The sequence below is a fragment of the Acanthochromis polyacanthus genome, chromosome 16 (genome assembly GCF_021347895.1).
Source record: "Acanthochromis polyacanthus isolate Apoly-LR-REF ecotype Palm Island chromosome 16, KAUST_Apoly_ChrSc, whole genome shotgun sequence".
Taxonomy (NCBI): domain Eukaryota; kingdom Metazoa; phylum Chordata; class Actinopteri; family Pomacentridae; genus Acanthochromis; species Acanthochromis polyacanthus.
The window spans coordinates 1,432,013-1,553,908 of NC_067128.1; the positions used below are offsets into that span (position 1 = coordinate 1,432,013).

At 39.8% G+C, this 121,896-nt stretch overlaps 3 protein-coding genes across 4 annotated transcripts; 1 reads left to right on the top strand and 2 right to left on the bottom strand.

The window, feature by feature from the left end:
* Window positions 1-51,241: 51,241 nt before the first annotated feature.
* LOC110962399 (uncharacterized) lies at window positions 51,242-65,026 on the bottom strand. Its single transcript, XM_051936557.1, has 5 exons — window positions 64,363-65,026; window positions 57,168-60,046; window positions 55,561-55,686; window positions 54,054-54,134; window positions 51,242-51,947 (listed from the first exon to the last, which is right to left on the bottom strand). The coding sequence occupies exons 1-5, from the start codon at window positions 64,413-64,415 to the stop codon at window positions 51,838-51,840; spliced, it is 3,249 nt and encodes a 1,082-aa protein (XP_051792517.1). The 5' UTR covers window positions 64,416-65,026; the 3' UTR covers window positions 51,242-51,837.
* On the top strand, window positions 63,413-117,552 carry vsnl1a (visinin-like 1a). Of its 2 annotated transcripts, none has more exons than XM_022210348.2 (4): window positions 63,413-63,685; window positions 78,861-79,027; window positions 113,488-113,703; window positions 115,571-117,552. In XM_022210348.2, the coding sequence occupies exons 2-4, from the start codon at window positions 78,866-78,868 to the stop codon at window positions 115,766-115,768; spliced, it is 576 nt and encodes a 191-aa protein (XP_022066040.1). In that variant the 5' UTR covers window positions 63,413-63,685; window positions 78,861-78,865; the 3' UTR covers window positions 115,769-117,552. The 2 variants fall into 2 exon arrangements, with proteins under 2 accessions (XP_022066040.1, XP_022066039.1); XM_022210347.2 differs by having other exon boundaries at window positions 63,414-63,685; window positions 78,858-79,027.
* Window positions 117,553-119,561: 2,009 nt separating this feature from the next.
* On the bottom strand, window positions 119,562-121,681 carry sf3b6 (splicing factor 3b, subunit 6). Its single transcript, XM_022210351.2, has 4 exons — window positions 121,517-121,681; window positions 121,141-121,259; window positions 120,254-120,392; window positions 119,562-120,114 (listed from the first exon to the last, which is right to left on the bottom strand). The coding sequence occupies exons 1-4, from the start codon at window positions 121,544-121,546 to the stop codon at window positions 120,025-120,027; spliced, it is 378 nt and encodes a 125-aa protein (XP_022066043.1). The 5' UTR covers window positions 121,547-121,681; the 3' UTR covers window positions 119,562-120,024.
* Window positions 121,682-121,896: the final 215 nt, after the last annotated feature.

The following is a 121,896-nucleotide window of genomic DNA, read 5'->3' on the forward strand; positions in this document are numbered from 1 at the left end:
TAGATTTTCAGGATTGTCTCCCTGGTAATCCAGACAATGAAGGAAAAGCTTCAAACGAGTAATGAAAGATGCTATTTTCAGCCCTAATCAACATAGCTAAGATTCAAACATGTAAACGTGCTTTTTAAAGCGTGATATTTTTCCTAAACCTAACAGTGTAGTTTTAGTGTCTAAGCCTAACCATAAACCAAGTGAAAACAGAAAGTAAATAATGGCAGAAAATGAACTTTAATCAATACTGATGGTCTTAGAGGAACGCAAACCCTCGTCTTCTGGGTGAAAATCTGGTTACGGGTTTATTTTTGTGGGTTTATTTTTTTCAATATGTAAGACCTAAATATAAAAAAAATGAGTTAAATAGATAAATTAATTAAATAAATAAAAACAAAACTAAATAAATATATGAACTCAAATATAGAAAAGAGCAAAAAATTAAACAAAATTAATATATATCAAAAATAAAGAAAATAATATTTATAAATATTTTTTAGTTTTATTTCATTTTTTGCAATTTTATATATAAAAAATTGCAAAAAATGAAATAAAACTAAAAAATATTTATAAATTCTCTCTCATTTATTTATATATATATATATATATATATATATATATACATATATATATATATATATATATATATATATATATATATAAATTCTATACTCCAGAATGAGTTTGGGTCTGAAATTAAACCAAGTAAGAATTCTGGAGAAAATCAGGTCACCATAAGTTGGTCCAAACGCAGCTAAACGTACCAGTTCCCAGCTCAAACTGGTGCCAAACAAACTGGGAAATATTAATGGGCCACAGCTGACTCTCCTTTAGAACACACTCTCAAACGAATTGACCCAGCTGGTTACTGGTGTAATCTATGGAAATAAACGAGGTGTACGGGTGGTGGAAGTAAAAAAAAAAAAAGGATCTCCAACACTATTTATCCAGACTGGAGTTCAGACTACAACCCACAAGCAACAAAAGTAGTTTTGATTTAAAGTATATCCCTTAGCTTTACTACCCACAATGCCAAAGAATTATACCTGAAGGCCACAAAGTCGGTCTCTTTTTCCAGTAAAACAGCTCCCATTGATCTGACCTATTTAATGATACACATCGTTTGTCTTGAACAGGCGGCAGCAGCAGGTGTCCAGGAAGCAGATAAAGAACAGAGCTCACCGCTGGGTGGCACTTTTATAGTTGATTTAAGGAGCTTAAACAGATGAGTCAGTGGCGAGAACGTTGTTATCGGCGCTTTGGGAGGAGAAATACTGGAAGTGACATTTAACAGAAAAATCCATAGAGTTATGAGTCAGTTCTGCTGGGAAGTAGAAACGTGTAAATTCATCTGTGTCGCTTCTGCAGTTTTTAGACTTTTTCAGGTGCACTAGAACTGGCTGCTATTAAAACTAATACCTGTGAGGCTTTGGTAGCTGTGAGGTTGTAAAGATCAGGCATCTTTGTACATTTCAGCCATGCTTCTGTGCACCGCCACCATCCCTCAACGCATCACTTCACTTGCCAGACTACTCCCTCAAAATGTCTCATTTTCAGAGAGTCTGATGATGCAAAGAAGGACAGCTCATTACAACAGAAAACTACAGGTGTAAATGATTCCATTGTCAGGTTTTCCCTCCACTGCATTGCATAGTGACGCAGTGTGAATCGTAAAAGACAAGAGAAAATACCAAAACATATCTGAAAACATAGACGTATGGAGCAGATTTCCATAATTATGACTGATGCTGCTGTACTTTGAGTTCATTAAAATGTCTGTTATTCCAGGCAGAAACTTTCATAATCATCCACAGGATGCTTTTTTTGTTTTGTGGCAGCAGCTGATGCATTTTGCTGAGATTAAAATGAAGAAAACTGAGTTTGCCATCATGAGCAGAGGATGCTGGCTGAGCCCCAGGCAGAAAGTCAAACAGGAAAGTCTAAGGGAGAAGATGTCGGGTTGAGTGCAGCACAAACAGCAAAGGAGAAACTTAACTTCCTTTGGTGCCAGTAAATGAGGACAACAGGAGGGTTAATATGCATTTACACCTTGAATTAAAAGGACACCAACTACACCCTAATACCAAGATGTAAATGTACACTGTAAAAAAGAAAGAAGTTGTTCTTACGGTAAAATTTCGGCAGCTGTTTCTGGTCATTGTCATATTGGAAGACCTACGACACATCTTCAATGCTTCTGCTGCGTGAAGGAGATTGCTGCCCAAATTCTTGGGATACGTGGTCCCGTCCATACGGTGAAGTTGTCCTGTCTCCTTTACAGAAAAGCACCCTCGAAGCATGATGTTTCCACCCCCATGCTTCATGGTTGTCATGGTGTTCTTGGGATTGTACCCATCCTTCTTCCTCCAAATGGAGTTTCTACCAGAAAGTTCTATTTTTTTCTCATCTGACCACATGACCTTGACCCATGCCTCCTCTGGATCGTCCACATGGTCTTTGGCAAACTTCAGATGGACCCATAGACTGAGGGAGATCTTGAGTTTCTTCCATTTTCTAATAATTGCGCTAACGGTTGTTGCCTTCTCATCTTCTTCTGATCTACAGTTTTGTCCCTGGTGTCCTCAGACAGCTCTTTGGTCTGGCCCATGGTGGAGAGGTTGGAGTCTGATTGATTGAGTGTGTGGACAGGTGTGCTTTATACAGGTAACGAGTTCAAACAGGTGCTGTTAATACAGGTAATGAGTGGAGAATAGGAGAGCTTCTTAAAGACCAACTAACAGGTCTGATAGGTGATCAAGTACGTATTTCCTCCATTGTATTTTACCAGTCAAGGAGATGGCAGCAGGATGTAGTTAGACCTCTTTGTAGGTGTTCACTCTGACTCCACATTCCCATGTTCTAAACCAGAGGGGTCCAACATGAGGCCCGTGGTCCAAAAGTGGTCCTCCAGAGGATCCAATCCAGCCCTCAAAGTGTAAAAATTCCAGAGAAGACATTAACTGCAGATTGTAAATTAGTAAAACTATAAATTTAAAATCATTTCTAGACCATGACAAGTTGTTCTGATCATAAACTAAAATACTAGATTGTTTATTGTTTTTTTTTTGTCATTTTGTCTCATTTTTGTAATATTTTGTCTTTTTTTGTCGTTTTCTTGTCTGGCTTTGTCATTCGTCTCATGTTTTTATAGTTTTGTTTCTCACTTTTGTTGTTTTGTGTCATTTGTCTCATTTTTTAAAATCATTTTGCATCCCATGTTTGCAACATTTTGTCTTGCTTTTGTTGTTTTTTTGTCCTTTTATTTGTCTGGACAGCTGTGACTGAATGTTGTGTTCCTTTGTAGACACTCTGTGATCTGGAAGTTGTAATGTGGAAATGATAAACTGAGGATGAATGTTGATGAAATTGAGCTCCATTTTCTCAAGAAATTTCAGGTTGTTCATGATTTTTTTGTAAACAGATAATTCCTTAAATGTGAACATTTTCAGAACATACTTTGTTTTATATTTATTTATCAGTTATTGTGCTGTGATTTTACTGGTCAGGATCTCTTGAGATCTAATTGGGCTGAATGTGGAACCTGAACTAAGATGAGTTTGACTCCCCTGACCTAAATCCAATCAAACATCTGTAAGATGGGCTGGTAGATGAACCTGGCAGGGATTAAAGAATCTGCTGGATCACCTTCAGAGATCTGTGGCGTCCAGGCATCGATGGGTTTACCCTGTTTTGGTGGCGTGAGGGGAACCAAACAATAGCAGACGACTGGGTTTGTTGTAGTAACTAACTGGTGTGTGTCTAAGCTGTAACTCAGAGACTACGTGGAAACTTATTTATGGAGGACACAGACTTTCTAGCCTGTGCTGCTGCAGCTTTATATCAAAAAACTGAACACTGAAATGCATTTCATTATGAAACGAGGACTGTAAATTCTGTCCTGTGCTTTTGCAAATCACTGTTCAAAGCAAAACACGATGATTTAGATCAGTGACCAACTTTACAACGCATGACTGCTGCATTGCCTTACATGTCACTAATAAAATATTACTTTTCATCAGTATCCATAAAGGTAGTGAAGGCATTTTAGTCTGATTAAATACTGCAGGATTTGCTGTGAAGCTCTGCGGTGCTGAAGGAGGTTGTGTGGCCCCATTTTCTCTACACATTATTGTGATCCATTACAGCTGTCAGAAGTGTGGAGTCGGTCCCTACACAGACTCCTTCAGATTACCAAAAGCCAAATAAATTCCCCTGCAGCACCTTCTAATAGACTTTTAGTCAAGGTAGATTTAACACAAAATAAAACTGTTGATTTTTTTCTAGATCAAAACTCTTTAAAATCAGAGCTTTTACTCCCCAGATAAAATACAACTAAAAGCAGCTCTTCTTCTGGTATCTTTGAGTCTTACAGGAGGAGGGTGATGATGCGTTCCTATTAGGAGCTGCATTCTCTCTGCAAACACTGCTTATGTATTGCCCCGATATTTCCTCCAAGATGCCCTTGTCTGTAATCGGCAGGGCGCTGTGGTTTTTATTACTGAGGGGCTGTTGTGGAGGTGGAGGTGGTCAGCGGTGGAGAGGGCTGCTGATGTTTAACGAGGGGATGGAAATTACCTTTCATAGCAGCAACAATCGAACTGAGATCTCTGGGAGATCGTTAATATTCACGGAGCACAACACATCACATGCAAAACACAACACTGAGTGGAGCGGTTAAAAAAAACAGATCATAAATTTACATGAGGAACATGAACACAGGGAGAGGATCCATGCTGGAGCTACAGGCTGCTGGATGTTACTGCTGCAGAGAGAACAACAGGGTGCTGCTCAGTGCTGGGATTTATATCAGAAAATCCAGCTAGGGGGGTCTTTTATTAGAATGATTGTAGTGGGATTAGTTCAGGCTAGTAGACCTGGGTCAATATATAATTGCAGGACTTTTTTAAACATAGTTTACAGCTATCATAGTTGACATTTTTGCTGTTTTCAGGCCTAAAATCAACTTTAACCAAACACCACATGGCATTTTTAGAGAAAGATTCTTCGAAATATTATATATACAATTGAGTAAAATTGAAATGTAAAGTTATGTCAAAAGATATAGTAGTAAACCTGTTGACTACTTTATATTAAATAAGTCAGAAAGCCTTGGAGTCTGGCCAGTGTTTTCTTCAGGAGGAAATGACATCATGTGGAGCAGGTCATGTGTGAATTAACACACTTCCTGGAGAGGTGTCTTTGGAACGGGGAACTTAGTGGAAAGAGATTTCTCGGACACAGATTTTCATATAAAATTTGATATATTGCCAAAAAAGAAATCTCTGTCATGATTATCTCAGCTTAAGAGAAAGAAAATATTGAGGACCCAGAGTTGTTCCCTGGGGTTCTCCACAGATTTAGTTTCTTGTGGTTTGTTTTAGTCTGTGTCACAACCTGACGCCACACTGACTTAAAAAACGTTTTACCAGGAAAATACGAACACATGAGACAAAATGACAAAAAAAAGAAAATGTTTTCAGAAAGTTCTATTTCCCAAATGTTGAGCAGTGATGTTTTTTTCAACACAAATCGCAGGAGTAACTTCACATGCAGACTTATCCCACCAGAGAAAACCAAGTAGAATTAGTTGGATTATGTTCATTTTGTCATTTCTTACTTTAAAATAGCATTACTTTTAAACCGACAACTTAAACTTGTCGGTTTAAAAGTAGCACTATTTTAAAAGTAGAATTAGGCTTAGATATAGATAACAACAGTATTTTATTTTATTGGCATATTTTCATAACATATAATTATTATATGTTCAAAATAATTCCATTTTAACTCACACATTTTACTTGACAGAGCTCACATTTTATTTTATACTCTGAAAAATGGAAATAATCACATTTTATTTTATCTGGGAGTTCTGGTTAAGGTTTTAAACACTTAAAACTGCCTCCAAATCGATGCTCAGAAGCCAGATCAGACTCAGTATTTGCTGCAGTTTCGTCTTTGCCTCTGAGCTCCAGCTGCAGTAACTCGAGCGGGGAGAGGCTGCAGCCCGACAGATTCTTCACTTCAAAGTCTCGTCTGCTTAGTTCAGCAATCCAACACCTGCCGTAGAACCCTGCTGCCTTATCAGAGAGACTTTCTCCACCCAGTGTGTGATCCCATATCATGAAATATCCATCCACAGGTTGCCTCCGTGTGAAGTTCTGAAGAGCTCCTCATCCACCGGAGGACTGCACTCCTCTGATGCTCTACTGGAGGCCTGATTATGTAAAAGTTGATGTTCATGTTTAGTTTGCGTGGTGCAGTGGGATGAACAGAAAGAAATCCTTTTTGGACCCATTTCATTTCAATTAAGACTCTTTTCTTTACTGCAGAAAATGTGTCTTGATTGAGATACATTGTTTTGGTCTACCATCCGTTTAAATGTTCTGTTCCTCTGGGCTCAGTCGGCTGTCAGGGCTCCAACTCTGGAATTTATCTTTTGTCGTGAAAATGGGCAACAAATCTTTTTCATACTGAATTGTTATTAGGCTCTTAATGTGATTTCCCTCTAGAAGAAAAAGGCCCCGGCTGACTTTTATGTGGTAATATTCAGCGAAGGAGCTCAGAATATAAATGACTTGTGGATCCATGTAAAGGTATTATGCTAAGTTTGCTCGACACCCCTTGAGAAATACCCGATGGATGCAACCCAAAGGAGACACACAGGAAGAACGATACATACCAACACAGTCATAACACTTAAAAAACCTAAATACCCAGGCCAGGGTTTTGTTACTTTTTCTAGAGGAGCAGTAGAAAGCATCCTGACTGGAAACATCCCAAACTGTGATGAGATGTGCTTCTCCCCAGGCAGCAGCTGATTAAAGCTGGCTGGAACATCCTGAACATCAGGGAGACGAGGTGTCTGCACCCGAAGGAAACTCAAACACACCATCCAGCCCGACCACCGCCTGGTCGTCCTGCTGCCCTCTGGGAAGCCATACAGAAATATGTAGACCTCTGAGCTGACTCCATCCTCCATTCCAACACAAAAAATGTTTCTTCTCGTGTCGCATGATGATAATTAAACTGAATTTTAAGTCGTTACTAAACCAGATCTCGTTGAGTTCTGAGGACGATCCAGAGTAACCACGACACTGACATCGAAGCATCTGACAATTAATGCACTAATTCAAAGGTGTCAGTTTGTTTTTAAAAGTGGGGGGGATGGAGACCACAGCACTTTGAGAAAATGTCGAAGAATGGCGGCAAAATGCCACAAGCTGGACTCAAACTCACAACCACCGAACCAAAGGCAGAGGCTCAAGCTGTTGAGCTATCGGTACATGCGGGTAGAGGGGTCTGTGGGCCACTATAGTACTAATTCTCCCGGGCCGAAATTTTGCCCCTGTACGCCTCTGGTCAGAGCTTCCACTTGGCACGGGCGCAAATTTAGCATCTGCACGTTTTTTTTTGACCTCATGAAGGTGTGCTGCATGTCTGTGCAACTCTCGGCAGAGTGCGGATGGTGCGTTCAGGAGCATCGGAATTTTGTATACTGCTGAAAATAACTGGGTTTACAACGGCTTACATGTGAAGAATTTGAATGTGTTGAAGACAAAATGACCCCTGACAAAAAGTGGGGGGGACATATCCCCACCGTCCCCCCTAAACTGACGCCTATGCACTAATTAGTGCAATTAGAAGCTTCATCTGCACAACTGGTTGTGCTTCATAAATCATGGTGATTATGAGGAACATTAAGCAACACTTGTTAATAAATATGACATGGTGCCAGTTAACAGCTATGTGAGAAACACTTTAGAAAGGCTTGTGAACTGTGAGAAAAAGAAAAGAAAAAACGACAATCAGCAACGTCTGGCTGAATCTAAAGCCTCAGAAAGCTAAACTGTTTGAGGAGTTGATCTCAGATTGAACCCTGATGTGAGTATTCCCAACAACATTTGACTTCCTCTGGCATAGCTGCTATTTCCAACATCATCACTGATCATTAAAAGCTCATTAGGTTGAACCAAAGTGCTGCAGATGCGTCCGATCTTAATGAAGTTTGGCATAAACGAAGCATGCATTAGCCATTGATGGAATCGGGGCTTCACCGGAGAACCTGAATGATTAATTGATTTTTCACACAAATTCCTCCATTGCTATTGATTACCATTAGAGCACTTTTCATTTAGTGGCCCCAGAGGTGGCTGAGCCTTAATTTACATGAGTAAAACAGGGGCAGAGCTGTTTGCACTCCGTGCTCCCATTTCATCCAGATTAGTAATATTCCCAGAAACATCAGCTCTAATTTGCTGCCTGTGCATGTGTGAGGAGGAATTACTGAAGCCAGGAAGTTTCCTGATGTGAAAATCTGTCTGCTCAGTTAGGAAACACACCAGGGTTTGAGCTGAAGGTGGAAGGAACGTATTTCTGATCACAGAAAATACTCACGGGACGTCTGAGATTGGAATCCAGATAAATATATACGTCTATGGGAAACCTTCTTGTGTATACGTATTGGAAACAATGTTGCTAACAAGAACATTATATCTATATGTGTATGTACATGTGGAACTAATAAAGTACAGCTACATTATTAATCAAAACTTTTTTTACACTGTGGCTCAGCAAAGACTAGGATAAATATGTTATATTTTGTTTTTTCGTATCATTGTCGTAATCTTTTGGTCTTATTTGGAATTCACAAGACCTAATATTCCACATACGCTGTTGCTGAAGAAAAAGGGGTTTGAAAAGTTTTAAGGATAGGTGCATTGGATGTCTTTTATGAGTGTAAATGATGTGCTTGGATACAAATACCAGACTACGGCTGACTACTAAGGAAAGAGTATCAGACAGTGGCGCTGTCAGACGTCTTTGTTTCCGTTCTCTGGTTGTACTCCACCTTGGATTGTGCTGCATTCACTAACTTTTTGTCCTTCATTGTGGCTCCCAGTGTAAGTCAGACTCTTCTGATGCTGGAAGAAAAGGAAAGTCGTCTCCATGGAAGAGAAATTAGACAGAATAAAACACTGGGAACAGAAACACAGACCAACATGGGTCATTGTAAAAACAGGTCAACATGTTGTAGTGACCCTCTGTGATGAATGAGTGAGACTTTATCTGGTTCTCTGCTGGTTTATTGAACCTTCACACAGGATACTGTCCGTTGCAATATTCTGTTACCTTCTTGTAAAAGTAAAAGTAAAAGTAAAAGTCGGAATCGACTCTCAGTCTGTAGGGACAGAACTCCATTTTCTGTCAGTCGAGGACTCTCTGTACAGGCAATATAAAAAGAGTTGAACATTGAGCTAAATCTAATAGATATATGGCTGGAAACTATCGGTTCTGCATCCAAATGGAAGCACAAAGGCACCTTTTACCAAATGAACACAAATACTGACTTTTGAATTGCACAAAAACTAAATAAAACAACATTGTAAGTGGTTTCCTTTAAGGTAAAGCAAATAAAAATAACACACTGGGAACACGATGGTTGGTGCCAATGAATGAGCTGGCTTTACAGTCTTAGTCCAGGCTTACATCACCCTCCATGTCCTCTCTGAACCTCATCCTCACTTCAAGCACTGTGTCGAGCTACTAGGACTCGTGCCAATTTAAATTCTGCCACCTTCCTTCTGCATCTTCTGCTCTGTAGCTGAAGGATGAAGTGAGGAGCAGCAGACTATCAAACTGCCACCCACAGCCCCTAGCAGCTCACTGCCGGGGCAAACACACCTGCTGCCAGACGACGTGAACACACACCGGAGGGACTTTATGCTCCGAGACGAAAACAGAAGGCAGGAAGAAGTTCACCTGCTCGGATGCCATAAATCTTCAGTCGCAGTGTGAACGCTGGCTGACTCATAATGTGCTCTGGGGCCGTCCTGGTTCTGCAAAAAATCCATACATTCAGTCCATATGTGTGTGTTGGTGTGTCTGTTGTCTCCTTATGTGAGGGTTTTACTTTGAAAAATGCGCAGCTTTTCTTACTTGTCTGTCTTTCAGGGCATTCAAACGCGGTTTGCTCCACTGAACACTGCAGAGCTTATATGGGATTATTAAATTACGCCGCTGTTCCGACAACAAAGAGGTGCAGAATATTTTACTGAGAGGCATTTTCATCTTATTATAAGGAAACTTCAGTTCATTACGACTTGGATCTTATTTCAGAAGCTTTGGCTCCTGATGCTGTAATCATCAAAATAAGTTTTAAAATCTGGCATCAAGTCTCCAACTCCAGACCATCAGACAGACTGTAAACCAGTATAACCAGATTATCTGAACCCTTCTGGAGGCAAAAAGGTTCATTCAATGATTAGAATTGATAAATACCTCCAAACGTTTCCAAGTTTCTGAAAATTTGCAAAACCTTCAGGAAGAAAATTCCATCCATCCATCCATCCTCTATACACCACTTTATCCTCACTAGGGTCATGGGGGGTGCTGGAGTCTATCCCAGCTGACTCGGGTGAAGGCAGGGGACACCCTGGACAGGTCACCAGTCTGTCACAGGGCTACATATACAGACACACAATCACACTCACATTCACACCTACGGACAATTTAGAGTAACCAATTAACCTCAGCATGTTTTTGGACTGTGGGAGGAAGCCGGAGTACCCGGAGAAAACCCACGCATGCACAGGGAGAACATGCAAACTCCATGCAGAAAGATCCCAGGCCCAGGCCGGGATTTGAACCGGGGATCTTCTTACTGCAAGGCGAAAGTGCTAACCACTACGACACTGTGCAGCTCGGAAGAAAATTCCAATAATTTCTAAAAAATTCCCTTAAAAGTTTTATTTAAAAAAATCCCCCAAATTTAGCAAGAAAATTCTTGTAAATATTTTCAAAAAATGAGTAAAAATCTTTAAAAAAAATCCTAAAAATATCTAAAGTGCTTCCATATATATCAGTAAAACTTCTAATATTTTCTCCATGAAAACAGATGCAGAGCCGGTCTATAAGCCTCTCTCCAAACTCTCTTCCCCTTCCTCCGGTTCCTTTTTCTTCCAGCTCATCTCAGTCTATGTCTCTTCCATAGAAATTCCTCCAGAATATCATGTCTGAACATCTCGGCGCTTCTGGAGCTCTCGGTGAGATCAGATTCTCCTGTTGGGAATAAATAAAATCCGCAGGTAGAACTCCACTGAGCAGCGATCTTTTCCATCTGTTTCCCTTTTCTCACACCTCCAAGAAAATTTTAAAAAAGCAAAATAAAAAGCACTTGGCATCAAGAAAAAAACACGCTAAACTGAAAAACAGGACTACAAAGCTGCCATAACAGTCAGCTGCTTCACCGGTGCCCTCTAAAAAAAATAAAATCAGATGAAATTTTTTGCTGATGCACCACAGGCTAAATTTGATCCCTGTCTGAGCAGAATAATAGAAATCAGCTTTTTCTCTAAGTCAGAATAGAACATTTGCATGCAGTGTTTGTATTTTTGTTCGGTGGATATGAATTATTCAGTAAAGTCTACCGGTCTTCATGGATGAGCAGCTGAATCACGGGCGTCTTTATACTGGATGATTCAGCGAGTTTTCAAGTTCTTTAAAAAAAAAAACTATTGCTGCTCAAACTCCAGCATCCATTCACCGCTCTGACTTTATCTACTTCCTACCAGAGGCTGCACGGAGGTGTGAAGTCCTCCAGTTAGGATGTAATTTTCACTGCATGAGACCAGAAACTGGGTACGGAAGAAAGAAAAAGACTCAAAGTATTAAATAATGCTATCACTGTCCTTTAACATGCAAACATGCCTGTTGTTTTAAAATTCTAAAACATTCATGCAAACAAATATGCAGGTAATCATCCACGTATGAGAGTTGTTTGTTAATGGATTAGCATTTTATTATAGAAGACATTACTCATTAGGCCTACACTGTAAAAAAAACAGTTTGTACGTTTTACGGTGAAAGACTGTCAAACCATGACAGTAAAAATCTGTAAACACTCAAATATTTTGATGCCATTTATATAACACTGAATCACCAGAAATCAGTGTGTTATTAAGATTTTTTTTCTCTTGAAAACGACATTTCCCGACTCCTGCAGAGTTTTTAATGGAAAAATGCCGTAATATGTAGAACAATACTGTGAGTTTTGCATTTAATTCTTGAAAAAATACAGTTTTTCCCAGTTAAATGTACATATTGTTGTGCTGATAATGGAAACACGCTGTGATATTTTAACATGTAACATGGAGATCTCTGCATTTATTCATTATTTGGGATCAACAAAGACAATTTCTGATTTGAACAGCACTAATTTCAAACAACTTGTCGATGTTCATGAATTAAAGCCATCAAAATTTGTGATTTAAGACTGTTGGGTTGTTTTGTGCGCCCAGGTGATGTAAATGAAAACTGTGCGGCTCAGAGGAGGGGAAGTAATTTGCTTTAAACATGTGCAGAATTAATGGAGGATGGAACACCGACACCCAGACTCCGTGGAGCTTTGCTGACTGATTGCAGTTCAGGAGGTGGAGTGGATTTCTGCTGTTTCACTCTTACACTCTTTCTTCTTTCCCTCTTGAGAGAAAAGTGAGAAAAAGACGCCTTGGGCAGAACAAACATTACACCTGCAGATGAGAACAAGTGTCATTGTTTACACAGACTCATTCACCGCCTCTCTCCTCCCACTTAGGTGTTGTCCACTTCACCGTGAGTCATCAGAACATCAAACCTGACGCAGGCAGCAGAGGGAAGGTGTCTGACGGAGGAAAATGCCACATCGCTGGCATGAAGCCACGGCTTTCATCGTGCGTCATCTGAGGGAAAAAAGCCGTAAATGTGATGTTGGACAGGATGTTTCAGGTGTGACATGCATCATTTAGAAATGATGACTTATAATTGGAGGCGTGTTTGTTGGAAAGACTCGTGACGTACAGCAGACCAATCCTCTACACCTCACAGCTCCATGATTATGAATCCTCAACTTATTCACAGTGAATTTTTCCACTCTGTGTTCCTGATCGATATCAACCAGCAGAGATTCAGCTTCATGAAAGGCAGCAGGGAGGCTGTTTTTGTAGACACCTCTGAGATAATCTCCTCTGTGACACAATCCAGCATAGATGTGGGGTAAGATCCAATCTACACTGAATGTAGAACATCAGTTAAAAAAAAAGGAAAAAGGATGCGCTGCTAAACTTTAAATGAATGACTGATATCACAACCAGACGAAGAAGCTGCAGCCAACAATTATATAATAACATTATAATAATAATATTGTTTCTTTCCAACTTTCGCTCTTTTTAGTGAATCATACTGACTTCAGACATGTTGCACAGGGGCGGCATTTTAGCCCAAATCATGATATTTGCATCAACTTAACCAAGTACTTTTGGAACTGAACCAAAGAGTGAGTAAAAACAAAGCTTAAGGCTAAAAACAATATTCCCAAACTGGACACAAACCCCATTTTTTTGGGTGAGATTCCTGTGTCAAGAACACACTTTAGCTGTAGAAGAACACCGCTTTGGGGAAAAGGTTTGGTTTTTACTACCTTACTCCAATGATTCCCAACCAGGGACATTTGTTCTCCAGGAGGTACTTCTACGACCACAACTAATCTCTGATTTAAAATTCTAACTGATCCACCCCCATGTTTTACTGTAGGGGCAGACAGTCTGGCTTGGAGCTTCTCCAGGCTTCCTCCTAACCTGTAAGTTGTCTGGAGTGGACATCAAGTGAAAACTGGATTCTTCCCTGAAGAGAACCTTAGCCCAATCACCAACAGTCCAATCCTTGTGATTCCAGCAGAGAGTAACCGGTCTTTCCTCTGCCTTTCCTTGATGAAGGGCTTCTTCCTGCCCTGTGGGACTTCAGACCAGCTTCAACAAGTCGCTTTCCAACTGTCCTTGTCCAACAAGTCCCATTTCTCCACAGTGTTCACTCATTTTAAGGTTCCTGGAGGTCTGAGGATGATTCCTGACAGGAACAGATGAATGACCGGACCCAAGAATCTCGCAGGACTACAAACGTTTGCAGGAAAATGGGCAAAAATCCCACAAACAAGAACTGAAAGACTCTTAGCTGACTACAAAAATCATCTACACGCTGAGACACTTGGCAAAGGAGGTATTACAAAGTACTGAACATGCAGGGCAGCCAAACTTTCTTTTGCTTCTTGCTATTATGAAGCCAAAAAAGATGGAAATTAATAAATAATCTTGCTTAAACCATAAAAGAAATGGCATCTTTAACTTTTAACCTGTTGGCAATCCAGTCATATTTAACTCATTTAGCCATGCCCTTTAATTTAGGGAACACTTCTGCATGTCACTACTTAGGGACGATGTCCAACTATCACCAGATAAATGAAACCATGTGTGGAAAGATAGATTAAAGTACATTAATTTGATTTAGATTTGATTTCTGTCATTAAAAACACCCCTTTTCATGACAGCCCTGCTTAAAATATTAAAGAAATGTGTAATCTTTAACTTTAAACCTTTTGGAAATGACTTATTCCCTTTAATTTGGATCAAACTTCTCCATTAGAGTCAACCTAAAATGGGTGCACAACTGTCATAGGGCCAGTTTAAATGAAACTATGTACGGAAGAATAGAATTAAAAGAAGTTATTTGACCCCAGCTTTTGCAGAGTGCAGCAGCCGAGCCTTTCAGTCAGTACTGAGTGTGAACACTGTGTTCCCACTGAGACCAGTCCATGACCAGTCTAATTAGCCGACATCCATCTTTACTATCGCTCCTCGGCGTATAGCCCCTCAAAAAGCTCAGATAACAACCTCTAAGTACAAAAGCGCACACCGATCTGAAATACAGCCACGCTGCAGATTCGTAAATTGTTTGTGCCTCTACTGTGCTTCCCTAACAGCCGCAGGAATAAATTAACTGTCAGCCGTCCAAGATGAATGGCTGCTTCCCCCAGATGGGGTGTTGGGATCCATGGCAACCGCTCCGGCACCTTTAAAAATGTTGTTGTGTTTTTTCGAGTATGATTTACTCATCTGGCCTCCGTCTTTCTGTCATTACGCTGAGATTAGACTCTAACGAAACGTGTCAGAATGCGTCCAGTCCAGCCTCACTGCTGCCAATAACAGTCATCTCACGGATTGAAAGTGTTGGATCTGATCGCAACCGCAAAATAAACCCCAGTAAATAAAGGGAAAAAAGTGTTGTTTATTTTTATAGCTCCTTGAGAAAGACTACTTGTACTATAACTACTATTTGTATATTGTAGGGGTGTCCAACATGAGGCCCGTGGTCCAAAAGCGGTCCTCCAGAGGGTCCAATCCGGCCCTCAAAGTGTAAAAATTACAGAGAAGACATTAACTGCAGATTGTAAATTAGTAAAACTATAAATTTAAATTCATTTCTAGACTAAAGTTGTTTTGATCATAAAGTAAAATACTACACACGTGGACAAAATTGTTGGTACCCCTCAGTTAAAGAAGGAAAAACCCACAATTCTCACTGAAATCACTTGAAACTCACAAAAGTAACAATAAATAAAAATTTATTGAAAATTAAATAATCAAAAACAGCCATTACTTTTGAATTGTTGATTAACATAATTATTTAAAAAAAAAAAAAACTAATGAAACAGGCCTGGACAAAAATGATGGTACCTCTATAAAAGATTGAAAACTATTTGACCAGAGTGACATGATTAACTCAGGTGTGTCATTTAATTGACATCACAGGTGTTTCCAAACTCATAATCAGTCAGTCTGCCTATTTAAAGGGAGACAAGTAGTCACCCTGCTGTTTGGTGAAAAGGTGTGTACCACACTGAACATGGACAACAGAAAGCGAAGGAGAGAATTGTCCCAGGACATCCGAAAAAAAATGATAGACAAACATCTTAAAGGTAAAGGCTATAAGACCATCTCTAAACAGCTTGAAGTTCCTGTGACAACAGTGGCTCATATTATTCAGAAGTTCAAGACCCACGGGACAGTAGCCAACCTCCCTGGACGTGGCCGCAAGAGGAAAATTGATGACAAATTGAAGAGACGGATCGTTGGAATTGTATCCAAAGAGCCCAGAGCAACCTCCAAAGAAATTAAAGGTGAACTCCAAGGCCAAGGTACATCAGTGTCAGATCGCACCATTCGTCGTTGTTTGAGCCAAAGTGGACTTCATGGGAGACGACCAAGGAGGACACCACTGCTGAAAAAAACTCATAAAAAAGCCAGACTGGAATTTGCAAAAATGCATGTTGACAAGCCACAAAGCTTCTGGGAGAATGTCCTTTGGACAGATGAGACCAAACTGGAGCTTTTTGGTAAGGCACATCAACTCTATGTTCATAGACTCAAAAACCAAGCATACGAAGAAAAGAACACTGTCCCTACGGTGAAACATGGAGGAGGCTCAGTAATGTTTTGGGGCTGCTTTGCTGCATCTGGCACAGGGTGTCTTGAAAGTGTGCAAGGTACGATGAAATCTGAAGACTATCAAGGCATTCTGGAGAGAAATGTGCTGCCTAGTGTCAGAAAGCTTGGTCTCAGTCGCAGGTCATGGGTCTTCCAACAGGACAACGATCCAAAACACACAGCCAAAAACACCCAAGAATGGCTGAGAGAAAAGCGTTGGACTATTCTAAAGTGGCCTTCTATGAGCCCAGATCTGAATCCCATTGAACATATGTGGAAGGAGCTGAAACATGCCATTGGAGAAGACACCCATCAAACCTGAGACAACTGGAGCTGTTTGCTCATGAGGAGTGGGCCAAAATACCTGTTGACAGCTGCAGAACGCTCATTGACAAATACAGAAATCGTTTAATTGCAGTGATTGCCTCAAAAGGTTGTGCAACAAAATATTAAGTTATGGGTACCATCATTTTTGTCCAGCCCTATTTCATTAGTTTGTTTTTTTAAATAATTATGTTAATCAACAATTCAAAAGTGATGGCTGATTTTGATTATTTAATTTTCAATAAATTTTTATTTATTGTTACTTTTGTGAGTTTCAAGTGATTTCAGTGAGAATTGTGGGTTTTTCCTTCTTTAACTGAGGGGTACCAACAATTTTGTCCACGTGTGTAGATTGTTCATTGGTCTTTTGTTGTTTTGTGTCTCATTTTTGCCATATTTACCTCCGCCAGGAGGTTATGTAATCACCGGAGTTTGTTTGTCCGTCTGTGTGTGTGTGTAGATTTTACAGGATGTCCGGAAGAGCTCAAGTAAGAATCGATTAGATTTTGGAGGTGATCCGAATCACCGTCTGGATCCAGGAATTTTTTGAAGGTCGAAGGACAATTGAGAGATGGTCACCAGGAGACGGTGACGGTGATTCGGATCACCTCCAAAATCTAATCAATTCTTACTCTTGCTCTTCCGGACATCCTGTAAAAATTTGGTGAAAATCCGTCCATGACTTTCTGAGTTATGCTGTTAACAGACAAACAGACACACACACACACACACACACACACACACACACACACACACACACACACACACACACACACACACACACACAGACAGACAAACGGCATGGTGGAGGTATGCGCTCTCCGAGTGCTTTTCTAGTTTTGTCTTGTTTTTGTCTTTTTTGTCATTTGTCTCATGTTTTTATCATTTTGTTTCTCATTTTTGTCATTTTGTTTCTCAATTTTTGTCATTTTGTGTTTCCTTTTTGTCTCACTTGTGTTGTTTGTCTCATTTTGTCATTTTGTGTTTTGCTTTATTCGTTGTTTGTTTATTTTTTGTCATTTTGTGTCTCGCTTTTTTCATTTTTTGTCTAATTCTTGTCATTTGTCCATTTTTTTGTCGCTTTGGAACTTTTTTTGTGAAACTGGGTGGGTTACCTGATACAACTACTTCTTTTCTCCCAGCTTGTATTGAGCTTTCCCAGCATGCAACTGCACTGATTAAGTCCATAAGATCCAGTATGTTAATTAGCGCCGGTGGACATGCTTTTAAAGATCGGACCGAACAAAGCTGGCCTCCAGTTTTGAAGCTAAGCTACACTAATCTGCTCCATCTCCACATGTAATGTACAGGACATGAGAGTGATATCGGTCTTCTCATCTAACTCCAGGCAAGAACACAAATAAGCAGATCTCTCACAGTGTTAAACTATTCCAGCATGAACAAAAAGCCCTGTAACAGGAAGAAGCTTTTAGTGTTATGCAATCCTTATACATAATGCACTCTACTTCTTTCTTGGACTTTCTTTCTGCGTTTCTTATTAAACGTCACATCTTTGAAATTCACTTCACTTATTTTTTCCCTCTCTGTTCTGTTCCTAAATGCAGTCAAGTCCTATACGCTGGAAAGAGCAGCAGTTTGGAGTGTAAAACCTGCAAACTGTCAGTTCACTGGTGCAGGGCAGAAGAAGCTCCATTATGTGGAGATTCTGGTTCAGCAAAGCACTGCTGGAGAACATGTTCAGTGTATGTTATCAGATAAAGTGATCCTCCAAAGGGACCAGCTTATTTCCTGGGTTCAAGTGTTGTTGAAAGCTTATAAAGTGAATCAATGCACTGTTCTGTGAGACGTTTCTGGGCTCTGCTTTGTGGATGGAGTTTAAAGCTTTAGTTTGACAGAAATTTATAACGGTCAGCCACAATATTAAAACCACGAGAGGTGAAGTATGGAACATCACTGCAATGCAAATTTCTGCTGGAAATTTCAGGCTCTAAAATTCATGTGGATTTAAATTTGGCATGTACGACCCACCCAAACACTGCTGCAGATGAAGCCCATCATGATACCAACACTCCCCAACAACAGTGGCTTTCTCCAGCATAAGGAGGTGAAAAAACTGCTCAAGGTATTGGCCAAACGTACAAGCTCTCAGATCCTACTACAATGCAGCATCCCTTAGATTCAACGGAATAAGCCGGATCAACAGCGACCTCGTCCAGAATCCACCGGATCCCAGTATCCCCAAACCAACATCTCATGACGACAACACTCCCCAGCAATAGAGGCTTCCTCAGCAGGAGGCTGTAAAAAAAACTGCTTCAGAACAGTTTGAGGAACAAAGAGCCCAGGGCATTGTTGAAACTTCCAGATACCAATACAAAGAGCATCCCTTGGATTCAGTGGAATAAGGAGGATCTATCCACTCCAGAATTCCCAAATTCAAGTATCCCCGATGAACATCTCATCACACCAACACTCCCCAACAATGGTGTCTTTCTCCAGCATGAGGAGGTGAAAAAAATGCTCTGGAACAAATTGAGGAACATGAAAAAGAGCCAAAGGTAATGGCCAAACATATGAAGCCCTAGATCCCAATACAATGGATTTAGTGGAATAAGTCTGATCAGCACAGACTCACTCCAGAATTCCCAAGATCCAAGTAATCCCAGTCAACATCTCATGATGATCTGATCAGGGAGCGAAGAGGCCTCAGCCTTACCACCAACCTGAAGGTCTACCAGTGGTCCTCACCACCCTCCTTTATGCCAGCCAGACCTGGACTCACTACAGCAGACATGCCAAACACCTCAACCACCATTTTCACTGGAGCTCTCTCTGTAGACTCCTTTGTGTAAGGTTGCAGGACAAAATCCCAGATGCGGAAATCCTGGAACAGGCTGGCATTCCCAGTGGCTACACCTTCCTCCAGAAAGCTCAAACCAGTTGGCAGAATGTCTGAGAATGTCTGACAGCTGACTGACAAAACAGCTGCTGTATGGCAAACTGTCCCAGGGCAAGTGGACAGTCAGGGGACAGATGAAATGATTCAAGGACTGCTTCAAAGGGTCTCTCAAAGACCTGGACAATAACCCCAACACATGGGAATCGCTTGATGGAACCGTCCAACTTGGCAAAGCAGACAGACCGCAGAGGCTCAGAGAAACCTCTACCTCCACAGCAGCACCATTCACACATGTCCTACATGTGAACCAGGCCCAGATTGACTTGTCCAGCCATCTTCAGACCCATACTCACTGATCTTCACACGGACGTTGAAGTCGTGGCCTTCTTGATCCCGGACATCCTCGTCATCATAGTGAGAAAAACTGTGCTGCCTTGTTTGTATTTCTTTAAATCAACCACAGCTGTCTGAGCTCAGGTTGTGGCAATGGTGTTTCTGGAATATAGTCCAAGCAGGAACTGTTGTGGTGGAATATTTGCATCCAGGGAGCCAAGCTCTGTCATTAAAATGGCAAATTCATCGAAAGAACCAAGTCTTATACAAGTCTTCCAAGTCTGTAGTCTTCTACAGCAGGATCTAAATCTTTTCTAAGTTTTAACATTCAAGGCAACCTGCTTTTCAGGTTCCTGCTCTGAGGGTTTTACTGGTGTTTACTGCAGCAAAAAAGGATCTGAAATCAGTATTATGTAGCTAGTAGAATGCGAGAGGAATGATAAGTGAAAACAGCAAACTTCTACCCACTGTATACATTGGGTGAGTCACCCAGAGACATGACAGATTATTTTATTGTGACCATCAGCACCTTTTCTGCCCAACAAGTCTACCTCTGAGACTGTTAAATGGCAAAGCTCATGTGCCCCCGGCGTCTGGCCGAAGATCAAACCCTCAGGATTTAAGGCGATTGTGTTTCTTTGGGAAGCGCTGTGAGCTGACTGACAATCTTTTTCCAGCCCAAAGGGATTGATGAAAGAGAGAGGGAGCAGGAGGGGGACAGATCGATGGTTAGTCGACCCTAACAAACAGATCAAGAGGTGACCTCTGAGTACAAGACAAGAATAGCTCTGCAGAAAAAAAAAGAATAATATACAGAGATGCTGGAGGAGAAGAAAAACAAATAGAAAAGTGGTGGAGTAATGGGGGGAAGAAAAAAGCTGACGAAGACCTTTCGACACTGCAATCAGTCTTCATGTCTCTCTGAGGGTTCCTGATTGAGGTACAGGTGAAGAACTGTGGTCGAGATTCACGCCAGCAATAATTTAAAACAGAATGCTCAGAGAAGTCTCGTTTAACTTCAGTGCTAAACGTCTAAGATCCATAAATTTCCTGTTCTCTAACTTAAATGACAAAAACAGCCATAGGAGCTTTTTCTTATCCGGCCTCCTGACTGACAGAGTTCTCAGTCTGCCCTCTGATAACTTAAAATATCAGAAGATGATTGATATAGTATGACAATTTTTCTGATTTTCCACCTGTTTGGTTCAGAAGTGATCATTTCTGATCTTCTATGAAAATTTCATCCAAATCCGTTGGTCTGCTTTTGAGTAATGTTGCTGACAGACAGACAGACAGACAGACAGAGAGACAGAGAGACAGAAAGACAGACAGACAGAGAGACTTTAGACAGCATATTTCCTCTCATTGGATTATCCAAATTTAAATTCTACAAGTTCATTTAGCTTTTATCCAAAGCGACGTACATCTGAGAGTAGATCCAACAGCAGAGAGGATCTATTCAGGAGAAAACAACCTGGATAAGAGCCATAAAACATGTCCAAGTGTGGCAGAACCACATTCATATTTCCCTCTCCATGTCTCTGGTCCTCTTTCCTCTTCTTCTGGCTCCGTTTGTCCATCTTGTTCTCAGTTAAAGGTCCGGCTCGCTGCTTCAGGAGCTTTTTAGCAGACAGAGGTTAACAGTACTCCGCCCTTCCTCTCCCTCCATCACTAAATTATTTATCCAGCAGTCGACAACCTCATCAGTTAAATCAGTACGGGGGACAAATCCGACATGACTCCTTTCCTCATCTCTGACCTTTTGTGGAAACAAAACCTTGGACCAAACGTGGACTACGTGGGCTGTTGAAGACACTTCTGAAGTCACGCCTTTGCTGCTTCACCATGTTAGCTGAGCGACAGTTGAAACAGGCACCTCTGGACATGCTCCAGTCGGCCCTATCCTCGGGCCCCCGGGACGGTGCATCATCATGCCGCAGCAGCATAACTTCATTAAAGTTTCATTGTGTCTCAGAGCAAGCTCGACGGGAGCTCAGAGCGGCCTGACTGAAAGTACAAACGTTCCCGTCTTCTCTCTCTTCATTTCTTCCTTCTTCTCTCCTCCTTCTTTCCTTCCTCTCTGGTCAAACCGAGCACTCGTTAAAGAACATGGAGGCCCCCTGAGATCTGTTTATAAGCCTGCTGTTGAGCTGAGGAGCCAGAAAACACTCTAACTCGCTTATAGCTGTCTCTTCTGATATTTAAGCTGCCATTATGACTCCGGAGAATAAGCCGGGGAATTTATGAGGTAGGCGGTTGTCTTTTAACTGCAAAATGAGACAGCATACCGTACGTGGCTGAGCAAAAACACTTACTTTCCTTTTGCCTTTAGACATGTTTTATTCTTTCATCTGATGCTTCTGTTTAGTGTGACTTTCACTGAGCACACCATTAGCACCACTGCAGCTTTTTCTGCAGCTTCCCGTGCACGTAGCCGGTCAATCTGTCGATAGACTGCAAAGGATCCTTTGGTAAATGCAATCTGAAATCAATTGGACTTGGTTGTGGCTGGATTTGTAGCGCAGGATTTATATAGCCGCTCGCTATCTTTGTTTCAGTCGCTGAATATCCTCTGAGTCAACAGCAGCGACGTCGAAGCAGAAGGGCGATCTAGCCCCGCCATATTTCAGCAAACATTTATATGAGCTCACATTTATTGTTTGCAGTTATTCTGAAGCAGGTGTCAAATATTTTCCCCCACTGAGAAGTTATTGTTGTACTTGCTGAGTAGCTTCTGAAGCTTCAAAGATCAAGAGACTGGCTTCTGTTTGTGATTGCTGATACATGAACCATGGCACTGAGTGCAGATAATTGTTGCTTTACTGGCTGTCAGTGAAGCTGGCAGAGCACCTATGTCATTTACTTTATGAGTTTGTTAGGTGATGCGTTAATTTGTTGTTGTTTTTTCTCACAGCAGAACTCAGTTTATTCTCTGATAACAGTGCGGTACAGCCAGCCCTACGGTGATGTTCAGCACAGGCTCCTTCTGCAGTTTAACCTTGAATTAGATGTTATATTTGTAGCAGCACAAAGGGCCTTTCTCAGGCATCTGCTGTCCTTCTGGGAATGTTACAGTGAAGCCCTGCAGAGGTTAAAGAAACCATTCAGTTCAGACATTTTTCAGCATATATGGCCTCGGCTGCGATGATGTGACACAACTATCATTTCTGAAATACCTGTAATAAAAGTAAACTGCAGTCAAAGACATGGTCGCCAAAGGAAGACATTTTTTCTTTCTAAACTTAGGCTACGTTTATACGAGGACCATCTTAACAGAAAACGCAAAAATGGTGTCTTGTCTTCACTTTTTATTTCACGTTTAGAGGAGCGGTTTTGAAGGAAATCTGCGTATCTATGGTGACTCTATAGTGTGTGGAATTCGATTGGATATGCATGCCAGGCAGCTAGGTGGCGCTGTGATAAAACGCCGCCATGTCTACGCACATGCGTACTATCTCCCTTTTCGGATCTCCGCCGCGGTAAATGTGTGTCATGAATGGAATCTGTACAGATTCTGTACGTTTGTTGGTACGACTCCTGTAGTGTACATAGAGCTGCCAGAGTTGCTTGAAGGTACGAAGGATGGAAATAATCACACATCTTTGTTTACTTCCCTGTACCGGCCGGCAAACCAAAGCACCGGCGCACGTATGTGACGTAATCGTGTTCGCGACGTGGTCAGATCTCGGCAAAGTTTTTTTTTTTCCGGCAAAGTTTTGCGTTTTGCTGTTTAGACGGAAATGTAACGGCGGAGAGTTTTCAACTTTTCCCCTCTGGAGGCCGGTTTCAAATTTTTGTGTTTCTAAGCCCCCAAAACGCCGTCCTCGTATAAACGATACAGTGGGTCTATAAGAGGTCATTTCATGTCATCAGCAGCACTGCACATGTAAAGGTCTAGAGTGGTTTCCTGCTGACATTCAAGCTGTAGAACAACTCAGAAGCTGTCAGCTCTCACATAACGCCTAAAACTAAAGAATTATGTGAAGCCACAAAGGCAGACATCAAGAGAGAGAGACAGGTAGAGAAAAAACTGAAGATCTCCAAGACAGCCGTTCATTACACCAAGAAAAACAAACCCAGCATGGTTCTACCAAACTGCTGGCTGGTCAGGAAACGTCTTTCTACCACCAGATGACCGTCACTCATCTGTTCCTGTCAGAATAGTCCTCAGACCTCCAGAGACCTTAAAAATGAGTGGACACTGGGGAGAAATGGGACTTGTTGGACAAGGACAGTTGGAAAGCAACTTGTTGAAGCTGGTCTGAAGTCCTACAGGGCAGGAAGAAGCCCTTCATCAAGGAAAGGCAGAGGAAAGCTGGTTACTCTCTGCTGGGATCACAAGGATTGGACTGTTGGTGATTGGGCTACGGTTCTCTTCAGGGATGAATCCAAGAAAACATGGAATCCTAGAAGCTGTTTTTGGCAGAACAATGCCTAGTGATGGAAGAACTGATTTTGGTTGTTATCAAGAAAACCATTAAAATATCTGATATCAGCTCTGAAATTAAACTTTTTTGAGCTATTTTTGTTGTTTTCATTATATTTGTCCAAACCAATGGACCTTTAGTGGTACCAGGCATTAAAATGAACAAGAAATTGAAGAAAACAAAGGTGGTCTGATCATTGGTTCATGACTGTCTATCTGGACTGCAGATCTCCATGGATGCTGTTGAACCAATCAGCTGTTTATCTGCTGACTCCCTCCATTCCTCCTGCCATGAATGACTCCAATCAGTTACTCATACATCATTTCATTCCAATATTAGTCTTTTAAAATTTGCATAATACACTGACGCCATCAAAGAGGACATCGGGTATCTGATAACATCACTGCAGAGAGCTTCATGTGTCTATATCTAAACCTGTATCTATATTTTCTATTTGAAGTCAGGCACACAGACATACATGCAGGTTGTGGCTGTAAGCTGCTTTAATGGATTCGGTTTTGGTCTAAGTATTGCCTGAAGGGCCCCTGATCAAAGTCTCGCTGCCTTCAAAGGTCTCCTGGAAGGTCCCATGGTTCATTAGAAGCTCTGTCCTTACATTAAGCCGTGTGATCGCTGCTCTCACTACCAGGCTGGTATTTCATGTCTCCTTACGCCAGCCACCAGGGACAAAATATGGAAATAAATGCAATTACCAGCGATTACCCTGAGCCCACTTTAACCGCCGCGGTTCCTGTAAACCACCATCCCATCGCATTCATCCAGCAGAAATGAGAGAAACACCCAAGGCAAGTTTTGTTAGCGGTTTCAGAGACAAACAGGCCAAATAATCAACGAACCACAGCGTGATCGTTGGAGTGCTCAGTGGGGAAATAAAGCAGCTCAGCCTCTCTTCCCCTCGTTTGTTTTATGCTGAAAGAGAGCGATAACGTGGTGGATAACGAGTGAGACGAACCGAGACACTGGAAAAAATGCCCCTCTCAAAACAATAAAAAAAATTATTTCAGGAAAGTTTTACTATGAAATAAGTGAAAAAAATCTGCCAATAGAAGAAGTGAAAAATGGCTTGGTAAGATTTCTAGAAATAAGGTATGATATTTAGAATATTAGGTTCTTAAAATTAGCCGTGAAAACTTATTTTAAGCTCTATTATTTACCAGGATTGTCAAGCTTAGGTGTCTTAAAATAAGCCAGACACGCTAAAAAAAACCCAAAAAGCAATTTTTCACTCAAAAACAAATTTTTGCTTTCATGTAACCTCCTAATTTGAGATGTTTTAACCCTCCTGTTGTCCTCATTTATGGTACCAAAAAATATTGTTTCCTTGTCTGAAAAAAAATCCCAAAATTCAGAAAAAAAATTCTCCAAATTTCTGAAAATTTGCAAAACCTTCAGGAAGAAAATTCAAATAATTCCTTAAAATTTTCCCTTGAAAGTTTCATTTAAAAAGAAAAAAAACAAAATTTGGCAAGAAAATTCTTGTAAATATTTTTAAAAATTGAGTAAAAATCTTTCAAAAAAATCCTGAAAATATCTAAAGTGATTCCATGTTTCAGTAACACTTCTGATATTTTCTTTAAGAACATTCACATAAGAATCAATCAAAATCCAGCGAAATTCGCTTTATTTTGGTCGATTTTTTGTGAATGTTCTCAAGAAACATTTTCAACATTTCTTTTTTCCACCAAAAAATGGTCAAAGATTTCCCAAAAATGTTGAAAATGTGGACATCAGAAGATTCACTGTGAAATCTGTTTTTTGTCCCACATTTTCAAACTTTAAAACGGGTCATTTTGGACTCGCAGGACGACATGAGGGTTAAACTTATTTAGAATTTTCTTGTAAAATTCAACTCAAAACAAAATAATTTCAAGATTGCTTGACTTAACAAGATATTTAAAATGCATTGTCTTAAAAGAAGTCCTTCCATCTTGCTGAAGTGTCACGTGTTAAGTGAATTTATTTTAAATCGAGTGGGAGGAGACATTTTGACTAAAAATAAGACAAATAGACTTGGTAAGATGTTGAGTTTTTGCAGTGGAGACAGCAGGGCTGTTAGTTAGAGGGTGTGACGTCCCGTGGATGCGGCGGTGGGAGGTCTGAGTGGGTCTGTCACCTCGTGAATATTAACATCCAACGGGGCTAATTCCCTGACACACAGGAGAAACCGGTGTCAGTTTCCTCAGACGAGTGATGGCTGTGTGAGGAAAGAAAAGGAGGGAGAAGGTGGAGACGGGAGGCGGTGTGGCACATGGCCTGTTACCATGGCGATCAGTCCCATGTCGACCCGCAGAACATAAATTAATTCCAGTTTTTCTTAAGGTTTGACATGAAAATTCCTCCCTCCTTCTCTCTCTCTCTGTGGAGTGGCTCAACTCCGTCGCCTTGTTCCTTCTCGACTCTTTATGAGCTGGATTTATTCTGTCAAACATCAACAACAGCGCTGTGAGATCTGCTGTTTACTGTACGCAGACACTGAGATAACGCTTAGTCATGCTGCTCATTTATATTCAGACCGCTGGAACTTATGCTCGGAGACACAAAGTAGGATCCTGTGCTGTTGGGAGAAACTGGTTTTGACGCTGCTAAAAACGTGCTGACACTATTTCCGTTGCGTAATGTGACTTGATGCGTCTGACACGGTGGTGGCTGAAAAATTGATGCTGATTTTTGGGAGATGAAAGACCTCTGCAGGTGGTGAGGAGCAGACGAGGGAGAAGAACAGGGGCAGAAAGGCAGGACATAAAACAAAACTGGCCAAAGACGGCCTTGGATCCTCCAGTGTTGTCGGCTTTTGTTACGACGTTTATTGATAAGATAAATCAGGAGATGAGCAGATTCTTCCCGACCAAACAAACACAACAATCCAAACAGTTTCTCATTTGCAAATTTAATGAATCTTTCGGGTAAAACACACGTTAGTTATATTGTTGACTGATAAAACATCCCACTGTGCATCTAAACTTACTATGATAGGGATTCTGCCAGAAGAGGTGTTGGTTTTTAGTTGAATCAGTATATAATTGTGGGACTTTTTGTATCATAGTCGACATTTTTGCTGTTTTCAGGCTTAAAACCAACATGGCCGCCTCTAACCAAACACCACATGGTATTTTAGAGAAAGATTCTTCTGAATATTATATATACAACTGAGTAAAATGTCAAGTTATTTCTGCAGATATAGTAGTAAACCTGACTGACTACTTTATACTAAATAAGTCAGAAAGCCTTGGAGTCTGGCCAGTCTTTACTTCGGGAAGAAATGACATCATGTGGAGCAGGTCATGTGATCTGGAATTAACACACTTCCTGGAGAGGTGTTTTTGGAATGGGGAACTTAGTAGAAAGAGATTTGTCGGACACAGATTTTCATATAAAATTTGATATATTGCCAAAAAAGAAATATCTGTCATGATTATCTCAGCTTAAGAGAAAGAAAATATTGAGGACCCAGATTTGTTCCCTGGGGTTCTCCACAGATTTAGTTTCTTTTGGTTTGTTTTAGTCTGTGTCACAACCTGACGCCACACTGACTTAAAACTTGGTGGAAAGTGATTTCTAGGACATAAATTTCCATATAAAATTTGATATATTGCCAAAAAAGAAATATCTGTCATGATTTTCTCACTATAAAGACGGGATGGTCTGGTTTAGCTAGCCACCTCATGCTAACACGAAGCTACAGGCCGACATTTATTAACGTTAAGCAGCAGTGTGACTCTGATTACACGTTTCTGACAACCTACAAGCTGAAGCGATGAAGCTCTGAGCATGATTACACTTTAGAGGTGGAAATAAATACTGACAGTTTTCCTGGACTCAAGAAAGTTCCTGCGACAGTATTTATAGACGTCTGTTCCAGCAGCCTGACTAACGTTACCTACAACGAGCAGAAAACAGCTTAAAGTCTGTGGAAGTGAAGTTCGGAGATTTGTTCTAAGGGTTAGACCATCAAATTGTTTGTGTTTTTATGGAAAATCATGGACCAGTGATGCACTGGAGCCTAAAGAATCCTTTGCATGACTCCTCCAACACCTAGAACGCTCCAGTATTAGTGGTTCTCTTGCTTGATTCCAAATTATTGTTCCCGATAGCCAACAGTTTTCTAGCTAGCTATCCCTTTATCCAGTGAGGGCATCTTGTCTCGATGCCAGAACTTGCAGAACAGGCCAGGCTCCGTCTTTAAATTTCCAAACAGTGATTACTAAAGAAGAGGTGGACTGATTTAACAAAGAGCTACATGAATGGAGAACTGACCACCACCAAAAGCTGATCCTGCTGTGATCATTTTACACGAGAGAGTTTAACAAACTTTAATCAGAGAGAGCTGACAGATAATCTGCCGTGAATTCGACCGAACCAACGGCCTCCTTTATCCTCCAACACCTGGTGCTGCAGTCCGCCGTACATCCCCCAGATGAATGTCAGCTGACCTGTGAGTTTAGTTTATTACAGTAGAGGATTTAGTGACAAAATACTTTAAAATGTTTGTGACATCACATTTACCTTGTCTGAGTTGTTTAAAATGCTCTCAGGTTGGTACGATACATGTGGACAGGTGTTACAGGCATCCAGCGCCTTCAGCAGACGATGAGTTGTTTCATTTTTTGGTACGATTTAAAAAGGGAATTCTATGGACTTCATTCAGATTTGACTGGGTGGTTGTTGATAGTATTCTGGGATGTTACAAACACAGAACACAGAGTTTTTTTTACTGCTTTACACAGACTTTAAACCTACTAGTGATGGAGGAAGATACATCAAATACAGATGTTTCACGAAACAAGAGTAAAAAGTGCTTTTAGCTCCATATGCAGTCGGTGAATGATCTCAGAGTTTGGGTGAGTCACTGGACCTTCATGGACATGAAGCATCAACCGCTAACTGTCCTTAATGGTGATCTAAGTGGTATTGATTGGCAACATCATAATGTTCTTCGGTGTGTTTGCTTCATATTTATAGCTGCACCGTGCACGATTAAGTAACTACTGTCCATGAAGTGCACGGATGTGGAACATCAGGTGAGTTTCATTACTCACTATTGTTGCAGCAGCAGGTTCACCTCATCTATCTCGCATCTTTTAGAGACAAAAAATGAACACAGTGGCGCATTCAGCAGCTTTAAAGTCAGTAAATGAAAACCATGGGGGTGTATACTGGACTGATACATGCAAAAAAAACTAAATAATGTGGCTTTAACTGCACCTCTGCACAGGATTAGGAAGGTTTTAGGATGGAGCTCGTGGCCTTAAAGCCTGAAGGAGGAAAACAAACATCTCCCACACATTAACAGGCCTGGATTGCAGAATGGCTGCAGCCTTGTTTAGGGGGATGAACACTGATCCATTTATCCGGCTGCCTTTAGGCATACATGCAGAAAACCACCGTACACCTGCACTGCTACACCCCTGACTGCTCTTCATCTTTTCCTCTTCTGCTGCCACGGCTGAGCAGCAGAATAATATTGACTATCTGTGAGCGGCACGTGTAGGCGCAGCAGCCTCAGCTGACCGGGGTCAAGGAAAGAGCAGCTGCTTTCTACATGCACTCTTCTTCTCCTGCCTCCATAACCGCTGGAAATGTCAGCGAGGCCAAACGCTGGCGGACTGTGGCTGAAGAAACAGAATAGATGCTTTTTATTTGTCTGAGTCGCTGTGTTTGATCACCACATATTCTGGCGTTTACTGCAGCTTTTATTATTTTATTAAGCAGATGTATGGTGGAAAATAAAGACAAGAGGAAAACAAAAAATACAACAAATTAAGCAGGGCTTCACATTCATTTACAGCAGCCTGTAACAGAGGCTAAAGTTTTCACTGCAGCTTTTGGTGCCGAAAATTAATCCTCATTTAACGCATTATTTAAAGAGAAGATAAATAGATAAAGGAGGAAGATCAATATTTAGTTGAGGTTGATCCAGGACAAAGTAGCTCTTCCTTGTCCGTACTGTAAGCAGCGGGAAATCTTATGGTTATTTCAGACTCCTCACTATATCAGTTTACCGTTGCCTGGTGCAGGACAAGTTTCTTGGTGACAATCTGCTTTTTTAACGTATCAGTCTTTCAGTTTTATCTCAAGAGCAATCCCCAAGGTGTGCCAGTTTGGGTGCTTGTTTCTGGAAATGAATCTCCAGTTATCTGCTCTACTATCAGCAGAATATCCTCCCCAACTCTATCTGAAAACATATGAAAGAAAAACATTAACATGGAAGCATATTATTGCTACATGTGTAAATACCAGATTAGTGTTTTTGGTTCTTAACTAATGAACAATAAATTCAAATTTGAAGTCAAAACAGAAATTTAAATGTAAAGTTGATAAGATCAACAAATATTAATGCTCAAACTAAGATTTTTTTAATGTTGTATCTGCCACTCCTGGGATAAAATATGAAAATTAGTGAAATCTGCTGGTCTAACCCATGATGGATCCTCATCCTTCACTGAAAAGCCTTTAAAACATCCTGAACTAAACCACAACATGGCTTAAAGGCATTAGAGGAGATTTAATTTCCTACAACTTTGAACGTAGCATGCGCACATACAACCTCTCCCTCACCCCCCTCTAACCTCCCCCCTCTTAACATTTACGAAGAAACGCCCCCCTCCAGAAACTTGCGTAGGACTCGTGAAGTTGTCTTTTACGGCTGGGTCCCCCTGGATCTTTATCTGCCATCATGTAAAAAAAGATGAGCAAAGCAAGTCTCCAGCTAACTACGAAGCTATACCAAAGCAACACATACAGAAAACACGTAAGTCCAAGGCGTACGTAATCTACGTAACTAGGCCTGAGCCGGAAGATTTTTGATTGACAGGAAAGGGAGCAAACCAAACGCCTCGGTCCGAGCGCGTTGATTGGCTGATGTTTTTCAGGTCCTGCCATGTCCACAGTTATTTTTTTTATTCTTTTAGAGACCATACATACAAGTCCACTAAAGGTCAGTATATTCATTTTATGTGAATCAGACAAATTAAACACAAAAAATTATCCTCCATAATGCCTTTAAAGTAACAAAAATGAATGAAAAGTGACAGAAATGAATCCAACGAAAATGCAGCAAGTCAATACTTGTAAGCAACTAAACAGTGCAATGCATTTATATACATTATACACATTATAGAGCAGATATGCAATGTAGAATACATTCTATCAGGAATATACTATATATCAATAAAAAAGTTGGCTATATGTAAGCAAAATATACATAATTTTGCTAACAAACACTTCCACGAATAATTTAACTCAGACACACAACCATTTTATCATGTCATTTCTATTGCAATGAAAATAAAAGAACAATATGATTATATTTGTAAACTAGAAATTCCGAGCTTTTATATGACATATAACATGTTGTAATTGCCATGAGTGAAATGGGTACAATAGCTATGTCAATTATTGGTAAAAAGAAACAAAAAATGAAAATATCGCATTCCCAGGTAAAGCAAAATGTAACAAAGAACTTCAAACTTTATTTATTTGTATATCACTTTTCATGCAGAACAACACAAAGTGCTTCACAAGAATTAAAAACAAAGAAGACAATAAATAAATACAATTAAAAATAGAAATAAAAATAAAAAAAACCCAACTCTCCACCCTCCCTACATATAGACAGCCATTCACATGCACACACCCACGCACACACACATACACACACATACACGGACTCAAACACCCACACAACATGACATCATCAAGACATGGCGAGAGGCTAGAAGGAAGACACTGTTTTGAAGAAAAGTACACTGGGAATGAGTTCTTTTACTGCTTCCACTCAGAGTCTCATTTAGGACATCAGAAAGGTTAAAATGTCATCAGATTTTTTTTTTCATTGTTTAATGTTAGTTATTTTAGCACATCTCAGTGTTTGAAATGTGATGGTGGAGGGTGACCAATGTGCATGCAGAGACTTACAGAGTTTATAGGGGGACACTGTAACCCAGGTTGTGTTTACAGATGTTCCCTAAATGTCTGGGATGCATCGGTAGATGCTAGCTCGGTGGCTGCACACAGAGAAGCCTCTAGTCTGCAGCAACTCAGAAAGGTGTTCCCTGAAATTTGTCAGAAAAGAGAAAACATGACGTTCTAATGTTTGATTTGTCTGTTAAAGCCGGCTGCTCAGAAACACACACAGACCTGTTAAATGTCAGCTACACCAGTGAGACCAACAAAATGTTTTAGCTGCACTCGACAGATTTTATTTTCACTGTAGAGCCCTGTTAAGCTCTGGCATTTATGGAAATAATTATTAATTTTTCTTTCTGTGCTCTCATTTACATGGCTGCTTTATGTTTCTTATGACACAGTTTATAGTACGCCACGGTCTTTTCAGATCGACTTGTGTATAAAAGAAATTATGGAGTGTACATTTAAAGTAATGCAAAGTCCACGTGAAAGCCTTGGAGGTGGAGCGTGGCTGTACAACACCTCTGGAAGTGAATTCTGTAGGCGGCAGATAGTAAAGATAAAGCTGCTTCAGCACATGTAAAGCTTGGAGGAAACAAAGCATAACCTTGATTCACAGCGCAGCTTATTCTTCACTCTGTGCCTTGAAATAAGCCCAGTTCTGTCAGTACTGGTGCTCTGACGTGCTCATATACATCAGAATATATCACACATGTATACCCTGTGCTGTATTCATGAGAGGTATGACTGTAATGTTTGACCAATCAGATGTGGAGCTAATGTGGAAATGAGAAAGGGAAACCAGGGGACCTCACAATCACAAACATTTAATAGATTCTCTCCATTTGTTTTGCTGCATTGCAGCAGTGGTTCCCTCATGGCTCCATCTCTAGAAAGGAGAGAGAGTCAGAAAAAAAACACCACATGAAAGTCTAAATCTCAGTTCAACTCCTGGAATAAAACCCTTGAACACTCTGCTGTCAGCTGGACTGATCTGTTCTTACAGTGAAAAAACATGAATGCTAAGATGATCCTGGACCTGCTGTTTGTTCACTGTTTCTTTTCTGCTCATCTAATAACTCTAATATCCATGCATCTTTTTGTATCTTCCAGCTATCTAATCCATAATACTCTAGCATCTCTACAAACACTGTAATATTTCATCAGGAGCACTAATGCTTCCATTTTCGATGGCATTTCATTCCTCTGACCAGATCAAAGCCGTTTATTAGCCTCTGTGCCAACACAGACATCAGCTCCACAAACATCAATATTCCTCTGTGAAAGCTGCTCCGTGATGATGACAGATTTGCCGATTCTCCATTTTTCTCTGTGGTAAATCAGCTCATTCCTGCAGAGACGTGTGAGACGGTTGATTGAGGAGGTGAGAGGATCGACAAACCTCCTGTAGAGGTCAAAGCTTTTCACCCCGCAGCGATGAGACACCCGGCTAGGGACGAGGTGACGGAAAAATGGAAAAAGGCAAAGCTTTTAACTGAGGACAACACTATTCTCTCTCCTTTAGCAGCAAGCCAACACAACTATTCATTTGACAGTTTTATTGCATTTAAGTCAGCTAAAAATCTAGTCTAATTATTTTACAGATAGTTGACATTACTTTTATAGTTTTTGGACTTTACAGTATTCTACAGAGTTTAGCAGAGCCACGAGAAGTTGGAGAAATATGTCGCTAGCTTGGTTCTGCCCAATGCTGAAACACACATCTCTTCATTTCTACTGAACACAGCGTATGTAGTCCAGTATTTTAATTAGTTCAGGGTGGTTCTACAGTCTCTCCCTAAAGTCTGGACACACAGGAAATCTCAGTAACTATAATTTTTTGCCTCCATAGACTAAATATGGTTTTGTCGAAAGAAAGAAGAGTTGAACTGGTACTTCTCAGTGGACGTGAAGGATGGACATGTGGAAAGACAGCAGATGAATTTAATGCATGTCATCCAAGGAGGATTCCAGTTGTCTTTTCCACCATGGTGAGGGTGGTTAAAAAGTTTAAAGAAACGGGCAGTGTCATGGACAACCCCGTTCTGGATGACCAATGTATCAGCAAAAACTAAACAATTGGTAATGGATAAAAATCCCTTCCCTAACCCTCCCAACCCCAACCCCCCCAACCCTATTAACCCTTCAAATCCAAACCCTATTAACCCTACCAACTCTAATCCTACTAACCCTTACCCTAGGGTTAGCCCCACTAACCCTAGCCCTACTAACCCCAACTAATCCTAACTCTTCTAACCCTTACCCTATTAACCCTAACCCTCTAACCCTTACTAACCCCAACCCTACGAACCCTGACCCTACTAACCGTGACCCTATCCTTTGATATGTGAATCTTTCACATCCACTGAGAAGTACCAGTTCAACTCTTTCTTCTTTTGACAAAGCCATATTTAATCTGGTTTTTCAAGCTATAGAAAATCAGACCAGATGTGAAAGGATGAAGGAGTTTTGAATCCTAGATAAAGCCACACATGAATGTTGACTTTTAGCTAGAGGTGGGAGTCTGTATATTTTCAAATTCTGGCGTCCCTTTTGTTTCTCCTTCCAGATTTCTGCCTGATGCAGCTTTAACTCCCAGACGTGTGAATGGTATTGATCTTACGTCTAACTCACCACAGATCCAATATGTCCCAAACCTGAGACTGCTGGCAGCACAGTGAACCAAATTAAACTGAACTCACTGAGCACTCTGTACATTTAGATGTTATTTTATTGGTCACTCCAAACTGTGCTTCCACTCATTTTTTATTAAATCCTGAGACAATTAACTCCATCAGGCACAGGAAAACAATAGTGGTGATTATTTTGTATTATTAAATTCTGTAAAGATCTCAGCATTCACAAAAGTCAAAGTATAAGAAAATTATGCATATAAAGCTGCAGGAATAGTGAACAGCTTCCTTTGCTCATTCCAGGGTTAGGGTTAACCCTGACCCTTACTAATCAGAAGAACGTCTTTGTTGTCATTACACAGTGTTGAACGAAATTGCTATCACATACTGATGGGGGAAGCTGCCATACAAAGTGCTAACCACAGCTCATCAGGAGCAGTTAGGGGTTCGATGTCTTGCTCTGGGACTCCTTAACACAAGCTCTGCAAGCCAAGGATTGAACCCACGACCCTCTGGTTGCAAGACGGCCACTTTACCCATTGAGCCATCCCTACTAACCCAACCCTACTAACCCTCACCCTTCTAACCCTATTAACCCATTGCGCTTCAGTGTTCCGCCCACGGAACACTTTGAGATCTGCATAAGCATTTCCTTAAATGTCTGAAACTGCAAACGTGATTATACAAACACTATACACCGATGGAAAGCTTAGATTCTCATGAATCCGCTGGTATAAACCACTTTCAGATGCGATTACCACAGCGGGTAATATAAACACATTTGTCCGACAAACAACGAATATCCATCCATCCGTTCTCTATACACGGCTTCAACGTACACAGTGCGACTCACATTTGCGGGTTCATTATTACACACAGATGAAAATATTCCACAAAAAACGGCCATAATCCAACCTTTTACATCCAGACGAAACAAGCCAGTAAACTATTTTGTCTAAAACATGTCTTGAAGTCGGTATATAATCCACGAATAGATCGTTTTCGAGGAAATGCACCTCGTGATGCGTGTCCAATATTCCCTGTATTTCTCGTCATATTTTTATTTACAAATAAAATATTCGCGTTTTTTTGTACTGAAAATGGCTGGAATTGACTGCAGCTTATAGGGCTATCTCTAAAAGCAAAATACAAGAACGTGTACAAAGCAGCAGGAACAACAGTGAACTCTGAGCAGCTTCATTCTCTCATTGCAGGGCCTACATGAACTGATGTTGCTCTGTGCTACCATGATGCTGCAAAGTGCTTTTTCATTACGCTAGAACACAACAGGCAGACTGGGTCACAGCGTTCGGAGCAGCTTTGGGATTTTAGTGAATTGCCTGTTTATGTAGCAGAGAAGTGCTTCCCAGTGGGCCTGCCCGATGCTTGAAGAGTCTGCCCCTCAAATAAAAGGCTCGATCAGTTTGAACAGCAGCCAGAGTTAACTCCTCATTTATAAGAGCAAAGTGTAAATCAACCTCTCTGCATGGATTTACTCTGAGTGGCTCTACGGATAGATCTCAGCAGCATTAGACTGCCCATACTGGTGCTGGAACATGTTCCCATTCTTATGTGCGATCGGTCATTTCCACGTATCTCATCTGTCTCTGTATGCGACCATCACTCACCAACCTCTGCAGCCCACTACACTGTACATCCATCATCACCTGCAGAGCAGCCGGCAGCACTGGTTGGTCGTGTCGGCTGGAGAACGGCGCCCTGGAGATCAATGATCGGCGTAGTGATGCAGTGAATCAGGGGGTTTGTTTAGAATGAGAATTAGTCTGCAGGATCAATGCACTATAAACTGTCACCTCCCCCTCCTGCACAGCTCAAATAAATACACCTAATTAAGTACCAGAAGGAATGCTGACTGAGACTCCCGGCTGTACAAATTGAAGCAGAGCCTCAGATACTCTTTTAACAAATCAAACCTCATTGATCAGGATCGATGCTACCGGCCTGCTTAGCCCACGTCTGCTAACTGTGCCTCCTCAGCACGTCTGGATAGGTGTTGATGTTACTGGAAACAGAACGCAACTTTGCTCTAATGCGACTCACGCAGCGAAACTGATGAAGAAATGTCACCGTGGTCTGCTGTTAGCTGTGAGCAGCAGGTCCTGTCAGCCTGTCAGCAGAGGCCTCACCTGGAGCCATTAGAAAACACTTTAACAGTCAGTCTATAGATGTTAAACGTCTGCTTCCATGACTCAAATAGAGCATAAATACAGTACATTTTCTACTTTGTATATCCACAGAAACATTATCTTTCTGCCTGTATTTGCCTTTTTCACAGCAAACATTTTGTCTTGTCAGAAGAAGAAGAGTACACGTGTTGGAAAAAACATTCATGATGGCTCTTTTGGTGATCATGTGTCGTTAAAGTGTGACCGTGAGGCAATAAGCTGCTGATATAACTTACATACAGGACCCTAAAACTAAAGCAACTGAAGAGAATCAGTGATATTTCACTTTTCCTGCTTTTACATGTCAGTACCTGTGTTTGCATTGACCTGCCAAGGCTAGCTATTTAATCAAACACTGAAGGTTTTCCTTACATTGAAGAATGTATGGCACCTCCCGAAACAGGTTTTAGCCAGCGCCAAATAGACAAGACTTAAGAACAAAAAAATATGTTGAAATATATGATAATACACACTGCTCATCCAAAACAAGGGAAAAAAGTCACAAACTAATACTTTGTTGAACCATCTTTAACTTTGAGTATGGCATTGATTCGATAAGCTTCTGCAATGTCACAGCATTTATTTCTGTCCAGAGATGTATTAATGTTCTACTAAGATCTTATATTGATGATGTTGGACTAAAGTCTTCTCCAGAACATTCAAAAGATCCTCAGTGGGGCTGAGGTCTGGACTCTGTGGAGGACAATCCATCTCCTGCTCCCTGATCCACTCATTCACAATGTGAGCCCATGAATCCTGGCATCGTCATCTTGGAACATGAAGAAAACTCCACTGATGTAAAGACCTGGTCCTTCAGTATCTTTAGGTATCAGCTGACCTCATTCTTTGGGAACATAATGTTGCTCCAAAGTCCAATCTTTATCCTCTGTAGCAAACTGAAGCCTTTTTTTCTGATCAGTGATTTTCTTAGAGCTACAGCTGTTTAGTCCCAATCCTCTGAGTTCCCTTCATGTGGAAATGTCCTTGCTTTCATTTAAACACAGCAGTGACTTCTACTGTTGGTTTCCTACGATCATCTCAGAGTTTGTTCCTGGAAGATGATGGTTCTCCACTATCCTTCACGTTCTAATGATGCGTTGGACGGTTCTTCACCTGATTTTAGTAGTTTCATCTCCTTAGTTGTTTTCTTTGCTTGATGCAGGTCAGTAATTTGACCCTTCTGAGACATTTCCATGACCACAGGAAATGTCTTCCATCATGGTTGAGAAATGAGAAGCTCCTCACTGCATCAGCTAGGGTTAAAGAAGTTGTTTCATCACTGCAGTAATTATCCAATGGAAGGATCTTACCAATTTGTTTGGTTAAATCCAGGTGGAAGTTTTTGTGGACAGGCTGTGTAGTTTGTTTTTCAACCAGTTCTGTACATTTGGGTTTCATTTCCTCAAGGTCAACAGACACCTTTGTTTATCAAATGGTCAAAAATAACAAGAACATGCAGAGATTTCTGTCTGAAAGTGTAACAGAAACTACTGTAGGTCCAGTCATACTCACTGCTGTGTGTAGTCAGCCTCCTCCAACGCCCATTCTAGACCAGGAAAAGCCCTCATCATTTACCCTATCATTTAATCCACACGCCTGCTTCATATTAAACGCGGCATGACTGCATGGTGGAACTGACATTTGCCTTTAAACAAATATAGCTAATAATTTACTGCCTTGCAAGTGGCTCTGTGAGGCTTAGGAGCAGCAGCACTTTGAGCTAATGCTAACACGCTCACAACGACAACACAACACAACACTTACATCATACTGGAATATATCAGAGACGGGAAAGGTTTGCAGCATCAGGGCGGTTGTATAATTGCAGAATTGGTCATGTAAGGATTAAAATACAGAGCGCTGTCCGTGTAATACCATAACCACTGAATGTGGGTTCAATTATGTTGCACAACAGACTTCAGCAGACGTCATTCAAATTTGGTTGGATTTTAGATACTTCTGTTATTTACTGTGAAATGGGACACATCAGATATTCAAATTGTTATCTAAACTGGAACCTTGTAATGACAATAAAGCCATTGTGACGTGAACGCAGCATTAAATCCTGATGTTTAGCAGGTATAATAGACATATTCATTATCTTACTGTAGCACATTAGCAGGCTAGCATCTGCTAATTAGAATGAACAAAAATGACAACCAAGGTTGATGGGAAAGTTCTAAATTTGCAGGAGTTTGTTCATAAAACAAAGCTCTGGACAAAATTTAGTTCTGAAATGATGATTAATAGCTATCGTTCATTCTAAAGGGAATAAACAGACTGGACTTTGTGATTATCAGCCCTCCACCACAGGATCCATGCAGAACGCTTCACTGACCGCAGGAGAAAATCATCTATTCCATTCATAATGTGAGATGTCTTTTCTGCCTACTAGCATTCTGTGGAAAATGAGAATTCTGGTCATAATGTGTTCATGATGGAGCCTCAGTAATAACAGATAACCTTTCTTATGCATCAGCTACCAGAATATTAAGACTCTTTATGTAAAGTCACATAAAACTAATTTCTATCTGCTCTTCCTTAATAATAGAACAATCTTTAGCTGCAATGCCCTAAATTCAACAAAAAGTCCACTTTATTTTTAAATCAGGCCAAATATTTATTCATCTTTGGATCTCAGAGTTCTAGCTCTGGTGTCATTTAGCAGAAATAAAAGGTGTGTGAAGCATATTCATCAGTGATTCTGAAGAGCATCCAGTTGGAAAGACGATGCTTCGCAGCATGAGGGGGAAATCAGAAATCTGAGAAGAAACTGACCAGTCTTCCGTCTTTGGTTGCACCTCTAAGCTTCTGCTCAGCGGCTGAACTGAGCCTCAGAACCACAACAGATTCATTATCATTTCACTGATACAATGAAATGGCAGCGTGAAGTATTCTATAATGCTGCCTTGGAAATGTTCAGAGCTCCAGTGTTACGCTCCAACCTGGGGTCAGCTGGATGTAATAAATTAATCAGATGTTATTGGTTCAGGTAAAGGTGTTTATCGTTCAGTAGCAAATTTAACAGAACAGCCATCAAATGAAAGAACAAGGCTGGTTGGTGCCGCCAAAACAAAGAACACAATAAAACCAAACAAAATGAACAGTTTGTAAAAGTATGTAAACGCGAACAAAAACTCCCTATCCCTAGCCAAACATAGACACAGTAACAACACCCAGCACAAGTAACAAAGAGTGAACAAAACTAACTAAACTGGTGCCTCTAAACACACACATTTAACACACAATACATGAAGACTCAAATGACTGAAAAGCTTCTTCCCTAAGTTAGCGGACTGCTAACAGGAGCTACAGTCTCCACACCGGATCAACAGTCACCAACAGAAGCTCTAAACGTCCGTAGAAACCCCTCCATGGATGCAGAACCTACGGACCACATCAGAATAAAGACAAATCACTAGGAAGCACCAGCTCAAACTGGTCACAAAGCCCAGCAACTCAGAGCTCGGCTGTAGTTTTATCCTCTTCAGGTGTGGCTTGTGGGAAGAGAAGTTGTGGTGGCGGACCAATTCGATGGCGTGGAGGACCAGGGCTGGAGGAGGTCTGGAGCTCCAGGATAATCAGTCCTGATGAATGCCAGGTGGGATCTGGAGCTCAGTCTTCAGCCAGCTGTAATCAATAAGGTCTCCACAACAAGCCATCCAGAAGCTAGAGAAAGTCCATCACCAACCCATAATAAGTAGCAGAGGACGTAGCACCAGTGTGAGGTTCAGAAAGCACGTCTGCTTAGAAAAAACATCAATGTTCTGTTCACTCTGGTCACAGCGGTGTCAAATGTTCCCGTTTAAAACATCATCAGATCTCTACATCAGGAGAGTCAAACTCATCTTAGTCCAGTTTGATCTCCAGTAAAACCAGTAAAACCACAGCAGAATAACCTATAAATAACCACAACCCCTAATGGTTCCTTTGTTTTAGTGCAAAAATGTTCACATTTAAGGAATTATCTTTTTACAAAACATCATGAACAACCTGAAATTTATGAAGACAAATACATTCAAGTTCAGCAACATTTCAGTTTATCATTTCCACATTAGAACCTACAGATCACAGAGAGTCTACAAAGGAACATTTAGTCACCTGGAACTGAACCACAGAGGATTTTACTTTATGATCAAAATGACAAAAGTCAGACAAAATAAAAGACAAAAAACAACAGAAATAAAACAAAATATTAGAAAAACGAGAAACAAAATGACAAAAAATGAGACAAACGACACAACAAAAAATTACATAAAAGACACAAGACGAAAAAATACAAAAGTGAGACACAACTCAACAAAAAATAGACAACAAAAGCAAGTCAAAAAACACAAAATGACAAAAACAATGCTCAATACAATGAATAAAACAAAACACAAAATGACAAAAAATAAGACTTAAAATACGAGTGAGGCAAAAAGGAAACACAAAACAACAAAAGAAACAAGACAAAGGATAAAAGTCAGACAAAAAAGATAAAAAACACAACAAAAACAGGACAAAATATTACAAAAACAAGACACAAAATGAGACAAATGACACGAAACACAACAGAAAAGAGAAAAAATTGGGCAACAAAGTTACAGAGCTGAAACAGACGGAGCGTTTCCCTCCTGTTTTCTCTTTAATAACTTTTAATATTAGCAGCTCATTAAAGTAGTTGCTGTTTTTGAGCAGATTAACGGGAAACAAACTGCAGATTAATGCCCTCTCCCATCATATCCCATCATGCCTGGGGGGGTTAGCTGAGAGGCAGACAGCGATCATGACAGCGCCTCATTTTCATGTCAGATCACCGGCTGTGGTTCCAACACACACTTTGAATATCTCCTCATTTAATCAGCCCGATGTGAACGCTTATAAAACCGGTATTGATTCTGGATGCCAATCAATGTCACAAACTCCTTTTTGAATTCTTCACACAAATGTAGAACAGCGTGAATGTTTTCTCATTAGCATATCTGAACAGAGATGTATGGTCTGTAGCTTGAAACCTGAACACATGAGACAGCTGGGATACAAAAGAGCAGCGCTCAGAGTGTGGGTGGATTCAAACGGAGCTGCAGCGAGTATGTAATGAAGTACCATAATGGAATTATGAGGGATTTTTGGCACTTGTTAATTCAGGCCATTACTAAATGGCCCAACCTACGTTCTCTCAGCTGATAGGCCCTGGCCCTGATTCAGCCACCACACACTCATCTGGACTTCACTAAAATAACCGCCGGCCTCATCGCTGTGCAGCAGATCCCACTGAAGCCCACAGCAGCACTCCATGTTAGCGACCCTAATGATGATTTAGTGTACGGCGGAGGCAGGTCTGCTCTGAGCCACAAAGCCAAAACACTGAGGAATCAGTCATCATTTAACTCCATCTACCAAACAGCACCGCAGAGCTGCAATATTTATACAGACAGATATGAATGTATGAAGGTTTTTTTTGTTCCAGGGCAGACATAATGGCTTTCAAATGAGGTAAACTTCACTGTTTCCAAAACAAACTTACAGCTACATAAATAAAGTAAAGCGACACGTTCTCTGCAATAAGGCACTGCAAACTCATTAATTACTACTTGTAAGTGGAACACAGACTAAAAACACACATCTCATGTAAATAGTTTTCCTAACGTAACGTTCCCAATCATCTTGTCAAACAATGCTCAACAAACAGATGGTAGTAAAAAGACTGGAAACCGATGAAGTAGTCTTAGTAAAACAGAAAGTGACCACAGCAACCAGAACTACAATGGCTCTGTTGGTTTAGATAATTGTGCCAAATTCTTAACTGACATGGTGTTAAATTGTCAATGAAATGAAAGCCTTCGATGGAGCTAATTATGGCTCCTAAACGACTCATTTTTTGTTTAGTTTGGTGGTTCGTGTCATTTTGATTTGTTATTCACCCTTGAATTGTTGTCCAAACTGTATTTTTGTGGCATAAATACGGCAATAAATGTTGCAATGTTGGTTGTAAACCCAATAACATGTTGTTGCACTGTTTAAATAAAGTAGCTGTCACATTGTTTTATTAATATTTCCAGTCACTCCAGTTATTCTGAGTAGCAGAACACAGTGTTTCTTTACAGACAGAGGTGATAAATGAAAACATGTAAAGGAAGACACAGGAAATACAACAGAATACTCCTGAACTTGTCTTTGCTTGGGGACGTTGCTTCCCCAAGCAAAGGAGTTCAACTATCTCAGGATCTCACTCAGGAGGGATGGGAAAATGGAGCGAGAGATGGACAGGAGGATTGGTGGCAGCAGCAGTAATGTGGGCGCTGTACCAACCAATGAAGATTTATCATCCATCTATTCCAACCCTCACCTATGGTCATGAGCTCTGGGTAGTGACCCAAAGAATGAGATCATGGATACAAGCGTCTGAAATGAGCTTCCACTGTAGGGTGTCTGGACTCGGAGGAGAAGATCAGACATCTGGAGGGAGCTCAGAGTAGAGCCGCTGATCCTTCACCTGTAAAGGAACCAGTGGAGGTGGTTTGGACATCTGATTCTGATCCTCCAGGGAGACTTCCTTTGGAAATTTTCCAAGGCGCCCAGGGTAGACCCAGAACCCTCTGGAGGGATTATATATCTCATCTGGCCTTGGGACACCTCTGGATCTCCTAGGAAGAGCTGGAAAACCTCCTCAAACCAGGAATTTATCTGCATCTCCAGACCTCCATGTTCAGCTTCCTAACCCTCTGCCAGTTACCATCCATCTCCAAACACGCCGTCCTATCAGGGATCCACCCAGACCCAGCATGTCCAGACACCACACTCCCCTATGATCACCGACAGAGTGACGGAGTGTTCTGTGGTGGTCCAACACCTTCCTGAAGGCCTCTTTAGTCATGGTCCACTGTTCTTCTATTACTTTGCTTTCCTTCTGGGAGAGCCTCTCCTGACTGTTCTGTATTTGGGTCCAGGTTGAAAACGTCCTTTTACATAACGCCTTTCTCTCCCAGAAAGAGGATCATCGTCTCGTGAAATCTTTAATATAATTCTGACACAAACTAAGGACCATAATCCCATAATGTTACAACTATTACAGTCCTTTTTTAAAAATTCCAAACCATGCAATCAGGACACGACATGAAATGACACCAAACACTTGCCTAATCCTTCAGCTAAAACCGGAACCAGCGTTTCATGTTGCCCTCTTGTCCACGGCAAATTGACGACAACTCCGCATGCATCTGTTTTTGTTTTTTCATTTACATCGCAGGTGTTCATCACACGATCTGACAGGCTGTAAAATTGATGTCACACAGTCTGACACAGATTGAGACCAGGCCCGTATTAGAGCACTGATACACCCAGCAAAGCTAAAAACTGCCAAACAACGCTAGAGGGATGTTGTTTTTTCCCCTTCATTTCACACTAATGTGCAGTTTTTTGGGAGAAAGTGTTTTGAATTTTTGTTTTAATTAACCTCAGTATGTTTTTGGACTGTGGGAGGAAGCCGGAGTACCCGGAGAAAACCCACGCATGCACAGGGAGAACATGCAAACTCCATGCAGAAAGATCCCAGGCCAGGATTTGAACCGGGGATCTTCTTGCTGCAAGGCCAAAGTGCTCACCACTATTCCACTGTGCAGCCCTAGAAGTTCTAATGTGGAAATGATAAACTGAGGCTGAATGTTGATGAAATTGGATTTATTTTTCTTCATAAACTTCAGGTTGCTCATAATGTTTTGTAAAAAGATAATTTCTTAACTGTGAACATTTTCAGAATGAACATCTTTGCACTAAAACAAAGAACCATGAGGAGTTGTGGTTATTTATAGGTTATTATGCTGTGGTTTTACTGGTTTTACTGGTCTGGTCCACTGGAGATCAGACTGGACTGCGTGAAATCTGAACTAAGATGAGTTTGAGTCTTCTGCTTTAGAGGAAATGGTAATTCTGTGTAGCTTGTTGGCTGAACACAGTTTCATTAGAAATTGCCGTAACTAAAAAAGAATGATGCAAACAGTTGTGTTACTGTTTTTCTTGAGCTCAAATATTATTTTTCAGACTGTGAGTGATTTAATATTTGGAGTAGAACAAAAAATCTGCCACAGTTCACCACATGTGCTGAGGTTCCACTCACCTTTCTTCTTCTTTGTGAGTCTGTTTGTGTTGTGAACTAACTAAAGCCAGAGGAAGTGCAGCTGCATGTGTGTGCAGACCTTCAGTAAACCACAGGACAGCATCCCAGTCATCACCTCACTCCACCTTATTCAAAAGTCCTGTTCATTCAACCGCCGCTGCTGTTTGTTGCACCCCGTCTGGTCAACGCCAATTTAATTAGAGCTTTCCAGGGACAGGCCCAACAATAATGCAACGTTATGTCACAACGCTAGACTGTGAAATCCTCTTATTGTTCCGTCTCTCGGCCTGCTGCCCTTCATTGTGCTCACAGTAGAGATTACCGAGCTGGTGCAGGAAACAACAGTGGAATACATTTAGAGTTTTTCACAAACGGTCCACTTTTAAAGTATGAATCAACAACTTTGGATTCATGAAGGTAGTGTCTACAGATACGGACCTGTACCCGTAGCCTGTGGCCTACGGATACGGCACTTTCCATTTGCCAGACAGATACGGACCCGTACACGAGTCTCGCGAGTCAAGAAGCTGCTAACCACTGCAAACTGTTGAAAGGTAAGCAAAGGTGAGGGTTAGTGTTAGTGTTAGGGTCAGGTTTAGGGTCCGTACCTGTTGTACCGATGCTACGGGTCCGTACCTCCAGCGTCTGCCGGGAGTCACGTGACCAGATCTCGCGTATCTGATTGGCAAATGGAAAGTGCCGTATCCGTAGCCTGTGGACTACGGATACGGGTCCGTACCTCTAGCAACAACCATTCATGAAACCTCCATGGAGCACTATTTTCACCCCAGTCCACTCTTCTCCACCAGAGCAGCTGTCCACTGATGTCCCATTGGGTTAAAATGGAGTGTACCATGCACTCATGATGGAGCTACATTTCTGGAATTGAAAAAATTTAGCTGCAGTCACTTTCATGGTGTTAGAGGCCAGCAGCGTGTGTTTTCACTGAGCATCTGATTCTGCTGCTGTGGCTCAAAGATGGTTATTGATCTGAAAAAGGCAGCAGACAGTTTTAGTTTGTGTTGTCAGATTACTGCTCGTTTGGTTTGGAAGAAGCTGCTGTAGTCTGCTGCAGACACTTTCTCCTTTAATAATGATGCAAAGACGCATCCGTTACTGTACTGAGAACAGCAGAATAAACAACCTTTAGATACAAACAGATCGCTGAAGGCCCGGGGTGTGCTTAGTATAAAAACAGGGAGATAAAGCTGCTGTGCTTTCCTTGCACTGGAGAAACAAGTCATTGTTTTTATATCTGACAGACACGTTTTGCTACTTAACCTCAGCATCACTTTTCTTTCTGCAAGTAAAGAAAAAGAGCCATAAAATAACTGCTCCTGCTCAAAGACGCATCACCTGATGAACATTAATTATCCTCCAGCTTTCCAGTAATAAGCTTTCTAAGTATAGGCCTTGGTAGGTTCTTCCTACACAGAGGAGCCGAGCAAACGACTGAAAGGGCATAAAAGGAGGAGGAAATGTGTGGATTCCACATCTTCAAGGTCTCTCCACGAGCCTAACAACGTTACTTGGACTCTCACGCTGGGATAATGCCCGTCTTCCATTCTGCCTAATGGAAATAAACAAATGTGTGCATGTCTAATCCCTTTAATTTTGGTGGTGGGGAGGAAATTAAAAAACACCAGAATGCAAATCACTGCCAGATCTCATTTCTGGTGTTGTTTTACATCTTGGATCCGGGGGTTACGCTGGGAGCTCATAATAATATGTGGTAAGTGAATTATACCGAGGAGCTTTTGTGAGGAGGGGGAGGAGTGATTTTGTAAGAACTTAAAAAGAACTAAAGCGATAACTCCTGGCTTCACTGCAGCCTCTGAAGCTGCTTCTCCAACTGCAATGTCTCCTTCATGTTACATAGAAAGGAAGCAGATAGAAGCCTGGAACGGTTTCACATCTGACATGAAAGGAAAAGGAATATTCCCTGTACTGCATGAATCACAGTCAAGGAAAATATGATCAGACCACCTTTGATTTATTCAGTTTCTTGTTCATTTAATGCCTGGTACCACTAAAGGTCCATTTGTTTGGACAAATATAATAACAACAGAAATATCTCATGAGAGTTTAATTTCAGAGCTGATATCAGACATTTTAATGGTTTTCTTGATAACCAGAATCCCTTCAGTTCTTCCATCAGTAGCTATGGCATTGTTCTGCTAAAAACAGCTTCTGGGATTCCATGTTTTCTTTTCTGTCTGTTTTAGTTCCATTATCCACCAGGAGTTAGTACTGATTCAGATCCATTGTTTCTGATGTCTCTTCATGCTCTCCACCAGCTTCTGATCACAGCAGCCCATTCCTGTTGCACTAATTCTCACTAATTTGCTTTGTTTCTGGGCTTGTGGTTCTCCATTTAGCGTTTGATGATTTTCCACAGGTTTTCAGTTGGATTTAGATCTGGTGATTGAGCAGCCAAGGCATGGTTCCAATGTTCTGGTTCTCCATCCAGGTTTTAACTGAGCTTGTCTTGTTGGAAAATCCAGTCATTGGAGGCAGGAAAGAGTTTTCCAGCTGATGGAAGAAGACTGTTTTCTAGAGTAGCCCCAAACATGACCTGGTTCATTGACCCTGTTCCACACAGACTGAAACTACCCCAGATGGTCCCTGATCCACCCCCATGTTTTACTGTAGGGGCAGACAGTCTGCTTTGGAGCTTCTCCAAGCTTCCTCCTAACCAGTAAGTTGTCTGGAGTGGACATCAACGGTAAACTGGATTCATCCCTGAAGAGAACCTTAGCCCAATCATCAACAGTCCAATCCTTGTGATCCCAGAAGAGAGTAACGGGCTTTCCTCTGCCTTTCCTTGATGAAGAAAAGGGTTTTATGGCTTCTAGGGTGGGCTTGGCCAGATGGTGGGGTTGCTAGAATGTGCACTAGCTCTTAAATTCTCCTCGCTTTTGGAAAATGTTCGATAAGTCTGCCAGGTAGTCATCCAGACGTGCTACCATGTGTAGTTTATTTTAGACTTATTAAATGTCCTATATCCCAGCTTTTTGGGGGTTTTGGGAAGAGTTTTCATCACTTGGGACATGTGATTCCAATATTCTACTACTGGTCATGCCTTTTTTTGCTAAGCTACGTAAGGATTGGTGGTTTGGAGATGAAAGAGTGAACAGTGTTTTCTTTAGTGGCTCATACACGTACTGGAAAGTTATCTTCATGTTTAAGATGTAGCGCTGCTCTTTAAAATACAATATTATATTCACTCCACCTCCTCATCATAAATATGTGATTAAAATCCAGAGTGTAAAAGATAAAACACTGTTTAAAAGCATTGTGGAAAGCAGCACATTTTATGTCAACTAATAATAAAATATCGTTTTATCAGATCGATAAATTATGCATTACTTTGCAGATTGTTTCATCCTCTAGCTGCAGCAGTTCACAAAGTCTTATCCATTTTACCCACAGTATGTAGGCCAAACACATATTTAGACTTCCCTACAATAACAATAATAAATCTGGTTCATCAACTGCAAAACTGTCTGGAATTAATTTCACATCCTTCTTTTAATGCATGTGGAAATGTCTTGTCATTCTTTCCTTTTGAAATGTGACAGTTATGTAATATTAAATACACAGGTAACACACTTCATTGCACTTCAAGTGAAGTGTTACTAAGACTAGAAGATTACTGGTCTGTGTGTAATCAATAAGAAATAACAATAGATGAGATACCATTCCAGCCACTGGAGATGGAAATGAGTTCTCATTAGAGACAATGACTGGAACATTAAGCTGCTCGAATAACAGATATCGATATATGAATAATGTATTAAGAAGTTGGCAGTTTGCTGGAATAAAAAAGACTGCCATTACCAACGACCGAGCTGAGGGGGAAAAATGTCCATTTCCATGTGAAGATGAAGCCCTGCAACAAATCAGCAAACACACTGGGCAAACACCCCTCAGACACAACTAGCACTGACAAAGTCATTATCAACCAAAAAAAATCTAATTCAGCTCCCCCAGCTTTCACAGACTGTGCCTGATTAAAAAGGCAGATTGAATGTGTAGCGTCTGAATCCAATTATTTTTGGAAATGCATACCGTGGCATTGTTTCTTTTTGATTTGCACTCGCCTGTTTGCCAGCTGAGGCACCTCGCTCATTGAAACAAAATGTTCCCAGAAGCTCTTCTATGTAGTGGGAGAAATGTCCTGCCGTTCTGAATCACAAGTGTGATCAGAACATTTAAAAAATCCTATTCCAAAGTCTGGAAAAGCATCAGTGGATACAACATGTTCACATTGCTTGGTTAGAATACACTCAGGGGTACAAAGAGCTCAACACACTCCAACTTATAGCCTTAACAATAATCCTGTTTTTACAAAAAAAGACCAAAAATCTGTCAGCATTCTTAACACGAATCTGCCCCATCTTAAAATATTTAATGTACAGAATTAAGAAAACATCATAATCCAGTTTGACCTTCTCCGTTATGTTTTAAATCATATCAGAAACAATACTGTGAGGTCGTAGATATATTACTAATTTAAGCAGATGATGTCTCATTTCCAGTGCTGTCCTCACTTCCTCTTTCAAACTTTGCCTGGACGCTCCAGAACAAACAGCCTTAAGACTCCAGAATACACACAAACCCGTTCACTTCTCGTTTGGGGAGCTGTGAATGCGGGTAAACAAACACTCCTGATCCCACTGTCAGAACCTGAGCTGAGGTGTCATTTCCACTGCCTGCAGCCAACAACACTGGAGCTACAATCAATCACCTTTCTGCTCAGTGTATCTGAAAACCAGTTAAGCTTTCAGTCAGGAATATTGAATTTTTTTTATCCATATCTTGAACTGAATTGATCGGATTTCCCTCGGGATACATAAAGTATCCATCCATCTATCCATCCATCCATCCATCCATCTATCTATCCATCCATCTATCCATCCATCTATCCATCCATCCATCTATCCATCCATCTATCCATCTATCATCTATCCATCCATCCATCTATCTATCCATCTATCCATCCATCCATCCATCCATCTATCCATCCATCTATCCATCCATCCATCTATCCATCCATCCATCCATCTATCTATCCATCATCTATCCATCCATCCATCTATCCATCCATCCATCTATCCATCCATCTATCCATCTATCATCTATCCATCCATCCATCCATCCATCCATCCATCCATCCATCTATCCATCTATCATCTATCCATCCATCCATCCATCTATCTATCTATCATCTATCTATCCATCTATCATCCATCCATCCATCTATCCATCCATCCATCCATCCATCCATCCATCTATCTATCTATCTATCTATCTATCTATCTATCTATCTATCTATCTATCTATCCATCTATCATCTATCTATCCATCTATCCATCTATCATCTATCTATCTATCTATCTATCTATCTATCTATCCATCCATCTATCATCTATCTATCTATCTATCTATCTATCTATCTATCTATCTATCTATCTATCCATCCATCTATCATCTATCTATCTATCTATCTATCTATCTATCTATCCATCTATCCATCTATCATCTATCTATCCATCTATCATCTATCTATCTATCTATCTATCTATCTATCTATCCATCCATCTATCATCTATCTATCTATCTATCTATCTATCTATCTATCTATCCATCCATCCATCCATCTATCTATCTATCTATCTATCTATCTATCTATCTATCTATCTATCTATCTATCTATCTATCTATCCATCTATCATCTATCTATCTATCTATCTATCTATCTATCCATCCATCTATCATCTATCTATCTATCTATCTATCTATCTATCTATCTATCTATCTATCTATCTATCTATCTATCCATCTGTATCCAAAAGTCTTATCGTGTTTTAAATACATGAAATCGGTTCATTAATATTCATTTTTATGCTAGTAGGTGTCTGTAGTGTGATATGATTGCTGTGAAAAGGAGGAGGACAATTAAAGAATGTAATCTCTTCTAGAAAAATCTGTAAGATCTCCTGAAGAAGCGTTTCACTACACGGCAGGAAAACAACACTGACTTCTGCTCCTGCAGCAGCATTAAAACAGTAAACATCCACTCCCAGTTTGTCCCAGTAACGAGCACGGATCAACGTTGGGCCTCAAGACGCTGCCATGCTCAGTGTACACATGAAAAACACATTTTCTTTCCATAGAATCATATTATTTAATTCGTGGGCAAACAGGCCGTATTAAAATTCATCTGCAGCTCACCTCAAGGACATGCTGCGTACATATGAACCCGTTTAATGGTGAACACATGAACTGAACAAGCCCACACTTAGCAGGAACAATACACCTACAGGAAAACATGTGAGCAGAACAAATGTGAACAATTAGATCAATGTGTTTTACACCATGTAAATATAAATAGTGTGTAGACATTTAAAACCACAGTCATGAATACATATAAGCAAATAAATAACTGCGTATGAATAAATAAATGAATAAATATTGAAGAAAGATGTTTGAAACCTGAACAAAAGTGGACACCGAGGACTGTCAAGGTGCCACTTATTCCCTAACTGCTGCAACCGAGATACTCCGCTGAGTTAGAGTGTAAAATGTGAAGGTGTGAAGGTGAAAAAGGACATTTTGTGGTTTCTGTGACTTAAGCTGAATGTATAGAAACCAGAAACATTCACAAAAACCAACACAGAGCACAAGAAAACCCTGAACAATACGAGTCAGAAAGCTTGAACGTTGGACTTAAAGAAACTTTCAAGGAGTCTGTTCACCTTGATTCATTTATAGGGGTGCAGGTGTTTGGTCTTGGCTCTCTTTGAAAGTCCGACCCGGATAGGTCGTGTGCACGTTTTCAGGGGCTCCAGTCTCCTGGCCAGCGCTGGTGGTCCTAAACACACATCAGGAGCACATACAGTCATGGAAAAAAAAATGATCAGACCACCCTCGTTTTCTTAACTATCTTCTTCATTTTAATGGCTGGTACAACTAAAGGTTTATTGCCTGAAGAATACAATGAACACGACAACAAATGCAGCTGACTCCATCATACTTTATATTCTTTCTGACATGCTTCAGCTTCATTGTATTCCAGGGTCTATAAGGTCATTTCATGTCATCAGCAGCACTGCACATGTAAAGGTCTAGAGTGGTTTCCTGCTGATGTTCGAGCTGTAGAACAACTCAGAAGCTGTCAGCTCTCACATAACGCCTAAAACTAAAGAATTATGTGAAGCCACAAAGGCAGCCATCAAGAGAGAGAGACAGGTAGAGAAAAAACTGAAGATCTCCAAGACAGCTGTTCATTACACCAAGAAAAACAAACCCAGCATGGTTCTACCAAACTGCTGGCTGGTCAGGAAACGTCTTTCTACCACCAGATGACCGTCACTCATCTGTTCCTGTCAGAATAGTCCTCAGACCTCCAAGGACCTTAAAAATGAGTGGACACTGGGGAGAAATGGGACTTTTTGGACAAGGACAGTTGGAAAGCGACTTGTTGAAGCTGGTCTGAAGTCCTACAGGGCAGGAAGAAGCCCTTCATCAAGGAAAGGCAGAGGAAAGCTGGTTACTCTCTGCTGGGATCACAAGGATTGGACTGTTGATGACTGGGCTAAGGTTCTCTTCAGGGATGAATCCAGTCTTCAGTTGATGTCCACTCCAGACAACTTACAGGTTAGGAGGAAACCTGGAGAAGCTCCAAGCCAGACTGTCTGCCCCTACAGTAAAACATGGGGGTGGATCAGGGACCATCTGGGGTAGTTTCAGTCTGTGTGGATCAGGGAGAATGCAGTTGTGTGAAACGACAAAAATGAGACACAAAACGACAAAAATGAGACCAGAAAATGACAAAAACAAGACAAAATGACAAAAACAAGACAGAAAATGACAAAAATGAGACAAAATGACAAATATAAGACAAAACTACAAAATTGAGACACAAAATGACAAAAAACAAGATAGAAAATGACAAAAATGAAACACAAAACAACAAAAATGAGACCCAAAATGAAAAAAATGAGACAAAAAATGACAAAAACAAGACAAACTGACAAATATGAGCACAAAAGGACAAATACGAGACATAAAATTACAAAAACGGGACACAAAATGACAAAATGAGACACAAAATGAGAAAAATGAGAGACAAAACAACAAAAATGAGACACTAAATGACAAATATATGACACAAAAATGACAAAAAACAAGATAGAAAATGACAAAAATGAGACACAAAATGACAAAAATGAGACACAAAATGAGAATGTGACAAATGACTGTAAACACAACATCGTATGCATTGCCGTTGTCCTGCTGACTGCCTGAGGGCTCTGCATTGGATTTAAATAAACTGCAGCAATCAGGCTTCAGTTTTACTACGACTGCTGCAGGCAAACCATAGTAAACAAGAAAAAATCTTCATGCTGCCTTTTTCTGAAGCTTCTTTTCTTCACCGAAGCTGATAAGATTAACATAATGTTTGTCAATGTGTGCAGACAGTAGCCACGCTATTAGACTGATTTTGTCCCTCAGACTGACAAGGTGAACACAGTGCATCTCCAGACAGGCAGGTTGTTAGTCTGCCTGCTGTTAAACATTCAGAGGGAGGCCCACTTTAATCCCAGCAGACACATTTGGGTTCGTAATGCAGTGAGGACCAGCAGAGTGAGGCGGAGGAAGGAAAAGGTGAGACGGGATGAAGCAGACTGTCACACTCTCTGCTTACAAGCTTTGTTTGTATCTTTTCATTTCTAGTTTGCTTTCGGGGGTTTTTAATGTCACTACATGCAGTAAAACCGACAAATAAAGCCAAATGAATTCATGCCAATCAGTTTAAAAACATTATTGACTGATGGGGATACACATTAAAACCCTTTCAAATGATTTCTGTGTGTTTTTCATTTTGAAGCAAATCCAGAAGGAACCCACCGTTTTATCAATAAAATGCTCGGGTTTTTTTTAAACCTTCTGTCTCACAACACAATATGAGGCTCACCGTGGCTCAGCTGTTCCAGGAGAGGAGAACACATGAAGGATGGAGACCACATTTTCATTTTCCACTGCATCTCCAGGGGCTCTGAAAGCAACATATCGACAGTCAGAGAAACACAAGAATGACCGGATAATTCTGCTCTATTTATTCCTCTGTTTGCCCTTAAAGCAGGGGTGTCCAACATGAGGCCCGTGGTCCAAAAGTGGTCCTCCAGAGGGTCCAATCCGGCCCTCAAAGTGTAAAAATTACAGAGAAGACATTAACTGCAGATTGTAAATTAGTAAAACTGTGAATTTAAAATCATTTCTAGACCATGACAAGTTGTTTGGATCAGAAAGTAAAATACTAGATTGTTCTTTGTCATTTTGTGTCTCATTTTTGGAATATTTTGTCTGTTTTGGTTGTTTTTTGTCCTTTTTTTGTCTGACTTTTGTCGTTCGTCTCATGTTTTTTGTTGTTTTGTTTCTCGTTTCTGTCGTTTTATGTCTCCTATTTGTCTCGCTTCTGCTTTTTATTTTTGTCATTTTGTGTTTTGCTTTATTCACTGGTTTCTGTGTCATTTTTGTTGTTTTGTGTTTTCTTTGTCATTTTTTTGTTTCGTTTGTGTCATTTTTTGCCTTGTTTTTGTCAGTTTTTTGTGACTTTGTAACTTTTAAATCAAATTTTTGTCTCTTTTTTGTTGTTGTCTGTTGTTATTTTATTTCTCATCTTTTTTGTCATTTTGTGTCTCATTTTTGGAATATTTTGTCTTGTTTTTGTTGTTATTTGTCTTTTCTTTGTCTGACATTTGTCACTTTGATCACAAAGTTAAATCCTCTCTGGTTCAGCTCCAGGTGACCAAATGTTGTGTTCCTTTGTAGACACTCTGTGATCTGGAAGTTGTGATGTGAAAATGATAAACTCAGGATGAATGTTGATGAAATTGAACTTATTTTCTTAAGAAATTTCAGTTTTTTCTTGATGTTTTGTAAAAAGATAATTCCTCAAATGTGAACATTGTTGCACTAAAGGAACCATTAGGAGTTGTGGTTATTTATAGGTTATTATGCTGTGGTTTTACTGAGTTTGACACCTCTGCCTTAAACACTTTTTTTTTTTTTTTGCATTCATGATGTGTTATCATTCCTGTGCAGCTCATTGAGGAAGGGGAAAACAATATTTGAACATTCATGGGAGGGCGCTGCGTCCATTTGAAAAGACAAATCAATAAAAGTAATTGTGTTTCCTCACTGAATTAACCCGGCTGGCCTTTTGAAGTCTATCACCGACCGCTCTATGAGAACATCGTTAGCCACGAAACGGAAAAACCAACGGAACAACAGAGCAGTTAACTCTAATTAAACTATCTTAATGAAATGTTTTTAAAGCTCCTCATTTTCTGCTTTCAAACCATTTTTTTCTCGTTATTAAAGCTGACACTGTTGACATGTGGTGCTTTTCTTCAATATACTAAGCTTGGTTGTTGTTTTTTTGGTTTTTAAACAGAATTAATAGTGAGTAAACCCTGAACCTCTGTCCACAGGTGTTTCCTGGCACATGTCTCTGCTTCGGGGCACTTCTTGTTCGCCGTCGCTGACAACAGAAACCACTGGATCGCCGCCACAGACTTCCAGGCCGCCGTCTTCATCAGCGTCATCTAAAAATAGTCAGGAAACAATATATATTTTTACACAGTGCAGACAGCGGTGTTCAGCTCTTTAGTGATTTGCTGGCAGCTTTCTCAGGGTGTCTGGTCTGGCTGAGTTAAATGTTCCCCTTGATTTAATTCCAACTAAAACCTTCCACAGTCGCTTCCCGGAGCACCATCATGACTGATGAAGGAGATTCTCGACAGGACAGGAAGTGTGTACTCTTCTAAAAATATTTATTTCCATTTTGCAAACAGTTTCGGTCTCTACTGCACTTTGGACTTGGACATCCACATTAGGACTGTTTATAGACGCACATATCAACACCCAAATCATCATATAATTGCGTAGGAATGTGCACTGTTAAATATATTCTTTTGAATGTAGGTATGACTGGGAGGAAACGAGGGCGTAAACTTGTCAATTTTGAGATACTTTGCTTCCATAACTTGTCTTCTTTCTGACTAAAAGCAAAGGAACACATTTAGCTGTTTAGATTTACTACACTTTGTCTAAATATACCTGTAGATTTAAATTACAATATGTATCCTTAAAATGATTTATTTTCTTATACTGGTAGTGAGAAAGCTGGATTCTACCTTTTATTTAATTTCTGAAAGATCCTCCAGAAGTGTTTTCTCATATTTCATTCACAGCCTAACCTGAGGAATGTTGCATTTTTTAAAAAAAGTTTTTGTCTTCTGGCAGTAATGTTTTCTGATTTATGAAGTGATATGAAGAGAAATCAAGCGCCTCCTGCTCTGTGAAAACCTTTCAGTCCAATACGCAACAAGTGAACCAAAAAATGGAATATCACATCGTATCTGTGTCTGAGAAATTACTTTTCATTAAGTTCCCCGTTACAAAAACACCTTTCAATAAAGTGTGTTCATTCCAGATCACATGACCTGCTCATTTTGGTTCTTTTTCAGTCTGTTTTGTGATCATTTTAGGTGTCTCTGTGGTCATTTTGCAATTTTTTTGGAGTTATTTTGTGTGTCTCTTGTCATTTTGTGTCTTTATATGATAATTATCTGTCTCACTGAGTCATTTTATGTTTTTCTGTGGTCATTTTCTGTCATTTAGTGCAGTTTTGTGGTTATGTTGTGTCTTTTGTGGTTGTTTTGTGTGACTTTGTGCTCATTTTGTTTCTTTTTTGGTCATTTTCAGACAGTTTTGTGGTCATTTTGTGCCCTTTTTTGGCCGTTTTCAATCTGTTCGTGGTAATTTTAGGTGTTTTGTGGTCATTTTGTGTCTCTCTAGTCATGTATCTTTATATGAAAACTGTGTATCTCAGTGAGTTATTTTTGTTTCTTTTTTAGCCCTTTTTGTGTTTTTTGTCACTTTGTGTCTTATTGAGTTATTTTTGTTTCTTTTTTAGCCCTTTTTGTGTTTTTTTGTCACTTTGTGTCTCAGTGAGTTATTTTTGTGTCTTTTTTAGCCCTTTTCGTGTTTCTTTGTCACTTTGTGTCTCATATGATGCAGCTACCTGATGATGTGTCTCTGTGACGTCCCGGTTCAGGGCTGCTGAGATGTTCTTCACATTTTGATGCATTGACTTCCACAAGTTCAGTCATTTCACCACACTGCTCAGGTGACGACGGTCTGCTGTCGCTCCCAAAATCATTTCTACTGATGTCAAAGAACAAGTTCAGCTCTTTCAACACCAAATCGAACTCTTCCTTCATTTCAAACTCGCTCACATCGGAGGCAGGACCGTCACTCTTGGTGGAAACAGCCGGAGACGCTGACTGAGGGTTTATTTCATCCTGAATGCTCTCGTAGGAATCAGAGGCTGAGTCACAGCTGGGCAGTCCGAGAGCAATGACATCTGCTGCCGTGATAAAGTTTGAGAGTTCATTACAAGCGGGATCACTGCTTATGAATCCGTTTGCCGTGTGACACTCCAATCTTTCCTCCCCCCCTGGTGCTTCCTCATGCTCGTCACTCTCCTCTGCTGGTATGGAGGGGTGAATCTGTGGCTGTGGTGAATGCAGCAGCTGGCTGGGTGAGCTGATGAGGTCAGGGATGCTGCCCAGGCCGGCGGCATAATCGTCATCGTCATCTGGTGAGAGTTGGATCTTTTCGAAAGTGTCAAAACCCCTCAGCACACAGTTGTAGAGAGGGAAGGCAGATGGCAACAGGGGGAATCTGTCACTACAGCTGAGTGTTGTGGGGTCGTAGTGAGTGTTTTGTGACTGTTGACACAGCACAACCGCATCACTGGTTGAAGGTAAAACAGAAGCTGGAAGATGATCTTTGTTTTCAGCTGTGGGTTCACAATCAGAGAAGTGACTGAGCTCAAATCCTTCACCAGGAGACGCTTCACTCACATCTGCTTTTAGTTGTTGCTGCGTGTCTTCCTCAGATGAGTTTTCTCGCCCGTCAGTTTCCGTTTGTTCTCCGACATTTGTCACGTCTTTGCCGTCCTTTTCCTCAGCTGTCACATCCATCATGGAAACGTCAGACACACACTGGTCTGGCGTGTTTCCTGGTTCATCTTCATGTTCATGCTTGTCATCGGTGGACATTTCAGGTGTCTCATGCTTGTGTTCGCTTTGAGGTTTTTCCTCTAATTCCCCATGTTCATCGCTTTCCATTTCTGTAACGAAACGTAGAATTTCTTCTCTCTCGGCCGTCTCGTCCCACCTTTCAGTTTCACTCTGTGCATATTTGACCTCCTGTGTCTTCAGGTGATCAAGGCTGACAGGAGAGCAGCCGGATTTACTCTGCTCTTTCAGCTGCTGTCCCTCAGTATCATGGCTTTCTTGTATTCCTTCAACCCCAGCAGGAAGAGGCTTTGCGGGACCACTGCTGGGACGGGATTTCCACTGACAGCCGGCTTCACTGCCGGTGTTGTCGTGCGTTTCGTCGGCGGTGACAGATCGAGCCGGTGGTTCTCTGCAGGACTGACACAAGTCCTCGTTTTCATCTTTGCACTGTCGTATTCCGCTTTGGTGATTAAAATGTTCGGTCTGGTCGGGAGATGAGACCCTCTGTGGCGGCCTGACGTCAGAACAGAGCGGGAGAGGCGTTTCCATCTCACAGCCTTCCACCGACGGAGATAATTCTACACCTGCAGTGCTCTCTGAGTTCCGGCGTTTCTCTTCAGCCTCCCCGTCAGTTTCGCTCCAGATTGCAGGGTCAATTACACTCAAAGGGCCTGCATCATTATCTCCTTCAGCAGGCTCTCGGCTGATTCTAACCGGCATCGGAGTCTCTGTTGTGTGATCAGCCGTTTCACTCCGAGCTTCGGCTATTATCTTGCAAGCGGCACGCTCTTCTTTTGGCCCACAGAAGTCATCAGCTTCAAGACCCACATTCTCAGTTGCAATATTTCTGTCTAATACCACATCATAAGAATGAAGTGATCCCTCAGCACATTCAGCGGCTGAAAGAGCGGCGGTTTCGCTCATGCCGTCCTCATTAACTTGGCCTTTTGTTTCCCCATCAGAGACTGAGACAGTTTCATTCTCACAGATCTGTAATTCTAATTTATTTTCTTCATTTCCTCCACCTTCTGACAAGTTCCCAGAGTGGTCATCTTCAGGGTTTGAGTGGAACAGTTTGGAGTCTTCATAATTAGAGGAGGCTGTGAGACTGTCATCCTCTTCCTTACTAACAAGGATACCCTCACTAAATTCAAGCTTCCTCTGATTAGACTCTACAACTTCAGCAAATTGGCTCCGTGTACTACAGAAACCTGCACCGTTACAAGTGCAATCAGACTGACATGTGACCTCCTCACTTTCTGAAGTAAATGCAGCTGCCTGTGTTTGACTGACGTGGTTTTGCATCTGTCTCCCATCTTCATTACTTCCAGTTGAGCGGCTCAAACCACCAGGGGTCTTGTCCTCCAGTGATTTCCCCAGCCACGTGCAATCAGGAAGAACGGGTGGAGCAGGAGACCCATCTGTATCATCTCCTGGGTATGAGCTGAGCTTGTCTGTTTTGGTAACTGGAGGCTGCTCGTCTTTCCCCAGAAGCAGTGGGTGTCTCTCTGCAGTGATAAAACACACTTCAGATCCTGTGGGTGCACTGTTACTGTGTGAAGCAGTCGCCTTAGTAATAGGAGTGACATTTAATTTAGTGTCTTGTGGTAGCTCATCATGTTTCTCATCTTGAAAATCCACTGTGCAAATCAGGCCCTGGTTCTTCTGCAGGCTGCTCGTTGGTGACGGGGAGTTAGGAGTTTTCCTGAACGTCAAAGGCTCTGGAAAGTCAAACCTGCTTCTCTGACTGCGGTCATTTGTCACTGTACATTCTGTTCTTGGTCGTTTAGGGGAGAGCGGTGAGGTGAGCTCCGTCTCATCTTGTGGTCTGATGTCGTCTTGTGGGGTTTTATCCATTGTCTTCTGTTTGCAGAACCTAGAATAGGAACAGACTGAGATTCAGACTGAGAACAAGAATCAAAAATGACTAATTCTGTCAAGAATGTTTCCAAAGTGTAGTTTATTTTTTGTAGATAACGTTCTAGAAAAAAATCCACATCAAATTTGTTCAGCTGGGACTTAAACTCCTGATTCAAAAAAGGCTGCTTGTTGAAGGTCTTTTCCAGTCTGTACCACACTACATAAACCTGTGAGTTTAAACAACTGGAAATAATCCCACAGCAAACCTTTGATGGAAATATGAAGGCAAATTAATACTCAATCATTGGATGTCCTGTGCTGGAACAGACTGTTACACATCAGGATGCTAATTTAGAACACAGAGATGTTTTTCTGTTGTCACCAAAATTTAACATCCCAATCAAGACGTGCTCTGTTTCTGCTCAGTTTCAAACAATGCCAACTTTGTTTACAATGAACACAAAAGACCTTTTTCACAGCAGACATTTTGACTGATCACAACTGGAAAACACGTTCGACTAATAGCATTTACATTGGATCTGTTTGCATCCCACTGAGCTAGAGCACTGCAACAGCGATCCAGCATGCACGATATAAGGAGCCTAAACTAGAGCAGGTACATGGAATACAGTGATAAAAGACGGAAGAACATTTGGACATCTGCGTACACAGCAGGTCTCATCACATGCATAGATTACATATAAGACTCGTTGATTTCTGGACTACTGTTCTGGAAGTTTGGAATTTGATCATTGTCATCTTGATTATGTGAAATCGAATGGAATGAGTGTTGGTTTTTGCTTCATTTTCAGTTATTTAACACCAAGCTAGCTAGTGAACTGTATGCTACAACTGAGATATGGCATACGACTGGTTTACAGTTTAATTCTTTAAACAGGTGTTATTAGTTAACGTTGTTGATGAGGTACTAACCTTTTAATGGAATGCTACTTAACATTCAGCCTGGCTACCTAATGTTATCATCTATATGCATACTGTTTTTGTGTTTACTGAATTGTCCTATCGATGTTTTATAGATGCTTAGGCTGTAAGCTTTACACACTACTTTACCAGTGCAATTTGGTTTTTTCTGTTGTCTGCTGGCTAGCGAGAATGACAAGACAAACTTGTTTTTTTGCTGTATTTTTGCACTGATTACTTTAAAATTGCTGCTAACACTTAGCTAGCTAGCTTGCTAGCAAACTGTATTCTACACCTACTTTTATTTTATTAACCAGTTATTAGTTAACATTACTTATACGTGACTTACCTTCTAAACCAACACTGTTTTAGGTAGCTGTCTTATCCTATGTTGTACTGCACTGTGGACTGATTTGTTTCACTCATGTTACTATGAAAGAGTTTTAGTTAGCTAACTGCTAACATTAGGTTTTGTTCTCGACTTTATATTATAGCCTACTAGCTCGTGAGAGAGATGCTTATTACCTGCTATTTTAAAGATGTGTGAATATATTTGTATTTCTTTGAAGTACCCAGTATCTGAAATCATTATAGCTTTGTTATAGAAGCATTTTTGTTGTTGTTACTTTAAAATTACTACTCACAGTCAGCTAGCTAGCTTCGCAAGCTGTATTCTATAACTGAGATGAGTAAGCTAACACTAAGTCTATGCTCACTTAAATCTTATTTTAAGCTACTGACTGAAATACTGGTGTACAGTTTAGGCTAGTAATATAATTTTCTTCATCATCTGGTTGTTACTTGGTAATGTTATTGACAGGTTATTTACCTTTCCAATGGACGCTGCTTTAGTTAGTTTAGCATTAACCTTGGTCTACTTTGATTAGTGCTACTATCACTTATTAGATATATATATGTTTTTCTGTATTTGATTTTCATATCTATGTTTTGTAGAAGCACAGGCTTTTCACTTTGCACAGTATTTTCCAGTATAATTTAGGTTTTAATTAATTTTTGCAGTTGTTACTTTTAATATGCTAACAGTCAACTGTTTAAGTAGTCACTCAGCTATATTTAACATGTAAGCTAATGATCAGTTTATGCTAACTTAAATTTTACTTTAGATCACTGATAACAATTGCTTTTTTAAGCTAGTATTATCATTTACTTATTTAGCAGGTAATTATTTAACATTTTTAACAAGTTACTTACCTTTTAAAAAGATGATGCTTTAATTAACACAACTGCAAACAGGAATGAAGAAGATTTCAAGGATTAAATGTCTCCTAAAATGAAAGGTTTTGACCCGCTTTTTGCTTTAGCTAGTTTAGCATTAACCCTGGTCAATATAGATTAGCTAGCTAACTAGTATTGTTATTTATAATTTATACATATTTTGTGTTGATTGTATTGTCACATATTTTGACACATTTTGTAGAAGCTTTAAACTTCAAACAGTACTTTATCAGTGTAATTTATTTTTTTGTTGTGACTTTTAACATTACTGCTGCTAATTAGTTAGCTTAGCTCCGCAGCTAAGCTAACGCTCCGTGTATGCTAACACAATGATTACTTTAAGCCACTGACTGCGAAATTGGTTTGCAGTTTAGTTTACTTCTTTATCCTGTTGTTATAAGATAACAATATCGACAAGTTATTTACCTTTGAAATACATGCTGCTGTAGCTAGTTTAGCATTACCCCGGTTGATGGATATTAGCTAGCTAAGCCAATTAATAAGATAATACTTTATTACTCCCCATGTCAGGGGAAATTTCCCATGTTACAGCATACAGTAAGAATATTAATATTGATATTATTTATAATATATATATATATATATATATATATATATATATTCGTGTTTATTGAATTGACACATGTATATTTTGTAGAAGTCCAAGCTTCAAACGTTGTACAATACTTTAACAGTGCAATTTGTTTTTCGTTTTAACATTACTGCTAACTCCATAGCTTAGCTCCACAGATGAAACGGGCAAGCTAGCTAGCGCTCAGTGTATGCTAACATAATGATTAAGTAATCAATAAACAATCAAAAACTATCTATAAAATAACATATAAAAATGAAAATTGGTTCGCAGTTTAGTTTACTTCTTCGTCCTGATGTTATAAGGCGACATTACCGACAAGTGACTTACCTTTTGAATATATGCTGCTGTATTTAGCTTTGCATTGAAATTTGCGTACTTGAATTTAGCCTGCTAGCTAATGCTGCTTTTGTGCTACGCTTTAACTATTGCACTAATGAGGGAAGCAGATGGATAATAACTAGCAGCTTAGTTAATTTAACTGCTAGTGAGATATTATCTGGTTATCTTAACAAATTAGAGAAGCAGCTAAATGCCGTTTTTCTGTAAGTGAAGCCGCAGCAGGTTGATATTGGTGAACGTACATGACTGTGTTTGACTGCTGAGCCACGCAGGCGGAGAGACGGAGCTGCTCCTCAGTATCTGTCTCCTCCTCTCCGCACATCAGCAGCAGTTTGTGTTCGGCAGCATCATCCGACGGACCTGCAACCGCTCACTTCTAGCTGTCTGTCTGTCTGTCGAGGCTCACTTTTATTTTCTCCCACGCAAAATTAAAACAATAATACAACAAAACAAACATCTTAAGCTGCCAGAGGCTCGACAGAAGAGCATTTTTGAAGCCTTTCCCCCCCTCGTCCTCGACCACTCCAGACAGCAGACCGGACTTCTCTCGTTCACTCTCGCAAGGTAGGATGGATGGATGCTGTGTGTAATATGTGGACTGATGCATGGCAGTGTTATTTTTTTCCTGCACATCATTTTATCTGAAATACAAATCAGCACGATGCAACCTGGTGCGTCATTCTCCTGGGTAAGTGATTGATTTATCGGCGCATTAAGTCCATATTAATGAGAGACGGATTACAATGAGGACACATGCAGTTTATCAATGCAGCCTCTGGAAGTGCTGCTGAAATCCTGATGTCATTTTGTGCTTCAGATGAACATGGTTGCTGCCTGCACACACATGTAAGATTCAGCAACTAAAGTGCAATGATCTCAGATCCTGATGATGGCTGGCATGTGGTGTGTTGGGGTGACATGACACAATGTGGTGAAGCTGGAGCAGATGTTGAGAAGAAGGGTGTGTGTGTGTGTGTGTGTGTGTGCAGAAGGAAGGCGTGTTGTGTGTGTGTGTGTGTGTGTGTGTGTGTGTGTGTGTGTGTGTGTGTGTGTGTGTGTGTGTGTGTGTGTCTGCTTAACCCACATCACCCTCAATGGGAAGCTACTTTTTTTGCAAATCAATGCAGACACGAGCACATCCCACGGCTGTCGTACCCCCTACTCTGCTGCACACACATTTCTAGACAATAAGGGAAGCGGGTTTGCGTGGAAACGCGTGAGATTTCCCTGAATTAACCCACCTGAAACTGCTCTGATGTTGCCTCTCTGGTCTCTCCCTGCCTCTCAAGGTCATCCTCTGTTGGCAAATGATGGTAAGGGATGGTGTTATGTAATAGCCTGCTGCCTGGCTCAGGGGCTGGATTGCAGGATTTCTATAAAAAAAAGGACTCTTTTGGCAGTATATGCTCACGTCAGGCCGCACCTGTCTGCTGATGTGTAACTACAGCTGTGATTTTTGCATTTTTTTTAGTCATCTTTAGGCCTGCGAGACGAAAGGCTATGACTCAGGTTTGGAGTCGGCGGGGTGCTTCTGCTCTGCATCACACTGCAGAGTGACCCCAGCGTTGTCTTGTCCCACTCACTAAAACAAAGCACTGACATTTGCTGATGAGGCACCAGCTGTCTGTTCATTTCTTCTCTTTTTTTTTTCCTGTGGTAGATGTGAGTAACTGGTGCTAAACATTAGGATGCATAAAATTAGGGGCTGGGCGGGGTGTGTTTGCCATTTTGTGCATTCAAATCACACCCTGATCACTTTTAACTCACTTTAATTTCAAATGTAACAGAGCAATCACACTTTGAGATGATTTGCATCCTCAATTATTGCAGGTTGATGGCTAAAAAGCAACAGGAAGGATGAGGGAGTGACAGGGCTCGTAGGCAGCTCTGGAGAATGACAGTTAGTGGAGGTGTTGGACGCAGAGTGACAAGTGTAGAAGACAAATATCAGATATTTAAGGTATGTGGGTTGCTTTGACACAGCCAATCTAAGTCAGTCAAATCAAAGGCTACGTGCACAAATTGAAGGTCTCACAAAAAAGTATATTTAAACACGTGTAGGAAGACGACGTTTGGAAATCGCTCCACCATAACGTGTTGGCTCTTGCGTCACTTTAGAGGCTGCAGCTTTTACATAAAGCGAGCTGAGTGGGCGGTATTAAAGAACGTGTGATTTGCTCGTGCACCATAAATTAAACACCCAAGGTGCTTTCCTGAGGAATTAAATTAACTGTGCATCATTATCTAAACATTTGTGGTATTAATTAGTACGATATATAACTGCATGGTATGGAAAAATGGTTTACATGTTATCATAAAGCCAAAATCTGACACAAGAAAGATTCATCTCTGCTGCTTGTTGAATGAATGACGAGAGACAGCGTGATGAGAAACACTTAAATTATGATGCAGTGAGAGCAACTGGAAGCATACTGGGACCATTTAGTGCATCAGAAGCTTGTATATCTTATAGAAAATGCATTCATTTCTTCATGTCTCGTGTGCTGCATCATCATATATGTGGACAGGAAGCTGCAGATGCACTCGAGTTGCCTTGAAATGCTGCACTTCACCTTAATTCTTTATGATTTCTGTTGTCCTCGGATGCAAAGTGCGCCTGAGTTCACAAACATGCTCATTCTGTGAACATATGTGACAGACATCAGGGGTTTTCCTGTGACTACACAGTAAGCATGATGGCTCCATGTACAGCGGGGATGTTAAATTCATCTTACAAAGAGACAAACAACAAACATCAGGCAAAAAAGAGACGATAAACAAACAAGACACAAAACAACAAAAGAGTGATGATTTATGATCAAAATGACAAAAAAAGACAAAAAACAACAAAAAGAAGACAAAATATTACACAAAGGAAATGCAAAATGAAAAGACAAGAAACAATTTGACAAAAAACAACAAAAAGAAGACAAAATATTACACAAAGGAAATGCAAAATGAAAAGACAAGAAACAATTTGACAAAAAACAACAAAAAGAAGACAAAATATTACACAAAAGAAACGCAAAATAAAAAACAAGAAACAATATGACAAAAAACAACAAAAAGAAGACAAAATATTAAACAAAAGAAACACAAAATAAAAACAAGAAACAATATGACAAAAAACAACAAAAAGAAGACAAAATATTAAACAAAAGAAACACAAAATGAAAAAACAAGAAACAATATGACAAAAAACAACAAAAAGAAGACAAAATATTAAACAAAAGAAACGCAAAATGAAAAAGCAAGAAACAATATGACAAAAAAACAACAAAAAGAAGACAAAATATTACACAAAAGAAACGCAAAATGAAAAAACAAGAAACAATATGACAAAAAACAACAAAAAGAAGACAAAATATTACACAAAAGAAACGCAAAATGAAAAAGCAAGAAACAATATGACAAAAACAACAAAAAGAAGACAAAATATTACACAAAAGAAACACAAAATGAAAAAACAAGAAACAAAATGACAAAAAACATGAGACAAATGACAAAAGTCAGACAAAAAAAGACAAAAGATGAAAACAAGACAAAATACTACAAAAATGAGACACAAAACAACAAAAAATTATTTGTGATCAAAATGATAAAAAAACAAGCAAAAAGAAGACAAAATATTACAAAAATGAAACACAAAACGACAAAAGTGAGAAACAAAGTGACAAAAAAATAGACAAACGACGCAAGCAAGACAAAAAGAAACACAAAACGACAAAAAAGATCTACAAAAAGATGAGACAAGCAACAAGTCAGTCAGTCTGCAGTTAATGTCTTCTCTGGAATTTTTACACTTTGAGGACCGCTTTTGGCCCGCGGGCCGCATGTTGGACACCCCTGATGTATGGTAAAGGCTTTGAGTCAGAAATCTATGCATTTTCCTGTCATTTTTGAGCATTTGATGAACTAAATCTTTATTATGCATGAGTAAATCTACCCCCAATTACAAAACAATAGTAAATTCTCTTTAAAATTCTCCATTTTTATCATTTTAGTGCTGGGAATTTTCATTTGATGCAACCTAAAAGCTCTTCTCTGCAGTAAAAACCCTGCACAAACACTCTTTAACACACCGATAACACATGAATTACATACTTTACATAAATGCAAATCTATTTGCTTTCTCTCTATTACACAAGCGCTGACACACACACACACACACTCTGGCCTCCACACACACACACACACACACACCTGCACAGTGACATAATGTGAAACCCATCTTCAGCTCACATCTCTCCCAGGACACATCTGTTTGCAGCTGCAGCCTCGGCCCTTCTCGTAAAGGAGAAGTGTCGGTAACTCGCTGTCAGAGCGCATCGCCGCCTCCGTTTCACTGCAGCACCGGGAGATTTTCCTGTAAGATTGCCAAACACAGTGGAACGGCCAGTTTTCTGTTCGTTTCGGTATCGTTTAACCCACAACGACTCCTGCGGATGCATCTTCTAGCGTACTGTAGTCAAATCTGTGGATGCTTGCTTGAATTTAGAAAGCTGAAAACTGGGAGCGGTCGCATTTTCTAAATCATTTTCGTGAATAAAAATCACTCAATTCTTATCAAATGTCTTCAAATGATTAGCTTTTTTATCCCTTAAGCTTATTATTTAACAACCAAAAGATTAGCATAGTTTCTTAGGTTTCTTATAATCTGTTCGATTTAATTCAAAAGGTTTTCATTGGGGGAAGTTTTAAGCCAAAGCATCAAAACTCAAATTCCAATTTTCATACAAAATGAAGAGTGACATGTTTTAATTATGCATGTGAATGATGTGCATGTGTATGCACGACTGCAGGGTGAGACCTGATGTGAGGCGTTTAGGGAGCATCTGTAAACTGTACAGCAAAGGTGTCCAACATGAGGCCCGTGGTCCAAAAGCGGTCCTCCAGAGGGTCCAACATGAGGCCCGTGGTCCAAAAGTGGTCCTCCAGAGGGTCCAATCCGGCCCTCAAAGTGTAAAAATTACAGAGAAGACATTAACTGCAGATTGTAAATTAGTAAAAACTATAAATTTAAAATCATTTCTAGACCATGACAAGTTGTTCGGATCAGAAAGTAAAATACTACATTTTTTGTTGTTCTTTTGTCATTTTGTGTCTCATTTTTGTAATATTTTGTGTTGTTTTTGTTGCTTTTGTCCCTTTTTTTGTCTGAGTTTTGTCGTTTGTCTCTTGTTTTTGTCATTTTTTGTTTCATTTTTGTCGTTTTGTGATTCCTTTCTGTCTGGCTTGTGTGGCTTGTCGATTTTTTTGTTGTTTCCTTTCTCGCTTTTGTCATTTTTTGTCTCGTTTTTTTTGCCCCTTTTTGTTTTGCTTCATGTCGTTTGTCTAATTTTTTTATCGTTTTGTGTTCTGTTTTTGTAATATTTTGTCTTTTTTTGGTTGTTTTTTGCTTTTTTTGTCTCACTTTTGTCGTTTTGTTTCTCACTTTTGTCGTTTTGTTTCTCATTTTTGCCGTTTTGTGTTTCCTTTGTGTCTCATTTGTGCTTTGTGTCATTTTGTGTTTTGCTTTATTCGTTGTTTTGTGTGTCATTTTTGTTGTTTTGTGTCATATTTTATTTCGTTTCTGGCATTTTGTCTTGTTTTTGTTGACTATTGTCTTTTTTTGTCTGATGTTGTTGTTTGTCTTATGCTTTTGTTGATTTGTTTCTCACTTTTGTCATTTTGTGTCTCGCTTTTGTAATATTTTATCTTCTTTTTTATTTTTTTTTGTCATTTTGATTATAAATCACTGTTCTTTTGCTGCTTTGTGTCTCATTTTTGTCATATTTTGTCTTGTTTTTGGTTGTTTTTGTCGTTTTGATTATAAATCACTGTTCTTTTGCTGCTTTGTGTCTCATTTTTGTCATATTTTGTCTTGTTTTTGGTTGTTTTTTGTCATTTTGATTATAAATCACTGTTCTTTTGTTGCTTTGTGTCTCATTTTTGTCATATTTTGTCTTGTTTTTGGTTGTTTTTTGTCATTTTGATCATGCATCATTGTTCTTTTGTCGCTTTGTCTCATTTTTGTGTCATTTTGTCTTGTTTTTTAGTTTTGTCTAACAAAAATGGTTTTGTTGCACTAACAAAAGGGAAAAAAATAGGAGTTGTGCTTATGCTTAATATTCAGATACCAAAATGAATATCTGGATAGTGCCGTAGCGAACGAATATTCGGATATTCGGATATTCGGGTCCAGCCCTACTGGAGATCAAACTGGGCTGAAGGCGTGTTGATAATCTACAGCAAAGTGTTCTTTCTCCTTCCACATATTCTGTTTTCTCTTGGTTGCCGTGGCTTTCTCGTGTCTTTCCTTTACGTGCTGCTGGTTCGTGATCGCTGAGCCTGTTCTCGTTTTGGATCCGTCTCTGCTTTCTATCTCTGACAGTATAGAGATGTTCTGCCAGCTCATAATCTCTTTTCAGAGCCAGATAGCGTTCTAATCTACTCTGGCTTTCAGTTCCTTCTCTCCAGCGTTCCAAGTTGGTTTCTTTACATTGCGATGTAGTTCGGTTTGGAAAGCAGAGTTGGTGTGAGACTGGTCAGAGTGTATCAGAGTAAGAAGCACCGACTGGCCTCTTTTCTGGCCTGGGGTTTTAGTAATAACTGAAGAGAGGACACTCAACCAGTTTTACACAGTTTATTAATCCACAAAGCTTCTCAAACTGGTTGTATAATATCAGCAGCAGCTCAGAAGGAACTTTGTCAACATTGGCATCATTTTCACATATCAACAAGACTGTTTTCATAACTAAAGGGATTTTGTTGTACAATTTCTTTGCTAGTTGTTTTTGTCCTTTTGTGTTTTTTTGTCTTGCTTGCGTCGTTTGTCTATTTTTTGTCGCTTTGTTCCTTGCTTTTGTCGTTTTGTGTCTCATTTTTGTCATTCTTTCTTCTTTTTGTTGTTTTTTTTGTCATTTTGATCATGAATCGCTGTTCTTTTGTCGTTTTGTGTCTCATTTTTGCCATACTTTGTCTTGCTTTTGTTGTTTTTTGTCTGATTTTTGTTGCTTGTCTCGTGCTTTTGTTGCTTTATTTCTCATTTTTGTCATTTTGTGTTTCATTTTTGTCATATTCTTTCTACTTTTTGTTGTTTTTTTGTCATTTTGATAATGAATCGCTGTTCTTTTGTCGTTATTTGTCTCATTTTTGCCATGTTTTGTCTTGTTTTTGTTGTTTTTTTGTCATTTTGATCATGAATCGCTGTTCTTTTGTCATTTTGTGTCTCATTTTTGCCATGTTTTGTCTTGTTTTTGTTGTTTTTTTGTCATTTTGATCATGAATCGCTGTTCTTTTGTCATTTTGTGTCTCATTTGTGCCATGTTTTGTCTTGTTTTTGTTGTTTTTTTGTCATTTTGATCATGAATCGCTGTTCTTTTGTCATTATTTGTCTCGTTTTTGCCATGTTTTGTCTTGTTTTTGTTGTTTTTTTGTCATTTTGGTCATGAATCGCTGTTCTTTTGTCGTTATTTGTCCCATTTTTGCCATGTTTTGTCTTGTTTTTGTTGTTTTTTTGTCATTTTGGTCATGAATCGTTGTTCTTTTGTCATTTTGTGTCTCATTTGTGCCATGTTTTGTCTTGTTTTTGTTGTTTTTTTTGTCATTTTGATCATGAATCGCTGTTCTTTTGTCGTTATTTGTCTCATTTTTGCCATGTTTTGTCTTGTTTTTGTTGCTTTTTGTCTTTTTTGTCTGATTTTTGTTGCTTGTCTCGTGCTTTTGTTGCTTTGTTTCTCATTTTTGTCATTTTGTGTGTCTTTTTTGTCTTGCTTGCGTTGTTAGCTGTTGTTTAGTAGTGGCTGATCTCTGGTACATGATCTGCTTTTCAGACAAATTGTACAGATTTTGTCATTTTCATTTGGAACGAGAAACTTACAGATTTTTACCATCATGGTTTTAAAATTTTTCACCGTAAAATGTACAAACATTTTTTACAGTGTACTGATGCATTCGTAGCTTCAACCTCATGAATTATGCTGATAACTGCTTCCAACGTCCTGGAATAGTTTCAGAAACATGAACCATCACTGTTGGTCAGAAATCCCAGAAAGAAATCAGAGAAAAGACGTGGAGATTTCTGCCTCCAGCCTCGAGTTGAAGTGGTCGGCTTCGTATCCAGGCAACCGTACGCTCAGTGCATCACGTGATCACAGTAGTTCGACTAAAGCTGCAGGGAGGATTCTGATCCAAATAGCAGATCATGATCCAACCCCAGAAGATGTGACCTTTTGGCCAGATCTTCCACCCCCTGGAGCTGATTCACTGCTGCTAAATGAGTCACTGCTGAAAATCTCAGACGACCAGTTCAGTTGATTTTCACATTGAGACTCCAGTTGAAGCATCACAGGGTCAGTTATGAATGAGAAAATTGCACCACTTCTTCTTCTTTTCACAAACAACTGATGCACTTAGGATGGCCGGCAGGTCACCGTAATAAAAGGCTGTTTTTCCTCCTTTTGAAAGGTTCCTATTTAAGAGATGGAAGGTTTGTATCTGAGCACTTTTTACATAATCTGTATTATAGCTAGCAGAGTGCAGCGTCCTCACATACGGGTCATGGTACTGGACAGCTTTTCAGTTAGAGGCCATGAAGGTAGGGAAAATCGATGTCGTGTGTTGGTGCAGTGGCTTTATGTGCCGAAGTGTTTCGGCTCAATAAATGACCCACATTTCTCTGATTGGCTCCAATGATATCCATGGCATTTAGGGAGAGTGTCAGTTTCCAAATGTGGGCCTCCTAAGCAGGTTATTCTCTGCCACAAAGCAGAAAATAGGGTTTGTATTAAAGCATTAAGACCTGTAAAAGTAATGAAGCCCACAGTCAGGGGCAAAAGGCTTCATACCTGTAGTTAAGTCACGATCAAAATCTGACGCAAAATGACCAAAAAGAGACACAAAACATGAAAAATGAGACCAATTGAGACACAACCTACTAAAAATGAGCTGGAACTGATCAAAAATGAGGCTCCAACAAGCAAAATCTCAGGTAAAATGACTGAATCAGAAGCAAAACAACCAAAATGAGACACAAAGTATGAAAAGTGAGTCAAATGAGATGCAACCAATCAAAACTGAGATGTGCAACAACTAAACTGAGGCACAACCAACTAAAAATGAGCAGCAAAAAAGAGGCAATACTAACCGAAATCTGACACAAAATGACCCAAATCAGATGCAAAACAGCCAAAATGAAGCATAAAACGTGAAAGAGGAGACCAGCTGAGGCAAACCCTACTGAAAATCAGAAGCAAAACAGCTAAAATGAGACACAAAGTATGAAAAATGAGACAACATGAGGAAAAACCTACCTCCAGAAGGCTCCATACCTGCAGTTAGATCATCACAGTTCTGCTTCAGTGACGTATTCGTGGAGGCGCTTCATGGAGCTCGGCTGATCTTGGCTGATCTTGACTCCTGGATCTTGGACTGCTGTGATATTTCGTCCCTCTCAGTCCCTTTCTGCTCCAGATTCTGGTCAGATTCACACCTCTGCCTCCCACCATCTATTAACATGATGATATTGTTTCTTATTTTTACAGCATAACTGATTTAATTAAATTCTTCTTCAGCTTTATCTAAATAACTAACCTTGTATGTATAGTATGGTCTTTCTCCTACCACACCTGAAGCAGTTCACTTTAAATTAGTCCGTTCATTTATTGTTTTGCCCTTTTAGTTCACAGGCAATAAGGAGGCCTGATTACATCATTTACATTTTAGTTTTCTACATTATTAATCCAGACTACCTGTGTGAACTCGGGTCACGCTGAGCCTGCGTGAAAAACTTCTTAAAAATGGGTTTTCAGGGCAAAGCGTATTTATCTTCCTTAGACAAATGGCTCCCAGATTGCAGTCCAAGGACTTTCTGAGCTGCTGGAAACGGCTTCACGAGGTCCTGAAATGAAGAATCGTCTGATTTTTACCCTCATTCACTAAGAATAACTTTTCTGACGCGTCGTTTATTTCCACCATTCTCTCAGTCAGCGGTGTAGATGGTTGGATAAGATGAAGGAGGTCATTCTCTAACGCTGTGGGGAAACAGGGGTGCCCGACATGGGGCCCACAAGCCAAAAGCGGCCCTCCATTGTACCGGTTTTGGCCCATAGCCGCTGTATGGTTCAGTTCCAGATGACTAAATGTTGTTCCTTTGTAGACGCTCTGTAGTCTGGAAGTTGTAACGTGGAAATGATAAACTGAGGATGAATGTTGATGGAATTTAACTTATTGTTGTTCATGATGTTTAGTAAAAGGATAATTCCTTAAATGTGAACATTTTCAGAATGTACTTTTTTGCACTAAAGCAAAGGAACCATTAGGAGTGGGGGTTATTTATATTTGGGTCATTCCGTATGAAATCAACCAATTTTAAGAAAACTTCCCACCTGACCCTCTCAGATTTTTTTAAGTTTTTACATACATTTAGTACATTATATATGATGGGAAAATCCAAAATGTGAATGCTTTATTGTCATTAGTTTCAAACTTATGGCCATTTGAAGTAGGTAGGAGGTACCCTATTATTGCAGCCAACATTAAGACTTGAAATTTTCGACCATTTTCAGACTTCTATAACTTCTGAACAACAAAAGATAGAGATGTGAAATTTTCAGAATCATTTCACAGTGACCTATAGTCCTCAGAAATGTGAAAATATTTACTTTATTTTTATAATTGCATGTTACAGAGAATGACAAAGTTGCGATTTTATCCATCAGGAACTTCTACACTGCTACATTTGGCCCCCCATTACACAAAAACTAATCATCATATCCATTAGAGATTTTATGTGGTATCATTTGGCTATCTAAGGATTGGGTCTGTGTAAAATGAAAGTGCTATGGTATGTAATGCATGAAATATGAACAGCTAAAGATCAAAAATATCTGTCCGACCTTCGGGACCACTGGTTGAAATGATATGGAATGACCCATTTATTGTTCAGAAACTTGTAGAATCAATGCCAAGAAACACTGAAGCTGTTCTGGCAGCATGTGCTGCCCCAGCACCTTAATTATACACTTTATGTGGTTTTTGTTTGTTCATTTGGCACCCATCTGTCCGTGATAGTCTGTACGTAACAGGTCTGAATGCAAACTACAATTCCACCGGTATTTCTGACCACAAAATGACATTCCTACACAACTAGACTGTATTCTCAATTGTGACTGGAAGGGAATGTGATTTCAGTTTGAAGTAAATTTGTGTGACATGGTGGGAAAGAGGCCAGACTTTCACTTAGCAGACCAGGGTTTGCATCATATAAGAGATGACAGACTCAGAGACCGGTCTTAGAACTGAATTTTTCTCTTTTCTCTCCCATTGTTTACTTTGGGTTTTCTTTGACTTTTTGGTTAAAAGCTACATGGTTACATACAGGAAAACATGCTTTATAAAGCACTTGTTCACATGTTAGATTACTTGGTTAAGATTCAGAAAAAATGCCATGGTTTGAGTCAAAAATGAAGCGTCTCCTCTATGTTTTTAACGTAATTCTGTAGAGAGCCAGTTGGACAGTGAGCTGAGCTTGGCTTTGGTCTTTAAGGCCTTAAACCATCAGAAAAAATAGCCTAGAAAGTTCTGAAATGGAAGAGAAATGGTCAATGTTTGTTGTTTTTCTGTTTCTATAGCCCAGTGAGGACTGAACTGAACCCAAACTGGGCTCCTGTTAGGGTTGGAATTGGGCTATGGTTTGGGTTCAGTGTTCAGTTATGGTGGTAAGATTTAGAGGAAAGGTTTAGAGCAGGAGAGTCAAACTCATCTTAGTTCAGGTTCTACATTCAGTGTGATCTCCAGCGGACCGAACCAGTAAAATATAACATAATAACCTATAAATAACCACAACTCCTAATTTTTCCCGTCTTTTAGTACAAAAACACTTTTGTCAGACAAAAGTAAGAAAAACACAACAAAATATTACAAAAACTAAACACAAAAAGACAAAAATGAGAGAAACGACACGAAACAAAATATAAACACAGAAAACATTTGACAGAAAAGTTACAAAGTGACAAGAAATGGACAAAAACAAGACCAAAAATGGCAAAAGCGAGAATCTAAACAACAAAAATAGATAACACAAGCAAGTCAAAAAAAACCACAAAGCGATACAAATTATACACAAAACAATGAATAAAGCGAGACGCAAAATGACAAAAAATAAGGCAAAAAAACAAGCAAGACAAAAAGGAAACACAAAACAACAAAAACATGAGACAAACAAATCAGACAAAAAAAGGACAAAAATGAGACAAAATATTACAAAAACGAGACACAAAATGACAAAAAAATGAGACAAGCGACACGAAACAAAACACAAAAGAAAAAACATTTTACAAAAAAGTTACAAAGCAACAAAAAAATGGACAAAAATGACAAGAGAACAAAGAACAATCTAGTATTTTACTTTATGAGCCGAACAACTTGTCATGGTCTAGAAATGATTTTAAATTTATAGTTTTACTAATTTACAATCTGCAGTTAATGTCTTCTCTGTAATTTTTACACTTTGAGGGCCGGATTGGACCCTCTGGAGGACCACTTTTGGACCACGGGCCTCATGTTGGACACCCTTGACATAGAGGCTTCCCTAAAATAAGTCATCAGAGGAGCTGTTGACCTTATTTTTCTGGCTTCGTTATGCTTCAGCCTGTCTGACTGAGGGGTGTCACCAGGGTTCTCGACAAACCGACATCCAGGTTTTAACAGTTTTTTCCCCGAGCTCCGCTGAGACCAAATCAGAGCCAAAAGATGATCAACAGGCAAACCTGGATGCTGTGAATGTGACTGTGTTAATCTAATTTCTCGCAGGAACATGGCTGCTCTTTGCCTGCCAACTTTAGAGCTGGATGTGGGAGCGTCTTTGAACGCACCGCGGGGACAGTTCGATAAAGCAGCATTCACACAGCGGTTATGTAATCTATAATCAGGCAGAGAAAAAAGGAGGTACTACATGTTTTCTGTGTTTAGAAATCAATGGAAGCTGCAGCTTAAGAGATGCTGTGGAGACTGTGGTCATTTTAAAGAAAACTATACATCACAGGGGTGTCCAACATGAGGCCCGTGGTCCAAAAGTGGTCCTCCAGAGGGTCCAATCCGGCCCTCAAAATGTAAAAATTACAGAGAAGACATTAACTGCAGATTGTAAATTAGTAAAATTATAAATTTAAAATCATTTCTAGACTGTGACAAGTTGTTTAGATCATAAAGTAAAATACTAGATTGTTTATTGTTCTTTTGACATTTTTTTGTCACTTTGTAACTTGTTTGTCTCATGTTTTTTGTCTCTTTTGTGTTTGTTTCGTCTCATTTTGTGTCTGATTTTTATAATGTTTGGTCTGTTCATTGTTCTTTTGTCAAATGTGTCTCATTTTTGTAATGTTTTGTCTGTTTTTGTTGTTTTGTTGTCTGACTTTTGTTGGTTTGTTTCTCGTTTTGTGTTTCCTTTTTGTTTCTCTTGTGCTTTTAGTCTATTTTTGTCATTTTCGTCTGGCTTTATTCGTTGTTTTGTGCGTCGTTTGTATCGAGGTTTTTGTCTCGCTTGTGTTTACGACTGTACTCTTGTCATTTTTTGGTCTCATTTTTGTCCATTTTCTGTCACTTTGTAACTTTTTTTCAAATTTCTTCTCTTCTTTTGTTTTGTTTCGTGTCGTTTGTCTCGTTTTTGTCACTTGGCGTCTCATTTTTGTAATATTTTGTCTTGTTTTTGTTGTCTTTCGTCATTTTTTTTGTCACTTTTGTCGTTTTGTTCCTAAAGTAAAACAGTACATCGTTTAGTTAAAGGTACCTGTAGCTAAATGTTTTGTGCCTTTGTAAAACACTAGTTTCTACAATGTTGTGGTTATTTATAGGTTATTATGCTGTGATTTTACTGGTCCGGTCCACTGGAGCTCAAACTGGGCTGAATGTAGAACTTGGACTAAGATGAGTTTGACACCGCTGCTATAGTTTTATACCTCTTCTACTCTTTGCAGGTAAACTCACAACGCTGTTTCTGCCTCGCATCTTTTTTCTTTTCACTCTTTTACGCTAAAGAGGTCTAATAAACATTTCAGCAGAGAGTGGGAGCAGAAATGCTCCAAAACGCTCACCATCTTGTGCAGATTATGATAATTATGGGTTGGTTTATGATCTAATCAGGGCCATAAAGTGGCAGCATCAACGTTATACAAGCAGCGAGATGCCGAGGCAGCCGGCTGCAAACAGCTGCGGTGGGGAAATTAAAAGGAAAATTAAACCAAAACATACTTGAGTTTTCCTAAAAAGTCACAGTGGGCCATCTACTTGAAGATGCCACTTTCTAGAAGCCAGAGAGCTTCATTTGGAAAGGCTAGAATAGGAAATGGTTAAGAGTTTAACAGCAAGAAAAAACAACATCTTCATCTGCTAATGCTTGAAAATAATAATTTGTACCATTAAAAGACTAAAAAGACTAAAAACCTACATAAATGGCACACTCCTAAAACAAAATATATCGTTTAGTTGATGTTCTCTTAATAAATTTAATGCAGGAACTCTGAAGGATTTCAAAGATTGACAGCAAACAAAATGAGGACAAACAGCTGGAAAATAAAGGAAAATAAAACCAGGAAGTAGAAGCAGAACATGACTAGTTTCCAACATTATTCCTCAGTTTATTTGTTTTAAAACTTACTTTTAGACGCCGCTTTGGTTTGAACTTTCACAGTTGTGCAGGAATCTCTGGTTTCAGTCTTGATAAATCATTCTTCTAAAGCCCTCCAGACTTTCACAACATGTAGACGTTCAGTATTAACCAAAAGATGCCTGTTATCATAAAATTAGTAAAACACAAAAAATACAAGCGAGACAAAAAGGAAACACAAAACGACAAACACATGAGACAAACAGCAAAAGTTAGACAAAAAAGACAACGAAAGCAAGACAAAAAATGACAAACATGAGACAAAAAACGACAAAAACATGACAACAGCAAAAGTTAGACAAAAAAAGACAAAAAAACAACGAAAGCAAGACAAAAAATGACAAATATGAGACAAAAAACACAAAACGACAAAAACATGAGACAAACAGCAAAAGTTAGACAAAAAGACAACGAAAGCAAGAGAAAAAATGACAAATATGAGACAAAAAATGACAAAAATGAGACAAAAAATGACAAATATGAGACAAAAAATGACAAACATGAGACAAAAAAACGACAAAAACATGAGACAAACATCAAAAGTTAGACAAAAAAGACAAAAAAAACTACGAAAGCAAGAGAAAAAAATGACAAAAATGAGACCAAAAAACACAAAACGACAAAACATGAGACAAACAGCAAAAGTTAGACAAAAAGACAAAAAAAGCAAGACAAAAAATGACAAAAATGAGACACAAAATGAGACAAATGGCACAAGCAAGACAAAAAAAAACACAAAACGACAAAAACGATGTAAAACAACAAAAAAAGCACAACACAAAATGACAAAAAAAAGATAAAAAACCCACAAGTGAGACCAAAAGGAAACACAAAATGAGAAACAAACAACAAAAATCATACAAAAAAGACAAAAAAAACAACAAAACAAGACAAAATATTACAAAAATTAGATACAAAATGACGAGACAAACGACAAAAGTCTGACGAAAAACAACAAAAACAAGACAAAATATTACACAAAAAAGGCAGGAAAATGACAAAAACGAGACAAAAACAACAGAGGCCGTGCTGAATATTAACCAAAAGATGCCTGCTGTCGTTAATTTTGTGTGTCTGTGTCGTTGTTTCTAGCAGGAAAAATGGGGAAACAGAACAGCAAGCTGACCCCTGAAGTGATGGAGGATCTGGTGAAGAACACAGAGTTTAACGAACACGAGCTGAAGCAGTGGTACAAGGGATTCCTGAAGGACTGTCCCACCGGCCGACTCAACCTGGAGGAGTTCCAGCAGCTCTACGTCAAGGTGAGGCTGATGGATTACACACATATTGTCGGCTACAACACAACACTGACGACCTCGTATGTACTCGCCTCGCAGACTGAACTTACTCAGCAGACAGCACGCAGAGCGGAAGTGACAAAGCAGCAGATGTATAGCCGCTAATGCTGCAGCTTTATGGATTAAAGTAGAGTCAGGACGGTGCAGGAGGAATGTATGCAGCACAGTCTAAGGTGGAGTACAACCAGAGAATGGAAACAAAGCTGTCTGATAGCACCGCATGACGACGTATTCATCAGTTCTGTTGTAACGATGAAGCGCTGTAGGTCGAGGACGTCGTAAACCGAGGACCTCCTTTAGATGTAAATTCCATACAGAAAGGAAAAACAAGACTCAAACCCAGAACCTTCTTGCTGTGAGGAGAGAGTGCTAACAGCTGTACCATCATGCTAATCATTGGCATTCTTGAAAAGTTGAGTTTCTTGTCCCCCTGACCAGCATCAATCCCACATTTAGTCGACATTTTTGGTCTGTTTTGTCCTCCAGAAGCTCCCAAAGGTAAATCTTTGCACGGTCTCATGAAACAAACTGAAGTTACTGTACATGAAAAACTTCAGATTCTGAGGATGTCTGACTGACTTTTCATGGAATAACCTTTTCAGTTTTCTGTGGCACTTCTTTGCCCAAAATCAGTGAAATTTCTGCTGAATTCACCTCCGTCACCGATATTTACACGCACAACTCACAATTCGATGAAAAACACAACGAGTTTCCTTTTAACCCGTTACGTTTCAGCGGCCCGTGGGCGGGTCGTTTTGATATCTGCATTAGCATTTTTCAAAATAGAACGACACTACAAACTCGATGATAGAAACACTATACGCCGATGGAAAGCTTAGATTCTCATGAATCCGCCGGTATAAACCACTTTCAGATGTGATTACCACAGCGGGTGAGAAAAACACATTTGTCCGACAAACAACAAATATCCATCCATCCATTCTCTGTGCACGGCTTCAACGCACACAGCGCGACTCACATTTCCGGGTTCATTATTACACACAGATGAAAATATTCCACAAAAAACGGCCATAATCCAACCTTTTACATCCAGACGACACAAGCCAGTAAACTATTTTATCCAAAACATGTCTTGAAGTCGGTATAAAATCCACGAATCGGTTGTTTTCGAGGAAATGCACCTCGCGATGCGTGTCCAATATTCCCTGTATTTCTCGTCATATTTTTATTTACAAATAAAATATTAGCGATTTTTTTGTACTGAAAATGGCTGGAATTGACTGAAGCTTAAAGGGCTACGCTGCTTTTTACCGTCGTGTTGGAACAGAGCTAAGATGCTCAGTGCAGCTAAGAGGAACTACAGATTGATCCTCCACAGGTTTGTTACTACAGGTGACCCTTCACACGTTACACATAGCCATCTGCTGTTCATAGGAAACATTATGTAACATATAATATTTATTAGTGAGTGTTAAATTCAGGTTAGGATGTCATTTTTATGCTTATAGTAGGATTTTGTTCTTCTCTATCCGTCATGAAATAACCCCTTGCTGCCTTAAAAATGGCTTAGATGGAGCTACGCTTTTGTAAGATGTGAACTTTCTGCTGCTACAGGTCATATTAGCAGCTAAATGCTCGTAGTAACCCCTAGAAGTGCCAGCAGTGGATGAACAGCAGCGTCAATAATAGCATGTTAGGGTCACTAGCACCAGCATCAGGGTCAGTTATTAGCTATTTGTTGGTTTTAATGAGTGTAAGACGCTGCATTCGTAGTGATTTTAGTAACTGGGGTCTCCTGAGTTCACCCTGAATCCCCACAAGAACCACAGAGGGAAATTTCATTGCTATGTTTCAGCAGGCCTCCTGCCAGTTTCCCTGTAGCTCCTGCTGCAGAAAACCAACAGAGAGGCTGATATCAGAGGCGTACAGATGATTATCTTCTGCTGCTAATAAGAATCCCACCGTATCTCATTACCTCTGACCGAGCGGTGTGAATTCATTCCATGATTTATTCATTTAGTCTTACAGAACAGGGAGCACATTTACAGGAACAATGATGATCTAAGAATGAAGCAGAAGTAGTGGTGGAACACCTGTAAGTGGCAAAACACTATTAAGAGATATTCTAAACTACTAGCTGGGCTTTTAATGGGTCAAGATATAATTACAGGACTTTTTGTATCATAGTTGACATTTTTGCTGTTTTCAGGCCTAAAATTAACATTTAACATTTGTTATTTTGTGTTATAAAAGACACAAATGACTACAAAAAACACCAAATGACTCTAAGACACATAATTATCATTCAAATTAAGAGATAAAACGACTACAAACAGACTGATAACGACCAAAAATGAGCACAGAGAGACACAAACTGACTCAATCAGACACAAATATCATACAGAGATACAAAATGATGAGAGACATGAAATAACTAGAAAAAGTTGCAAAATGACCACAGAACACCTAAAATTACCACAAACAGACTGAAAATGGCCACAAAAATGCACAAAATGAGCACAAAAACACCTAAAATTCCCACAAAACAGTCTGAAAATGACCATAAAAGAAATAAACTTAGCACAAACACACACAAAACAACCACAAAAAGACACAACATGACCACAAAAACACTAAAAATGACACGGAATGACTACAGAAAAACACAAAATGACTCAGTAAGGTAGCTAATTATCATATAAAGACACAAAATGACTGCAACAAATTGCAAAATGACGACAAAAACACCTAAAATTATCCCAAACAGACTGAAAACGGACACAAAAATGCAGAAAATGACCACAAAATTCCTAAAACGTCCACAAAACAAACTGGAAATGACCAAAAAGAAACAAAATGAGCAGGTCATGTGATCTGAAATCAACACACTTTCTGGAGAGGTGTTTTTGTAACGAGGAACTTAGTTGATTTCTCGGACGCAGATTTCCATATAGAATGTGATATATTACCAAAACAGAAATATCTGTCATGATTATCTCACCTTAATAAAAGAACACAATCCAAACTATTTCTGAATCAGCTCATTTTATTCTTGTTTAGCTCATTAGAAGGTGGTTGGTGTTAAAATCAGACGTTATTTAGTTGATATTTTAGTGATATCCAGTCATTTTTATTAATAAGTGATTGTTTCCATAATAAATAATTATGGAATTTGTAAAGACGTGATCATAATGAACATAAAGACATTAGTTCTTTACTTTTAATAAACATGTATGCAGATATATTCCATGGACTTCAGAAATCCCTCAGTTCTAGACTGACTCTACTGCTGCCTGCTGCTGATAATAAAAAGAATTAAAACGATAGCGCACCTGTGACCTAGAGAACCTTAATTTAATCATTAGAAAGGTACAGATGTGGCAGGTCCATGACAACCCGTCTATCTTTGGCTATCTCATGAGGTCATTAAGCCTCTGAACCCCAAGTAATGTCTGGGTGCTTTTTCACTCCTGTCACATTTCTTTACTCACCGTGGGCTTATTTTCCACTACAGTATAAAGTCCTGTACCTCCGTGGAAACAGTACAGCCATGGATAAGGGAAGAGGGAGCTCAAACATCAATCTTAATGCTATAAATAAATGTGATAATGTGGTGCAAACGGTTCATTTTTGGCCATTTTTTTGAGTGACACATGTAGAATGAAGCGGTTTCAGCGAAATATCACAACTGAATGCTTATTTTCAGCTTATTTTTTAACAAAGTGATGCGTCTTACACATGATATGTTCACATATTTTGACAGTTTCTTTTTTAATGCCTTTCAACTCGCTGTCTTTAGGATTTGGGGTGTGCAGCAAAGATTCAAAAGATCCAGATCAGGTTTTCATAAAGGAGTGTTTGAGACAGAAACAAAAACCCAGCACATCAGTGTCACAAAATGACAAAAACGAAACAACATGACAAAAACAAAACACAAAATGAGACAAAATGAGAAAACAAGACACAAAATGACAAAATCAGGGCACAAAATGAGACACAAAATGACAAAACAAGACACAAAATGACAAAATCAGGACACAAAATGACAAAAAAAGACACAAAATGACAAAAGCGAAATAACATGACAAAAACAAAACACAGAATGAGACAAAATGAGAAAAACAAGACATAAAATGACAAAAAGGAGACCCAAAATGACAAAATCAGGGCACAAAATGACAAAACGAGACACAAAATGACAAAATCAGGACACAAAATGACAAAAAAAGACACAAAATGAGAAAAACAAGACATAAAATGACAAAAAGGAGACCCAAAATGACAAAATCAGGGCACAAAATGACAAAACGAGACACAAAATGACAAAAAAAGACACAAAATGACAAAAGCGAAATAACATGACAAAAACAAAACACAAAATGAGACAAAATGAGAAAAACAAGACATAAAATGACAAAAAGGAGACACAAAATGACAAAATCAGGGCACAAAATGACAAAACGAGACACAAAATAACAAAACAAGACACAAAATGAGACACAAAATGATAAAACAAGACACAAAATGACAAGAACGAAACACAATATGACAAAAATGAGACACAAAATGACAAACACAAGACACAAAATGACCAAAAAAGACATAAAACGACAAAAACGAGACATAAATGACAAAAATGAAAGACAAAATGACAAAAACAAGACATAAAACTCCCAGCACATCATTTTTTTTCATAACACACCATTAATAAACTGTATTACGTAGCATCTTGCTGTTACATCAGACTTATATCGAACGTCTTTCGTCGTCTTTCGTCGTCTTGTCCTGTATGCTCTAACTTCCTAGGAGTCCTCTTGGAGGAAAGCACTCTGAGTGGTGTAAGAATAGGCATTAATCTTTCATCAGTGGTGCCAGGAAATGCTTCCTAACCAGGGGGGGCTGCTGTTACATAAGACACGCCTGGCATCCAGGTCACGGGTGCACTTCCTCAAAATGCCATCAGAGCTCATGCATCAACAGGGAAAAAATGGAAAAAAACATCAGAAATACATGAAGATCTTTTGAAAAAATCCTGAACAAAGAACATCTGTCTGCACCAGAAGTGACATTTTTCCATTTGGACGCACCGAAAGGCGTCGAAATCTGCAAAAATGACCTGGACTCCTGGGAAATAAGAGGGTGTTGGCAGCTCTGATAAAAGCTACAAAAGATATCCCCCTAAAATCTCCTTAGAACACAATACGAGGAGGAAATCTGCACAAAAGGGGCAACACGGCTCACGTCTGAAGGGGTCTGGTAGGCTTGGGGGTAAATCCTATTATTGGTGCATCCTATTGTGTTTCCAGGCAACAGTGTATCGGCGACGGGGCTTTATTTAAATCCAGAGGGCTGATAAGTGGAAAAACGGTGTGCCGCGACCTCACATCAACGGGACAGATTGTTCTTGTGAAGAGCGACTGATTGTGTGGTTGGGGGGGGTCGTATGTTGGGTGGGAGGGAGGCGGAACAGCATGAAAAGTGTGAAACAGAAAGGTTGTGCAGGGATGAGAAAAGTAAGCAAGCGAAGAAAGAAAGCACGTATACATTATTTATTAGTTATTAGCTTCATTAGAGTGATGAGCTCTGAACATACAGTCATGAAAAAATGATCAGACCGCCTTTGTTTTCTACAGTTTCTTCTTCATTTTAATGCCTGGTACAAAAAAGCTACATTGGTTTGGACAAATATAATGAAAAAACAAAAATATCTCATAATAGTTTAATTTCAGAGCTGATATCAGACATTTTCATGGTTTTCTTGATAACCAGAATCCCTTCAGTTCTTCCATCAGTAGCTCTGGCATTGTTCTGCCAGAAACAGCTTTTAGGATTCCATGTTTTTTTTTCTGTCTGTTTTAGTCCCATGATCCACCAGGAGTTAGTACTGATTCATGTCCAATGTTGGAAAGAGTTTTCCAGCTGATGGAAGAAGACTGTTTTCAAGAGTAGCCCCAAACATGACCTGGCTCATTGGCCCTTTTGTGTCATTTTCTGCCTCATTTTTGTCATTTTGTGTCTTGTTTTTGTCATTTTGTCTCATTTTTGTCATTTTGCATCTCATTTTGTCTCATTTTTCTTGTTTTGTGTGTCATTCTTGTCATTTTGTGTCTCAATTCTTCATTCTTTTCCTCATTTTTTCATTATTTGTCTCATTTCTGTTGTTTTTTTATCTAATTGTTGTAATGTTTGTGTCTCATTTTTGTCGCTTTATGTCTCGTTTTTGTCATTTTGTGTCTCATTTTGTCTCATTTTTCTTGTTTTGTGTAATGTTTGTGTCTCATTTTTGTCGTTTTATGTCTCGTTTTTGTCATTTTGTATCATTTTTGTCGTTTTGTGTGTCATTTTTGTCGTTTTTTGTCTCACTTTTGTTGTTTTTTGTCTCATTTTTGTCATTTTCTGTCTCATTTTTGTCATTTTGTGTCTCATTTTCTCATTTTTCTTGTTTTGTGTGTCATTTTTGTTGGTTTTTTGTCTCATTTTTCTTGTTTTTTGTCTCATTTTTGTAATGTTTGTGTCTCATTTTTGTTGTTTTATGTCTCATTTTTGTCATTTTGTCTCATTTTTGTCATTTTCTGTCTCATTTTTGTCATTTTGTCTCGTTTTTGTCAATTTTTGTGGTTTTGTGCCATTCAAATGAAGTAGAAATTGAAGAAAACAAGGGTGGTCGTTGTTATTTTCCTGCCCTCATCGTCGCTCCATTACGTCTCACCACGTTTGCACAGATCTACACCTGTTGTCCAGAAGTCCTCCTGCCTGGGTGCTAAACGTGGTGTTACCTCCAGCCTGGTGTTAATTTACTGCTGGACACAGACACTGTTCTCTCACCTTCTTTGCTCTGCTGTGCTCTCTCACTCTTCTAGGGAGAGTCAGACAAAATATAGAAAGAAAGTGTTGGTTAGAAGCAGTAATACTGTATCTGATGGCATATTTGATGTTCTCTGAACCCCAAAAACCCATCACAGGGTTTGAAAAGCATGTTAGATTCTCTGCTTTCTGATAATTCTTGAACATATCATGTGTTATGTGCAGATTTAACAGGAAAATGATCCAAATCTAAGCTTAAAATTGATCAAAATTGTGTTATCATATGTGTCTCGTTTGAAAATAGGCCAAAAATAAATAGTTTGTATTGGACAAATTCTGCACTTCCTGGTACAACAAGAAAAATGAATTCAGTTTCATCAACATTCATCCTCATTTTATCATTTCCACATTACAACTTCCAGATCACAGAGTGTCTACAAAGGAACACAACATTTAGTCATCTGGAACTGAACCACAGAGGATTTTACTTTAAAAAAGAAAAAAACAAGACAAAATATTACAAAAATGAGACACAAAATGACACGAAAATGATAAAAAATGTGACAAAAAATTACAAAGCAACAAAAAAATGGACAAATGACAAAAATGAGACACAAAATGACAGAAATGAGATAAAAACTGACAAAAATGAGACACAAAATGAAAAACATAAGACACAAAATTACAAAAATGAGACAAAAAATGACAGAAATGAGATAAAAACTGACAAGAACAAGACGCAAAATGGTAAATAAGACACAAAACCACAAAAACAAGACACAGAAAGACAAAAGAACAATGAACAATCTAGTATTGTACTTTCTGATCCAAACAACTTGTCATGGTCTAGAAATGATTTTAAATTTATAGTTTTACTAGTTTACAACAAACAGAATGGAGACAAATATGTAGAAACATTAACACTGCTATACTATGGAGAGTCATTGAGTAAAAACTGTGACAGGAGCAACAAAAATGCCCAGAAATTGCCAGGGGTTCAGTTTGTTAGCAAACATTGTGTTGTATGTAGTCTAAAATATTTCTTTTCCTCTGTAAGCAGTTCCAGCACTTCTCATTCTTAGAACTGAGAGGTTCTAAAGTCCTTAAATGTGATGAATCTCCTTGAAACAGACTCATTGCTTTCATATATTCCAAGGATTACTTTCGATGACATGCTCCATTCAGAAGTAAAGTTTAATAGACAGACACTTTAGGATTTTAAATTGTAGAATTAGGCAAAACCAAGACGATTTCTCACTGATAATACCACAGTTTAAATGTCCATTAGAGTGGCAGATGAAAAGGGAATAGCTCATTTAAATGCTGGAACGGAATAGATGAATGCACTGATGAAAGAAGTGAAGGTTTTCTGGGGTAATTACTCGTAGAAATTAAAAGGAAAGTGACTCTGATGCAGTGCAGCTTTTGTCAAGTTCAGTGAATATCTCAGCCCAGTTCCATAGCTGTCTGTTTAGAACGATTTGTTGGTGCACAGCCATGCTCTGGAAACGGAACAGAAACTCTTAAACAGTAAACTCTTGTCATGAGAAAGATTCTTCTAAGTATTATATATACAGCTGAGTAAAACTGACATGTCAAGTTATTTCTAAAGATATAGTAGTAAACCTGCTGACTACTTTATATTAAATCAGTCAGAAAGCCTTGGAGTCTTCCAGTCTTTTCTTCAGGAGGAAATGACATCATGTGGAGCAGGTCATGTGATCTGGAATTAACACACTTCCTGGAGAGGAGTTTTTGGAACGGGGAACTTAGTGGAAAGGGATTTCTGGGACACAGATTTCCATATAAAATGTGATATAATGCCAACAAAGAAATCTCTGTTATAATATCAGTGTATAATTGAGGGACTTCTGAAGTCCATGGATATATCTGCATACATGTTTGTTAAAAACAAAAGAACTAATGTTTTTATGTTCATTATGATTGTGTCTTTACAAATTCCATATTTATTTATTATGGAAACAGTAATTTATTAATAAAAAATGACTGGATATCACTAAAATGTCAACTAAATAACCATCTGAATTTAATACCAACCACCTTCTAATGAGCTAAACAATAATAAAATGAGCTGATTCAGAAATAGATTGGATTGTGTTCTTAAGTTGAGATGACTCAAAACGTGTCCAGAATGACTTGAAAATGATCCATAATTATGGAAAATTTGCACAGAATGACATGAAATTTGTCCTAAACGACTCAAACAGGCACAAAAATGATCCAAAATGACGAGAAAGGATTCAAGCTGACATAAAACGACAGGAAATCGACAAGAAAATTATCCATGTCGATCTATAATTGAGGGACTTTATGGGATATTCCTTTTCCTGAAGAAAAGACTGGCCAGACTCCAAGACTTTCTGACTTATTTAATATAAAGTAGTCATCAGGTTTACTACTATATCTTTAGAAATAACTTTCAATCTCCATTTCAGTCAGTTGTATTTATAATGTTTAGAAGAATCTTTCTCCAGAATGCCATGTGGTGTTTGCAAAAATGTCAACATGATACAAAAAGTCCTGCAATTATATATTGACCCAACTGATGGGAACTGTGTAGAAAATCCCTCTACTCCCTGGATGTCCGTCCGGAGGTTTAGAGCCACGTTTCTTCTTCTGTCTTGTTTTTAAATCCTGCTCAGACCGTCCAGCATCATTAAAGCGACTTGCTGCAGCTTTGGCCTCCTGGTGGATTTTCACGTTTAGTGGTTCTGTCGATGCCAGACAGCGACATAAAAATGGAAGAGAGGCGTCGCTGCCAGCTCACATGGAGCGCTTGCGTGCCACGGCGTGTGAAATCTGTCATCCCTGACACGCCAGCCGCTCTGTGAGCCGTTTGTAGCGCGATAACGACACTCCCTGAAATGTTAAGGTGATAGATTTTGTCACTCGATATTTTTTTTCCTTGTGCCTGATGCGTGCAGAAACGATCACGGATTGACATGTAGCAGTGACCCACAACACAACACAACAAGCATGTATTTCTGGTGGAATATGTGCTATATATTTCACAAATATTAGCAAATATTTCTAGTGAATTTTAGTGACTTTGATCAAACACTGGAATTTTGAGCTAATATTTAGTTTCCTGACAAACATGATTAGTTCAGGGACTGTTTGTTCAGATTTTTGTTTCTGGCTCTGATAAATGGTGTAATTTTGGCATTTTTTTAAAAGGTAATGTGCCTCTGGGCCGCCGGTTTAGTGATTCAGAGGGTTCATTTGAAGGTTGACGACTAATGAGTTCATAGCAGCTCTGATGGAAATAAAGCACAGAAACAAAGAAACCAGTTTGTTGTTTTAGTTACACTCCAAAACTGCAGTTGCTGTCATGTTTCATTAAATCTGTAAGGGCTCAAATTATTTAGAAAAGGCATTTTATAAAACCTTGGATTTCCCTTGTAGCATTGTCCATGAGACTGAGGACGTTTTTAGTCGTTTGACTGATGGTTTGTTGCTTCAGATGAGAGGCAGCACCGAGGGGACAGAGGAAGTCCTTGCTGGAGATTGAAAGCATTTGTTGTGACACACACACACACACACACACACACACACACACACACACACACACACACACACACACACACACGGATGCTGACCTGAATATAGATGTATGGGTGGATTCCGCTCTGTTGCTTCTCTCTTACGTTGCCTCAAGGCTCCTGCTGTAGACGGGTGTGGCGCGAATGCATGCACAAATGACCATTCAAGACACCCCACAGACAGACAGACAGACAGACAGACAGACAGACAGACAGCCTCGATGTTAGGGCGGTAAACGGGGCGTCAGAGGGACACTGACATCATTGTTCTGGGAGGAAACATATGTCGCCTGATCACAGGAGACAAAAGACAGACAGAAGAGACAGAGATGCAGCGTTAGATCGACGTGGAAAATCAGCGATGAAAGGCGGCCTTTATCCATGAGGGTTTACATGGAAACTCCTTTTGTAGTCGCCTGGATAGATGTGACACGTGTTGCATCTGGCACTCAGGTGACTATGTACGCCAACAAAAACATATAAATAGCACTCACATTCAGTAATTCTGTGTAGGGCTGCACAATTATGGGCATTACTAGTAGAGCCCTGCTTTCACCTCCATGCTGTGCTGCATTCTTGCTAATGTACGAATAAGACATAAAAGCATCTTCTAAAACCAAATATAAGTAAAACTGCACCCAAAAGTCCCACTTGCTGAACATCTGCTTATTGATAGATGCTACAATTTCCCAGTGTTCTTGAAATGCTTCACATGCAGGCTGCAGTAGAAGATAGCTAAGCGGCCATGCTCCAAGAGGCTTGTAGTCTCCCCTCAGCTACTGCAATGAAGACTAGAAGCTAAGTGACTGTGCTCCAAGAAGCTTCTAGTCTCCACTCAGCTACTGCAGTGAAGGCTAGAAGCTAAGTGACTGTGCTTCAAGAAGCTTCTAGTCTCCCCTCAGCTACTGCAGTGAAGACTAGGAGCTAAGCGGCTGTGCTCCAAGAAGCTTCTAGTCTCCACTCAGCTACTGCAGTGAAGATGAGAAGCTAAGCGGCCGTGCTCCAAGAAGCTTTTAGTCTCCCCTCAGCTACTGCAGTGAAGACTAGAAGCTAAGTGATTGTGCTCCAAGAAGCTTCTAGTCTCCCCTCAGCTACTGCAGTGAAGACGACAAGCTAAGCGGCCGTGGTCCAAGAAGCTTCTAGTCTCCCCTCAGCTACTGCAGTGAAGACTAGGAGCTAAGTGGCCGTGCTCCAAGAAGCTCCTAGTCTCTCCTCAGCTACTGCAGTGAAGACTAGATGCTAAGTGATTGTGCTCCAAGAAGCTTCTAGTCTCCACTCAGCTACTACAGTGAAGACTAGAAGCTAAGCGACTGTGCTCTAAGAAGCTTCTAGTCTCCCCTCAGCTACTGCAGTGGAGCGACTCTGACAAGTATGTGACCAAAAAATACTTTGAAAAAATTCAAAAAAGACATTCTTTTGTCAGATTTGCAGTTGCTTGGTCTATAAAATGTCAGAAAATGGTTCCAAATTTTAAACAGTGTTTCCCAAAACCCAAGATGGTGTCCTATAAATCATGTTTTATGTGAGCAGAGAAGCAAAGAAACCGCAAAATATTAAGAAGCTGGAAAAAAATTACTCAAACTCATCAATTAGCAAAATCATTTGCCGTTAATATAATGCGACTGCTGGAGGTTTCCTGGTTTGGCTTTTTGGAAGAAAGCGACAGGGTATGTTTTGTTTTGCTGCTGTTTTTTTTTTTTTTTGGCGTTACAGAATTCTCCCATAGATTTCTCTTCACGATTCTTCAGTTTTAGCGTTTCTGATGAGTCCTGCCTCAAAAAATGTTGGCTTCTCACAATTTTACAGCCTTTTTAATGAAAATACGCAGCTGACCAATGTAGTTATTACAGATTTTTTGTGAGAATGGGCAGATATTAAGTCTAGTAACTTAATATCAAAAGAACCCTTTTAAAGTAATGTATTATTCCATCATCATTTTCTGATTCCTTTAAATTTAGATCAGATTTAACACAGTAAATGCCACCAAGACCTATCCTGAGCAGGACAATCCACACACCCCTTCGTACCCAAAGAGTTTTATATTATGCTATCATTTGCGCCTCCTTCTCTTCTCGGCCTCTCTCTTCATTTTTCCTTTCTACGTATTTCCCTTGTTTTCCTCCATCTCTCTGTTTGCCCACTTCCTCTCTCGCCTCCCTTCCTCTCTGTCCAGGCAGGCTTGTGGCTGAACACTCACTAAAAATAGCTTTTGTCGTCTCCGAAGCTCTGCTGCCATCCTCCATCGCTGTCACAACACACAGCTGAACGCCGACGGCTCCGAAAGGCATGAAAATTCTGTTAACAACATGAAACGCTTTGTGTGTGTGTGTGGGGGGGGTACTTCTGCTCATAAGGTTTACAAATATAGAAACAATCCTGACTCTCAATCAGGAAATGTGAGGAAGATGAGTGATGAAGCTGAACCCTGGACAAAGAGGCTCACTCCTCATCACAGTGAGGAGTTTACAGCGTTGGGAAAGCACAAGGAGGAGAATCTGACACTGAATTAGCAGACTGTAATTTCCACACAGACAAGCAGGAGTTTTTCCTTTGTGAGTTTGTTAATTTGTTCATTGCAGTGAGTGTTTGCAGATGAGATGTAACAGAGAATATGTCCACAGAGATGCCATCAGAGAGAGGAACTAGTGGACAGATGGTTGGACGTATTAAAATGAATCGCTTTTGACCGTCAGCTGCTCTCTGGCTCGTTTGCAACGTCTCACTCTGGACTGTGAAGATGTAAAGCAGGGGTGTCCAACATGAGGCCCGTGGGCCAAAAGTGGTCCTCCAGAGGGTCCAATCCGGCCCTCAAAATTCCAGAGAAGACATTAACTGCAGATTGTAAATTAGTAAATTAGAAAATTATCCAGAATGATTCAAAAATCACTGGATATCACTAAAATGTCAACTAACCGTCTGAATTTAACACCAACCACCTTCTAATTAGCTAAACAATAATAAAATGAGCTGATTCAGAAATAGTTTGGATTGTGTTCTTTTATTAAGTTGAGATAATCATGGCAGATAATTATTTTTTGGCAATATATCACATTTTATATGGAAATCTGTGTCTGAGAAATCTCTTTCCACTAAGTTCCCCGTTCCAAAAACTCCTCTCCAGGAAGTGTGTTAATTCCAGATCACATGACCTGCTCCACATGATGTCATTTCCTCCTGAAGAAAAGACTGGAAGACTCCAAGGCTCTCTGACTTATTTAGTATAAAGTAGTCATCAGGTTTACTGCAATATCTGTAGAAATAACTTTACATTTTACTCAGTTGTATGTATCATATTTAGAAAAATCTTTCTCCAAAATGCCATGTGGTGTTTGGTTATAGGTTGATTTTAGGCCTGAAAACAGCAAAAAGTCCAGCAATTTTTACGTATTCAGTCAGAAGCCTAGTTATCAATGACAGGTTCTCTGCTATCACAGTCCTTTCTTGATTACTAATAATCGGCCCTAAAGACCCTTGTTGGTTGATCCATAGTAGTAACGTCTCCTTGTTGCATGTTGGGTAAGAATCCAAACACCTCGACAGTCTAAAACTTGTGCACAGGACTGTAAATAAACAGCTCAGAGTGGATTCACCTGCAGGTCATCTTGCATTTGTCCAGGGACTCTGCAAATAAAATCGTTAATCAGTGGAGCTCGCTGTGCTTCTGAGTAGAGCTTTATTAGGTTAAGATCATGGCTTTCCCCTTTCCTCTCCCTCTGCTCTCCTTTTCTTCTGTCTTATTTTTTCTTCGTTTTTCCGTTACTGTTGTTGCTCTTTTTCTCTGCATCTAGTTTCCTGTGGATTTTTTTCTAAAGCATACTGTAAGGCCCAAGACATTAGCAGATAAAAGAATAGCTTTACATCTCAGGAAATGTGATTATTTGCTCTCTGGTTTAATGTTATATGAGAAGTCTTATAGCAGTTTACTGCACATGTTGCTTCCTAGCTGACTGCTGACTTCTTGGAAACTCTGATTATCATGATACAAATTAAATATGGCTTGCAAAGTAGTAAAATTTAGAAAGGATGCTCGTAGGCAGATTTTTTATTAAATTTCAAGTCTGTATTTTAAGCTAGCTAGCTGCCCTCTGGCTCTACTTTTATATTTAGTGCAGTTTTAATCATGATATCTAATTTTCATATAACTCTTGGCAAGAATAAAAAATAAGTTTAGAACTGCCCAGTCAGATTTTATTTGTTCTAAAATGTTCAGAGAAGGTTTGAAAAAGCTGTAGTGATGTTTTCAGCAGGAAGCGTTTGCTTAGTTCCTATAATGTTTTACTTAAAGACTGAATAATGTTCCCTAAAGACATTATAGAACTCTTTGGTGATAACGTCTTTAGACCGTCAGTAAGTTCTTAAAATGTTCACACTGTGAACAGCCTTCGTTTGTTCTAATATTGTGGGAATATTTTATAATGCGTCTCCCCAACAATATCCTCAAAACATTCACAGAATACTGAAAAAAAATGTTCCACCTCTGTTAAAACATCACAATAAAGGAACATTTTATTTAACTAAAAAACATCATCATCATCTGAGGCCTCATTTCTCAAATGCTGGTTGGAGAACATTCTCTTTTGCTTTTAATCTGTGGTGGAGTGTTGCAGTCAAACAGTACTTTTAACCTCATAGGAACATTATTTGAAATGATAAATATACTTAACCCTTTACGCTTCAGTGCGTCGTCGGTGTACCGCCGGCGGTACACTTACTAATTTGCATAGGAATTTCAAGAATGTCCGACGGCTGCAAACCCGATTATACAAACACTATACACCGATGGAAAGCTTAGATTCTCATGAATCCGCCGGTATAAACCACTTTCAGATGTGATTACCACAGCGGGTGAGAAAAACACATTTGTCCGACAAAAACGAATATTCATCCATCCGTTCTCTATACACGGCTTCAACGCACACAGCGCGACTCACATTTCCGGGTTCATTATTACACACAGATGAAAATATTCCACAAAAAACGGCCATAATCCAACCTTTTACATCCAGACGACACAAGCCTGTAAACTATTTTGTCCAAAACATGTCCTGAAGTCGGTATATAATCCATGAATAGGTCATTTTCAAGGAAATGCACCTCGCGATGTGCGTCCAATATTCCCTGTATTTTTCGTCATTTTTTTTATTTAAAAATAGAATATTAGCGATTTTTTGTACTGAAAACGGCTGGAATTGACTGCAGCTTAAAGGGTTAAAACATGCCTTTAATAATAACACCTACTTCTAAAGACAAGTTAGGAGTTAGTTTAACCTCCTTCTGTTCCATTTAGGTGTTCCCCAGGGATCAACATTGGATCCACTACTATTTTAAATTCAACTCCAGTCACTGTCAGGATTTCTGTTTTTGTTGTTGTGTTTTCTGTCATGATAACTTAACTTCACTGTATCTAGTGTGTTGACTCTCATCTGGTCTTTCATGGTTCATTTCTCCTTGTTTTGCATTTTTATAAGCAGCTTAGAGCATAAGATCTGTTTGACACATTCAGAAATAGAGCCGTACTGACCTGAAAGATTCATCAGTTTAGAGTGTGAGCAGGAACAGTTCTGTACTCGCTGTTCCTCTGGCTGTCAGAGTCCACTGACTGCTGCCCCGACTACAGCTCTCTCCCAGATTTAATTTCTGCATTTTATTCGTTGCCGTCTTGTTATCCGTCCTCGCTGACCCAGCTGTCCGGTCATCTCAACTTAACATCTCCTCTGATTAAAACTATTCTCAGAGCTGAAGGACCAGAGATGCTGGCTGCCGTGGAATGAAACCTTTAGAGGGATGAGAGCCAAAGCCTTTGTTCTGCCACAAAATGACAGTAACAACATTACAGCTCATGTCACGCTTCACATTGGCTCATAATTGCATCTGCATGATTTGAACACTTAGATAAGCACATTAGGAAAGTTGTGGACGTCCACTGGTGGTTATGTAGTCTTTTAATCAGCAACATCTTAGTTTAATTCCCCGTGGGTGGAGCGAGCCAGACAGAATACTGTAGCTTCTGGATTGAAGAAAGGAAGTTACAGAGGCAGCTTGTTTTTCATTCCACTTTATCAGAAACACCAGAGACTGATAGAGCTATGACTGCTATGATAACTGGAGAAGAACGAAATGTATACTGTACATAGAAAAATACTACTCAGCACTCAGCTGGAGCTTTGAGAGCGTATAAAATATCCTACACATCCACTCTACCTGTCAGTAATGTTGTGTGGAGTAACAGGAAAATACCAGCCTTATAACAGTCGGTATAAGGTTGGATTAAAACCGTGCTTTAACAGTGTTGAGGAAGGAAAAAATACTTTATGATGCTGGAAAACTTTCAAGGTTTTTAGATTAGATTAGATTAGATTTTTTTTGTTTTTTGCTTATTTTCTTCTATATCTGGGTTTATATATAGATATATATGATTATTATTTACATTTATATTTTTTTTAGTTTTATTTTACTTTTGCTAATTTTTTCTACATTTGGGTTTATGCATATATAATTATGTATATTTTTTTGATCATTTCTACCTATCTATCTATCTATATGTCCGTCCGTCCATCTATATATTATTATTTATATTTTTTAGTTTTATTAAATTTGTACTCATTTTTTTCTATGTTTTGAGTATTTGTCCTGATGAACCTGATGTTAAAGAGATAGCAGAGACGCGCTGCAGTAAAACGAACATTTCATGTCAAACAGACGAGTTTTCCTTCAGGCCAGCAGTGAGCAGAGAGCAGATCCAGGTGTCCACACCTGTTAGAGGAGAATAAAGACCATAGAAGTACACAATAAAACCAGAGAGCTGCTAATTACTCAGAGCAGTCAGCTGGTTAAAACTACCATGTGTATAATGCAGAGAAAACGGTGAGTTCTCAGCTTGAGTTCATCTCCTGGTGGGAATAAATATGTATGAAAATTATATGTTTAAAGGACTCAGACATGATGGAGGTGTTGTGAGGCTTTGGTGTTTTCTCTTCCTAAGTCTGATGGAAACAGCACCGGGATGCTTTAATCTGATGGTGGCCGGAGCGCTTTCATGTGAGGACATGACTGAACGCTCATGAATCATGGATTTATCCTTGAGGAGGGAACACCGAGGATGTAGATGAGTCATGTAAAATGGAGGTGCGGTGGAGGTAATGAAGCGTACAGTAGAGGGAACTGGAAGGAGGAGGTGTTTCCTCGCTCTCGCCTTTCTTCCTTCGCCTTCTTTCTTCTCGGCCTCGGCTGGGCGGGAGAAGAAGCTCGATTATTTTTAAAAGGTGGCTTCAAACTGCACCAGCTGCTGTGGATTTATCTGCCAAGCGTTTGAAAAGACGCTCTGGACACACCGCTGGCAGAGTGAGATAAAGCAAGCCAAGTCCTCCTTTTTTTCCTTTTTTTAGTCCTCTGTTGTTCTGCCTCGCTTTGATTTGCGTCAGGAGGAGCAGATAGTCCTCAGGTCTACCTGCCAAACCTTCCTGTCCTCTGTGGACTCTTTTCTGGATGTGATTTAAATCAGAGTTGCACCTATTTTCTCTGCTTATATCAGAAAAAGCAGCTATCATATGGATGATTGATTGGAGCTTTGACTCTACTCATTGTTTCCTTATGAGATATTCTCCTCTCCTTACACACTGAACACCTGCTGCCATGCCATCATCCACACGCCTCATGCAGACTTCATGCTGTCAGATTTTCTAACTACATCCAACCAGGATTTACACCAACTTCCTCTAAGTAACTATGTGCAATGAAGAAATAGTTTCTGCTGATTCCTCGACTTTACAGCAGAGACAGTCAATCTTTAGGTCCATTTAGTTCAGGGGTGTCCAACATGAGGCCCGTGGTCCAAAAGTGGTCCTCCAGAGGGTCCAATCCGGCCCTCAAAGTGTAAAAACTACAGAGAAAACATTAACTGCAGATTGTAAATTAGTAAAACTATAAATTTAAAATCATTTCTAGACCATGACAAGTTGTTTGGATCATAAATTAAATACTAGATTGTTCTTTGGTCTTTTGTCGTTTTGTGTCTCATTTTTGTAATATTTTGTCTTGTTTCTGTCTTTTCTTTGTCTGACTTTTGTCGTTTGTCCCATGTTTTTGTCGTCTTGTTTCTTGTTTTTGTCGTTTTGTGTTTCCTTTTTTCTCGCTTGTGTTTTTTGTATTTTTGTGACTTTGTTTCTCTTTATTCATTGTTTCGTACATCTTTTGTTGTTTTGTGTTTTTTGTCTCATTTTTGCTGTTTGTCTATTTTTTTGTCGCTTTGTGACTTTTTTGTCTAATTTTTTGTCTCTTTCCTGTTTTGTTTCGTGTCATTTGTCTCATTTTTTATCATTTTGTTTCTCGCTTTTGTCGCTTTGTGTCTTATTTTCGTAATATTTTTTTCTTCTGTTTCTTGATTTTTAAAGTAAATCCTCCATGGTTCAGCTCCAGATGACTAAATGTTGTGTTCCTTTGTAGACACTCTGTGATCTGGAAGCTGTAATGTGGAAATGATAAACTGAGGATGAATGTTGATGAAATGAAACTTATTTTTCTTCAGAAATTTCAGGTTGTTCATGATGTTTAGTAAAAAGATAATTCCTTAAATGTGAACATTTCAGAATGAACATTTTTGCTCTATACCAAAGGAACCATTAGGAGTTGTGGTTATTTATAGGTTATTATGCTGTGGTTTTACTGGTTTTACTGGTTTTACTGGTCCGGTACACTGGACATCAGACTGAGCTGAATGTGGAACCTGGGCTAAGATGAGTTTGACTTCCTGATCTCTGGTTATCATCCGTGGCTTATGTTTCCATGAAGTGGTTTCTATTCTTGAGAACCCATTGTCTTGCTAAATTATTGAACATTAAGCCGCCTTACAGACCTTAAACCAGAGGTGATGGATGCTTCCATCCAGCCTTGGAACCAGGAACCAGGAACCAGGAACCAGGAACCAGGAACCGGTCCTAGATACCGACATGTTCGTCTCGCCTCATCTTTCCACATGCAGAGAAATCAAACCGTCTGTGGATTTTACCGTCTTCGTAAAAGCAGTCGCCTTTAAAAATGTAATCCTGAAGATTGCATCCGTGGTTGATTTGGCAACAGCCGCGGTTGCCGTGGTAACAGCAAGTGTGATTGAACATCACAGCAAATGCTACTTGTGCAGCTTCGCTCGACATTCAGCAAAAGAGCAACTGGTGTTTGTGTTTACAGCCAGAATCAGGACATAGAGACTACAGGTGATGAGAGGAGTTTTCGACAGAACAGGAGAGCAAAGGAAAGTTTGATGTCCCATAACCCTAACCGTGTCTTCTGAGTATCTCATTGTCGGGCCGACTGTCCTGGTTTGATTCCATGAAAATCCCAAATAACTGCTGTGTAAAAGAGTCTGAGTGATTATTTTTAACGTATAATACTGTTACAATGAGGAGTAGAGCTGCTCGTTGTTCTCAGGAATAAAATAATGCTAACTAGCTTAGCTTCTGGGGATGCTAATATCACTGAGGGTAACAAGAGGATGATTAGGCTTTGTGTCGTCCTGCATGTCGAATTGACCAGTTTTAAAGTTTGGAAATGTGAAAAAAAAAAAAATTATATATTTTTTTTCCCCACAGTGAAACTTCTGATGTCCACATTTTCAACATTTTTGGGAAATGTTTGAGCATTTTTTTGGTGGAAATTTTTTTTTGAAAATGTTTCTGAAGAACATTGACAAAAAATCAACCAAAATCCCGAGAAACTGGCTGGATTTTGGTTGATGTTTTTGTGAATGTTCTTACAGAAAATATTAGAAGTTTTTCTGATATATATATATATATGTAATCACTTTAGATATTTTTAGTATTTTATGGTAGATTTTTACTCATTTTTTGGAAAATATTTCCAAGAATTTTCTTGCCAAATTTGGGGGATTATTTTTTAAATAAAATTTTTAAGGGAGAATTTTAAGGAATTATTGGAACTTTCTTCCTGAAGGTTTTGCAAATTTTCTGAAATTTAGGGAATTTTTTTGCTGAATTTTTGGATTTTTTTCAAACAAGGAAACAAGTTTTTTGGTTCCTGTACATGAGGACAACAGGAGGGTTAAAAATACACTCTATGTGCATGCGTGTGCATGCATGTGTGTGTGTGTGTTTTCTATCTGTTTGGACCCTGGAGGTTTGGAAGCAGCAGCAGCTACAGATTTGCGCTGGCTGGGTTTCTGTAGCTTCCTGGCGTGTCACTGAGGGTTTATGTAAGAGCACACGCACACACACGCACACATGCACACTCACGTGCACGGCAGACACCCCTGTGATGGATTATGCCTGTTTCCTTCCCTTACCCCCTCTCCATCCCTGGCATTCTGCTCGATGAAGCGGCGTCTAAGCAGCAGCATTGATGTACACAGCCATATGCAGCGACAGGCCGTCCTGTCAGGCCGACGTCTTCCCAGCGCTTTGCTCCAAATAAACCCGGCTGCAGCTGACAGCGTTAGGCGAGGGATGCATGAAGCATAAGGCGTTATTTGCACGGCCCCTCTGGTGCCACGGCGGCAGAATGATGGAAACCGTAAGAAACAAGTCAAAGCTGAAGCCTCATGTTTTCGCTAACGGGAAAATCCAGACATGGAGCGCTCTGAAGGGTAAATTACAGTGTCGGGCTAACCTCTGCGACCTGCGCTAGTATGCCAGAGAGATGGGTAGCCAATAGCAAATCCGCTTCATATGGCTGATAACAATAGAAGCAGAACAGAGCGTCCTGCAGAGCCTAGAAGCAGGGGAAGTGACCTTGTGGACTTTGTGAACACCGCGTCGAAATATTAACAGTATTACATCATAAATTCCTCTCACATGTAGAGCTCAGATGCATTCTGATGTTCCTGCTTTAATGCTCACAAAAAATGCCCCTCTCAAAACAAGAAGAAAAAAACTCTTTTGAGGGAACTTTTACCTTGAAATAAGTGAAAAAAATCTGCCAATAGAAGAAGTGAAAAATGGCTTGGTAAGATTTCTTGAAATAAGATGTGATATTTAGAATATTTAGATCTTAAAATTAGCTGGGAAAACTTATTTCAACCTATATTTTACCAGGATTGTCAAGCTTATTTGTCTTAAAATAAGACAGGTATGCTAAAAAAGAAGAAGAAGAAGCAGTTTTTGACTCAAAAATAGATTGTCACTTTCATACAACCTCCTAATTTGAGATGTGTTGTCTTCATCTACAGGCTCCAAAAAATATTGTTTCCTTGTCTGCAAAAATCAGCAAAAAAAATCCCCAAATTTCTGAAAATTTGCAAAACCTTCAAGAAAAATATTCCAATAATTCCTTAAAAGTTTCCCTTAAATATTTTGTTTTTAAAAATCCCCCAAATTTGGCAAGAAAATTCTTACAATAGTTCCAAAAAAAAGAGCAAAAAATCCCCCCCCCCAAAAAAATCCCCAAATATCTAAAATGATTCCATATGCATCAGTAAAGCTTCTGATATGTTCTTTAAAAACATTCACATAAAAATCAACCAGAATCCATTGAAATTCACTGGATTTTGGTTGATTTTTTTGTGAATGTTTTGAGAAACAATTTTAGCATTTCTTTTTTTCCACCAAAAAATGTTTAAAAATTTCCCAAAAATGTTGAGAATGTGGACATCAGAAGTTTAACTGTGAAAATATATATATTTTCCCCACATTTTCAAACTTTAAAACGGGTTAATTTGACCTGCAGGACGACACGAGGGTTAAACTCCATCTTTCGGGATGCTGCAGAAAGCCAGAAACATCCTGAAATTAGTAACTGTGGGCTGCTTCAGATCACTCTCACTTAAAAGGCTCATATTTACCATATTTTATTTATTTTTTTGCTTCTCAGATAGCAGTAATCCAGTTACACGCAGCTCCCAAACTGCAACAGAATCAGTGTGTAGTAAATATATCTTCATCGCGTTTAAATCCTGACCCTCGCCAGCTCATCATCAGCTGGAAGCTTTTAAGCTGCAAGATGTCCGTCCAGCTTAGCCGTTATCTGAAGAGCTGGCGGGCGCCCGGCGGTTCAACCCAGGAGAGATCTGCGTCGGTACCGAACTCTGTGTTATTTTCGATCCAAACAGAAGTCGCTTTGTCGCTGAATCGCTTCTTTGTGCCGTTTCGAGCCGCAGTGTTCGTCTGTTCCATGATCAGTCGCCGTTAGAGTGAAACGGCTTCTTTTAGCTCGTGAGCACTGCAGAAACTCAACATCTTACCAAGTCTGTTTGTCAAAATGTCTCATCCCACTTGATTTAAGATACATTTGTGCATTCAAGAGACATTTCAGCCGATGGAGGGACTTGTTTTAGAACAATTCATCTTAATTAAGTCAAACAATCTGGAAATGATCTTGTCTTAACCCTTGTGTCGTCCTGCAGGTCAAACTGACCCGTTTTAAAGTTTGAAAATGTGGGGAAAAAATCTATATTTTAGCAGTGAAAACTTCCACATTTTCAAATTTTTTGGGGAAATTTTTGAACATTTTTTGGTGGAAAGAAGAAATAAAAAATGTTTCGCTGGATTTTGGTTGATTTTTTTCTGAATGTTCTTAAAGAAATTATTAGAGCTTTCACTGATTTTTATGGAATCACTTTAGATGTTTTTAGAATTTTTTTTTGGAAGAATTTTAATCTTTCTTTTGAAAATATTTACCATGTTTAGATTTTTTCATTTTTAAATTTTTATTTCTTGCCAAATTTGGGGATTTTTTTAAATAAAAAATTCAAGGGAAAATTAAGGGATTGTCTTCCTAAAGATTTGGCAAATTGTTATAAATTTGGGGAATATTTTGCTGAGTTTTTGGATTTTTTTCAGATGGGGCAGCAATATTTTTTGGTGCCGTAAATGAGGACAACAGGAGGGTTAAGACACCTAAGCTTGACAATCCTGGTAAAATGTAGCTTTAAATAAGTTTTCAGAGTTAATTTTAAGATCTCAATATTCTAATTATCATATCTTATTTTAAGAAATCTTACCAAGCCATTTTCACTTGTTCTACTGACAGATTTTTTCCACTGACAGTATTTCAAGGTGAAAGTTCCCTGAAATAAGTTGCTTTTCTTCTTGTTTTGAGAGGGGCGTTTTTGTCAGTCTCTCTCCCACTCTTTTTCTGTCTGACTTCTTTCTCTTTCGGTCTTTTCCCTGTTTCCCATCCTCCTCCTCCCCTCCTCTGCTGGCAATCCTTCTCCTGGTTTTTGGAGCAGCACCAGTTCCAGCTTGCAGCCTGATTATGAGGGCTTTAATGTTCCGTTTAGCAGCAGCCTGTTTGGAGGAAAAGACTAGATGTTTGACAGAGCAGGACACACACATGCATGCATGCTGACAATAGCCTTTATTAGGCCAGCTGAGCCTGTCCTGTTGGCCTGGTTCTGCCCTGAGTGGACGGTCTGGCGTCCAGCCGTCCCTTTGATGCCCAACCGCAGATCAAACCGCTGTAACAGGAAATGAGAGTCAGATCAGGGGAGGTGTAAGACTAAATGGAAGTATTAGGTCAAGAAAAATGTTTGTACATTCACAGTGAAGAACTGTCAAACCATGACGGTGAAAATCTGTAAACTCTGAAACGGCTTGATACAGTTTATATAACACTAAAACAGGTTAATCGGGAGAAAAGTGTGTTTTTTTTAGATTTTTTTTCTCTTGAAAACATACATTTCCCGACTCCTGAACAGTTTTTAATGAAAAAAATGCCGTAATATGTGTAAGAATACTGTAATTTCTGCATTTAATTCTTTAAAAGAATACAGTTTTTCCAATTAAATGTACATATTGTACTGATAATGGAAACATGCTGTAATATTTAATTAAATTTCCCTCGGGATTAATAAAGTATCTATCTGTCTGTCTATCTTGTTTCCTCCTCTGTTTCCACTTCTTTCCTTCGCTCCATTTTTACATAACAAAGTGTTTCATAACTCACCAGATTGTCAGGAGCTGCAGTGGCTTTTTCTTTTTTCTCCTCCTCCCTCCTCTCAAACGTCTCTCTTCCCCGACACCTTTCCTCTCGCTCTTCCTTTAATGTCGTCCAGTCCGTCCTCCAGTCCGTCCCTGCAGTGGAAGAAGCCACGTCTCATTTATGCAGAGAGCGTCCCATCTCTGTCCTGAGGGTTGCTTCCTTTCTCAAATTAGTTTGGCTTCTCTGGAGCAGAAGTTCAGACCTGAGCTCCAACACAGGAGAGCCAAACTCATCTTAGTCCAGGTTCCACATTCAGTCCAGATGATCTCCAGTGGACCGGACCAGTAAAACCACAGAATAATAACCTATAAATAACTACAACTCCTAATGGAGCACAACATTTAGTCATCAGGAACTGAACCATAGAGGCTTTACTTTAGAAAAAACAAAAACAAGACAAAATAGTACAAGAATGACACACAAATGACAAAAGCGAGAAACAAAATGACAAAAAATGAGACAAACGGCACGACACAAAACAAAAAAGAGACAAAAAAATTGACTAAAGAAATACAAAGTGATAAACGGACAAACATTACAAAAAAGAGAAACAAAGCAACACACGAAACGATGAATAAAGCAAAACACAAAATGACAAAAATAACAGAAAATATACAAGTGAGACAAAAAGGAAACACAAAACGACAAAAATGAAAAACATAAAGACAAAAACACAGGACAAACAACAATAGTGAGACAAAAAAAGACAAAAAGTAACAAAAACAAGACAAAAAATTACAAAAATGAGACAAGAAATGACAAAAGCAAGAAACAAAACGACAAAAAAACAAATGAGAGAAAAAGAAAACACAAAGCAACAAAAACATGAGACAAACGACAAGTCAGGCAAAAAACAACAAAAACGAGACCAAACATTATAAAAATGAGACACAAAATGAGAGGAAACAAACACAAAAGAGACAAAAAACATGAGACAAAAAAGTTACAAAGCGACAAAAAAATGTCAAAAGAACAATAAACAATCTAGTATTTTTCATTATGATCCAAACAACTTGTCATGGTCTAGAAATGATTTTAAATTTATAGTTTTACTAATTTACAATCTGCAGTTAATGTCTTCTCTGTAATTTTTACACTTTGAGGGCCGGATTGGACCCTCTGGAGGACCACTTTTGGACCACGGGCCTCATGTTGGACACCCCTGCTGTAACACTTCCTCTGTCACTCTTGTTCTAGTGTCTTCCTGCGTCTTCTCCCTCCCTGTCTCCAGTCTTCTGTCTCTTCCCTCCTCCTGTCTGAACTTCTCTTACCTTCTCTCTGCAGTCTTTTCGGTTTGCTGCTGCAGCAGATTTACTGGGTGGAACCTTGAACTCTTCCTTGTGTTTCTCCACTGCGCTCTCCTCTCCCATTAGGATTCGACTCCCCTCTCCCCCCTGCTGCGATCACAGACACTTTGTTCGTGCTGCTGAGGATAAGGCGGCATCGTCGTCTTTTCTTTCTGAGCATGAAGCTGTCTGCTGTGCACGTGGACACGGTGAAGAGGCGTCTTTTACCGCCTGAAACTAAAGTACACGTGACCTCGATCGCTCGCTGCGTGAAACTGCAGCAGATTTTCTTCCCCCCCGACTGTTAAAGAAAAAGTTCTGGCTTTTTAAACTAAAGTTGCTGTGATCAATAATTTATATTCACAGTGGAATCGGGTCGCTCACAGTAAAGAAACTTTAGATGACTATCATCTGAAGTCAAGGATTAAATGAATCATATGAGCAACAATTTTAGTGGAAAATGTAATTTTCTGCTTTTCTGTTTCACCAAAAAAACTTAGGATGCAATTTTTGCTGCAGTTTTTATGTTCCAAGCGTTCATTTCAGCCACTATCTTGTGAAAAAAATGCTGCTCCTTCATCATGGATATTGCAATTTTTACTTTATTGTTTTAGTTCAATTGTCTGCAACCTCATTATTTTGATTCATGCTCACCTTACTTAAAAATACAATTTCTAAAGCAGCACAGATTTCTACAACCTGCTCAGGAATCAGCTGCAAACAAAAGCTAAATTATCACCTACGTATTTAACATAATGGAGCATTAAAGAGCCCATATTGTGATGCTTTTTGTGTTTTTCTGTTTCTTTTATTGTTGTTATATAGCTGTTTTTAAATGGTCTGGAAACTTCTAAAACACAGAAAACTCAGTTATAATCCAGGCTTTTCTTCTGTGTCACACATTTACATCCAGTGGGGAAAAAAACTATTTAGTCAGCCACTGATTGTGGAAGTTCTCCCACTCCAAATGATGACAGAGGTCTGTAATTTTCATCATAGGTATGCTTCAGCTGTGAGAGACAGAACGTGAAAACAAATCCAGGAACTCACACTGTAGGACTTTTAAAGAGTTTCTTTGTAAATTAGGGTGGAAAATACGTATTTGGTCACCTACAAACAAGCTCTGGCTCTCACAGACTGTAACTTCTGCTTTAAGGAGCTCTTCTGTCCTCCACTCGTTACCTGTATTAACTGCACCTGTTTGAACTCGTTATCGGCATTAATGACACCTGTCCACAGCCTCAAACAGTCAGACTCCAAACTCCACCATGGCAAACACCAAAGAGCTGTTGAAGGACACCAGGAGCACTGGAGAACTTCCACAATCGGTGGCTGACTAAATACTTTTTTTGCCCCACTGTAACACCTGGCTAGCAGCTAGTTTGACTCTCATAGGAACACAGAGCAGCTTCCAGGGGTTATTTCCTCGCTAGAAGTGCTTCTGCTGGAGCTACATGCCTGTAACTGCAGATCCAGTGTTACAATATTTAACCAAAGTTACAGCATTTAGTGAATTTGGGTCATTATTGAGCTTTATTGTCCAGAACTTCACTGATTTGGTTTACCCTCAGTCTAATTTTTTAGCATGTATGCAACTGTTTTCATCAAAACAAGCTTTAAAAACACTGTGTGCTGCCTGTCCAACACAGAACAATGTTAGCAACAAGCATGTAGCCTCTAACAAACAGATATTTACCTCCGACTTTGGCTAAAATAAAGCCCAAAATACAGATAAATCACAGTGAACATTAGCATTCATTTCTGTAAAACCTCTGTTGGCTAACATGTTCACTTTAGAGGAGGTAAAATGTGTTTACAGCTTGAATCCAAACAATCTGCTAATGCAGCTTTTAGAAGATATTCAGGGCTGGAGATGCTGGACGCTTTTTAACGTTTTATTTAAAAAAAACTTAAGAGACTCCTAAAATAACGTGTAATTCAGCCGTTCACCGTTTGGTCTGGTAAATACCAGTAGAAGCAGCGTCTCTTGACATTTGCAGACTCATGAAATATTCAAATGATGAAGGAACTTCCAAGTTCATTCGTCTTTAGTTTACAAATTTATGCTCCCAGCGGTCACTGAGTCTGAGCAAAGAAAAGCCACAGAGGTCACACAAAGTTTAGGGTTTTCACCGATTCTTCTGCTGAAGATGATGTTGGAAATGTGGTTTATTTACACCTAAACAGGACTGAATCATTTTTGTGGAATAATCAAAAGAGATAGAGGATGTTTAGAGTTTTGGAATCTGTCATTGGGTTTGTTTCTGTTCCTTGGTGAAGGCTGAAAGGCCTCTTTTGTTTACTCCAGTCCACAGAGAGGCGCTCGGCTTACATTACCCAGCGGCTCTGAGAGTTTTCACCGGAGAGGTCAAGTGGAAGGTTATATCTAATGAATCGCTCGACTGTCGCCCACAGGCTTTGTGGTTTCCAGTCGATGACGAGCCGAGCAAGAGCTCAGCGGTCGTCCGCAGAGTTCCGGCGTTAACCTTCAGTCCAGAAATACAGCGACGACATGGTGGCCTGGACTGACCACACACAGAGAGGGGCCTAAAGTTTTAGCTGCTAAGACAATAAATGGTCCACAGAGTTACTAAATGGTGAGCAGCAGAGGTGAGGTGCAGGGTTCGATTACACTGGAGGGTAATCCAGATTTACTACGACCTTCTACCGCTGCAGACAAAAAGGAATCCAATCATGTTGGTTTAAATCAAGTCACGTTCACATCCTGACATCTCCAGCAGTTGGTGTGCGGTTTGGTTTGTTTTTAGGTCTTTAGTTTTGCAGTTCTGGCCTGTTTGGTCAAAGATTAAACAGATTTTATACCGAGTGATATGCATGTTTGTGAAAGTTCTTGTATTGGTTCTGTAGCACAAAGGGGACAAAAGTGATGATATCTAACAGCTTTAACCCATTAACCCTCGTGTCGTCCCACGGGTCAAATGGACCCTTTTAAAGTTTGAAAATGTGGGGCAAAAAAAAACATATTTTCACAGCAAAAACTTCCATCATTTTTGGGAAATTCTTGAACATAAGTTTGATGGAAAAAAGAATGTTCAAAAAAATGTTTCTTTAAGAGCATTCAGAAAAAAAAAAATCAATCCAAATCCAGCGAATTTTTTCTGAATGTTCTTAAGGAAAATACTGGAACTTTTACTGATATATATGTAATCACTTTAGATATTTTTTGCATTTTTTTGGATGATTTTTACTCGTTTTTCAAAAATATTTGCAAGAATTTTCTCGCCAAATTTGGGGGATTTTTAAAAAAAAAATGCAACTTTTAATTATTGGAATTTTCATCCTGAAAGTTTCGCAAATTTTCTGAAATCTGGGGGATTTTTTGGCTGAATTTATTTTTATTTTTTTCAGACAAGGAAACAATATTTTTGGTGCCCATAAATGAAGAAAACAGGCGGGTTAAAAGAAGTGACTGATATCCTAAAGAATAACCAGATATTTTATAAAATATTCATCTTACAAGTCGCTCTTTAATGTTTACTGTGTTCACTAGTTTAGTTAGTAATGAGCACTAAAGTTTCTACAAAATTAAAATTCAGATCATGTCAGATTTAACGTAATGAGATGACCGAAGTGATTCAGAAAATTTCATTTGATTGTGAGTGAGTGAGAATATGAACCCACAGGACCTGGAGTTTCATCAGTTTTTTCAGCGTCAAGGTGACCCTCGCACATCCATTAAGTCTGAGGAAAGCCTTAATCCTGTTTTTAGGGGATATAGAATTATAACACGTCAGATCTGCACACGCAGCAGGGAGCTTCTGCAAAGGGAAGCAGTGAAGGAGAAGGTCATGGATCTGGAGGATTCATATCCAGGATGCAACCAGTGGGGGGAAGTTTCTCAGAGCAGAACAAGGGAAAAGACGACTTAATGTGTATGTTTGAGGAAAAGCTGCAGGTTGTAGTTGATTTAAAGACCATCCTCACAGTCTGGATGCAAACATGAACACTCACAGTAAAGCAAGTAGAGCCCAAACAATAGGAAATCAAAGTTCGCTTAATTACCCAAAGTAATCAATGTCCGTTTGGATTGTAAGAGCAAATAATTCTTTGTTCCAGAGTTACACCATCTGTTTTCATTGATCTGCCACAAAGTTTTATTCATTAAACAAGATCTGAGCCTCTAATCCCTAATGGACAAAAGACTTTAAATCAGGGGTGTCCAACATGAGGCCCGCGGGCCAAAGGCGGTCCTCCAGAGGGTCCATACATCAGGTTGCTCTTCTGGCTGTGTGGTGTGGACCAGTCTTTGTCTGAGGGTGTTATTTGGCTTAAAGACAGGAATCTGGTGTTTGTTGAAAATCCTCCTCAGTTTTTGAGACACTATTGTTGCGCCTGCTCTCCTTCTCTTCCGTCGTCACTGGGTTGTTCTCCTTTCTGGATCTTGTGTGAGCCTTCACAAAAGTCCAGTCAAGGTATCCACAAGTTTTCAGTGCCTCAACTTGAAACATAAGAATTTTGATATTGGACAGATTCTTTCATAGGTGGACTTCAGATTTTGCACATATTCCTATAGGAGTTAGAAATAATAATGCACATTTCTATGAAAAACTAAAATATTCACCTGAAGATGCTGGAGGATCCTCGTGTGAATCCCTGACAGAACTTGTCTTTCCTGTGAGACCGGCCAGGATTCACATGATCACCAACTGTAGGAGAAAGAAGAAATTCATCAGGCCTCACATTTATGCATTTGCACTTTACAGTTACCAGTTTATTCATCTAGCACACATTTATATGCCACACATCAGAAAAAATGGATTTAAGCCTCAATTCAGTCCTCCAGAAAAGTTTCAGACATTTGTTTCCGTCATATCATGGACAAAAGCTGTAATATGTGGTTTAACACTCTGTTACGGGGGGGGGGAAGCTGGAGAACCCAGGTACAGACACAGACAGGCAGACTGGTGTGATCAAAAAGGGGCTTTATTGAAGCAGAAAACTAAAACAATACATAAAGGAGGGGTGGTAAGTTTGGTGTGCGAACAGAAGCCGTGACATGTGAGTGGATGATCCAGCAGGGACTAAAAGAAAGCACTGAGCTTATATAGGGGGTGAACAGGTGGAGAACAGGTGAGCAGTGTTTAGCTGATTACTGCAGCTGACACTCACAGCAGTAATCAGCCGGTAGAGTGCAGCCAGGGACAATTGACGTAATTATGCTTTTTATGTGCAAAACACAACAAAAGCACATTTCCTCAACTAGCTGGTGATACGTTTCATTCAATCTTGATTATTTTTGCTTCTAGTAGTGTTTTTTTTCAGTTACAGTAGCTCAGAGAGTCTTGCAACTTTATGAAATAGTGCAGAGTTTTAGATAGAACTCAAAGTAATCTGTATGTCAGGAGAACCTCATTTGGCAGAAAACTTGGTCAGACTACAGTTTCTCATTAATCTGATGAGCTGCAGACAGTTTATTTTACATTATGAACTGAACAAAGGAACTGGGCCACGTCCACTCTGTGTACTGTATGAGGATAGTCCTGAGTTTTCTTCTCTTGTAACTAAGGGGCCGTTTATACGAGGACCATCCTAACAGAAAACGCAAAAGTGGCGTCTTGTCATTTCACGTTTAGAGGAGCGGTTTTGAAGGAAATCTGCGTATATACGGTGACTCTATAGTGTGTGGAATTCGATTGGATATGCATGCCAGGCAGCTGGGTGGCGCTGTGATAAAACTCTGCCATGTCTACGCGCATGCGTACTATCTCCCTTTTCGGATCTCCGCCGCGGTAAATGTTCATGAATGGAATCTGTACAGATTCTGTACGTTTGTTGGTACGACTCCTGTAGTGTACATAGAGCTGCCAGAGTTGCTTGAAGGTAGGAAGGATGGAAATAATCACACATCTTTGTTTACGTCCTTGTACCGGCCGGCAAACCAAAGCACGTATGTGACGTAATCGCGTACGCGACGTGGTCAGATCTCGGCAAAGTTTTGCGTTTTGCTGTTTAGACGGAAACGTAACGGCGGAGCGTTTTCTACTTTTCCACTCTGGAGGCCGGTTTCAAATTTTTGCGTTTTCAAGCCCCCAAAACGCCGTCCTCGTATAAATGATAGGGTGTTTTGTTGAAATATTTTGCCGTTTTCACCTGCAAGCGTCCTCGTGTAAACGGCCCCTGAATTGAAGGCAAATGAGAGTAAACATCATTAAAGTCAGTTTTTGTCTGAAGCAAACACAGAAAAAAACGGAGGGATTTGATAGCAGAAAATCATCACATTTAACCCTTTAAGCGCCAAAGTCGCAATATGTGACAAGCAACATTGCTGAACATAACAAGCCACAGCTTCAAATATAGTGCCTCATGCAGTTACTACTTTATACCAGGAGATGGCGGACATCTGGAACCTCAATCTGAGCATTTCATTCCAAAGTTTAGGAGTTTATAGAGTTTGAAAACCGAGGAGACGAGACTCGCCGTCGGAGCGTATCAGAGCGCAAGACGGCACATAAAGTGAGAAAACTCACCGTACCGAGAGGTCTGGTCAACGCTGACAAAGTACTTTGTAAAATAATGGCTTACTCAGACTCTGAAGAGGAATATTCACCCTCTGATGAAGACGTGCAGTCGTCCAGTGAGACAGAAAGTGAAGCTGCGTCAAAACACCGCTAATGGTGAGGGGGATAGCGGGGATGCAAAAAAAAGCGGAAATAGCGGCAGACACGGGAGAAAATGCACTGATAACGGTGGAGGCCGCAGTGGCGTTCACGGCCCCGTCATAAATGACGATGATGATGGCTGGGTTTGCTTGACAGATGAGGAAGAGTTTCAGAAGTGGATCAGACATTTTGATGAGCTTGTTGGGTATCGTGGAGACAGGGATCTGACAAATTCTGAGCCAAACAATGCCATTTTGATCGATAAACATCAATAAAGTTATGTAATCCCTGTCTGGATTTCATAACTTGTTGGGTATCGTGGAGACAGGGATCTGACAAATTCTGAGCCAAACAATGCCATTTTGATCGATAAACATCAATAAAGTTATGTAATCCATATGTCCGCCGCCTGGTGATGTCATAATATGCAAATTAGATGAGTGAATTCACTCCCATCAAACTTTGGGTCATACTGATGATTTTTCGCGTTTACAGTTTGTCTTTATCTCTAACCATTTTCAAGTTACAACCTTTTGCAAAAAAAGATATCAAAACTGAATATTTTATTGAAAAAACTCTGGCGCCTAAAGGGTTAACTAATGTTCTGCTTAGAAGTTTAGTTGAATTGTTAAAGCTGCTCTTCCTGTTCAGAAGCTGACCGTGTTATAACGCTGATGTTTACTGAATATATATTTACACATCAGCACCACACAACCAGCAGAAATCAGCTCTTACTAGATATGAACTCAGACTGTTACATAATAAGCTGTTTTCCATTGCAGGCACTTGTGGGTTCTCAGGAACCTGTAGAACCTCTTTCAGGGCAGAAAAACTTTCCTTCTGCTGTATAATTACTTCTGAGAGGCCCTGATACATTGCTGTGTGGGTCTTCATGCAAATAAGTTCAACTGGAAGGGAACAACATTTATTTTTTTACTCTGCCCTCTGAATCACCTCATAAAATCTCAGTCTTATTTGCTGATAACAGCATAATTCCAGGACCTTCAGTGAAATTCAACTGGATTTCTCTTTCTTGAGGACTTTTCATCCTCAACCAAGAGGCTTCTTTAGTGAACTTAAAAGTCTTCAAGACCCTAAAAAATAAGTCCAGTTGTTTTACAGCTCCTAGAATCAACACATGTATGACTGAGAATCTACACATCTTTTTTTTTTTAAGTATTAGTTTTTTGGCCTTTTCCCGGCTTTATTAAATAGGTGCAGTCAGTGTAGAGAGATTGACAGGAAATGAGGGAGAAGACATGCAGCAAAGGACCGCACAAGCAGGAATCAAACCCGGGCCGCTGCATCAGGGACCAGCTCCTATATGTGGTTAACCCACTTAACCCATTGAGCTCTACGGGCAGATTAGGGGTCGTTTTTGAGAACGAACTCCTCCTAGGGGGTTACTCTTAGAGACTTCAAATTTCGCCCGTATATGCAACAGAACGTAATGATCAAAGGTTATTAAAAGTTCCCGCATAAGCCAAAGGGTGTGGCCATGGTGACCTCCACAATTTTGATGCTTCGCCATGAAACATCAACAGCTGTGTAACTATCCTCTGCATGCTCCAGTCTCCTTCAAACTTTACATGTGTGATCAGAGTCCAGTTTAGAAGACATCCATTGACCAACGTACAGTCAGAGTGACAGCGCCACCTGTTGGATAAACAGGAAATGCTGTACAACTAGCCTGTACATACTCCAATCTGCCTGAAATTTTACTTGTGTGATCAGAGTCCAGTGCTGATCACTTCCATAGGCTAATATATATACTCTTGATCGCAGCGCCACCTTGTGGATGGACAGGAAGTGCTTTATAATTAGCCTGTACATGCTCCAATCTGTCTGAAACTTTACATGTCTGATCAGAGTCCGGTCCTGATGACATCCATAGACCAATATGAAGTCACAGTCATAGCACCACCTAGTGAATGGACAGGAAGTGCTGCATGTCTGACCTGTACATGCTCCAATCTGCCTGAAACTTTACACATGTGATCACAGCCCAACCCTCATCACATTCATTGGCAGAAATATACTCTCAATCACAGCGCCACCTGGTGGACATGCTTGGATTCACCGACCAGCAAGAGTGCGAGGACCCGTCCAACGCTGCTTGCAGCTTTAATTTATAGGCTATTATGCTGTGGTTTTACTGGTCTGGAACACTGGAGAGTAAACTGGGCTGAATGTGAACCTGAACTAAGATGAGTTTGACACCTCTGCTTTAAGTAACACTTTACACCTTTTCTGTCTCCTTTCAGTTCTTCCCGTACGGTGATGCCTCCAAGTTCGCCCAGCACGCCTTCAGGACCTTTGACAAGAACGGCGACGGCACCATCGACTTCAGAGAGTTCATCTGTGCGTTGTCCATCACATCACGGGGAAGCTTCGAGCAGAAACTCAACTGGGCCTTCAACATGTACGACCTGGACGGAGACGGCAAGATCACACGGGTGGAGATGCTGGAGATCATCGAGGTAAAGAAAGGACTCTTTGAACATGAGAACATCTTCAGTTTACTCACATTAAGATGGCTCCGGCAGACGAGCCTGAGCTGCTTCACTTTGTTTGCTCCATGAACTGCTGAGTCACGAGGATCTTATGAATTTTTGATCTCAGTTAAAGGTTATACGGCCGAGCACTGAGCCTCCAGGGCCGGACAAGACACTAATTATTCATAAATTCAAACAATATGCAACAGGAGGCTTGTTTAGAGCAGACTCATCTGGAATTTGTTGTACTTCCGTTGCTCCAGGAGATCAGCTCCATGTTGTCCTCTGTGTGGGTACATCCCAGTCCCTCATTAAAACACTCCTCAGACTCTGGGTGTTCTGGATCTGGTCCAGGTCATACGGGGTTTTATGTTCTGAACGTGTCTGTTGGATGGAGTTACATCTTTAGAAATGCTCTAACACTTCATGTGTCATCGTTTGAGCGATGACGTCCATCAGCCAACTGTGACTCGTCTGCATGCGGTGTAAATTCAGAGTCATGTTTTTCGTGCTGTTGAAGGGGAAATAAGCAGGGAGTCATATTTCACACATGTGGGAGGACGTCAGTGACAGAATAAGTCCAGGCTGGAGTTAGTGTGTGTTTTAGTTATTTATTCTGACCATACATCACTTTATGTCTGCAAATACTAAGTTCAAGGCATCAAACGCATTAGAAGCTAACAGTGGAGAGGAAAAGAGTTTGTCTTCCTTAGATACTAGCTCCTATATAATGGACATTAGAGAAAAGATACAACTGGTTTTTCTCACTCTACACTCCTACAAAAACGTCCTCTCATAATGCATGGGTCACCAGAGGAATTACACGGAAGTCATCTGAGAGCACTTTCCACAGTAAGGTTAAGCACTTACAGTATAACAGGAGGTCCTCGGTTTGCGATGTCATCGACCTACGGCGTTTCATCGTTACATCGGAACTGATTACGTGGAACTAGTTGATGAGTGGAGTGGATGAATATGGATACAGATACACCTTGGATTGTGCTACATTCACTAACATTTTACCTTCATTATGGCTCCCAGCGTAAGTCAGACTCTTCTGATGCTGGAAGAAAAGGAAAGCCGTCTCCATGGAAGTGAAATTAGACAGAATAAAATGCTGGGAACATGGCATTTCTTTTAATATTTTGTTTCTGGGCCTTTTTCAGCTTTATTTGACAGGCTAAGCAAGAGAGTGACAGGAAACTAGGGAGAAGACATGCAGCAAAGGGCCAGAAGCAGAAATCGAACCCGGGCCACTGTGTCAGGAACCAGCTCCTATATGTGGTTAACCCACTTAACCCATTGAGCTATACAGGTGCCTGGAACGTAATGTTTCTGACGAATTGATCGTTATCGTGATGCACATAATGGCTTTGCTTACATTTTCACTGGAGTTCCGACTTACGGCTAAAATCGAACGGAGCTCTGACCTAAGTCGAGGACCCCCTGTATGTCATAGGAAGAAACACGACAAATCCAACTGATTCCCTTTCAGCAGCACTTTGGGGAGAATGGGAGGAAAAAAACTTCCAGCAGAACCAGGCTCAGGGAGAGGGGCCGTCTGACTCGACTGGTCGGGGTGAGGGTGACAAAGAAAGCAGAGAGGACGACACGTAGAAGAACCAAGAACTTTCCTGTCTGCCTCTCAACTTAACCTGTCAAACAAAACCCAAAAAAAACTTTTTGGAAAAGGAAAATTACAGATCATGCAGGCCTTCATGTTCTTAAGATATGTTTTAAACACTAATTGTCTCATTTCATGTTTCCTCTATTCCTATTGCATCGCTCAAGAAAAGCAAAGTTAAACAAGAGCTCTGACCCGAACATCTCTCTCCATCTTTCTCCCCTGCAGGCGATCTACAAGATGGTGGGCACGGTGATCATGATGAAGATGAACGAGGACGGCCTGACGCCTGAGCAGAGGGTGGACAAGATCTTCTCCAAGATGGATAAGAACAACGACGACCAGATCTCGCTGGAGGAGTTCAAAGAGGCGGCTAAGAGCGACCCGTCCATCGTATTACTGCTGCAGTGTGACCTCCAGAAATAGGCCGGAGGGCGAGCGGAGCGCCACACCAGCCGCCACGGACTGCACAGAAAGAATTTCATGTTCCATTCAGTTTGCAGCTATTTCCACTGAAAAAAAAATATGCTTGGACTACCTTTCAATGGATCTGCTTCTTGTGTTTGAAACACTCGTGTGCATGAGAATGTTATTTGCTATAAAAATCAAGATCTACACACAACATACGACAACGTGCGCGGGTGCAACGGTGCGAGTGCACACCACTGACACACACACACACACACACACACGCACGCCTCACTACATAAGAACACCTCGCACAAATAATATTATATAGAAATATAAATATGAATATATATTTAAATTATTTAAAGATCAACTGCCAAAATGTGAAGTGTGCAAAGTATTTTCCATGAAGTTTCATTCTACTGGAGCTTGCGCATCGGTGATGTGCTGCGTTGAATTTGCCGCTACTCTATTTATTGTTCCGAGTTTACTGACGCTAGCTGTATGTGTTTCATGATACCGAGTAACGTCGACCGAACCAAAACTCCTACGATAATGTATCTGCCTCCGATAAGACACTCTGTCCATCGTCTCGATTATTAGCTCTAGAAGAGATGGATCGTCCAACTTTTTCCTTCCGAAACATGCCTGTACTGTCGGTAAAGAAACTATAAATGTAGTTAATTTGCATGCCTTTAGGTTTCTGCCTTAAACGACTCCTCAGTTTGCATCCTGTGATCGAAGACGGAAAGCCTTATCCGAGCAGCGTGGTGACACTTTTAGAGAGGGAGGCCATGAGATTGTTTTACTGACTACATAGGGAGGAGAAAACACACTGCAGCAGGCCCTTCTGCAAGCATCGTCGTATGGGATGTAGTTTTTGTGATCTGTCCAGACGTTTTCTTTTGACTGCTGTAACTGTGGGAGCATGTTTCCTCGTAGATTAGCTGTGGTATATGTTGCTAAGAACTAAATCCTTGCCCCCCATGTGCATTTAAACACACTCTCTCTCATCGCGAACGCTCAAACGTTGGAGGAATCGATCATTTTTTGTGCTAATTTGTGCGGAGGCAACGTTGGAATCAGGATTCCCCACAGAACGAGTTTAATTAGAGCATCACATCCACGTTCTCTTTGTTTTTTTTCCACATATCATTACAGAGATTTCAGAGGAGTTTGTTTTTTAAGACACTTGGAGCGTTAAAGAAGAGCATTTTCCTGTTTGTCTTTTTCAGTGGAAGTGAGTGAAAGCAGCAGTGATTCCATTAGAGCTAGCAGAGGACAGTCCTCACCGTAAAGCCATGTGTTCAGTAGGTTCCGCCCCTTTTTTCAGCCCTCCAAAGTCTCTCTTTACCAATCAGTCGATCTTTTTGTACTTTTTTACTCCCGTCTCTCACACATTGTACACGTACGTAGATGTAGAGAAGTTCAGCGACGCGTGGAACCACCTGGTTTAGAAATCAGCCCACCTCTATCTTCTGAATAAACTTTCCGACCTGCTTTAACACTCGTGGAGGATGAAGTCATAAAACAGTTCTGCAATAAAAACCCGTCACTCCAGTCCATCGCCTTCGACTTGCCCCCCCGCCCGCTCAACTTTCTAACCTGAACTTCTTTACATGAACATCTTTGGCCAGTTTCTAATTCCAACTCTGTTATTACTATTACTGCTATCAGATACCAAATGTAAGCAACGGCAACCGTGTACAAGGATTCTTTTGTAGCATGTATTGTGTCCCTGACGACATGGCTGCACTACTCCCTGTGTTGTGATTTAATCTAATAAAAGGAACTCAATGGGCTGTTGTCTCGTCTCATAACTGGTCAGAGCGTCTTTAACCCTCGTGTCGTCCTGCTGGTCAAATTGACCCGTTTATAAGTTTGAAAATGTGGAAAAAAGTATATTTTTACAGTGAAACTTCTGATGTCCATATTTTCAACATTTTTGGGAACTTTTGGAACATTTTTTGGTGGAAAAAAAGAAATGTTAAAAATGTAAATTCGCTGGATTTTGGTTGATTTTATGTGAATGTCTTAAAGAAAATAGAAGTTTTACTGATATATTGAATCACTTTAAATATTTTTAGGATTTTTTGGAAGATTTTTACCCATTTTTTGAAAAAATTTGCAAGAATTTTCTTGCCACACTTGGGGGATTTTTTCAAACAAAACTTTTAAGGTATTATTGGAATTTTCTTCATGAAAATTTCGCATTTTTTTTTTAGAAATTTTGAGTTGTTTTTTTTTGCTGATTTTTTTCAGACAAGTGAACAATGTTTTTAGTGCCCGTAAATGAGGACAACAGGAGGGTTAAGCCTGCATCTACACCTGCAATACTCAGCTTTCTGTCACATTAATAACAAAATAATACAACAGCTTTATTATATGTAGCAGTTATGAAAAAGCAAAAGCAGGACATTCAGAAGGCCAAACAAAATGAAAGTGAAATTAACATTAAAGTTAAAACAAGAAGATATAATGTCAAAAAATAATATAACTGATAAATAATGTAAAATATAATAAATGAATATAAAAAGAATACACACTACCGGTAGAAATGCTTGGATCTATCTATCTATCTATTAATAGAATATATATAATTATAATGATTTTTTTTCAAAAATGTATCATTTAAAATACAATAAATGTCAATAACAAAATAAAAATAAATGCTTATAAGGTAATAAAAAAATCACATAACACAAGACTCCATATGTCATTAGTTAAAGCATAATAATAAAAGCAATAAGCCCTTAAAAGGTAATAAAAAAGACATAATATCCCACAAGCAAGTCTATCAGAATTAAGCAGTGATTTCACAGCTCCACTACAGAATCTAAAAGTGCAGATTAGCTCCTTTGGGAACCAACATTTCTGACCCAGACAAGCTTTAAAACTCATCAGCAAAACCTTATGATCATTTATAAAATGAACAGGGAGAGAAAGAAGCCAGGACTTCTGTGATGTGAGGTATTCTACTAGAAACAGGTAGAAGATGAACAGCTGTTCCAGGTGTTACAACATGCAGACTGGTAGTGTGACACGGTGCTGTAAGGCTGCCAGCAGGATCATAAATGGTGAACAGATCATAAACGTAGCTTGGGGTGCTTTAAAAGTGATCAGTAAAATCTTAAAATCAGTTCTCAAACCAAGAGGGAGCCGGTGGAGGGAAGCCAAGATAGGAGGGATGTGATGTCGTCTGTTAAAACCGATAAGAAGCCGAGCTGCTGGACAAGTTGGAGCCGACTGAGGAGCTTTACAAGAACGTCAGAGAGGACAGAGTTACGATAATAAAGACGGGAGAAGACGAGTGTCTGGACAAGGTCCTCCAGGTCTGGGTGTGAGAGCACTGGCTTTATCTTGGAGGAAGACATTTCTGCAGTAATGTCCCCATACAACCACCAGATGTCACTGCTGAGATAGACTTTAATATATACGTTTGCTCCTCTGGTGCAATTCCACTGACAGACACAGGAATACATGGGAACAGAGTGGATCTATACAGAAAGATTTACGAGGAAATACCTCAGAAAGCTGCAGTGTTTACCCATAATTCTCTGTCACAGCAGCAGTGATTGCTCTGGGTTCACTCAGGGGTCTGAATCCTCACATACATACAGCAGGGATCCCAATAAAACCCCAGAGAACATCAGCAGCCGTTTACTGCTACAGGCAAACCGAGCAGCAGGCGACCCCCCCAACCCGCCTGTAAAGGAGCAAAATGCAGTCTATTGATTTGAACGGGTTCAAGCAGGGTTCAGAGCTTCTGTACGTTACATCTACAACACGGAAAAAAGGAAGAGATGCAAGATTTAAGAAAAAGAACATTTATTTTACAGAAATTAGATCCTTTGCATTGTTGGTTCGTGTCATTCAAGCCCAACTCATGTGAAAGCTATAAATTAAAAATAAAAGCAGTTTGGAAACTTTTAACGTGTTTATGAGGGGGAAAACTACAACCATGTCGTTAATCTACAGCCTTTAGAATCAGTTTTTGACAATAACATAACAAATATTTGAAGCCCTGAAAATCAAACTGACGAGGGAATTTTAAGAAGCAGCGTTCTCTGTGGCTGCACAAAAAACAGCCCAAAAACATCCTGCCAGACCAACCAGAGGATGGGACAGATCTGTGAATGCAAGTCTGACAATAAAAAGAAAAATCCAACAGAACAAAGTGATTAAAAAATATTAAGAACTGAATCAGCAGATCATCACCAGCATGGAGTGAGCAACATGTGACGTTTGTACAGATAGAAGCGGTTTGAGGGCGTCTACTTGGGGGGGTCTGTGTTGATGCCGTATTTCTCTTTTAGAAGCTTCAGCTGCTCCTCTTTCTTCTTTGTGTCCATTTTCTGGAAAGCCTGGAAAAAAAGCAGGGGATAAATTGAGAAAATCAGGTTTGAAAATATTGCTGAAAACTGCCTAAACCCAAACCCCATCCCTCCATTTGTGCAATAATAATACATTTTATTTGTAATGCACTGTGATGCTCCTACTCACTCTGTTGGCGTTGTAGTAGAGGACCACCAGGTAGCGGTTACAGACGTTGAAACCTGACAGATGGTCGCAGGCGTTCTTGGCATCGAAGATGTCTTCATACACGACGTAGGCTGTTCCTCTGGTTTCAGGTGTGTTCCCTCTGAGAGAAGAAAAAAACACACAGAAGAGTGAGAACAAGACCAATCTGTGCAAATCTTACAGAAAACATTAGGGATAAATTATTTAACGTGCACACAGGAGATGCTGAGATTCATTTCTTCCTGGTTAACTGGGATGCTCTTACAGCTAAACAGTGCTGTCTCCTTGGTTTCCCAAAACAAATTTGATTTATGTCATTTTCAAGAAACAAAAACCTTTCCAGTGCTAGTTATCTACATGGATCACCAATCCAGAGACAAGCAGAACAAAATGTTAACCTGCATCTCTAAAATTTGACAGAGGGGCATTTTCCTTAAAGATAAAATACAATAAGAAGATATATTTTACATCCATTTACATTTGACCAAGATATTATAACACCAAAATATAGATTAATAACATTATTTGCTACTATGGCGCAAATTGGTTTATCGATCCCATCGTACCCCAGCAGTATCTAGAGTTAGATTTTCTACACTACTGATTTTTTTGACCGATGATGCAATTTTAATATGATTTGCACAAAACAATCACGATCTCTGACAATGAAATAGTCATATTAACAAGAAAAATTAAATTCTGGGTCAGATATGCTGCATATTGTATACCCAAGGTTGCAACATTTGTTATTTGCTAACTGCAACACAATTCTTTCAGCATGTCAGCAAACGTCAGTACGCTTTGCTGCTTCTTTTAACAAAGTATGAAACAGAAGTAAAAGTTCCAGAAATCTACAGTGAATCACTCACGTTCTGATTTGACGTATTGGTCCGTATTTCCCAAAGATATCGTACATTTCCTCAGCTGTGATCTTGTAGGGAAGATTCCTGACGTAGAGGATTCTGTTCACCTCTGGAGGAAGTCGTATCTGAAGCATACAGCGAGAGAAAACACTTTCAAAACTAACGTCAGAGCACAACTGGCAAAATATGTGTGAATCATAAAAGACCGCAAACGTTTTTAATGTCTTTTGAATCAATAAAATGTAAGACTACAGGCAGCGGGATTGTTTTGTTAGCATGCTAACCAACTAACACTGGGCCCCGTTAGCTTCGAGCCAAACTGAGCTAATATTTTAAAGGTCCAGTCCTCCCAGAACACACCAGCAGACTCGCTCACACTTACATTAGCGCGTTTTGCTGCCTGCATAGCCATGTTGACGGTTTATTTGTGAAAAATCAGCCGCTGAACTACAAACACGCACTTTCCTTCTTCTTCTTCACTTCTGTCGTCAAAATGGCTACGGTCGCGAGCTGGTGACGAACTTCCGGTTTACGAGCAGACGCAAACAAGGTGCTGCGTTACCTGGAGGAGGACGGTGGTACTGCACTAATACGTTAAATAAAGAGTAGTGCTGCCACTTACTGGAGGATGTTGCCAGTTTCCCAGTCTCTGCAAGATTTTTTTTCGTTTTTTTTGAAGAAAAAAAATAGAAAAGAAGAAAGAAAAGATAGCAAACTAAAAAAAAAAACAAAACAAACAAAAAACAAACAAAAAACAGCTGA

Excerpts from the sequence above, each read along its gene's own strand:
- vsnl1a (XM_022210348.2), top strand. The coding sequence starts at position 78,866 with ATGGGGAAACAGAACAGCAAGCTGACCCCTGAAGTGATGGAGGATCTG. Across the intron at positions 79,028-113,487 it reads TCCAGCAGCTCTACGTCAAG|TTCTTCCCGTACGGTGATGC; the intron begins GTGAGGCTGATG and ends GTCTCCTTTCAG. Across the intron at positions 113,704-115,570 it reads AGATGCTGGAGATCATCGAG|GCGATCTACAAGATGGTGGG; the intron begins GTAAAGAAAGGA and ends TCTCCCCTGCAG.
- LOC110962399 (XM_051936557.1), bottom strand. The coding sequence starts at position 64,415 with ATGACCTTGAGAGGCAGGGAGAGACCAGAGAGGCAACATCAGAGCAGT. Across the intron at positions 55,687-57,167 it reads TCACAGAGACACATCATCAG|ATGACGCTGATGAAGACGGC; the intron begins GTAGCTGCATCA and ends GACTATTTTTAG. Across the intron at positions 54,135-55,560 it reads GGAAACACCTGTGGACAGAG|AGCCCCTGGAGATGCAGTGG; the intron begins GTTCAGGGTTTA and ends TGTTGCTTTCAG.
- sf3b6 (XM_022210351.2), bottom strand. The coding sequence starts at position 121,546 with ATGGCTATGCAGGCAGCAAAACGCGCTAAT. Across the intron at positions 121,260-121,516 it reads AGGCAGCAAAACGCGCTAAT|ATACGACTTCCTCCAGAGGT; the intron begins GTAAGTGTGAGC and ends TGTATGCTTCAG. Across the intron at positions 120,393-121,140 it reads CCAATACGTCAAATCAGAAC|AGGGAACACACCTGAAACCA; the intron begins GTGAGTGATTCA and ends TTCTTCTCTCAG.